We start from the raw sequence: 120671 nt of genomic DNA on the forward strand, positions 1-120671 counted from the left end.
ATGCCGGGGCACCTTTCTTGAGGCCGGCGAGAGAGGAACCATGAAAGGGGGTGATGCCCTGGCTTTGGCGTGCCCAGCCCGTGCCCTCAGCGAGCCTCCAACAGTTACAGCCTGCCCCACGGCCACCCTCAACGTGGGGGAAGTGGGTTGGGAAGGGAGTACAACGAAAGACCCACAGCCGCTCCCGAGCCTCTCAGGGCGTCGGTGAATCGCAGCACCCGGGCACGTCTCCCTGAAGGAGCAGCCCCGTCCCTTCTCCTGGCTGGGCCCAGCCCACTCGGGCTCCTCCTCATCGGTACGTGACGTGACGCCCCGGCAGGGCCGGATGCTCCCGGTGCACGTCAAAGCTCCACGCAGGCCGGAATCCACCATCTTCAACCAGCCGGCGAGATTGAGGGGGGTGGGGGGCTTCCAACGAGGGGAATGTTTGCAGCGGGTCCAGCATAAACATTTACTTTAGCGTTTGCTGCTGAGCGGAGCGGGAGGACAGAGGCGCGCAGCTGCTGGGGCGGGGGGCAGGCGCACTCACTGGAGAGGAATGCAACACAATGCAAGCCGAACAGCTCACCATGTTGCCCTCTCGCAGGCCCCGTTAGCCTCCCCGGCTCCCCCACCCCCATTCCATGGCGGCAGTGCCCCAGGCACCCTTCCCCCGGGACTGCCAACGCAAGGTGTGTGGCTGCCGTGGGCTTTTGCCCAGTCCTAGGGGTCCCATTCACAACCCTCCCTTCCCCCGCACACACACCTGCTGGCCAGCGCGGGCAGAGGACTAGGACTAAAGGGTAGCTGAGAAGTGCGCACCAGCCGCTGAGCCAGGGCCTGGCCAGCCCCGCCTCACAGTCAGCAAATCGTGGGCCCCTTGTGGCCCTCCCCCGCCCCCTCACCTCTCTGCACCTCAGGGCCAGACTGCAGCAGGGGTCAGCGTGGGACCCTGCTTGCGCCTTTCCGCCCCATGGCCTGCTTCCCCAGCCTGCTCCTCTGCGCCCAGCACCCCAGGGAGACTCGGTTCCTGGCTCTGTCCCTCCGAACTGGCGCTGGGAAAGAACGGAGCGCCCCTTGCTGTCCAGGCCATGGCCACGCCAAGAGGGGAGCCTGTCCTGGGGTGCTGGGCGGGTGGCCAGTGCAGCAGAAAAGGGGGTTGGGTTTGCCCCACGCTGGGACGTGGCTGGGTAGGCGTGGACACGGTGGTGGGCAGGAGCAAACCTGAGACTTCCTGCACTAAAACCTAGAGCCCTGTGGATACAAAATTGGTGCCCACACTTATAAAAATGATCCACAGACATCCCTGTCCACGGACGTGGCTACCCGCCGAGAGCAGCATCCACAGCAGTGAGCTGCGGGTACCCGCCAACATGAAGTAGCCCTCAGCGGACTTGCACTCGGCACAGGCCAGCCGGAGCGGGGGCAGGGGAGAGGGGCTAGAACACATGAGGGGCCAAAGGCGTAGGCCAGGCGTGTCTGTAGGATCAGGCTGCCCAGACAGGATGTACCCTCAGGAGCCCGGGGGGATTATGGGATCTGGAAGGGCAGCGTCATGGGTATGGTGGCAGATTCCTAGGAAACACGTGGGGCGTGGCAAGGAAACAGCCCTGGGAGGGGGGGATTGGTTGGCACTTGGCACCAAGGGGGACACCGCAGGGATGCTCTGATTCTGCCCCAACCCCTCAGCCTGGCAGCAGGGGGCCTGTCCCCGAGTGTAACCCACACGCCTGCTAGAGGCTCATGCTCTAAGATCGGGGTTCGAGTCCACCTGTCGGCCTGACGAGGGCGCAGGGCAGCGAGGAAGGATGGCTATGCACGGCCCTCCATCCAGCATGTGTAGTGCACATCCACACATGCCTTAGTGCACAAAACAAAATTTATTCTGCACATGGAAAGAAAAATTCGAGGGAACATCAGGGTAGGGGCTGCAGGAGAGGGAAGTTGGGGTGAAGCCCTGGCAAAGCAACCCCCCCAGGCCAGCTGGGCCCCTGTTTGTTGCATCCCTGGGCAGACAGTTGCCGGTTACGGGCCCGATCCGGATCCTGGAGGCACTTGCACAGGCGGGAAACCTCTCCGGCGGGAGCTCAAGGGGACGGAGCGGGGGCTGCGAGCAGGGGCTTGCAGGAGCGGGCCCGGGGGCCCCCGGCCCGGATCTCAAAGCGCGGCACAGGCGCAAGCAGCCCGCCCAGCCCCCACCAAAGGGGCTCTCCGGCCGGGGCGCCGCCCCCAAGTGCCCCGGCGCCAGGGGAGGGAGCGGCCCGGCCCACGCCGCGGGGCTGGCTCGGGGACGCCCGGCCGGCCGGAGCTGCGCGCGGAGCGCAGAGGCTGGGCCGGGCAGGGCGCCGCGCTGCGCCCCGGCCATGCCGTTCTACCGGCGCACGGTGCAGCCCCGCCGCCTGTGCCCGCGCCGCGCCGCGCTGCCGCTGGCCGAGCTGCGGGACGTCTGCAGCCTCGCCTCGCTCACGCTGCTCCGCCAGCTCGCCGACCTGAGCGGCCACGCGCTGGCGCTGCTCGGAGAGATCGAGGGGCACCTGCTGGCGCTGGGCCGCCGCGCCGCCCGGCTGCGCCACCGCATGAGCCGCCTGCAGGGGCTGCTGCGCGGGCGCCCTGCCCCGCCTGCGCCAGGTAAGAGACCGGGACGCCGCGGGCGGCAGCGGGGCCCTTTCAGGCCAACTTCCCGAGCCCCCTGCCCCTCCCAGCCGGGCTCGGGTCTCGCCCTGCGCCCCTCGCAGCGGGACCTGCCAAGCAGCCGGTGCCCGCCCTGGCGCAGGTTCTGGGGGCGCCTGGGTCCCAAGGGATGGGGCTGCGTGCGGCAGGGCAGGGCAGGGCTAGCAGCTAGCTGTCATTTCTCCCGCAGGCCCAGTGCCCTGGGGTGGCACCCAGCCCTTGGCCGGCCTGCCTGGGCAGCCGGGGACCGGGCTGGTCCTACTCCGCCCCAGTCTCTGCTGGAGCAAAGCTGCCAGGCTCTGTTGGCTGGAGGGGGGGGAGTTTCTTGGCTTTGAATTGTAAAAGGATCAATGTGAAAACAGAACAATGCTGGCGTGATGGCCCGGCCGGGGCTGCTCTCAAAGTGCCCCGGCCGGGACTGGCTCCAGGGTTATTTCTGCGATGTAGCCAGCGACCCTGCAGGGGTCCTTGAAGTGCCTGTCTGTGTGTCTGTCCTAAAGTGTCGCCTGTCGTAGTCCCTGAGCACCTTCCGTGTCGCGTCTGTAGCAATAGCAAAGTCTCCAGCGGGCCCAGGCGTGTCTCGGACCCTTCCCCTTTCCGCAGGGGCATCTCTGTGGGCCGGGTGCGGGGCTGGTTTGCAAGTGTGGATGGGCAGGAGGTGGCAGGGTTGGAGGTGACAAAGTTCTCCATGGTGCATGTGGGACCCTCAGGGCCCCCTCCCCCCGGACCGACATGGCCGGAGCATGCAGGCTTTGAGCTAGTGAAATCCCAGTTTGGTGACGGGGCTCTGGGGTATCCTGGCCCATGCAGTCCGGCAAGGGCGCTGGGCTGCAAGCTGCGGGTATGGCTCTGCCAGTGCTTCACTGTTAGTGGGGGGAAGGGGCAAACACCCAGACCCCCTTCTTCCCGCAGCCCTGTGTGGCCGAGAGATTGGCAGGACCCCGCCGCTGATCCCCCGGAGCGGCAGGGCCTGCGAAGCCTTGTGTGCTCCTTCCCGCTGGAGGCTGTGGGCCTGGGCACAGGTGGATGCTCCGCTCACACTTGGCGCCTGCCTCTCATGCGGGCACCTGGCCGTCGTCCCATCTCCGCAGGCGGCGGATCCGCTCACACGACCCTTCTGGCTGGCGGCGAGGCTTGCGCCCGCCCATCCCCCCCGCCTTTACGTGACGTGACGTGTCGCTGGAGGAGGGAGGCGCACGGGCTTTCCAGCGCTGGCCGGTGTCCCTCCTGCCCTGGCAACACGTCCCGGGCAGCTCTCGCCCAGGGCAGGAGCAAGGCATCGCAGGGTGGGCTGAGAACAGCGCGGCAGCCACAGGCGCAATCCTGCCTCTCCCAACAGTTGCCCAAACCCTGGGCATTTCCCAGACCACTGGCCCTGCGATGGGAGTGCGGGTGGGAATGGGTAACCGGTTAACTGGTAACCCTCACCTGTTACTAGTTCCGGTTAACCAGTGGGCCCTGGAGCAGCTTCCCACCCGTTCTGGCAGCACCCAGCCCTGCAGGGCCCATCGCAGGCAGGGCTGCTCCGACGGACCAACCGGAGAAACCCCTGTCCGTGGCAGAGGGGCTGCTCCGGCCCCCCCTTTAATTGGTTAACTTGTGGTTAACTGGTTAAACAGGATTTGACATCCTACCGGGGGGCGCCTTAGATCACAGCATCCCCCCGAGGTGTGTGCTGTAGCTGGGAGCCTTCCTGCTGTGCTGGACACCCATGCCGCCTGCCCAGCCGGGCACAGTGTAACACCGGGGTGGGTTTTGTGGGGCTGGTAGCTTCTCGCATTCCCCCAAGGCCCTGGTGCGGGGGACGTGGAGGTAAACCTCTCCCACAGGGATCTAAATCTTCTTTAAAGACTCCCGAAAGAGGCGTCCCTCGTTAGCCATTCAGCCGTTAGCTAACGACTCTCTTTTGCTGGCCTTGTGCTGCGGCGTAAAGCGACAAGCTGCCCCACACGCTCTGCTCGGCGCCAGCGTCTCTGCGTTTGCAGGCTCGTGTTTCCCGTGGCAGATGCTGAGCTGTGGCGGAGATGGGCAGCGGGGGGTTGAACGACGCCCCTGTGAGAAGTGCTTGTAAAGGCCCGTTTGCAAATACGTCTCCCGACCGTGCCGAGCGCTTCCCGCGGCAGACTCCGCGTTGTCGCCAGGCCCTTGGCAGAGCACAGGCAGCTTGTGTTCCGCATTCTCTCGCGTGCGCCGTTTGTTGCTCGGTCGGAGCCCGGGGCAGCTGCTGCCAGGATCCTGCAGCTTGTTTCCTGTATGCAGAGCAAGCCCAAGTGTTCGGACTCAGGCCTGTGGGGAGCGCTGCTGCTGCGGACGCTCGTGTGCTAATTACAAAAAGCTGCCAGGGCACGCGGAGAGAGCAGCCAAGGATCCTGCATGGAGGGGGCTGGTGGGGGCGCTGAGAGCCACTGAACCGACCGGTAGCCCTGTGTGTAATGCAAGCCGCTTCCAGCCAGGGGGTGCGGTGCCCCCCAACTCCTCGCGCCCAGGCCGGCTTCCCGGGTGCACGCTCTGGGGCAGAGGATGGCTAACGGGGAGGCCAGAGGGGCTCTCGGGACCATCTGCTCAGAGAATTCCACTGAGTTTTTCTTGCCTCTGAACTGTGATAGGTTGCGTTTAATTCCAGCCCAGCCGGGAGGCCGAGCAGAGAGCATCGTGGGGGTTGAGCAGCGTCGGCGGGAGCCCAAAAGAGTCTTTTGCAACGTCTCTGTCTAGCCCAGGGTGGGCAGGGGGAGGGGCAGTGCCACACGGGAGAGCTGCCTGGCGAGAGGGGGAGGGTGCACGGGGTCTGGGGAGGCCGGAGCAGGGACGCAGGCAGGGCTGTGGGACAGGCGGAGGGCCGAGGAGGAGAGGCGGCAGCTGCACATGCGTGGCTCTGCCCCTCGCTAGGTCGCGGGGTGACTCTCCTGCTGCCGCCGGGGCGGACGGTGGTGGATCTGCGGCTGTGCGGCCCGGGATTGGCTCTGGGCACCGCACTTGGCGTTCCAGTCGGCGCCATGTCGGCCCCGCTCCAGCGCAGAATTGCCCAGCACGTCCGTCACAAAGCCAAGCCGCTTGCAACGTTCCTGTCTCTGTGCGCGCGTGTGTGTCCATGTGTGCGTGTGCGTGTATGTGCGTGTGCGTGATCTCGTGCACTCGGACGGTCATGCTGTAGCCACGACCAGCTCGCTTGACACTACCTGTGTCCTGCCAGGACTTGGGGACTGACTGTTTCTCCTGCGTGGGGCTGCTCCTGGGATGACCCAGGCCGTTATCAGCTGGAGACAGGCTCAGCGCAGTGCTTCTGGGGCAGATGAAGTTGCTGGCTTTGATCTAGGGATGTTAAATTGCAGTTAATTGGCTAGTCGAGTAGTCGATGGAATTTCCATCGACTCCTTGATAAGCACTTCCTCATTCTTCCTTGGAAGTGTACAAGAGCCCCCGCTGGGCCCCCGCTGGGGCTCTTGTACATTTCCAAGGAGGAATGCGGAATTCCGCGGGCAGCCCGGGGCCAGCGGGAAGTCCCCCTGACTCCAGGCTGCAGGGGGTGCCTGCTTTGAAATGTACAAGAGTCCCCAGCGGGGGCTCTTGTGCATTTCAAAGACATGCAGCCCGGGGTCAGCAGGGGACTCAGAGTCGTCTGCTGACCCTGGGCTCCACGGCTGCCCCTTTGAAATGCAGAGGCGGCGTTTCAAAGGGGCAGCCGCCACACAGCTGACCCCCGCTCACTGTGCGGCACTGCTTCTTTGAAGCACCCCTCCCCGCCCTTTGCTGCCTCTATCTCGTATTGACAGCAAGCGGGGCAATGGGATGGGGGAGTTGACTAGTTGACAGACTGTCTGATAAATGCTTATCGGATAGTCGACTAGTCCTTAACGTCCCTAAGGCCCTCGGGCCGGGGACCTGCCCAGCAGAGCTGCCTCCATGCCCACGCCCTGCTGTGAGTGGCAGAGGCGGGTGAAGTCGGTCCCTTTTGGCAGGGGCAGGATCTGCAGACAGAGATCTCTCCGCCAGGGTCTCTTCCCTTGGTGTTCCCAGCCCCCAGGGTCCGAACTAGCCTGAGTCTGTCGGCCTGGTGGGCTCGCTGCCCAACCCATCTGTTTGAGCCAGCAGGGAGGCTGGGTTTGGGGAGAGGCGGCGCGGGGGGCTGGGGAGCAGGGAGGAGAATGCTGCTCCTTCGCAGGGTGCACGCTGTCACTCCTGCCGGGGGTGGGTGGGGTTTAGTCGTGTGTCGGGGCCCAGGGCGTCAGATCGGGCCCAAGGGTGGAGTTTGTTTTGGAACAAACGTGCAATGCACAAGCCCTGTGCACGGAGCGTGTATGATGTCATCGGCCGATGCCGTGGGCCAGGCAGCTGCTATGCTTTGGGGTGGGGATAGTGTCGGGTGTGTGCAGATGTGCACTGATTGCTTGCTTATGGCTGACGGTCAAGAGAGATGATAGATCTGAACTGAGCCAGTCTCCTGGCCTTTGTGACTAACCCTGCCTCAGCCGGTTCAAACAGGAAGGGTCCAAGTCGTGGCGCATTCCTCAATCCCGTTAGCAGCTTCTAAACCCTCCGTCACTTTCCCCACGGAGGCTCCTTGCTCTGGTACTTCACTCCCCCGGTCAATTTCTCTGGCTGCTCCTTGTCAAGCTGACGTGACCGGTTCCTACCCTCGGGAAGGGCTGTGGGGTGTGTGGCCCTATGCCCCACGAAGGTAGCACTGAAATCACAGCCGCCCTCCCGTGCTCTTTATTTCAGTACAAACCCTCCCGCGTGAAAACATTTCAATTGCCCTTGGCTTGGGCTGCTCTGGTTTCGTGAAGCCCAGGTGTTGGTATCTGTCTGCTGGAGGCTTCCCAGCGAGCGGGAAGGCCGGCTGTAACTCAGCTAGCATCCCAGTAGGGACAGGGGAGAGCTCCAGCCTGTCCAGAAACACTGTACGAAAACCGGAGTTGCTGCCTGCAAGTTGCCTGAATTAGTCCCAAGCCCACGGGCCGAGGGGTGTGTTTTCATTGCAAAACCTCCATCTTCAGAACATGCCTATCCGATAAGGCGTTTTCTTGGCGCTCTCTAGGAAGCAGGCGCCTGGAAGGAAAACACCCCTGACTAGCCCCAACTAACGGGCGTTTGATGTGACCTTTGTTCCCTGCACCGCGAGCCACTGAGGGCTTTGTGCGCAGCACCAGCGATGGAAACGGCCGGCCGCCGTGTGCACCGCTGCCCTGTCCGCGCACTGCTCCCACTTGGGAAGCGGAGTCAGTAGCTCGCTCTGTGCCCTGTGTCCTGCGTGGCCCGGGCGGGGGCGGGGGAGCGCTGTGTGAGCTGCTGATGGGCAGCTGTTGGGAACGACGTCCTCCGTGCACAGCATAGGTACAACCCGCTGAGCTTCCTGGCCACGCGCCCAGCCCATGCGCACTCCCACTCACTTGCTCCAAGAGAGACGGGAGTTCCTACGGCGTGCCCTGCCTGCGCTCGGTTCCACGCACCCGCAGGCATTGGCTCCACGTCTAGCGTCTGGGGGACTCTCCAGAGGTCTCGAGTGGTCGGTCTTAGTCACGTCCTCCGGCTCAGCTGGTCCCGCCGCGGGATCCTTGGAGGTTTGTGTGCAGCTTGCGGGGGGGGGGGTCTCTCCAGACGCTGCAGGACTCCACTGTAAAACAATCCCCACGTCCTGGTGAACAGCAGCCTGTTTATCGGCCGGCAGAGATTTAACCTGGGCTCCCTCTGTCCCACTTGGGCAGGTTCGTGCTGAATTTTGTCTGATTCGCGTCCCCCAAAGATACTTTCCTCTGTGTCCGCTGGGCTCTTTGGGCTTCTCGGGGTCCTTCTCAGAATTCGCTTTCCCTTGTGACGGCGCGTCGGGGAGCCCCCGGCCCTGCACCCCACCTGCAGCCAGAGGGGACTCTCCGCCGGCTAGTAGAGTAGGAGGTTTCATTGGTCCTCAGGGACACGGCGCAGCGCGGGAGGGATGTCGGCACCGGAGCCAGGGCAGAGCCTGAGTCCTCTCGGGGGCAAGGGGCTCCACTCCCGTCCTTGGTCCCCAACCTGGTGGGGCTGCACGTGCGCCGGGCGCCTGGGCCGGCCTTGGGCCAGCCCTGCTCTGCTCAGTAGGCGGGTGCACATACATGCCCCGGCGGGCGCCATGGCACCCACGGGCACCGCGTTGGGGACCACTGGTCTAAAACATCCTCCCTCCCCTAGTCCAGCCAAGACTGACTCAACTCCGGGGCCCTGCCCCCCGCCTGGTGGCCATCCCCACCTGTCTTCTGCTGTCTCTCCCTCCGGAAACAGCCGTGCTGTCTGCTCAGGCTGGGCCTTCTGCGTCTGGGCCAATCCACGTGTGGAGTGACTGAGCAACGCAGCCAGAGCCGAGCCAGCGAGACCCCCAGCAAACACTGTGCCAGCTTCCCCCAGCGGGGGGCTGAGGGCAGGCAGCGGCTGGCAGAGAGGAAGGGCAATCCAGGGCAGCGGTGCTCAGCCTGCAGGTCAGGGCCCTGGCTTAACGGGGTCACCTGGGCTGGCAATAGACTTGCTCGGCCCAAGGGGGTCAGCTGTGGGGGGCTGAGCTCAGGTTACAGGCCCCTTGGGTCTTGGCTTTGGCTCCAGCCTGAGGCAGTTCTGGTTTCTCATTTCTGTGTTCTCAGTGTGTTTCCCGAACAGAAAGCTCAAATACTGGACTGTCCGGTTCCAAAGCGGACCCCTGGCACCTTCGCCTACCTAGTGCCCCGCACTGCATTTAAAAAAAACCTGATTTCTTTGATTTAAATTGGATTTTTAACTCATCAATAAAATATTAAATTTCCCATTTAAAAATAACAGTAACAAGTACATGTCATCACTCACATGCTACCCCTACAGGTACAGTCTCAGAAGGCTGTAGTCTGCCGGCCTAGCCACCAGCTCTTGCCTCCTGAAAGATCTGGGCTTTCCGTGTCTGTTTCTCAGCATGCTGTGAAGACCAAGACGTTCACAAGGTTAAGAAAAGAGCTAGATGGATTCACGGAGGTTGGGTCCATCAGTGGCTACGAGCCAGGCTGGGCAGGGCGGGTGTCCCTGGCCTCTGTTTGTCGGGGCTGGGAATGGGCGACGGGAGGGATCGTGCGATGATTCCCTGCTCCGGTCATTCCCTCTGGGCGCCTGGCATTGGCTCTGTGGGCAGACAAGACACTGGGGTGGATGGACCTTTGGTCTGCCCCAGTGTGGCCGCTCTGATGTTCAGACTAAACAGTAACATGCAGACAGGCACATGCTGGATGCGATTGTTTTTGTTCTGTGCTTATGTGGTGGTGGAGCTGGGCCAAGCACGGCAGGGGAGCTCGTTAAACCGTTGCCTTAAGGCAGAGATGATATCTAGGAAAGGACGGGGCAGCGTAGAAAGGAACGGTGGCGTGCACTGGAAAGGAAGAGGGGAGCCATTATTCAGCATGCACACAGCTGCCTATATTCCTCTCCCCCGGCTCTGGGAATAGTGTGAAGAAATTGGTTCCTTGGGTGAAACAGAAGACGGTGTCAAGGTGCAAGAGTGAAACCCCAGAAGGAAAACTGCCCCTTGGAAGGGCAAGACAGTGGCAAAGGCTGAGCGGGTCCACTGGTTAGCGCTGTAACTAGATCACTTGGCAGCGCATCCGTCTTCGAGACCCTCTCTCGGCTTGTAGCATAAGTGTGGTTCCCCGGCTGTTTGCGGGCTTGGATGCAGTTTAGCTAATCCTATGGCTTGTTTAATTAGTTAACTCGGGTTGGAACCTGTCACTCACTCCCGCACGCAGCACGGAAAGCTGCAGTGAGAGAAATCTAGTGGCCAGTTGCCAGAGTGTCGTTTTCTATATTACATAATACAGGCCCCTTAGTTTGGAACGTCATGGCCAGACATCTAGTCCCTGCTGGACTTCAGCAACACTCAGCTTTTCCAAGGGACCCTGTTCTCAAAAATCAGAAGGGCAGGGACTTCCGTGGGGCGTAGTCCAGAATGACGTGACTTCCGTGGGGTGTAGTCCAGAATGACGTGCCCTCTGAGCACAGGCAATCTTACCTTTTTTGGTAATTGTTTACATCGATTTTTTTGGTGTGAGATTTAAACTGTGATTTAAATCGCCTTGGTTGAAATCAGACTACCCCGCCATGATGGGCCATGGATACTATTGTAACTTGGGGGTGGGGGGAGATGGCTGCATTAGGGCTGCTAAGTAATGTCATTTAATTCATTGCTAAGTAATTTTATCACAAAGATTGCTCCCCATGTGCAGTGCAGAGCAATAGCCAGGGCCAGCCCGGAATATCAGTGTCTCTTAGTGCCACTGCAGGACGTGACTTTCTCACTTTTAGTCACAAAGGCTCTTGCCAGGCCATCAGGGACATTGCAATCAAACCAAGCGGAATAAACAGCTATTATCTAGGGCTACTTTATATTGAGGAGAAGAATGACAATTAAGAGTAGAGGAAGCCCGAACACATGCCATAAAGCAGGGGCATGTCCGGTACCATCTTGGCTGCCTGTCTGTCTCTAACGGCTCTCAGCAGAGATCCAGCCTTGGAGACTGGATCTGCCCTGATAGGAGCGCTCTTCTCTATGCTTTTTACTCTTTCACTTTGCGCAAGGACTGGTGTCACCCAGGAAATTAACCAGCAGCAAATTTAAAACCAGACAAAGGAAGTATTTCTTCACACAACACACTGTTAACCTGTGGTACTCCTTGCCAGAGGATATTGGGAAGGCCAAAACTATAACAGTGTTAAAAAAATGAACTAGATAAGTTCATGCAGGATGAGTCCATCAATGGCTGTTAGCCGAGATGGGCAGGAACGCTATACCATGCTGTGAGTGTCTCTTGCCTCTGTTTGCCAGCTATAACATTTCCCACTCATAAAGTTTCTTCTTCTTCAAGAAAACACAGAGAGCGCGCGAGAGAGCATTGTAGCATATCCTGACCTCACTGCATCCTTGGCATCCAGGCTTCTTCCCTTCTCGGTTAATGCTATAGACTACACGCATTTCCCTCCCTGCCCTTTGCCAGTACATTTTTTAGCAGGCAGGCAGGCAGCCTGGCTCAGTCCTGGCTTGTAAAGAGTCCGGGAGCTCAGACCCGCCCTAGACAGGGGCTGCTGCCACTCTGCACTGCTGCCTCTTTATCAGAGGCAGCAGCGCAGGGCGACAGGCAGCTGGTCCGGAAGGGGAGCTGGTTTTTAAACTCCAGCACGGGGGGGCAGGGGGCTCCTTGGGGGTGAGGCCAGAGCGCACTGGCTGCCGGCTCCACCCTTGGGGACTATCGAATAGTCGAGTAACCAACAAGAATTCATGAGGTTACTCGACTATTCAATTAACCGATATCTGACAGCTCTAGTCTGGGCAGTGCAGGGGCAGGGGCAGGGGCAGGGGCAGGGACGCGTGGTCTGGGCAGTGCCAGAGATGGGAGATGCTCACTGCATCTTGCCTGGCTCCCTGCTGCCTGTTAGCTGGTCACAGACAGTGCAGCAGTCCTGCAGCTGGCCGTTAACTGCGGGGCCAGAGATCCCTGCAGCACTGGCTTTCTACGCCCCCCCCACCCCCCCGCAGCTCTCTGACCCCACTCCACAGCCCCATGCTGCTCTCTGACACCACCAGGCACGGGGGCTGGATGCGTCCCTACCCCGGGTCCAGGAGACGCGCCGTGGAGGGGCGGGGCAGGGAGTCCGGGGCAGGTGCTGAGGGCGAGGGCGCGCCGTGGAGGGTCGGGGCAGGCGCTGAGGGAGGGGGCGCGCTGTGGAAGGTCGGGGCAGGGGGTCCGGGGCGGGCGCTGAGGGAGGGGGCGCGCCGTGGGGATAGGGCAGGGGGTCCGGGGCGGGCGCTGAGGGAGGGGGCGCGCCGTGGGGATAGGGCAGGGGGTCCAGGGTGGGCGCTGAGGGAGGGGGCGCGCCGTGGGGATAGGGCAAGGGGTCCGGGGCGGGCGCTGAGGGAGGGGGTGCGCCGTGGGGATAGGGCAGGGGGTCCGGGGCGGGCGCTGAGGGCGAGGGCATGCCGTGGGGATAGGGCAGGGGGTCCGGGGCGGGCGCTGAGGGAGGGGGCACGCCGTGGGGATAGGGCAGGGGGTCCGGGGCGGGCGCTGAGGGAAGGGGTGCGCCGTGGGGATAGGGCAGGGGGTCCAGGGCGGGTGCTGAGGGAGGGGGCGCGCTGTGGGGATAGGGCAGGGGGTCCGGGGCGGGCGCTGAGGGAGGGGGCGCGCTGTGGGGATAGGGCAGGGGGTCCGGGGCGGGCGCTGAGGGAGGGGGCGCGCTGTGGGGATAGGGCAGGGGGTCCGGGGCGGGCGCTGAGGGAGGGGGCGCGCCGTGGGGATAGGGCAGGGGGTCCGGGGCGGGCGCTGAGGGCGAGGGCGCGCTGCGGGGGAAGGGGCGCAGTGTTCCAGTTGTGCCGCTCTGGAAGCGCAGTGCAAACGGGGCGCGCTGCGGGGGAAGGGGCGCAGTGTTCCAGTTGTGCTGCTCTGGAAGCGCAGTGCAAACGGGGCGCGCTGCGGGCAATGGGCGCAGTGTTCCAGTTGTGCCGCTCTGGAAGCGCAGTGCAAACGGGGCGCGCTGCGGGCAATGGGCGCAGTGTTCCAGTTGTGCTGCTCTGGAAGCGCAGTGCAAACGGGGCGCGCTGCGGGGGAAGGGGCGCAGTGTTCCAGTTGTGCTGCTCTGGAAGCGCAGTGCAAACGGGGCGCGCTGCGGGGGAAGGGGCGCAGTGTTCCAGTTGTGCCGCTCTGGAAGCGCAGTGCAAACGGGGCGCGCTGCGGGGGAAGGGGCGCAGTGTTCCAGTTGTGCCGCTCTGGAAGCGCAGTGCAAACGGGGCGCGCTGCGGGGGAAGGGGCGCAGTGTTCCAGTTGTGCTGCTCTGGAAGCGCAGTGCAAACGGGGCGCGCTGCGGGGGAAGGGGCGCAGTGTTCCAGTTGTGCTGCTCTGGAAGCGCAGTGCAAACGGGGCGCGCTGCAGCGAGGGGCTCAGGACACCGGGGAAGGCGGCAGAGGGAGCTGCAAAGCCGGCGCCTTGGGAAGCGGTGGCCAGTTTTACATGGCCCCAGTTGTTTTGACAAAAAGCCGGTTCCCTGCTGGGACGTGCTCCCCACCCCCACAGGAGGAATGTCCCCGGGCCCCGGCCTCGCCAGGGCGGGAAGGCCAGAGCCTGCCCCGGTGCCGGGAGGAAGAGGCCAGGGTGGGGGCTGGGGCCAGCCCAGTCCCCAGTGCGGATGAGTCAGGCAGTGCCGGGGCTGCTGTGCTGAGCCGCTCCTAGCAAGTCCCCCCTGCTGCTGTCCGGGCTGTCTCTGGGCCAGGACGCGGCTGCTTTGGATGCTCCTCCCTCCCTGTCCTCTCGCAGGGGGCGGTGACCGGCCATCCCGGGATGCCGGGTCCCAGACCCCGGAGGCCTGCGGGCAGGGTGCAGATCATCGGTCCCTCCAGCAAACGCTTCCTAGAGAGTCCCCGCCCGTCCGGCAAACAGCCGCTCCCCCAGCTCCACTTCTTCGGCTCTCGGGTTCGCCCCTGCAGTCCCATCCTACGGGAAATAGACACCGGGCGCCCGGGGGATGGGACGGGCGCGTGAGCTCGGCTGACAGATGCCGGACGCGCGTGCACGTCAGTGCTAGGTGGGTTCCTGGGGGCTCCCTAGGGCGTGGTTACGCGGATAACGCAGTCCCCGAGGTGCAGCCCCTGCACTTCGGAGCGAGGCCCTGAGGACAGAGCCGCTGGCGGCTGCTTTGCAAGGGACTGGGGATCAGGGACCAGCCTGATAAAGAAACATGAATTGTCACGTTGGGTTGCTCCCGGCTGTCAACTTGTAACCGAGGGGCAAACCCAGCTGCGTGCTGTGAGAGGCTGGCACGTGCCAGAGCTCTGCGATGGAGCTGGGGTGAGGTGGGAGTGGAAGATCTGGTGAGCGTTTGCACGTGTAGACAACATCAGAGCAGCCAAGCAGGGTCTGACCAAAGGTCCAGGGTCCGGTCTGTCCACAGCGGCCAGTACCAGTACCCCAGGGGAGTGAACAGAACCGGGAATCATCATGTGAGCCCTCCCTTGTCGCCCATTTCCAGCCCTGATGAACAGAGGCCAGGGACACCCTCCCAGCCCATCCTGGCTAGTAAGTATTGATGGACCTGTCCTCCGTGAATCTATCTAGCTCTTTTTTTAATCCTGTTAAAGACCTGGCCTTCATAGCATCCTCTAGCAAGGAGTTCCACAGGTTGATTGTGGACTGCATGAAGAAAAACTTCAGTTTGTTTGTTTTAAACTTGCTACCTTTGAATTTCATAGTTCTTATGGGAACAAGTAAATAACTTTGTTTACTTTCTCCACACCCGTCATGACCCCAGGTGAGAGGTCAGAGATTATGTGGTCTGGGCAGTGCCGGGAGCAGGGACCAGGATGCACAGTCTGGGCAATGCCAGGAGACAGGGGCAGGGACATATGGTCTGGGCAGTGGCAGGGGGCAGGGACACAGAGACTGGGCAGTGCCAGGGGTACATCAAAGGCCGTGCATTGGATGCATGAACTAGTGAGAGAGAGGCTTGTTTCACCACTGAGCTGGGTGGCCTGTGCACATCCCTTGTCCCATGAGCTAGGGCCCCTGGGCTGGGCCCTGGGACCCCATGAGCCCTGGCAGAGCGTCCGGGGGCTGAGTCCTGCCCTGCCGGCTGAGGCGGTGCCACCTCCTGCTGCCACAGAGCCAGCTGCTTGGAGCAGCCTTGGGAAGAGCTGGCGGCAGGTTGCCATGGCACCCGGCTGCGGGTCCCTCGTGCTGAGGCTGGGCTGGTACACACGGGAGAGCGGCGGGACGGGGCTGTGTGGCTGGGCCCTGCCGCTCACGGCCCCTCCCCAGAGGGCACTGCCAGCTGTGGCAGGCGGGAGGCAGAGCAGTGCTGGCCCCAGGCTCTGGTGATACCGACGCTGGGCCGGGCCCCACGGGCCACCTGGCACCTAGACAGGGGTCTGGACTAGCCCTGGGCCCCCTCACCTGAGCTCTGCGGGTGCCCCTCAGTCCCGACCCGCAGCCCCCTCCACGCCCTGCCCGCCTCGTTCATGCCCCAGCGGTGCACACCTGGGCGTGCAAAAACCAGTGAGCGCCGCACGCTCGTGTCACTAGTGATGCCAGCCTCTGAGCCCAGGCCTGGTGCCACCTTCCTGACCAGCCCCCCAGGCCTGTTCCCTGGCTATCCAGGTCTCTCCCTCCAGCGCTGAGACCTCTCCCCGCCCGATCCCCGCCCTCCTGGGCTGGGCGAGGGTCCCTGGGGTGGCCTGGCCTCCCTGGGGTGCTGCAGAGCGAGTGCGGACGTCTCCGTCCCTGGGCGGAACACTTCCTCACCTGCCTTTCTCTCCTGCGCCTCGTGTGGGCGTCTCTTCCCGCTGCGCGGCGCCAGAGAGCACAATGTGTGCGCCAGGGGCTCCGGCAGCCTCACCGCCCCCAGCCCTCCTGCCTCGCCGCCCCCTCGTCTCCTCGCCACGTGCCGAGCCAGGCGCGCTCGGCTGCGCTGTGAGCAGCAGGTGAATGGAGCCGTAGCGCTGAGCCAAGCTGCTCCGTTCTCCGGCTGCCAGTCCCCCACGCAGCAGCGGGGCGCTGGGGACCGGAGCCATGCGCCGGATCAAAGGTAACACCAGGCCGGGCTGGGGGACACGTGCCCTGCCGGGGACACGGCCGCCTCTGACACACGACTCCAGCCCCAGTGGGCTCTCAGTGGGCACCTGCGTACCGGCCGGTCCCCCTTCCTCGCTGGCCCGCGTGTGGGGCAGGGAGAAGAGGCCTGGGCTGTCCCAGCCCAGCAGGAAGGAGGCGGAGTACCTCCGCGGTGCGTCTCGGGGGTGCTCTGCTCTCGGACGCTGGCGGGTGCATTGTGGTGACCCGGCTCTCCCTGGGCCAACCCCGGGGACCCTCTTCCCAAGCCAGGCCTGGCAGAGCGCCGAGGGCCGGTGAGGTTTGGGCGGGGCAGTTGCTGCGATTCCCTGCCGAGGTCTCGCCCCGGTTAAATCTGGCGAGTCGCTGCGCTGTGGGGTGCGGGCCCCGCTGCTTGGCGCCACCGCGCAGGCGGCGCGAGAGAGCATCACCCTGTGCGTGGTCGCTGGGGGCCGCGCTAGCAGGCGCTTTGGCTGCCAAGAGGGGCTGGCCGGGTGCGTGAGGGTGTCCACGACGCGGCGAGTCCACGTCTCCCGCCGAGCAGGGGGGTGCGCCGGGGGAGGGGACGCTGACTGGGCTGCGGGCATCCCAGCCAGCAGGGGCGGGGGGGCGCCCTGCGTGGGAAGCCCAAGGATTCGCCAGGGCCGGGCTCCACTTTGCTTTTGTCCCCCAACCCGCTGTTCCTGGGCAGGGCCCGGGAGGCGGGTGGCTGCGCGTTGCGGCAGCGGGCGGATTACCGGGGGCTCTGGGAGCCCGCGGCAAAGCAGAAATCGACACCCGGGCGCAGGCGTGAGCTGCCTGCTGGGGCAGGGGGCAGCCCAGGTGGGACGGGGGGGCCGCCTGTGAGGCGCGAGGCCTGTTCCCTCTCCGTGTCTAGTTCCCAAGGCCCCTGGCCGTCGGCTGGGCGCTGCCGTGGGGAGCGCGCCGGGTGGGGACTAGCGCCCTCGGACCGGGGGCTCCCAGGAAGTTGCTGGGCGGTGCTGATGGCTGCCTGGCACCGGGCTGGGCATTGCCAGGGCCTTGGCAGTCAGGCAGCGCCGCAGGGCCCTTTGGGGTGTTGCTTCCCCTCCTGGGCCCCAGGCATGGCACAGCCGTGGAGCAGGGGCTGGTCTCCTCCCGGGGGTGAATTCCCGAGGGCAGCTCTAGCTTAGCCCCCGGCGCCCACGGAACCTGGAGCCGTCTCTCTAGTTCCTCCTTTGCTCAGGAGAGCGTGCGGGTCCCGTGCCCTGCCCCGAGCGCCGTGTGTGCGTGCGCTCGCACGCCGGTGCACACGCCCTGCACAGCTGCCAGGGACCACGCCAAAGGGGCCGTGCTCTGTCTCCAGGAAGACGGGTGGGGTGGCACCGGGCAGCGCCCTGGCAGCAGGCCCCGCAGCCCAGTGCCATGGGCCGTGGAGGCAGCACAGCAGAGGGTGCGAGGGAACAAGGCAGGGGCGTGGCTGGATTTTGCAGGGTGCATGAGGCCAAGGTGGGGGGTGCCCAGGGTGTGAGAAAAGGGACCACGGGGAGGGGAGGAGGGACACGCCATGGCCAGTGCAGACAGCTGGCGGGCATGGGGAGGGGTCTAGCGATTCTAGAGGGGGCATGGGAGGGGGAGAGGGGTGTCTGTCTGTCTGCATTCCGGATGCTGGTGTGTGTGTAGCTCCAGCTATTCTGGATGGGGGAGGGGGAATGCGGGGAGGGCGGAGGGGGGCATGTGTGCGTGGGGGGGGGGTATAATGGACAGGGAGAGTGTGTGTGTGTGAATTCCGGATGCTAGTGTGTGTGTGTGTGTGTGTGTGTGTGTGTGTGTGTGTACATTCCAGATGCTGGTGTGTGTGTGGCTCTAGCTATTCTGGACGGGTGTGTGTGTGTGTGTGTGTGTACATTCCAGATGCTGGTGTGTGTGTGTGGCTCTAGCTGTTCTGGACGGGGAGGTGTGTGTGTGTGTGTGTGTGTGTGTGTGTGTGTGTGTGTGTGTGTGTGTGTGTGTGTGTGTGTGTGTGTGTGGCTCTAGCTGTTCTGGATGGGGAGGGTGTGTGTGTGTGTGTGTGTGTGTGTGTGCGCGCGTGTGTGGGCGCGCATTCCGGATGCTGGTGTGGGCGGGGCACGGCTGTTGCGTGTGCGTGTGTGAGACATGCTCCCTGGATCAGGCAGAGCTGGGCTGGGCGGCAAAGGGGCCTGCCAGAAGCTGCTTCCCATCCAGCTGTCTGCGGGAGAGGGCTCCGGCTGGGTGGTCTCCCTCCCCTGCCTGGCTCCTAGAGCGGGGGAGACAGGGGCTGGCTGGCTGGGTGTCAGGGCCCTCGCGCTGCTGGCGGGGCACAGCCGGGCTCCCCTGCGGGAGAGGAGCTGGGGGCGGGGCGGGGGAGGGGATCAGTGGGGCTGCGAGGTCCCAGGAGGAGAGGGGAGCACCGCTCATTCCCCCCGCAGTGTGGGGGAGCTTGGCGTGGGACCTGTCGCTGGGCAGCCTCCCCGTGCAGGAGCGGGCTCTGCGGTGCCCACTCGCCTCCAGGCGCGGGAGCCGGGGGGAGCGGCCGTGGGAAGGGGCCCGGCACGGCGGGGGTGCTCCAGCGCTGACAATGGTTCCGTCCCGCGCACGGACTCTGCGGTGTCGGGGCAGCTCTCAGGCCTGGGCCCGGATCCCCGTGGGCCCCGAGGGAGCCAGAGCCAGCCCCGTCCGGGCCAGCCCAGCGCACCGGAGCTCTGATGCCGTCTGTGCTGGGACGCGGAAAGGGCTCCCTTGCCTCGCCCGCCACGACCCCTTTGGCCACGGGGCAGGCCCCGCTCCGAGCCCAGCAACGGCCACGGCCGCCGGGAGCCACGCTTGGGAGGCTGGATCGGTCCCGCGGGGGACGCGCTGCAGGCAGGGCGGCCCGGGGGCGGTGTCCAGGGAGCCGCACGCCCTGCAAATTGCCCCGGACAGGCCCCTGCAGGAGGCGGTCTCCAGGGAGACTTGGCCAGGGTGGGTGCCCTCTGGGCTGCTGCCTCGGGGCTGCTCCCAGGGCGGCTAATAATGACTCAATTCAGGACTCCGAGCGAGGGGCGTCTTGCCCGGGGTACCAAGCACGGTGCTGCCGCTGGCTCTGCGCCCGGCAGCGGCCCGCCCCGGCCGTGCACACAGAGGGCACAAAGTGGGGATTTGTGCTGGCACAAAGTGGGGATTAACGGGAGCTGGCTGGCAGGCTCTTGCAGCAGCCACATACTGAAAGGGGGCGAGTATGCACCGAAGAATTGGCGCGTGTGTGTGTGTGTGTGTGTGTGTGTGTGTGTGTGTGTGTGTGTGTGTGTCCATCCCTGTGCGTGTGCATCCCTGTGCGTGTGCGCGCGAGTTGGGGCCCCTCCAGCCTCAGCACCGGGGACTAAAGAGGGTTTGTCAGAGGGAGCAGTCCGGCCGGGGGGACCCCGTGGAGCTGACACAACATGTGGGTGATGGAGAGGACACCGGCCTGCCTGGAGCTGCCGGGCCAGCCTGGGGGGCCTGCGTCAGGGGAGCAGCCTGGCCCTGTGGGTTCAGGCCGACTCTGGACTAAAGGTACTTGGGTTTGTGCGCAGTTCTGGAGGGGTGCTCACAGGCGCGGGTCTATCTCTGTGTGGTTCTGTGCAAGCACATGTGTGGGTCTGTGTGTATTTGTGTGCAGACTGTGTGTCTCGGGGGGTGCACGTGCAGGTGCGAGTCTGTGTGTGTCTCGGGGGGTGCACGGGCAGGTGCGAGTCTGTGTGTGTCTCGGCGGGGTGCACACGCAGGTGCGAGTCTGTGTGTGTCTCGGCGGGGTGCACACGCAGGTGCGAGTCTGTGTGTGTCTCGGCGGGGTGCACACGCAGGTGCGAGTCTGTGTGTGTCTCGGGGGGGTGCATGCACAGGTGTGAGTCTGTGTGTCTCAGAGATGCATGCGCAGGTGCGAGTCTGTGTGTGTCTTGAGGTGCACGTGCAGGTGCGAGTCTGTGTGTGTCTTGAGGTGCACGTGCAGGTGCGAGTCTGTGTGTGTCGGGTGCACGTGCAGGTGCGAGTCTGTGTCTTGAGGTGCACGCGCAGGTGCGAATCTGTGTGTGTCTCGGGTGCACGCGCAGGTGCGAGTCTGTGTGTGTCTCGGGGGTGCACGCGCAGGTGCGAGTCTGTGTGTGTCTCGGGGGTGCACGCGCAGGTGTGAGTCTGTGTGTGTCTCGGGGGGGTGCACGTGCAGGTGCAGGTCTGTGTGTGTCTCGGGGGTGCACGTGCAGGTGCGGGTCTGTGTGTGTCTCGGGGGTGCACGTGCAGGTGCGGGTCTGTGTGTGTCTCGGGGGTGCACGTGCAGGTGTGGGTCTGTGTGTGTCTCGGGGGTGCACGTGCAGGTGCGGGTCTGTGTGTGTCTCGGGGGTGCACGTGCAGGTGCAGGTCTGTGTGTGTCTCGGGGGTGCAGGTGCGAGTCTGTGTGTGTCTCGGGGGTGCATGTGCAGGTGCAGGTCTGTGTGTGTCTCGGGGGTGCACGTGCAGGTGCAGGTCTGTGTGTGTGCACGCACACAGCGGAGGGGCTTTCACCCAAGTGCTGGCCAGTGGCTTTGCGGTGCCAGGCGAGAGACCCCGGCACTCGGGCGAGCCCCTCGGCAGGCTGGTAGCTGGCAGGAACGCCCGAGCAGGGCCCTACTGGCCAGGGACAGGCTGAGGCAGGCGGAGGCCAGGCGGAGCGGGAACGAGCTGCACTCCTCCGCTCACCCAGCAAGGCAGTCGCCGGCCTCCCCCGCGGGCGCCGAGTCACTGAGTTGCTTTGCCTGGCACAGGCAGGGCCGGGGCCAGTGCACCTGCTGTGTGCTGGCTCCGGGGCCAGGAGAGCAAGGCTGGGGGTGCAGAGAGCCAGGGAGCGCGGCAGCAGGGCGGGGGTGGGGTGGGTTCTGCTGGGACAGGGCCAGTGGCTGGAGTAGGAGGCCAAAGGCCAAGTTTCCATCCTTTGTAGATGGTGACAGGTCAGCAAACGAGCCAGGCCCATGTTATCGGGAGAGCAGCCTTCCCCTACCTGCAGGGAGTTCCAGGGGGCTGGGCTCAGTGGGGGCGATGGGCTCACGTTGCAGCGGGGGAGGGCTAGGTGGGAGGTTAGGAAGAACCGTTTCCCTAGGAGGGGGGAAGCGCTGGGCTGGGTCCCCAGGGCGGGGGTGGAGTCTCCATCCCTGGAGGGGTTTCAGTCCCGGCCTGCGTTGGGCGGGGGCCGGACTCGCTGCCTCCTGAGGCCCCCAGTCTGCTCTGGTTCTGTTGCCCAGGCCGGGAAGAGCCGGGGTTTCCGACGGGCAGGTCTCCCCTCCCTGCTCTGGGCCGAGCGTCCGACGTGTCCGCCCAGGGGCTCAGATGGCAAAGGCGCCCAGCCTGGGGCAGTGGCGTCACAAGGGGACTGGGGCTGTGCCAAAGGGTAGCGCTGGCTGGGGGACAGAGTGCAAACTCCTCGCACGCTCGCACCGTGTCCGTGCAAGGGGACGCTGGAGACTCCCGGCGTGGAAGTGGCCCTCGTGCAGACCGGGGATTGTGTGGCGCGGGGGGCTTGTCGAGGTGCGTCTGGCCCTGTGTTGCGGTGACGGTGCGCAAGGCAGCGAGCGGGGGCAGCAGTGCGTGTGCGGGAGCCACGAAGGGCTCTGTGCTGGGTGGGTTGTGTTCTCCAGCTGGCGGCGTTCCCGTCACCGTCACAGCTCCCCTCGCTCCTGTGCATGGTCTGGTGCTGGGGAGTGTCTGCCTTAGCTCTTGCACCGTGGCCATCGGGACCCCGCTGCAGCCGGGGCAAGCCCTCGCAGGGCAGGGTCAGCGCTCCCCTGCAGACAGACAGACAGACAGACAGAGGGTGGGTGGCTGCTTGGGGTGACGCCAGGGGCCCCTGCCACGTTGCAGTCCTCACGGCGTGCTGGTGGGGCCGGATCTCACCCGCCACGTGGCATTTGGGCCTAGTTGGTGCCGATGGGCAGGCAGTGGGGGGGCGTTCCTCCGCCTCGTGCCCCCACCCCGATGCTGGGGGCGCGGGAGATGCTGGGCATCAGGCAAGGGGCTGTCTGCTCGTGATCATAAGAACATAAAAATGGCCAAGCCAAAGGCCTGTTCAGCCCAGGGGCGTGTCTGCCGGCAGTGGCCAGGTGCCCAGAGGGAGGGAACAGAACAGGGGATCCTCGCGTGATCCCTCCCGTCACCCAGCTCCAGACAGACAGAGGCCAGGGCACCATCCCTGCCCGTCCCGGCTAGTCTCTAAAGATCCCACTTGGCACAAGCGGTGGGGCTGCGAACGCCACGTCCTCCGCTAAACTCAGCGCTGCCCCTTCTGTTCTGCCCTGGTGTCTGCGCCGGCGACGGCTGGGTGGTCTCAGACTGGTGCCGTTTTACCGCGCGCTGCTGAACAGCTGCCGTGTTGCACCCCAGAGCTGGCCGCATTTCCGTGGCCCCTGCCTGGATCCCAGTCCCCCCGGAGTGCTTTGGGGTCCTGTGGGCGGCAGGCGCACTCCGCCAAGCCCCCCCATCAGGGCGGGAACACGCTGCCTGGGGCTGGAGAGGGGGCAGGCGGCCGCCTTGGCCCAAGCGCGGGGCCATGGGTGTGTGCAGCGAGTCGGTGCTGGCCCCTGGCTGCACCCTGGCCCCCCAGTGGGTCCGAGTGGTGCTGAGTTAGGACTCGTGTCCCTGTGTGGGGCTGGCAGGACCCTCCCCCTGAGCAGGGAGTTCCGTCTCCTGCCGACGGCTGCCCTGCCAGTCAGTCACCTTCTCCTTGCCAGCGCTGCCTCTGCCCCGGCCGGGCAGGGAGGGACCGTGCGCCATGCTGTCTGCAGGGCAGCGCCAGGGCCGTGCACCGAGCGGGAGCGGGGTCAGGCTGGCCCGGGGGCGAGCAGGCGGGTTGCTTTAGTGCATTGACGAGGGACTCGTGGAGGCAGGTCCCAGTGCGCTGGTGTCGCCCCGCGGGTCAGCCCACGAGGCACGCACCCAGCCGCTCGCCGTGCCGGGCTTGGATCTCAGCCCTGAGCGACGGCGCCCAGGGCGGGGCTGTTTGCGTCAGGGGCGTGAGACCAGGCAAGGTCTGGGCTGCCCCAGCACTGTGTGTGCAGGGCGATGGAGCCAAGGGCCCCTCCGGAGTGACTCCGTTTCCTTGCAGCTGGCTTTGAAAAGAGCCTGGCTAGCGGTGGCCTGCATCGGTCGCCCAACAGATCTCATGCTTCAGGGCAGCAGGGTCAGGAAGGGTTCAGCGAGCCAGGAGCCAGAGTGCTGCGCGTGGGGTCTACCAGGTTCCACAGCCCCCACCCCCTGGGGCTCACATCTGGGCCCAGCCCTGATTACAGATCCCCAGCCCATGTGGAGAGACCCGGATGGTGAATTCCTGCTCCTGGGGCCAAGGCTCCCGCTGACGTCAGTTGGCCCAAGCCCATAGATGGATGCCCACTTGCACCAGTGCCGTCGTGAATTGGGGAGCAGCTGCCTCGTGCATTCGGTCTAGCCTGTCGTGCAAAGGCGTGTCCCACAGTGACACACGCCCAGCCCGTCCCCGCACAGCCTGACGGGTGTGGTGTGTGGCACCGCAGGTGTGCGAGGTGCTGGGCATGCCAGCAGCCCAGGCGAGCGGGTTGCAGTTCCAGCAGGGAGCGCTCCGGGGGGCTTCCTCTCGGCATGTGGCCCAAGTCTGTGGAGGCGTCTGGCGGGGCTGGGTGCGTCCGTGCCTGCAGGTGCGGCCTGAGATGGGCTGGAGGCTGGCGCTGGGCTCGCCAGCTGCTGCTGGCTTGGAGCTTTCACAGCGTGGCCGGCTCCCCGCTCTCGGCTGCGGTGCCGGGAGCCAGGCTGGGCGCCTGTGAGCAGAGCCCTGGTGCGAAGGCGGGGCGGGGCCGGGAGTGTCCAGTCCTCACTGGGGGTTTGGCACTGCCCTGTGCTGGGCTGTTGCCTCGCCCGGGCCGGAGAGGGGGGAGCGGGTAGGCCCATGCGGTGGCATCAAGGGGGTTCCGTAGTAACCAGCCTGGCACCATCCCAAAGCGAAACTGCTCTCTCGCTGGGCAGCTGGAGATCTTCCAGGCACACCAGCGTGGCCCTGTCGCACGCGGAGCCAGCGCTCACCAGCGCGGCCCTGTCGCACGCGGAGCCGGCGCTCACCAGCACGGCCCTGTCGCACGCGGAGCCGGCGCTCACCAGCGTGGCCCTGTCGCACGCGGAGCCGGCGCTCACCAGTGCAGCCCTGTCGCACACGGAGCCAGCGCTCACCAGCGCGGCCCTGTCGCACGCGGAGCCGGCGCTCACCAGCGTGGCCCTGTCGCACGCGGAGCCGGCGCTCACCAGCGCGGCCCTGTCGCACGCGGAGCCGGCGCTCACCAGTGCAGCCCTGTCGCACGCGGAGCCGGCGCTCACCAGCGTGGCCCTGTCGCACGCGGAGCCGGCGTTCACCAGCACGGCCCTGTCACACGCGGAGCCGGCGCTCACCAGCGCGGCCCTGTCACACGCGAAGCCGGCGTTCACCAGCGCGGCCCTGTCACACGCGGAGCCGGCATTCACCAGCACGGCCCTGTCACACGCGGAGCCGGCGTTCACCAGCGCGGCCCTGTCACACGCGGAGCCGGCGTTCACCAGCGCGGCCCTGTCGCACGCGGAGCCGGCGTTCACCAGCGCGGCCCTGTCGCACGCGGAGCCGGCGTTCACCAGCGCGGCCCTGTCGCACGCAGAGCCGGCGTTCACCAGCGCGGCCCTGTCGCACGCGGAGCCGGCGTTCACCAGCGCGGCCCTGTCACACGCGGAGCCGGCGTTCACCAGCGCGGCCCTGTCGCACGCGGAGCCGGCGTTCACCAGCGCGGCCCTGTCGCACGCGGAGCCGGCGTTCACCAGCGCGGCCCTGTCGCACGCGGAGCCGGTGTTCACCAGCGCGGCCCTGTCGCACGCGGAGCCGGTGTTCACCAGCGCGGCCCTGTCACACGTGGAGCCGGCGTTCACCAGCGCGGCCCTGTCACACGTGGAGCCGGCGTTCACCAGCGCGGCCCTGTTGCACGCGGAGCCGGCGTTCACCAGCGCGGCCCTGTCGCACGCGGAGCCGGTGTTCACCAGCGCGGCCCTGTCACACGCGGAGCCGGCGCTCACCAGCACGGCCCTGTTGCACGCGGAGCCGGCGCTCACCAGCACGGCCCTGTTGCACGCGGAGCCGGTGCACATCTTGATGGGAGTGTGAGCTGCTGCTGCCACCTGCAGGAGAGGCTATGAAGTGCCAAGCGGGTCCAGGCCTGTGGCAGTCCCTGGCTGTGCCTTGCACGACGGGGTGATGGCTGGCTGGGGGGTGCAGGGAGGGGGAGCAGAGCTGTTAGGTGCACATACCCACCTGGGCAGTGTTTGGTTGGGGGGAAGCCAGACGTGCAGAAGGAAGGACGCATTCCCCTTGGCACAGCCCATGCCTTGGGGGGTTGGTGCTGCTTATCTGGGCAGGGGACTCCCCACCCCTGGGTGCACCCCTGCTGGCCCCGGGGAGGAAAGGGCCAAGTCCAGAGCGAAAAGGCCCATGAATCGGGGGCACAAACGCTGTTCTCGGAGCTGCTACACTTGGACACTGGGGAAACCGTCCTGCCTGTCGGGGTGACACACTGGGGTAAGTAGCCTGGGGGCTGTGGGAACTCCATCCCTGGGGATATTGCAGAGCAGGTGGGGGACACCTGTCGGGGCGGGCTAGGCGGGTCTGGGTCCTGCCGGGAGGGCAGGGGACTGGGCTCCGTGACGCCCGAGGTCCCTCCCAGCTCTGCCGGTCTCTGATTCTAACTGTCCAGCCAGCCCAGGGTCCTGCCTTGTGACAAGGTGGGACGGCGAGTCGGGGTCCCCCCGTCCCTGCACCCCGTAGCAGCACGAACAGACGCCGCCAGTGGTAGAACAGAGAGGGGTTCACTGTTCCTTCGGGGTACAGCCCAGCACAGACGGGATGTGGCTACAGGGGCCAGGATGCATCAGAGCCCAGGGTTAGGGCCCATCGCCCCTAGGCCCCCCGCTTAGCGTCTCCTCTCCATGCTTCCCTGACAGCCACTGCCTCCCCCCCAGCCCTGCCCCCCAGCCAGGTGCTGGTCTCCGCCCCCCTCCCTTTGTCTCTCCCTGGGCGGCTGAGCCTGGTGTCTGGGTTAATCCACATTGGGAGAGTCAGTGAGAATCCCCCATCCCAGCGCGGGGGGCCGGGTCACAGAGCAGACAGCCCCCCCCATGCCACACAGGGCTGGGGCCGGCTGTGTCAGAGGGAGCGAGCAGAAAGGGTCAATTAAACGATCCCTCCCCGCCCCAGTTTCCAGCCGTCCAGGCTCGGGGACCCAGAGCTGGCGGCATCCCTGAGCACCGGGGCCAGTCGCCCCTCCCGGACACACCCTGCCTGGCCGCAGCGCCCTCGTTTTCCAGCCCCGGGGCGACTGCGGCGGGTGAAGAAGCCCTGCTTGTGCGAAACCTGCCGCCCGCAGGCCTGCTTCGGAGCGGGGTGACGGGGAGCCCCCCGGCCCTGTGCGTCGTCTCCACGCCCGGCCCGGCGGCTCGCCCCGTCAGCCTCGGCAGTCGCCTTCTCCCGAGCCGGACGCCCCTCCCCTGGGAGCTGTGCCAGGCCCTGCGCCAGCTGGGGGCCCTTCCCTGCACTTCCTCTCCCCCCCCAGCAGCTCTCTTTGAGGGGGGCCCCAGGGCTGCAGGCAGGCCCCCGCCCCAGTGCGCCTGAGCCCGGGCGGGGAGGCGAATGGCCCGGCACTGACACAGGGCGTGTGGGAGCCCCCAGCCGTTCCGCAGCCTGCCCCAGCGTGCCGGTGCCAGGCCCCGGTGCCAGCCGGGCCTGGGGCGCTGTGGCGAAGGGAGGCCACTAGGGGGGTCCACGTGCACAGCGCTGAGAACCCCAGGACCAGCTGTCCTGACTCCCGGAGCCCAGGCGCGGAGGGGACCCGGGGACCCTCGCTCCAGTCTGAACGTGTCCAGCCTCCGGCCGCCGGTCGAGTGAGAAAAGAGAGGCGCAGACGATGTTTCTTACATTTGGAGCTGGGGCTACGAAGTGCCCCGCCCTGGCCCCAGTTAAGCTGTGGGCTAGGGGTCTATAAAATACGGCTGGTGTTAATTCCCCCTTCGCGTAACACATGCACTGAGGTGAAATTAACCGGCAGCAGGAGTCAGACCAAAGGCGGGATTTCTTCACACAAGGCGGTTGCCCTGTGGAACTCCTTGCCATGGGCCGTTGTGAAGGCCAAAGGTCCAACTGTGTTCAGAAGAGAACTCGATTCCTTCGTGGACATTGGGCCCATCAACGGCTAGTAGCCAGGATGGGCAGGGATGCATCCCACGTTTTGGACGCTGCCAGAGACGGGCACAGAGCCAGCTGGCCCGTTGGTGAGACCCATTCTTGGGCTGGCTGGTGTACGCACCCCAGCAGCGGGGCCTAGAGAACAGCGAGCGAGTCCCGCCCTGGCTCTTCTGCTGGGTAGAGGAGAGGCCTGTTCCCTGCAGTCCCACCATGCTGGCCATGTGAAAGTCTGCGGGGCACAGGGCTGTCCTAGGTGGCTAAAAGAGGCCGCCGGAGGGCCATGTGCAAAAGCTGCGTGATGCATGTGCAGACGGCCACGCGTGTGCAGAGGGCTGCTCGGGCCCCAAGGCCACGCGTGTGCAGAGGGCTGCTCGGGCCCCAAGGCCACGCGTGTGCAGAGGGCTGCTCGGGCCCCAAGGCCACGCGTGTGCAGAGGGCTGCTCGGGCCCCAAGGCCACGCGTGTGCAGAGGGCTGCTCGGGCCGAGGGGCTCGCCCCCATGATACGGGTGCAGTTTCGCTTTCTCTTTTTTGAGTGAACTCAGAATGGGGCCTCTGATACGGTTTGTAAACTTCCCCGTCTGTCCGGGGCCCGTTGCCGATCACGATCCCCGGTCAGCTGTCTGTAGCCCAGTGGAATTGTGGTAGGCAGTCTGCCCCAGGGAGCCGCCGGGATCGGGGACGCCGGGCGTCGTGGTATTCCCAGGCAAATGCCTCCGGGCCTGCCGCTGTGGTGCGCCCAAAGGAAGGTTCAGGCGGGCGGGGACCGGCTGAGCTGGACGTGCAGGGAGGAGGCAGGCGAGGTGGAAGTCGGGGCGGCAGGTTGTAATTACAACGGGGTCGGAGTCTAGTCCGTGTGACGCTGGGATTTCGGTTAATCCCATTTGGGACTTTTCACCATCGCACAGAAGCACAATTGAAGTGAGCTGGAGGCTGCTTGTGGAGATTTCTCCCCGCCCGGCCGGCCGCTCCGGGGCGCCTGAGCCTGGCGGATTGGGGTCAGGCTAAAGCGTCCCCGAGACTGGAACGTGCTTGAGCAGCGCCGGCTTTTCCCGCTCGGCTGGCCGGGGCGTCGGCATTCGCGGGGCGAGGGACCGAACTGGCAGAGCACGGACCTCACATCTTCCCATCTGTGCCCTCCCTCGCTCAGTGCAAAGGAGGCCACGTGGAGGGGTGGGAAGAGCTGCAGGCTGGGGCGCTCGGGACTGTGCTTGACGGGTCCCAGCCGGTCCCCGAGGAGGAGCGGAGCCGGGCGCTTGGCCCTTGCCCGGTGAGCAGCGTTGCCAGCGAGAACGGTGACGCCGAAGGCCTCTGGGAGCGCCAGGCCACGGAGCAGTCGCGGGTACCGAATGAGGGGCCGATGGCCGTCGTGCCCCGGAGCCCTGCCCACGCGCCAGGGCCCCTGCTCCGGGTGCTGTGCAAACCAGAAGGAAAAGCCGGCGGGGCCCAGAGTTTGCAGTCGCAGCGCAAGTGGAGACGCCAGATGGAGGCAGCCAGACGGCCGGGGGAGCACGAGGAAACAATGAGGCAATATTGGCAGCCTCCCCGCAGCAGCAGGCCCGCCTGGAGCCGCTCTCCCGGCAACCGAGCCTTTCCGGGGGGGAGCTGAGGGCGAGCACGGAGGGGGCTCTGCACCGAGCGGCCCCCCCAGGCGAGGGGCAGGCGGGTGGCGCGAGGGAGGCTGGGCAGGCGGCACGTCTCGGTGGCGAATGAGAGATGGGGCGGGGCAGGGCGGGGCGCGGGGCGAAGGCCTCGGGGGCAGCAGAGGGGCGGGCAGAGGGGCGTGGCCGTGCCCTCTGGGATGGACGTGAGTGGGACCAGGTGCCCTTGGCCACGGTCATGGAGATGGGACCGGCTGCCGGAGTCAGCAGCAGCCCCTGGCGGGGAGCTGAGGGACAGGCCCAGATGGCAGGCCAAGGGGAAGTGTCCCCATGCCCTCCCACACCCGTGTCCTCCGTCACTACCCAGACACCTGCACCGTCCCCTTCACCCCTACCCACGCCCTACACCCCTCCTCCGGCTCACAGCCCCCTCCCACGCCCTACACCCCTCCTCCGGCTCACAGCCCCCTCCCACGCCCTACACCCCTCCTCCGGCTCACAGCCCCCTCCCACGCCCTACACCCCTCCTCCGGCTCACAGCCCCCCTCCCACGCCCTACACCCCTCCTCCGGCTCACAGCCCCCTCCCACGCCCTTCACCCCTTCTCCGGCTCACAGCCCCCTCCCACGCCCTACACCCCTCCTCCGGCTCACAGCCCCCTCCCACGCCCTACACCCCTCCTCCGGCTCACAGCCCCCTCCCACGCCCTACACCCCTCCTCCGGCTCACAGCCCCCTCCCACGCCCTACACCCCTCCTCCGGCTCACAGCCCCCTCCCACGCCCTACACCCCTCCTCCGGCTCACAGCCCCCTCCCACGCCCTTCACCCCTCCTCCGGCTCACAGCCCCCTCCCACGCCCTTCACCCCTTCTCTGGCTCACAGCCCCCTCCCAGACCGTACACCCCTCCTCCGGCTCACAGCCCCCTCCCACGCCCTACACCCCTCCTCCGGCTCACAGCCCCCTCCCACGCCCTTCACCCCTTCTCCGGCTCACAGCCCCCTCCCACGCCCTACACCCCTCCTCCGGCTCACAGCCCCCTCCCACGCCCTACACCCGTCCTCCGGCTCACAGCCCCCTCCCACGCCCTTCACCCCTTCTCCGGCTCACAGCCCCCTCCCAGACCGTACACCCCTCCTCCGGCTCACAGCCCCCTCCCACGCCCTACACCCCTCCTCCGGCTCACAGCCCCCCTCCCAGACCGTACACCCCTCCTCCGGCTCACAGCCCCCTCCCACGCCCTACACCCCTCCTCCAGGTCACAGTCCCCTCTCCCCCCAGACCCTACACCCCTCCTTCAGGGCAGAATCCTCTCCTGCACCCACACCTCTCCCAGATCCTGCACCCCTGTCCCAGGTCACAGCCCCCTCCTGCACCCACCTCCCTCCCAGACTGCGCACCCCCTCCATTATTGTCATGGAAGAGTGTGGCTGTGATGGTGCGTTGGGGTTCCCCCGCCTCCTGCACCCCCGTAGTGGCACGGACAGACTCCCCCAGCCAGTAGAATAGAGGGAGTGTATTGCTCCGCCATGATACAGCACAGCACAGATGTAATCTGGTTCCAGGGCAGGCCTAGGATGCCTCAGCCCCCCTTGAGATGGGGGAGACTGGGCCCCTAAATCCCAGCCTGTTTCCTAGGCTGCTTCCTCCATGATACCAGTCAGAAACCTCCCTAACTCCCTCACTTCCAGCCCTGCCCCCAGCCAGGGCTCCACTCCCCTTCTCCCCATTGTTCCGCTCCCTGGGAGATCACTGGTCAGACAGGTTTGGAGCCCCCTTGCATAATGACTCATCCCCTGCCCTGCTGGGCCGTGCTGCAGCCAGCAGCCAGTGGGGGTCACCCACAACCCACTGCCCAGCATGGCAACCAGCAAGGTACCCTCACTACGTCACAGTGGCCCTCGACCACTTTCCCAATTCTTGGAGCGCCTCTCCTCCCCCCACCAAAAGGATTGCCCACCCCGTGTCTACAGCTGCCAGCCCGTGGTGCTTCACGTGGGCGTGGCGGGTGCCCGCTAGCAGCCAAGTGGGCAGCGGGTGGCGGGAAGGCCACGCCAGCAGTGGGCCACGAAATGGAGGGATGCCCCCGAACCAGCCCTGCCCACGTGTCTCAGGCGCCGGGGCTGTGCGGTTGGGACGGACGGGCGAGGCCTAGGCCTCCCTGTGCCCCCGGACCAGCCCCGCGAAGGTGTGTGGCTCTGCCACGTGCCGCTGCCATCCGTGGCTGGGGAGTGTGCAGCCCCTCCCAGGCGGGTCCCTGCCCTCGCACAGGCAGGCCGGGGCGCACCAGCCAGCGAGGCAATTGCTCCTTTCCGGTTCACACCGGACCCTTGGCTGGAGGGACGCGGCCTCTGCAGCTGCTGCCCTGCTGAAAAGTGCCAGGCAGCTGGCGGCCTTGGACCCTCCCCAGCCTGGCAGAGCGAGCACACGGAGCAGCGGCCGGGGCTGGGAGGGGTGCCGGGCCCTGCCGCTGCCACCACGGGCCCAGGGCTCCTCCGGTGAGCTCAGGCCCCGTGCCAGACGCCCCCAGGCAGGACGCCTGGGCTCCCGTGTCCCGACAGCGCTGTCCCATGCGGGTGGCCCCTGGAGGCCTGTGCCCACGGCGTGGCCAGGCTGCCACTGGGGGGAGGAGGGGTTGGTGCCTTTCTCCACAAGCCGCTGGGGGGGGCCTGGTGCAGAGCTCTCGGCTGGGCTGTGGGGTGGCCATTCCCCGCTAGGGACAGGCCCCCGCCCGTCCGGCCCCAGGGCTGCCCTGCAGGCCGGGTTTGGCGCTGCCGTCTGGAGGGGCCTGGGGGCAGCAGGCTGGGTTGGGGGCAGGCGGGTGCTGCTGGGGGTGCTCAGTCAGGAGGAACCGGGCAGAGCCCCGGCAAACACCTGCCCACGGTGCCTGAGCCCCCTTTCGTACAGGCAGTCGGGGAGGGCGATCAGCGGCTCCTCAGCCAGGCCGGCACGGCAGGGCAGCGCCAGTCTGGGCCCCATCCCCCCCCCCCGCCCCCCCGGCCTGCAGCCGCTCTCCCAGGTTTCCTCCCACGTGCGCCGGGTGCTAACCAGGAGCCGCCGAAGTCGCGCGCCGGGGCAGCGGGTTGGTCTGCGCCGCAAGTGGTGGCAGGGCTCCCGGGGGCTCCCGGCTGCTGGGTGCCATGTCTCGGCGCACGGGGGCCCGGAGGAGGGGCGGAAGGGCAGGGCCGTGCCGGCGCTTCCAGCGGGCCGGAGAGATGTCTGGGCGCCGGGGCGGATCCTGCGTCGCTGCCGGGGTGGATCGGCCGATTGCAGGGCACCAGCCGAGCAGTTTGCCTGGCAGCCGTGATCTGCGCTCGCTCTTGGGCTTTGGAGGTTTGTGCACAATCCGTGGCAAAGGCAGGTCGCTGAGAGCAGCTCGGGTCCACAGCCAAAGTCGTTTCCCCTCCAGCTCGCCCAGGAGAATTCAGCCGTGCTTTGTGCCCGCGGTGGGGGCCGAAATGCCTGCCTGAGAGCCGCCTGGCAGCCTGCGGGCCCAGCAGGAGGCGCCGTTCAGCCGGCCAAAGGGCAGGCGTCTCTGTGGCTGCAGTGGGGTGCGCCGCCCCGTCCAGCCCCGGGCGTGGCTCCCAGTGCCCGTCTGGCCCGTGGCCGGGGCGTGGGCCGTGGTGCAGAGCGGGCCCGGCGCTGCCTCTGGCGGGCTGCGTCCCGGTGGGTGGAAATGCAGAGGCTACGTCTTTAAGAAGGGCCTGGGCGAGGGGGTGGGGGAATCCATTTCATGCAGCTTCCCTCGAAGCAAATCTGGATCGAGTTTAGGAAGTGAGCCGAGGGGCTGGAGGCCCCGCCCGGCGCTCAGGCAGCGGGCTGCGTCTGCCTCGCCTGGGACGCGGCCGGGTCAGAGGGCGGTTCCGTGAGCCAGCTGGACACGACGCCTTCCCGGCCGCCCCTCGCTGCTGTGCCGGGAGCTGGGTACGTCCAAGTTCTCTCCTCCGCCCTCTCCTGAGAGCCCCGGCGCGTGCGAGGACCCGGCGGGGACGGTGTAAGGGACCCCTGTGCCTCTCACGTACGGGCACGGAGGTGAGATCTGCCAGCCAGTCCCCCTTACGCGGGGGGGCGCTGCCCCGGCTGTGCAGCCCCGCGGCAGGGGCTGGGTGCGCCTGGACCCGCTTGCTCGACTTTCCTGCATGTTCCCTGCGGGCTCAGCCCAGCACAGACGTGCAGAGCAGGTCGGAGGAGCTGGGGGGGGGTGGCGGCAGGGTTGGGGGGCAATGGGGACTAGTGAGGGGAGCAGGAGGAGCGCTGGGCTGGGGGGAGCTGGCAGGGCTGTGGATGTGGGAACCCACCCAACAGAGGCTCCCGGGCTGGCCTTGTGGGACCTCAGAGGGATGGGCGTGGGCGTGGGCGTGAGTGGGTGGGTGGGTGGGTCGAGAAGCGGGGTCAGAGTCTGGTCTCGGAGGGGGCAGCTCCGTCGTACAAACCCAGCTGCTGCGGCTGGGGGCGCCGTGCGGTGACTGCGACCCCAGCAAGTCACTGTCGTGAACCAGCTGTTGGCACTGCGCCCCCCCCCCCCCCCCCGCCAGTGCGCGAGGCTTGCTCCTGGCACGCGTCCCTGTGCTCCAGATGCTCGTCCCGGGGGCCCATCGGCCGTGCTGGGCTGCTACCAAGAATGCGGCACATTCTTCCCGCGGGGGCCCTGGGTGAGTCCTGGGGCCGGCGTGGCGGGAAGCCGGGGGCTCCGGCACTGACACCACCCCAGAGCTGGCTGCATCGGGCACCGACAGCAGGACGGGCTTGGCCGTGGGCCCTGGCCTCCTGGCGCATGCATTGCAGGCCAGGGCTGGGCTCCGGGGGGTGGGGAGTCCCAGTTACCCTCTTGCAGCCCCCAGGTCGGTGCAGTTGTGCTGCGCCCCTCCCCCCCTCAGATGTGGGGCAGAGTGAAGGGCGAGGTCTCTCCTTCCTCTCATCCCAACGTCCACCCAAGCTGCGCCCGCCCCACATGGGGAGGTATGGCTGCGCCCAGCCAGCATCCTGGGGATCTCTCGCTGCCCCACAGGAGAGAGGCTTAGAAAGGGGGCAGAGTGGGACTGCGCTATCATAGCTGGGGCCCAGGGGCTGAGCGCCTCCATCCCTACTGGGGCAGGTGGGCAGCTGGCTCTGGGGAGCGCGTTGGTGCTGAGTACGACCCGGCCCCGCCTGCGAGTCCCACGGTCGTTCCCAGGGCTGCGAAGCTGGGGGGGAGTCAGAGCAGCTGTCACCACCATCAGCCCCAGCTGGGATGCCAATGCGCGTCACCCCCGCAACAGCTGGCCGGGTCTGCCCCTCCTGTAACTACAGCCCTGCGCCACGGATACGGACCCCGCGCCCACAACCCCAGCCCAGCCGAGCTCGGGCGTCGGGGTCTGCAATGGCTGGGTTTGCCTCGGCTCGCACGGAGCAGTCGTCGCTCCCTGGTGCGCGGCAGGCTGGGCTAATGGCTGGACCGGATGCAGGGCTGTCGGCAGCCTGGCACGGCAGAGTCCACTGACAGCCCTGCCCGGGCGTAGCCGCTGTCCAGCCGCACTGCCATGTGGAACGGGGTTGCCACCAGCGATACCTGGGACCCCGGCTACTGGAGCCCCAGGCCTCGTGATCAGACGTGCACAGTGCACGGGCCTTGTGCCACCCAGGGTGATCGCAGCTGATGGCGTCACGCCGGGCGTTGGGGAACCAAGTTCTCAGCTGTGGCTCCGGCCAGGGCTAGTGCCTCATGGCATGCTGGGAATGCCCAGCCTGGCGCCCCGGGGGAGGAACATGCAAAGCTGCTTTTGGACATGGTGAGCGACAAGGCAGGGCACAGCTCCGCCGGGCGGGAACGCTCCTGAGTGCCCTGGCGTTGGGGTGCCCGTCCATCCCCGGCAGGCTCCCCCTCCCTGGGTACCATCCCCGGCAGGCTCCCCCTCCCTGGGTACCATCCCCGGCAGGCTCCCCCTCCCTGGGTACCATCCCCGGCAGGCTCCCCCTCCCTGGGTACTGCGCAGACGAGGGGCGTCTCCAGCCCCCGAGCTCCGGCTGATTTGCACCCGAATGCCTGACGTGCGCAGAGGCGCGGGGTCGGGGCTGGCGCGTCTCTCCTGGCACGCTCTGCGCCGCACGCCTGGCTGCAGACAGCGGCAGCCTTGGACATGGCAGGGAGAACCATTGAAAGCAGCCACCCGGTTACAGGGACCTGCCAGCATCCGCCACTGGCCACTGGCTGTGTGGACAGGCTGGTCTGCCAGGAGCATCTCCCTTTCCTGCCATCCCCAGTGCCCAGCGAGTTGCCCCGGGGCTGTCCCTCCCGGCAGCCAGCCGCAGCCAGGAGAGCCAGGGGAGTCTCTCCCCGTGGCAGACACCCCCCTTCCTGTTCCCGGCGGCCGCATGCTGTGACGGCGCCTCGGGGAGCCCCCGCCCCTGCCCCCGTCCGCAGCACGACGGGCTGCGCCAGCCGGGAGAATGGAGGGGTCCCCTTGGGGGGAGGGGTCACAGGCCCCTGACCCCCTACACTGGCTAGTCTGCTTCCCCCTGCTCTCCCTGCCCCCTCCCCCAGCCACCCCCTAACTTTGTCCAAACCCCTTCCCTGCTCAGGTGAGAACCGGTTGGGTTGGGCCATTGTCTGCATGATCGGAGGGCCCTGGGGCGCCCCCCCGCTGGGCTGTGCTTACAGACAGAGGCCAGCAGGGGTCAGCCACAGCCCAAGCACAGCGCCCAGTGACTGCCCAGCCGGAGTGGGCCTGGGCCCCCCAGAGTAGACAGCCCCCCACTACACACCGGAGTGTCAGCGCCTCCTTCCACTGAGACTGGGACTAACCCGGGATACTGACCAGGGCGTCTGGGTCCCTGGCGCGCTTGGTACAGTCCAGCGCGTTTGCCAGACCAGCAAAGCCAGGCAGGAGAGCAGCTGAGTCCCGGGGAACCGCCTCCCGATGTCCGGCCCGAGCTCCCCCGGAACAAACGTTCTGCCCCGCGGTCATTCGGGCGGTTCCGGAAAGGGGGGCAGCCCGTGGCCGCGTGGTTGCAAGACAAGACGGTATTTCCCTCCTCTGGCGGGGATCCTGTCGAGCACAAACCCAGACAAATTGCAAACAGCTGCAGGTTGCAAACTCCCCCGTAGCCGCCTGGAGCCAGATGGGGGGGCGAGGGGCTGGCAGGAGAGGTGAGAGCCCGTGGCAGGACACGAGTGACGCCGGCGTGGCAGCCTCTGTGCTCGCTCGGGGAGCTGCAGCCGTGCCACGAGCAGGTGCCACGGGGGCAGTGGGACAAACCCGGTGACCCCCCCCAAACCGACACCACGACGAGACGGCCGTGGGGGTCAGCCCTGGCTGCTGGGCCTCCCGGGAATCCGCCCAACGAGCCGTAGCACCCAAGACACCCGGCGTGTGCCCAGCCGCGCACAGACCCAGGGAGCGCAGGACCCAGAAGTGGCACGAGGTGGCAGGGCAGCATCTGCCTTTGGCTGCAGCTTCCCCTTCCCCCCCTGCAGCCAGGGCTGGATCCAGGGGCAGGCAGCCCAGGAGGCTCCTGGCAGGCCCGGCTTAAGGGGTTCCGGGTTTGCGGGGTGCCAGACTCGGGGGGACACTGGACTCGTGGGACGCCTGGCTTGGGGGAGTGTTGGGCTCAGGATGCACCGGGATTGGAGGTGCCTGGCTCGGGGGTACCAGGCTCAGGATGCACCGGGATTGGGTGCACCTGGCTCGGGGGTACCAAGCTCGGGATGTACCAGGATTGGGGGTGCCTGGCTCGGGGGGGGTGTTGGGCTCAGGATGCACCGGGATTGGAGGTGCCTGGCTCGGGGGTACCAGGCTCAGGATGCACCGGGATTGGGTGCGCCTGGCTCGGGGGTACCAAACTCGGGATGCACCAGGATTGGGGGCGCCTGGCTCGGGGGTACCAGGCTCAGGATGCACCAGGATTGGGGGCACCTGGCTCGGGGGTACCAGGCTCAGGATGCACCAGGATTGGGGGCGCCTGGCTCGGGGGTACCAGGCTCAGGATGCACCGGCATTGGGGGCGCCTGGCTCAGGGATACCAGGCTCAGGATGCACAGGGCTTGGGGGCACCTGGCTCGGGGGTACAAAGCTCAGGATGCACCGGGATTGGAGGTGCCTGGCTCGGGGGTACCAGGCTCAGGATGCACCGTGATTGGGGGCACCTGGCTCGGGGGTACAAAGCTCAGGATGCACCGGGATTGGAGGTGCCTGGCTCGGGGGTACCAGGCTCAGGATGCACCGTGATTGGGAGCACCTGGCTCGGGGGTACCAAGCTCGGGATGCACCGGCTTGGGGGCGCCTGGCTTGGGGGTGCCGGGTTTGAGGGCACCAGGCTCCAGGGCTGGGGGTGCTGCACAGACCCTAGTGTGCACACGGATGGTCTCACAGGCCGGGGTAAAGCAGGCGTGCAAGCCCCGCAGCCGAGGGGCGCCGCAGGCTCCTCATGCGATCAGAAGGAAGAGCCTCCGGAGCATGCCAGACCCAGAGCATGGAAGAGGCTGCTCCCCTGGGGGCACAGGTGGCCAGAGCTGGTGCAGGAGGGGCTGGATGGATGGTCCTGGCTTGGGGGGTGGGGGCTCTGTGGCTAAGGCACAGGACCCAGGGTCTGGCGCGCTGGGTGCATTCAGAGCTCTGCCACTGTTTCACTGCGGGACTCTGGGCAAGTCCAGTCCCCTGTGTGCCTCAGTTTCTCTCTTGCTAACGCAGCGCTTAATGAGATGGGCCACGGGAAGAGAGGCCGGGGGGGAGGGCAGGGCACAGCCCTGGGCTAGTGGGGGTGGGGTGGGGTGGAGCACAGCCTGGTGGAGCAGGGCCGGGCTTCACCGGGAAGGGTGGCTCGGGAGGCGAGCAGAGCGGGGTGGGACAGAGCCCAGCGGCCGTGGGCCAGGGGAAATGGAAGCAGAAAAGGGGCAGGGTGCAGCCTGGGGGCAGGGAGGGGTGGGCAGGGCGCAGGGCAGAGCTCTGGTGGGGCAGGACTTGGGGGGGCAGGCCATGGCCTGAGAAAGCCGGGTTGGGGGGCGCGGCCCAGGTGGGGCTGGAGCGGAGCCAGGCACAGCCCAGGGAGCCGTGGGCTGGAGAGGCAGATGGAGCAGGAAGCAGGTGTCCCCCCGGGGGGCAATGCCGGGCTCACCCCTTGCCCCCAGACCCTGTGGGACCCGTGGGGGGAGTTCGGTTTCCCGGGCTCCTGCAGCCCTTGGCTCGCGCCCGGCCCATTGTTCTCCGTCGCTTCACGCGCTGCGCTGCTCCTTTGACCAGCGTGTCTTGGCAGCACCGCCCGCCGAGGGGGGGGCCTTACAGCTTCTCCCCAGGCCTGCCTCAGTCCAGAATCCCCGTCCCCTGCTGCTCCGCCAGGGCTGGCTCCATGTCGGGTCCTCGGCCGTTCATGCAGGCTGGTGCCCCGGGCAGCATGCTGGGTCTGACGGGGGGAGTGCGGCTCCGGGGGGCTGTCCTGCCTGTGCATGACTGTGTTGCTGGAAGGCTCCAGGTGGGGTGTCGCCCGAGAGGGGAGGGGCTGAGCTCAGACCCGCCCCTTGCGGAGTGTGACCTCCAGGGAGGGGGCTGGGGTGGGCGCCAGGTGGACTTTCAGAGTCGCTTATCAGAGAGCAGCGCGCCTCAGGGCTGGGGGCAGAGACGTTTCCACGCCCTGTGGGCCCGTTGCCGAACGAGCCGGCCCAGGCGTGTCCAGCGGCGCCCGAGGCCGGGGCGGGGGTCCAATTACCAACCAATGTTGAGTTTTCCTTGCTCCGCCTGTGGACACCGAGCCGTCCCAGCCGGCGTGTCCCAGGTCCAGCCCCTGGCATCCAAGCCGCTTCCCGCCCGGCACGTGGCAGCCTGGCTAGCGTCCAGCCGGTCTCGCCCGTGGAGAACCACACGCACGTGGCTCTGAGGTTAGAGGAGACAAGGTCAGGAAAAGCGCCTGGCCCTTGTGGGGGAGATTCGGGGGGAGGTTTTCCTGTTCTGGGACTGACTCCCAAGGCCACTGTCTCCCTGCCCGTCAAGTTCTGGCAAAGGAGCCGACTTCGCGACCGACCAGGCTCCCTGCTGGAGCTTGTGGCTCTCTTAGGTCCCCTGGGCCGAGGCCGAGGAGGGAGCCAGTGTTGGTCGGGGGGAGGACAGGCTGGAGGAGGCTCGTGCTGCAGAGAGCCGTGCAGGGTTCTGCGTTTGCTAAGTGCTGAGGGCTTCTGGCCCGGTGCTGTAGCCTGGCTTAGCGGGGACGAAGCTGGACCCGAGGCCGGGCTGGACTGGAGCATCCTCGCCAACGGGAGGTGACACAAAACGCTCCGGCTCCCCGCGCGCTCGGCACCAGCCAGTCCCGGGGCCTCCTCCCCTGCAGACTGAATCGCCCGATTGGGGGGTGAGCCTGGGGCACCGCACTGGGGCTGCGAACGCTCTGCCCCTCGACTCCTGCCCGCGCCCCCGGGGGCGAGACACCTGTCTCTGGCGTGTGCAGAGCAGAAGCGAGGGGGCTGGAGGCTGCGCCGTCAGGGCCTCAACAGCTGCCAATCGCCCCTGGGGGGTGCCGGGGCCGGTTTCCTCTCCTCCCCCACGCCCACAGCCCCACAGCTCTGTTGGGCGGAGTCCCCGGAGCGCCGTGTTCCTTGCCTGGGGCCGGTCTGAGCCTGCCTGCCTGGGGCGAGCGTCTCCCCTCGCTGGGGGTCTGGCTCCGGCCCTGCGTGGTCCGAGGGGACGCACAGACTCTCGGCCCAGCTGCTGCTTCCCGGGCAGGGCGAAGGTTCCTGCAAAGGGTCACGTTTGTTGCAACCCAGCTGCAAGGTGCTGTAGTGAGGGCCCTTGCTGGGGCAGCAGGCCAGTGCGGCGTGTCCTGCCGCTGGGGCCACCGCCCACGCCCACCTCTGGGAGCAGGGCTGCCGTGCACACCTGCAGCCCCGCACGCCCACCTGTGCCCACGTCAGGCAAAGAGGAAATTTCTTCTGCCAACTTATGCAATTTGTTCCTGTTTCCATAACAACCTCCCGGTGCTTTCTGGTCCTTGCTGTTGTTCACAGGCACTAAGTGCTCCACAATTCACCACCGCGGGAAAGAGTCGGGTGCAGAGACCCTGCAGGCTGGGAACGTGCAGCCTCTGCCAGCAAGCCCCCAGCCCCTTGCCCTGGGGGGGAGTGCGGCTCCGGCCAGGCTCCGCTGCTGCCCCCCCCCCCCACCTGGGAAGCATCCGTTTCATTTCCTCCCCGCCTCTGAGTGGAGCTGACTTTGGAGCTTGTGAAGATGGGAGGCTATGGACAGCGATGAGTGTCCAGCCTTCCATGGGCCGAGGCAGGAGCAGTGACCCCGCCAACACAGTGTGACGGTCCTTATCTGCAGACCCCTGGCGGCCCTGCCGGTGCCCCTCGCTCCCGACCCGCAGCCCCTGGCGGCCCTGCCGGTGCCCCTCGCTCCCGACCCACAGCCCCTGGCGGCCCTGCCGGTGCCCCTCGCTCCCGACCCGCAGCCCCTGGCAGCCCGGCCCTGCCGGTGCCCCTCGCTCCCGACCCACAGCCCCTGGCGGCCCGGCCCTGCCGGTGCCCCTCGCTCCCGACCCACAGCCCCTGGCAGCCCGGCCCTGCCGGTGCCCCTCGCTCCCAACCCACAGCCCCTGGCAGCCCGGCCCCGCCGGTGCCCCTCGCTCCCGACCCACAGCCCCTGGCGGCCCGGCCCTGCCGGTGCCCCTCGCTCCCGACCCACAGCCCCTGGCGGCCCGGCCCTGCCGGTGCCCCTCGCTCCCAACCCACAGCCCCTGGCAGCCCGGCCCCGCCGGTGCCCCTCGCTCCCGACCCACAGCCCCTGGCTGCCCGGCCCTGCCGGTGCCCCTCGCTCCCGACCCACAGCCCCTGGCAGCCCTGCCGGTGCCCCTCGCTCCCAACCCACAGCCCCTGGCTGCCCGGCCCTGCCGGTGCCCCTCGCTCCCGACCCACAGCCCCTGGCAGCCCTGCTGGTGCCCCTCGCTCCCAACCCACAGCCCCTGGCTGCCCGGCCCTGCCGGTGCCCCTCACTCCCGACCCACAGCCCCTGGCTGCCCGGCCCTGCCGGTGCCCCTCACTCCCGACCCACAGCCCCTGGCTGCCCGGCCCTGCCGGTGCCCCTCGCTCCCAACCCGCAGCCCCTGGCAGCCCAGCCCTGGGCTCCCCCCACCCCTGCCAGTGCCCCTCACTCCCAACCTGTAGCTCCCTGACATCCAGTGCTGGGATCCCCTCCCCCCAGCTCCAGCAATGCTGCTCAGTCCAATCTGCTGCCCCTGTCCTGCCAGCCCAACCCTGGCCTCCCATCCCCCCAGCTCTATGAGTGCCCCCCCACGCGCCCCACTGGAGGGGCCGGATGTACGGTAACTCCCTCTGCTGCCCAGCAGTCGGACAGCTCGTGAGAGTGGTGGGTGGGGGAGGGGTTAAAGCCACTGGTGTTTGCAGAGGCCCCCACAGTTCCTCGGGGGGGGGTTCTCTCTGGAGGGGCTGGGGGGCGAACTGTCACATACACGAGGGCCAAGCAGTGACCAGGCGCCTCTCCCGGCTCCCCGTGCGACCCAGGACCCCGTCTCTGGCCGGGCACTAGGCGGTCGAGCCCAGGAGCTTGTAAGTTCCCGCGCTCGGCCAGGCTGCTGGGCGCAGAGCTGCACTGCTCAAGCACAATGGGCTCTGGGCCCTGCTGCAGTGGGAGGCTGGCTGGGCGCGCTCAGCGCCGGGCGGGCTGCAGGGGAGCTGGCTGGGCGCGCTCAGCGCCAGGCGGGCTGCAGGGGAGCTGGCTGGGTGCGCTCAGTGCCTGGAGGGCAGGATGCGGGTGCTCCTGCAGCATGTGCTGGGCCTGCCTCCGACATCCACTAAGCTGCCTGGGCTCCCAGCCAGGGCCCTAGTGTCCGGAAGGATGGTCCCTGGATGCAGTTCTCAGGGAGCCGGGCCCCCTGCGATTCTCCGCAGCCCGGGCCTGCCGTTGACGCAAGGCCCACAGCCATGCAGGGGTGCCCATTATGTCCAGGGCTCCCCTGAGCCAGTGGCAGCTACGGCCCCATGGCCTGGTGCTGGGCTGCCCGCCCGGGGGTACAACCCCAGAGCCCGCCCCTTGCACTGCAGCGTGAGCTGGCCACGAGCAACCCGCTATGCCAGGGCACCAGATGGGGCCTCAGGGCACGGGGCTCGCTTCCTGCCCCCTCCTCTGCCCTTTGCCCGCCCCTTGGGGCCGGACCCTGGCTGCTGCTCGCCAAAGGCTAAGCCGGGTCCCTAGCGGGGCTGCCTTGGGCCCTGTGGCCCTGCGCTGGGGAGCAGCGGGGGGCAAGGAGCCTGCTCCCTGCGGGCCGCTCTGGGGAGCAGCACGCGGGTGGGGGGGTGCACGGCGCTCACGCGTTTACATTGCTAATGGGGCTGCGAGCGGCGCCGCGCCATTGGCTGCCAGCGATGCAGCGCCCGGGGAGCCGGCTTCGCCCCCCGCGCCCGCCAGAGACCGCGCTCGGCACCGCAGCGGACGGCCTGGCTCCCCGCAGGGGGCAGGGCCCGATCCGATCTCACTCCGGTTCCGCGCCCGATTCCCGGGGGCGCCTCCCGCCGGCCATGGGGGGTCGGGCCGGAGCGGCTGCTCCGGCGCCAGGTGCCGAGCGCCCGGCAGCGGGCCCGTGAGCGCCGCAGAGCCCCGCTCCGGCGCCGGGTCCGTGGTGTGAACCCCGGAGCGCGGCATGAGGGCCGGCTGCCCGCCCCGCGCCCCGGCCCCCGCCCGGCCCCGGGGCCGGTCCGCTCAGCCCGGAGCCGGGGCGCTGGAGCCGGGGCGCAGCGGCAGCCAGGCGCGGTGACCCCCGGGCGGGCGGAGCCGCCGGCGCCCAGGGATGGGCAACTCTCAGCGCAAGCCGCCGCGGAGCCCCCGGCCCTGCAAGATGGACTCGGCAACAGGTACCGGGCGGATCCCCGCGCCCCCCCCCCCCCGCAGCCTGGCCCCTGCGCCCCGCTCCCGCCGGCTGTGCCCCCCCGGGCCCCCCCGCAGCCTGGCCCCTGCGCCCCGCTCCCGCCGGCTGTGCCCCCCCGGGCCCCCCCGCAGCCTGGCCCCTGCGCCCCGCTCCCGCCGGCTGTGCCCCCCCCGCACCCCCCCGCAGCTCGGCCCCTGCGCCCCGCTCCCGCCGGCTGTGCCCCTCCCCGCGCCCCCCCGCAGCTCGGCCCCTGCGCCCCGCTCCCGCCGGCTGTGCCCCCCCCCGCGCCCCCCCGCAGCTCGGCCCCTGCGCCCCGCTCCCGCCGGCTGTGCCCCCCCCGCGCCCCCCCGCAGCTCGGCCCCTGCGCCCCGCTCCCGCCGGCTGTGCCCCCCCGCGCCCCCCCGCAGCTCGGCCCCTGCGCCCCGCTCCCGCCGGCTGTGCCCCCCCCGCGCCCCCCCGCAGCTCGGCCCCTGCGCCCCGCTCCCGCCGGCTGTGCCCCCCCTTGCCGCGGCGCGGTGCAAACCCTCCCCCCCGAGCCAGGCAGGTGGATCCCGCACTGCCTGGGGGGAGGATGTGTAGCTCCTCCCCACCCCCACCCCGCCTCTGCCAGGCTGCTCCTCGCCTGCCCTGCATCCCAGTCACCCCATCGCACTCCTGCCCCGGCACAGGGGGGGCCCTTCCTCCCCTCGCCCTTTCTGGGGACCCCTCCAGCCAGTCGTGCACAGGACCGGGGAGCTGGGCTGGGGCCTCTGCCCCGAGTTCCAGGGGGCTGGGAGGCTGGGCTGGGGCGTCTGCCCCGAGGGCCGGGGGCTGGGCTGCAGGTCCTGTTCCCCGCGTGCTCCGCGTGGCAGTGGCGAGGCGGCTGACAGCACATGCTGAGTATCTGCAGGTGCTCTGAGCTTTGCTATAGCAACAGGAATGATATGGGGCTGTGAATTCCAGGTTCCCCGGGGAGCCTTCATTCTCCCTGGCTCCTGAGCCTGCTGGGGGTAGGGAGCCGGCCTGCTGCAGGCAGCCCCTGTTCTAGTGGGGCCGCCTCCGAGTGGCTGGAGGAAGGCTCAAGGGACTTGGCCAAGGTCACTCAGGGAGTCGGAGTCAAGGCTCCTGGGTTCTGTGCTTCGCCCTGCTGTGGCCTGCCTCTGGGGAGGGGGGGGGTGCAGGTGCTGGCTGGCTGCTGCCCTCTACAGGCTGGAATGTGGGCGACCCGTGTCAGTGGGGGGGTCCCCCAAGCCAGCCCAGCCACTTGAGGCCAGTGGAGCAGCCCCTGGCAGGCAGAGTTCTGGGCGTCGCCCTGTAGCGCTGTGCAGGAGGGGGCACCGCGCAGCTCTGGGGTCTGGGCCCGATGGGGGCTGCGGAGCCTGCCAGCTCCAGGATCCCTGCGTGGCTTGTGGCTGAGGGCTCCCGCTGGGCTCCGGGGCAGCGCTGGGCCAGCTGCAGCACCTGGATTTGCTGATGTGTGCAGTGGGACGCGGGGTGCGTCTCTCAGCACCCGCTGGCCTTTAGCAGGGGTCTCCCTGGCTGGAGGGCTGGGGCCTGGTCTCCCCCCTTGCTGCATGGGCACAGGTCTCTGCTCTGCTCCTGGGCTTCAGCCAAGCATGAGAGAGGGCGGCAGGGGCGGGGCAGTGACCGAAGGCCCCCAGGGGCCCTGTGCAGAGTTAGGGTTCACAGCAGAGCTCTTGGCTAGCAGCTAGTCCAGCCTCATTGGGGCCTGGCCGTGCTCCACACGGGCCACGAGGAGCAGGCAGCTGGCTCCCCTGCCCACCCCTGAGCGGACTTGGGCAATTCAGCACTGTGGGAATCCTGCTTTACCGGCCACTGACGCGGGTGCAGGGGACACGCTCCCAGCTCCTCAGCGCGTGGGCTGAGTGTGGCTCCACGGGCGGACTGGTGCCAGCCCTGCAGCGCGCCGAGAAGGAGCTGGAGGCTGGTGGGGCTAGATGCCGGAGCCAGGATGGGCGGGGCTCTCGGATCTCCGGGGAGCGCGCGGGGCCAGCCGCTTAGAAAACAAGCCTGCATCTCTGTACTGCTGCCTCAGTGCGGGGCTTTCATTCTGGCAACCCCCCACGGAGCTGCCCGGGATCGGCCGCGCGGGGTCAGCAACGCTGCCCTGGGCCAGTTTGCCTGCCAGGCCCTTGAGAACGTTTCGCTCATCTCGGATGAGACCTGGCGCCAGCCAGGCAGGGTGCTGGGAGGCGGATGGCCCAGGCCGTCCTCCTGGGCCCTGAAACCTCCGCTGAAGGCAAACTCCCCTCTGCTGAGTAAAGCCATGGAGACGCGGCAGCCCGCAGCGCCGCACGCCCCTGCAGAAACCCGGCCCGCAGGGGGGCCCCTCCCTGGCAGGCGGACCCAGCGTGCCGGCTTGCACTGCAGGGCCGGGCGCTGGGTTTGCAGCCAGTCCCGCGGGCTGGCAGGGCTGCGGAGGCTGCCGTGGGCCTGGTGGGACCAGCAGCTCCCAGCGCTTGGCTGCTGGAGGGGGAGGTTTTCCAGCAGCGTGGGCAGAGCCCGCGGCAGCAGCAGGGCAGGTGGCGTTGCTGGAGTCAGGCCTGCAGCTGGCACTGCCCGGGAAAGGCCCGGCTGAGCGTAGGAAATGGCCCGTCTCAAACGGCTCTTTGCTCTCCTCAGATACGGACGGCTCTGCCTGCTCTCCGGCCCCGTGCTGCTCCCGCCGCGCTCAGCCGCCTGCCTCCTTTCCAGCAGAGGCGGGAAGGGAAGGGACGCGGGGCCTGCTGGCCGAGGGGCGCCCCGTCAGAACCGACCCCCGAGGTACAGTCGCAGCCCGGGCTCGGGCCGCCTGGCAACAGCAAGCGTGTGGCCCGGCCTGGCGGGGGGGCGGCTGCGCCCATGCTCTGACCCGGTGGGGGAGGGGGGCACAGCGCCCATGCTCTGACCCGGTGGGGGAGGAGGGCACAGCGCCCATGCTCTGACCCGGCCCGGTGGGGGAGGGGGACACAGCGCCCATGCTCTGACCCGGTGGGGGAGGGGGGCACAGAGCCCATGCTCTGACTCGGTGGGGGAGGGGGGCACAGCGCCCATGCTCTGACCCGGCCCGGTGGGGGAGGGGGGCACAGCGCCCATGCTCTGACCCGGTGGGGGGAGGGGGGCACAGCGCCCATGCTCTGACCCGGTGGGGGAGGGGGGCACAGCGCCCATGCTCTGACCCGGTGGGGGGAGGGGGGCACAGCGCCCATGCTCTGACCCGGCCCGGTGGGGGGAGGGGGGCACAGCGCCCATGCTCTGACCCGGTGGGGGAGGGGGGCACAGCGCCCATGCTCTGACCCGGTGGGGGAGGGGGGCACAGCGCCCATGCTCTGACCCGGTGGGGGAGGGGGGCACAGCGCCCATGCTCTGACCCGATGGGGGGAGGGGGGCACAGCGCCCATGCTCTGACCCGATGGGGGGAGGGGGGCACAGCGCCCATGCTCTGACCCAGTGGGGGAGGGGGGCACAGCGCCCATGCTCTGACCCGGCCCGGTGGGGGAGGGGGGCACAGCGCCCATGCTCTGACCCAGTGGGGGAGGAGGGCACAGCGCCCATGCTCTGACCCGGCCCGGTGGGGGAGGGGGGCACAGCGCCCATGCTCTGACCCGGTGGGGGGAGGGGGGCACAGCGCCCATGCTCTGACCCAGTGGGGGAGGGGGGCACAGCGCCCATGCTCTGACCCGGCCCGGTGGGGGAGGGGGGCACAGCGCCCATGCTCTGACCCGGCCCGGTGGGGGAGGGGGGCACCGCGCCCATGCTCTGACCCGGCCCGGTGGGGGAGGGGGGCACCGCGCCCATGCTCTGACCCGGTGGGGGAGGGGGGCACAGCGCCCCTGCTCTGACCTGGCGGGGGGGCTCTGGGAACGGCTGTGCGGATACGCTGGCAGGGGAAGGCAGGAGCCCTGCGGGGAGGGGCTCGGGGGTGAGCCGACCTGCCCGCTGTAAGTGGTCGAGTGGCAGTGAGAGCCGGACCCTGCCGTGACCCCTGGCTGTCGGGGCAGGGAGGCCGGGGGATCTGCTGTCCCCGTGCGTTCCGGCGGGCGTGCTGGACGTCTCGGCGGAGTGGCCGTGTGCAGACAGCCATCGCACGCGCCCCTGCTGCCGCCTGTCACCTTGGGGGTCGGGGGCCAGAGGGACACGGGGAGGGTGTGATGTGGGGGGGGGACTGTCTGCTCTGTGACCCGGGGCCCCTTGCGCTGTGTGATTCTCATTGACTCACCCCATGTGGATTGGCCCAGACACCCAGTCCCAGCCTGGGCAGGTAACGAGGCTCTTGCCAGGGGAGAGACAAAGGGAGGGCGGCGGAGCAGCCACCTGGCTGGGGGCAGGCCTGGGAGCTGGGCATTCTTGGCTGGGATGACATGGAGAGAGCAGGCTGAGCAGAGCGCTGGGAATTGAGGGGCCTGGGCACCCTGCCCCCAGGGCTCTAGAGCTGCCAGCCCCTGACTCCTTATGCCCCCACCGCCTCTGTGCTGGGCTGTACCCGGGGAAGCAATAGCCCCCCTGTTCCACTGGCTGCGGAGTCTCCTCTCGCTGCAGACGGGGTGCGGGTCGGGGTCCCCGCCACGCTGCCACAGAGGGTGATACCCCCCACACGTGTGCATGGCGCTCGTCACAACCAGCAGAGTCGCTGCAGCACGTGGGCTAGCCCAGGGCGCCCAAGCAGGGGGCAGGTACTTGCGTGGCCAGCCTGAGCGCCCCCTGCTGCGGCGGCCAGGTGGCTGTTTTCAGCGATCTATCCCGGGTAGGTCTAGCCAAGCGGGGAACCCCACCTGCAGCTGCTGCCTAGGTGGGCCCTGGCTGTCGTCTGCAGCGGGAGCGCCGGGCCATGGTGGCTGAGCAGGCTGGAGGCGGCTGGAGAGCCCCTGGCGTGGCTGCTCGGTGGAGCGGCGGGCTGCGGGCTGGCGCTGTGCCGCGCTAGTCGGGGAGCTGCGCTGCTGGGCCGGAGCCGAGCGAGGCCAGCTGCATCTGGAATCTGAGACGTGTGGGGCGGGCAGAGACCTCAGGAGGCAGCGAGTCCGGCCCCCTGCCCAGAGCAGGACCCACCCGACTCCATCAGCCCAGCCAGGATTTAAACATCTCCAGGGCTGGAGATCGCACCCCCGCCCTCAGGAGCCCATCCCCCGCTGGCCGGGGCTTAATCCCTTACCAGGGAGAGTGCAAGTGCTCAGCAGCCTCTGCAAACAGCTCCCCCGCGCAGTGCTCCCGAGGCCAGAGGACAGCGCAGGAAAGGGTCTTTCCACGAGTGCCGCTCACCTTTGCATCCATGGCTGGCTTGGCCAGGGTGGCGCTCAAACACGGCCTCCGCAAGGCGGAGCTGCAAGGGTTGAACACTCTCCTAGCTGAAGGGAAAGCGTGGGCCTTACGAGAATACATTGGGGCTCCAAACCGGCGTTGACAAGCCAGGCCGCTCCAAGCTGGCGTAAGACCTGAACCAAACGTCACTGTTTGGGACCCTTCTGTAACCTTAGCTCTGCCCTTCTCCACCTCCCCGTGTGTCCTCCGTGCTGAGGACAGGCCATGCAGGGGACTGATCGTGCCCAGGGGTGCTGTGTGCATCGGCAGGAGTCCTTGCAGAGCTCCCAGGCTTCCCCACGCTGCTCTGTTGTGTTGCAGAGGGGTTCCCTTCTCCCGGGTGAATCCGAGTTTCTCCTGCGCCGGGGCCCTGGGTGGCGCAGCATCTGCCGACAGGATGGACCAGCGCTCGTGGCGTGTTCACGGGAGCCAAACCCCCACGGGACGTTTACGCACATCCTGCCCCCTGCTGGACTCAGCTCTGCCCCCGCGGGGTGGAATCTGTCTCCCCCCGGTGGCTGGAGGCCTGCAGGGCGGAGAGGCTGGATGAGAAGCCGTTGGCGTCGGAGTTGGTGGCTGGGCCCTGTGGCTGATGTCACGGGTGCTGGCTGCTTGTGGATTGGCTAGTTTGTGCAGCCGCTGACGGGGACGGGGCAGCTGCCTTTCTCCCAGACTGTCTGCAGTGAGCCGGTCGCTGGACGGGTTCGCCCCTCTCCCCATGTGAGGGTTAGCCCCGTACAGCCTTTGGTTTCCTGGGGGTGTTAGTGCATGAGCTTGTGGACTGCTTGTGAACTCTGCACCGCCACCGTTGCACTAGTCACTGACCCGCCTGCTCTTGTTGCCACTTCCCAATTGGAGGGTTGCCAGGCCCGCGAAGGGCTGTGGTGCTGGCTGGGGAAGGAGCCGTTGGAAACACCGGTGCGGCTCTGGCCGACACTTTCAGTTGCGACGAGGTTCTGCCACCTCCGGTGTGTGTGAAAAGCTGCGTGTGTCTGAGGGCGCCTGGCTGGGCGCGGAGAGATGGACCGCAGAGCTGAGGCGGGCTGGGAGTGGGATTCCAGCGCAGGTCGGGAGCCCTGCAGACAGGGCCCGTCGAGGGAGCTGTGTCCCTTCGCCGGGCTCTTGACGCTTTGCCTGGCACGTTAGCTGGCTCAGAGAAAACACAGAGCAGCCCGGAAGGCCCGGCCCTGCGGTTGCACGAAGTGCCAGGACCCGCGGTGGGAAGCGGGGGCCGTAGCAGCACAAACACCAGCTCAGCGGCACCAAGTCCGCCGCAGCCCAGCTGTGCAGAGAGTCCATTCCAGGCGGGCAAAGGAATCCAGTTCCGTCCCCTGCCTATCTCCACATGAAGTGCCGGGCGAGAGCCCCCTGCTTGACGCTGGCACAGGTCCTGCTAATGAAACTGTGTGATCTGCGGTGGTCACATGCAAACTATGGCCTGGATAGCCTGTGTCCGTGTGGAATGGGTTCTGCTCATCTTTCCCCACTCCTCAGCCATTGCATTGGTGTTTCTTTGTGCTCCCCCGTAGCACCCGGCAGCTCCAGGGCACCGGGCAGGGGGCAACGCAGAGCAGAGCCTGCCTTGGAGAGCTAGCGAGCCGGCGTGGCGAGGCGGGTCAGAGGGGAGAGAGGGAGCAGCAGGGGAAGGGGTTTCTCTGGAATGTAACCGGTGGGACAGAGCTGGCGGCTGGGCCGCAATGGCCGATGAGCAGTCTGAGGAGGGGTCGGGAGCGGAGACCCGCCACGCCTGGCTGCTGCTGGAGAAGGGGGTGCCCGGAGCAGGGGGCGCGGGGTAGCCGACGGACGGCGTTCTGCGTGGGGGGAGGCTGCAAGAGGCTGTTGCAGCGAGCGAGGCGCACGGCGCGGTTCGGCTGTGCCGACGGACGGGAACAGCAGGTCTCAGAGCTGCTCTGCAGGCTTAGGCACAGCCGGACGAGAGGGCCCGGCGGAGATGGTGCCCGGTTCCGGGCCGGAGCGCCAGGCAGGCTGTGCTGCTGTGCCCGGGGATGGAGAGGGCGGGCCTGCTGGAGGTGAGGTCAGAGCAGGAGCCAGGTCTGGAGCAGAGGGGCCAGGCCGTGAGCGGCCCCAGAGACGGGAGCTGGAGATCCCCGGCTGCCTCAGGATGGGGTGGGCGGGGTAGGGTGCTGCATCTGCGGTGCGGCTCCCTGGGAGACTTTGCACACCTCTTCTCCCCCTTGTTGAGGGGAAGTAGCAGCCGCTCCCGGCTGCAGCTGAGTTTCTGTTAGCAACCGCCCTCCCCCACTGGCTCCTTCTGAAACCGCAAGCAAAGGAGCACCCGGCTTGAGTGTCAAAGGGCCTAGGGGTTTAGAGCCCACGTCCCGGCCTGAGAAGTGCCCTGGGCACTGCAGGGCCTCGCCCATAAAGCCAAGGGATGTAGGTGTCTCCGGCCCGCGTCTCTTTGGAAACGGGCCTTAGACACGGGAGTCGCGGAGGCTTTCCGAAATGGCGCCCATCAGCCTCGCAGCCGGGGGGCCGGTCTGTGGCACCAAGGCAGCTCCCCGGCCCGGCGATCAGGACTGGCCGGCGTTGCCCGGTTACGAAATGGGGCAGCGGAGCCGGTGTGCTGGCCTTGGCGGGGCTGGAAGCAGGCGCCAGTGACGTTAGCAAGGGAAAAGGCCTGTTTGGTTCCTGGCCCGCCGGCCGTAGGCGGATCCCTGACTGTTCCAGGGGCCCAGCCTTGGCTGAGCTGTCCCCAGTCCCCCCCCTGCAGACCCCGCCCCTCAGCGGGGCCCACTTGTCTGGTGTTTGGCCTAAGTTACCCACCCGGAATCATTTCTCTCCAGTTCTGTGGCTCGCCCCTTCCCACGCGTGCAGCCTGTTGCACGTCCCCTCCCGCTAGTGGGTCCTCCGTGTGCGCCCAGGACAAAGCGTGCACGCTCTGCCTGGCAGGGATGGCGTAGCCAAGAAAGAACCAATACAAAGATCCCAGAGGGGGAGCGAGAGCACCGTGTGTCGCCCTGCCTGTGCAGCCGGCTGGCCAGCTGCCTTCTCCGGATTTCAGGGCTAGAGGAGGGGGCGGTGCAGAAACAGCTTGGGGACGGGCTCTGGGCCTGGCTCCCCCCCCCGGGTCTGTTCTGAGCGCTCTGTGGGAGCGGCCCCCAGCCACCCCTCACGCGGCTAATCAGATTCCTCGCCTCCGCGGAGACCTGCCCCTGCGCCGGGGATTCCTTCATGCTCCCTCCCTCGCCAGGCTGGCAGCCCGGCCCCCTCCCCACGCCCGGCACCTCTTGCGGAGCAGTCAGTCGGGGGAGGGGCCTGCTGGCTGGGGGCGCGTGTGACGGCCGCCGGGTGCCAGCCCAACGCCCCCTCTGGAGCCCCGGCGCTATGGGGCCGGTGAGGAGCGAAGGCTCGGTCCGCTGCCCCACGGAGCTCTGGCCCTTCCCCTCTGCGAGCTGCAGGCTCCTCCAGCCGCTTCTCCTCAGCTGGCTTAGCCCTAGGGCAGGGCAGTGGGGCGTTCGGGGACTGGCTGCTGCTCCGCGGGGTTGGCGTGACCGGCGCAGGGCCGCCTGGACGGACTGGCCGGCAGAGCCCTGGGCTTCTCCCAGTTGGGCGAGTCGCCGGCCCCAGCCAGAGGTCAGCCACCCCGCCCCTCACGCTAACGCTGCAGCAGGGCTGAACTTCCCAGCTGCCGGCCGCCCGGAGCCCGCCCCCCCAGCCAGGCCGGGGACTCGGGAGCCCTGAGCCGCGACAGCCCACAGGGGGGTCAGGTGTGTGCAGATGGGCTGGGGCAGGCAGGGGGGGCAAGCTGCTGGAAGGGGAGGGGGGCTGGGCTGCACTGTGCTGCTCACGTTGGCCCCGAAGTCTTTGTGCCAGTCCCCTGGTGCTTCCTGGGGTAGGGTCTGCACCTGTGACCTAACCCCCATCCACCCGCGCACGGTGCTGGGCAGCCTCCTCTCCCACGGACTGCAGGGCTTGAGGGGCTCAGCCCCCGGCCCTGGCAGGAGGCCTTGGGGCACGGGGAGGGCTGGCGTTCCCCTGCTGTGCGCAGCCAAGGAGGGAGCTGGCGACGGGCTCCTTAGGGCTGACGCTTACTCTGGGGGACCTGGACGGAGACTCGAGGAGGGGGGAAGCGTCTCCCACACTCTCCTCCCCCCCCCCGCACACACCTCCCATCCCCCACCGAGCTCCTGCCGCACAAGCCTGCACCCAGAGCCTGGTGCCTGGGCTGCGGGGAGTCACCTGCCACCCAAGGGTCCTGCTCCAGGCTCCTGAGAGCAGCTTTTCACTGCGGAGCCTCCGCCTTGTTCGATAAGTGCAGCAGGGGCCCGTCGGGCAGCGGAGTCCCAGCCAGCCGTGTGCGACGCTGGGGTCAGAGTGACCCGTTCCCACCCCAGACAGGCACCTTGGAGTCGTGGGGGTAGGTCTCTGAGAACAGCCGCTCCCTGTGCCGCGACAGTCCAACCAGCCGCCTGCACGCTGGGAACCCTTAGGAAAGGGGCCGCGACCGAGACCATCACAGTGTCTCTGAATCCCTGGGACGCTCGCAGCCTGAATACTGCGCGCAGGCCTGGTCAGCCGGTCGACCTCAGCATTGGCAAAGGTTCAGAAAGGGCAACAGAAATGAACAGGGGTTTGGAACAGCTGCCGTGTGTGGAGAGATTAATACACCTGGAATGTGTCAGCCTGCAAAAGAGATGACTAAGGGGGATATGAGAGAGGTCTGTACAATCAGGGCTGGTGTGGGGACAGTAAATGAGGAAGTGTTACGTACTCCTTCCCATAGCACGAGAACTGGGGCTTGCAAATGAAATTAATAGGCAACAGGTTGAAAACAACCCAAAGGAAATATTCCTTGACACAATGCATGGCCGACCTGTGGAACTCCTCGCCAGAGGAGGTTGTGAAGACCAGACCTTTAACAGGGTTCTAAGAGAGCTAGAGAAGTTCCTGGAGGGTGGGTCCATCAATGGCTCTTAGCCAGGCTGGGCAGGGAGGGTGTCCGTAACCTCTGTGTGTCAGGGGCTGGGAATGGGGGGCAGGGGAGGGATCACGTGAGGATTCCCTGTTCTGTTCCCTCCCTCTGGGGCACCTGGCGCTGGCTGCTGGCGTCAGACAGGACCCTGGGCTGGACGGACCCTTGGTCTGCCCCCGTCTGGCTGCTCTTCTGTTGTTGGTTGGAGCCATGGGGCAGAGGAGGGAAGGGGGTCTCCTGATCTAGGCACATAAGGGTGGGTGGGGTCCTGGCTGCCAGTCCCAGCTCTGCCTGCGCAGTCCTTGTGCCTCGGTTTCTCCATGTTGCAGAGTGCGGTGCTGCTGGAGCGGGGGGCGTTTGCCGTGTGAGCCCCCTGCGGATGCTGCGCGGGCAGGGGGCAGTGATCGTGGGAAGGAGATGCTGTCCTGGGGGCAGCAGAGCCAGCTGCGTGCCTGAGCCGGCCTCATCCTGCGGCGGGCCGGGCCAGCCGCTAGAGGCTGCTTTGGGGGGCGGCGGGGCGGGGGCTGAAGAGACGGGCGAGGGGGTGGAACGTCGCTGGCTCCCAGCAGCTGGGCATCCTGCATCCGTGTGGGGCTGTGGGGGGGGGTACAGCCCAGAGGTGTTTGGGCAGGGAGGGCGGCACTGCGGAGCCAGGCCCCTCCTCCAGCCTCCTGTGCACTGGGGAAGGAAGAGGGGACAGAGCGGGACAATGGGCTGCAGGGACCTGCCTCCAGCAGCCGGTTCCTGGCCATTTCCTCCCTCTGTGGCGGCTGCAGCAGGGCGGGAGGCAGAGGAAGTTCGCCCCTCGGGGTGTTTGTGACACAGGACTCGGTGGGCCCGGGTGTGGAGCCGGGGGAGCCTGTGCCGCGGGGCCCCCTCTCCTCTCCGTGCTTGGCTGGAGCCAGGGCCCTGTTCGCAGCAGAGCCAGCCTGAGCTGGGGGTGCAGCCAGGCCCCGGCCCGGACTCTTCTGCCATGCTGGGCCGGACAGTCCCATAATCCCCTGTGCCGTGGGGGTCGGCACTTCGTGGGCGTCTGCCGCGAGCCATGGACTGGCCCGAGGCTCCGGTCCCGTGCCGGCACAGGCCAGGTAGGTGGGCAGCGCGGTGGCCCCGTGCCAGGGCGAAGGCCGGCTGAGTGCGGGGGAGGTTTGTTTCGGTGCCAGGAATGACCCAGCACAGGGGGCATCTTGCTCACCAGCAGGGCAGCACGGGGTCTGGGGCAGAGATCCGGCACCTGGCCTGCAGGTCGGGGGCCATGGGGCTGGCTCTGCCCCCCGGCATGGGGGAGGCAGCTGTCTCCCCGCTTTCCCCACAGCATTGGGGGCCCGTCACGTGGCAGCGGGGCCAATTGGGGCTGGCCAGTCGGGACTCGCTGCACACAAACCAGCCCGCTCTTCTGGAGCACGTTCAGCGCTGGGCGGGATGGGCCCCCTGCCTGCAGAGCGCTGAGCCTGGGCCGGAGCGCTGGGGCTAGCGGGCGCGGCAGCTCTGGAGCCTGCACGGAGATCCTGTGAGCGGCACATCTCTGCAGCACAGGAGGGAGCGGCCAGAGGCCAGAGGCCGGGACCCTGCCCCAGGGCGCTGCCGTCAGCCGTGGGCTCCAGCTGCTGTCCCGAGTGGCCTCCGCCGTGGGCGCGCAGGCCAGGCTGGTGCGCAGGCGCTTGTGCTCGCTCTGCCCCACTGATGCTACAGCCCCATGAGCAGCACGTGCAACCGAGGAGAGTGTCCCACCAGGCTGGGAGCTGGCAGCTACGCCCACAGCCCCGCTGCGCCAGGGGAAGATGCTGGGCAGATGGCGGGCGGGGCAGGACACAGAACAGTTTATCCCCAGAGCTAGGAGCCAGGCCGACTCCTGGCGCAGGGGCTGGCTGAGCTGTGTCCCACCCACGGTCGGACCTGCCACAGCTCAGCCAGGCCCAGTCAGCTCCAGTGCTGCCCCAGTGGTGGGTGTTGGTCTGGCTAGTCAGCCTGTTACTCTGCGTGGCGCCGTGCTGCGCGCTGGCTTGGGACACGAGAGTTCGTTACGGTCGAGCCGCTTTGGCTTCTACGTTGCGCTCCCCCGTGTGCGGATACGTGAGGTACCACGCTGGTACCACTGCCGGGGGCACAACATTGCCAGGAGTCTGGTCTGACGTGGCAGCTGGTGAGTGCAGGGCGGATGAGCTGGGGTCTCGTGGCGGGTGCAGGGCGGATGGGCCGGGGTCTGACGTGGCAGCTGGTGGGTGCAGGGCGGATGGGCCGGGGGTCTGACATGGCAGCTGGCGGGTGCAGGGCGGATGGGCCGGGGTCTGACGTGGCAGCTGGCGGGTGCAGGGCGGATGGGCCGGGGGTCTGACATGGCAGCTGGCGGGGGCAGGGCGGATGGGCCGGGGTCTGATGTGGCAGCTGGCGGGTGCAGGGCAGATGGGCCGGGGGTCTGACATGGCAGCTGGCGGGTGCAGGGCGGATGGGCCGGGGTCTGACGTGGCAGCTAGTGGGTGCAGGGTGGATGGGCCGGGGTCTGACGTGGCAGCTGGTGGGTGCAGGGCGGATGGGCCGGGGGTCTGACATGGCAGCTGGCGCGTGCAGGGCGGATGGGCCGGGGTCTGACGTGGCAGCTGGCGGGTGCAGGGCGGATGGGCTGGGGGTCTGACGTGGCAGCTGGTGGGTGCAGGGCGGATGGGCCGGGGGTCTGACGTGGCAGCTGGCGGGTGCAGGGCGGATGGGCCGGGGTCTGACGTGGCAGCTGGCGGGTGCAGGGCGGATGGGCCGGGGTCTGACGTGGCAGCTGGCGGGCGTAGGGCGGATGGGCCGGGGGTCTGACGTGGCAGCTGGTGGGTGCAGGGCGGATGAGCTGGGGTCTCGGGGCGGGTGCAGGGCGGATGGGCCGGGGTCTGACGTGGCAGCTGGTGGGTGCAGGGCGGATGAGCTGGGGTCTCGTGGCGGGTGCAGGGCGGATGGGCCGGGGTCTGACGTGGCAGCTGGTGGGTGCAGGGCGGATGGGCCGGGGGTCTGACGTGGCAGCTGGCGGGCGCAGGGTGGATGGGCTGGGGGTCTGACGTGGCAGCTGGCGGGTGCAGGGCGGATGGGCCGGGGTCTGACGTGGCAGCTGGCGGGTGCAGGGCGGATGGGCCGGGGTCTGATGTGGCAGCTGGCGGGTGCAGGGCAGATGGGCCGGGGGTCTGACATGGCAGCTGGCGGGTGCAGGGCGGATGGGCCGGGGGTCTGACATGGCAGCTGGCGGGTGCAGGGCGGATGGGCCGGGGTCTGATGTGGCAGCTGGCGGGTGCAGGGCAGATGGGCCGGGGGTCTGACATGGCAGCTGGCGGGTGCAGGGCGGATGGGCCGGGGTCTGACGTGGCAGCTAGTGGGTGCAGGGTGGATGGGCCGGGGTCTGACGTGGCAGCTGGTGGGTGCAGGGCGGATGGGCCGGGGGTCTGACATGGCAGCTGGCGCGTGCAGGGCGGATGGGCCGGGGTCTGACGTGGCAGCTGGCGGGTGCAGGGCGGATGGGCTGGGGGTCTGACGTGGCAGCTGGTGGGTGCAGGGCGGATGGGCCGGGGGTCTGACGTGGCAGCTGGCGGGTGCAGGGCGGATGGGCCGGGGTCTGACGTGGCAGCTGGCGGGTGCAGGGCGGATGGGCCGGGGTCTGACGTGGCAGCTGGCGGGCGTAGGGCGGATGGGCCGGGGGTCTGACGTGGCAGCTGGTGGGTGCAGGGCGGATGAGCTGGGGTCTCGTGGCGGGTGCAGGGCGGATGGGCCGGGGTCTGACGTGGCAGCTGGTGGGTGCAGGGCGGATGAGCTGGGGTCTCGTGGCGGGTGCAGGGCGGATGGGCCGGGGTCTGACGTGGCAGCTGGTGGGTGCAGGGCGGATGGGCCGGGGGTCTGACGTGGCAGCTGGCGGGCGCAGGGTGGATGGGCTGGGGGTCTGACGTGGCAGCTGGCGGGTGCAGGGCGGATGGGCCGGGGTCTGACGTGGCAGCTGGCGGGTGCAGGGTGGATGGGCCGGGGTCTGACGTGGCAGCTGGCGGGTGCAGGGTGGATGGGCCGGGGTCTGACGTGGCAGCTGGCGGGTGCAGGGCGGATGGGCCGGGGTCTGACGTGGCAGCTGGCGGGCGCAGGGTGGATGGGCCGGGGTCTGACGTGGCAGCTGGCGGGTGTAGGGTGGATGGGCTGGGGTCTGACCAGAGCTGGCACACGTGGGGTCTGGTCCCGTGGCAGGAGGCAGGTTTCCAGTCCAGCTGCCAGGGATCAGTGGGAGGTGGCTGGTGGGCTGGGGCCTGACTCCTGCAGCTGGAGCGCAGAGATGGGTGGATACGGAGCAGCTGCCATGCTGCGTTCCTGGGCCGTCGCCTGGGCTGTCCCTGGTGCCCAGGCTTGCACTGGTGGCTGGCACTGGGCTCTCCCTGCGTGCCCATGGGGCTGCCTGCTCGGCCAGGGCACGGCGCAGTGCGGGCCAGCATGCTGCAGGCCTTGCTGCTTCCTAGTGCTGCCCGAGCCCTGGGTCTAGCGCTGGGCGGCCTGGCTGAACCCGGCGGGAGTGTGAGCTTTCCCTTCTCCGTGGAGTGCTCCTTTGGGTTCGCCAGCCCCCGGGGGTGGTGACTCTGCTGGCAGCTGAGAGACTGGCACGGGGCCCTGCAGAGCCTGCCGCTCCGCCCCCCCAGGCAGCGCCCCCCCCCCCCCCCGCTGTGCCATTGCGCGCTTTGGCCGTGCAGTGCGGTAGGGGCAGCGCCGGGCGCGAGAGCAGCTCCGGTCCTGGGACCCACAGGGCAGCCTGCACTGCGCCCCGGGCACTAGCCAGAGGGGGTGCAGAGCCGCGCGAGGGGACCCTGCTCTCAGTGGCATGGGGAGTGTGCCCCTTGCTGCTGAAGGAGGCTGGCATGGGGGCCACGTGAGCCAGGGCGTTGCACAATACAGTGCACCACAGGGAGAATCCGGCTCCGTGAACGAGACCCGACTGTCGTGGGAAGGCGGGCGTGTCCCACGTGCACCAGGGCGTGCCCGGGGCTGAGCAGGGGTCTGTGCTGGGCAGGGATGTGTGTGCTGCCGTGCGGGCCGTGGGGAAGGCCTGTGCGGTGTCCTAGGCTGGCTGTGATCCGACCCACCGCACCGGGGGGCCAAGGTGCTGGCTGGCGGCCCGGCCATGGCAGTAAATGCTGGGGGCAGAGCGTGGGGTTGGCAGCCTTGGGGTCCCCGCCTGGCGGGTGCTGGGAAGGGGCAGGCAGCAGAGCGTCGGCGCTGGGCAATGCGAAGAGTTTCCGGCCGGTTGCCCTGACAACGGGGTGCTAACTGTGTACCGACCCCGCGGCGCCTGCTTCCCGTTCTGGGGGCACCGGCGCGCTCTGCTGGGGACCGCCAAGGCGCCCCGCGGGCCGCAGGGCCAGGCTGGGGCAGGGCCCTGGGCTAGAGCTTTGGGCGTGGGGTTGTGGCTGCAGCTGCTGTGGGGTGAGCTGTCCGCCCGGCCTGCTCTCAGGCCTCATCCCTGGAACCTGCCTCTTCCGTCGCGGCCCTTGGGACGGACGAGCCCGCCCTGCCCGAGGCTAGCGAGGTGCAGGGGAAGCACCGTCCCCGGCGTCTCGGGCTCCCCGCGTGGCAGGGCCCAGTCGGCCGCAGCCCCCGCTCCATGGCAGAGAAGCCGGCCGGGGGGACACGTCCCCCTACCCCTGGGGCTGTTCCCCAGCGGCTCCTGGCCAAGGGTTGCCCCGTATCCCTGCCAGGGGGCTGGCTGCAGTGAGACGGCCGGCACTGGAGAGGCCGGGGGAGCAGTCGCTCGTGGCCTGTTTCTGCCCCGGGGGGGTCGGGGCTGGAGAAGGCGGCTGGGCGGGGTGGACTTTCCCGCATGCTCCCACGGAGGGAGAGGGGAGGGTTAATAAAACCAGCAGCTTGAGGCAGCCTGACGGAAGCCCCCCCCCCCCCCCGCCCCCCCTGGCATTGCTGAGGTTGGAACAGAGTCAGGTCGGGCCTAGAGTCTCCAGGGGCCACGAGGGCCCCGACCTGTTCCTTGCCCGGGGACAGGAGGGGCCGGGCAGCTCGGGCCCTGCGTTCGTAGCCTCCCTTGGCCCCCGGCGGCTCGGTGCTGGCTGGGCACGTGGCGCCATCAGGCCCCCCTTGGCGCTCCGGGCCGTTGCTCCCTGCCAGGGCCGAGTGAGGGGATGTGGTTAATGCTGCAGCTCTGGGCCAGGCCCTACGCCGGCCGCTTCCCTCTGGCACCGCACACGCCAGGCGGGGCCCGATGCTGGGCCGCTGGCCGACAGGGAAGCTGCAGCGACCGTTCGCCCTGCCGGGGCCTGCTCCGGCCGCCCTCAGCCGGGCTAGCGTGGCATTGCGGTTCGCTGCAGGGACTCGCCGTGGGCTCTGAGTGGCAGGCAGTGGGGGGCAGGGGTTTCCCAAGCTGCCCCCAGCCCGCTCCCTGCCTAGGCTCAGCCTCCTACCGGCTGCAGACGGAGCCCCAGAAATGGGGCCAGCTCAGACCTGCTCTCTGCCAAGCAGGGTGTCGGCGCTGGGAGCAGGCCGTGCGGAGTTCTTCCCTGCGCCGGGCTGAGAGCCCCCAGAGAGGCTGGCATTGTGGCTAGCGTACTCTGAGGTTCAAGCCTTGGCTGTGTGGCCATTAGCAGCTGCCATGGCCGCCTTGTGCCTCAGTTTCCCCCTGTGAAATGCAGCGTGCTGCTGTCCCTTGCTGGGGCGTTGCCGGGCTCGCGGAGGACCGATGTTTGTGAAGCACAAGGGTGGGACCGTGTGGCTCTCCGGTCACATGCCTCCGAGCAGTACTGGATTCGTCCCGTTGGCCCCAGCGTTCACTGGGGTGGGTGCAGCGTCCCACAGGGCAGGCAGGGAGGCAGTTTGTGGCTCGCTGGCCCCAGCCCCCGCCCCTCCGCCAGGCCTGGGAGCGGAATCTGCAGTTCCATTTTCTCTGCTCTCCAGCCAGGAGGGGAGGTGTGAGAAAGTTCACTACACGGCTTCCTCTCCCTCCCCTGCCGTGGGAGCGCACTTGGGCGGGGGGGGGGGGGAGGAGGGCTGGACCGTGTCAGCAAGCTGTGCTCCCAGCAGGCAGCCAGGGACCCAGGGAGGATGGTGGGAGTGGAGGGTGGGGTGCCACAGGCCACCTGGGGCCAAAGCGAGGAGGTTTCCTCTCTCCCGCGTCTGGCGCTCTGCCGCGGGAACTGTTTTGGGATCCACACGCGATCTGGGGCCTTGGAGGAGCTGCCCTGGCTTGTTCCCATTTCCTGATGGGAGGGAAGAAATTCGCCTGACTCACCGTTTCTTCAAGTTTCGAGTGGAGAAACTGAGGCACCGAGCTCCCCCAGGGAGACCGTGGCAGAGCTGCAAAAAGAATCCAGGCCTCTAGATTCACTCCCTCCAGCTTTGACTGCGAGACCCCGCTCCTCCCCCCGGGTCAGGGAGAGAACCCAGGAGCCCCACCCCTCCTGCTCTAACCACTAGACCCTCCTTCCTGCTCAAGGCATTAGTTTTCACTGTCTCCTTTTAAATAACTTCCTGTACTGCCCTCCATACCCCGCCAGCCTGCTAGGGTGTGCCCAGCTGCACCGTGCCCTGGGGTCTGTCGGGCCGGCTGCCTGTTGCTATTTTCACCTTTTTATGACTGTTCCGATCCTGAGAAGGTGACAGTGCTCTCGTTGCCATGGTGACCATGCCTGTACTGGGGAGCAGGGGTCCCTGGACACCCACAGATCTTGCCGGGGCTCTGGGAAGGAGGGGCAGAGCTGTGCGGGCGCCAGGCCGGGCAAGTAGAGCCAGACCAGCGGGCAGCTGCCGTCGGAGGCCAGGGCAGGGGCTGTGGGGGGCAGTGTAGGGGTCTGGGGGGGAGGCACTCACTGGCCCTGTGTCAGCAGGGAGGCCAAGCACTCACCGGGCCGTGGAGAGTGAAGTCCGAGCTGAGGCTCATGGGTCCCTGCTCGACACGAGTCTGTTTACAAACTGAAATAAGGCCCCCCCCTTCCCGGGCTGGAGAGGGAACGGTAACCAGAGACCAAGGCCAGCATTGACCTCTGGAGCCAGGGGTGCGTGTGGGGGCGCTAGCCAGACGGGCTGCGCGGGTCACTGGCCGGCACTTTGGGCGGTTCAGTGTTTAAGTCACAAACCAACCACCCGCCTCCAGGAATGGCACCGAAACCCTCGCACTCACGAGCGTGTCCCAGGCCGAGAGCCAGGCCCTGGAAGCAGGAGCATGTGCAGCATCCCGGCCTGCTCGCCCAGCACCCGCCTGGAGTTCAGCGCAGGCCAGGGCTGAGGGGACCCCTTCTGGGCCGTCCCTCCCGAGTCCCCCCAGCTCGGGGACCGCAGCGAACGCCGGCCAGCCCCGCCGAAAGTGCGCTGACGCTGCTGCTCTGGCTTGCGTGGAAGGATGCCCATGTGGGGGGGCACAGCCAGACGCAGCGCTCGCCCGTGACTGCCGGGAGGGCCCAGTGGGAGGGAGTGACAGGCCGGGGCGGGGACAGAGTTCAGTTTGCCACGGCGGTGCCTTTCGTGCCCATTGCTTGGATTCAGATTGTTACCAAGACTGACATCACCTAGCGCCTGTCGTCGTCTTCCCACCGCTCTGAACATCACCATTGTATTCCCACGTGCTGTTCTCAGTGCAGGGCTGCCTCCCTGCCAGCTGGTGGCCTGCAGCCTGTGTGCACATCTGCCCCCCTTGCTGCTGCTTTCTGCCCCCCGGGTGTTACCCCCGCCACCAGTAGAGAGGCCAGAGTGGCAAAACCTGCCTTGCTCTTGCTTCAGATCTGCTCTGAAGCACTTCGCTAGGGAGCTTTCTGATGGTGCCCTGGATTTTCTCTCCCTCATGCTCTTTGTAATCTCATTGTGCAGCTGCCTAGTCACCACAACCCCGAATCTTTGTCAGTCGTAGCTCCCCAGACAGAATCCCCCTCCTGTAAGTGTGGCCGGCTGTGATGTAGCGGGGAGGTACCTTGCTGGTTGCTATGCTGGGCAGTGGGTTGTGAGTGACCTCCACTGGCTGCAGCAGGGCAGGGGATGAGTCATTATGCAAGGGGGCTTTGAACCTGTCCGACCAGTGATCTCCCAGGGAGCAGAACAATGGGGAGAAGGGGAGTGGAGCCCTGGCTGGGGGCAGGGCTGGAAGTGAGTGAGTTAAGTTTCTGGCTGGTAACATGGAGGAAGCAGCCTAGGCAACGGGCTGGGATTTAGGGGCCCAGGCTCCCCCATCTCAAGGGGGGCTGAGGCATCCTAGGCCTGCCCTGTAACCAGATTCCATCTGTGCTGTATCCTGGAGAAGCAATAAACTCCCTCTGTTCTACTGGCTGGTGGAGTCTGTCCGTGCCATTTTGGGGGTGCAGGAGACGGGAAAACCCCAACGCACCATCACACCGGCACACTGCGTTCCCGGGGCCGACAGCCAGGGTACGGGCCATGTTGTGCCTTGTGCCTCGCTCTCCAAGTGAGCCAGGTGCCTCTCTGGGGTTCACCACTCCCCCGCTTCTATTGGTGAGGGGTTTGTTCTCTTTCATTAGTAAACATGTTACAAAGTTTGGGGTCTAGGACTGATTCTAGAGGCCCCCAGGTGGAAGGCACCCATTTCATGAGGAGTCCCTGGTTACAGCGATGTTTGGAGACCTATTAGTTAGCCAACTTTTAATGCGTGTAATGTGTGTCATGGCAACTTTATAGTCCAGCTTTTTAATCCAAATGTCTCGTGGTACCAAGTCAAACGCCTCCCACAAATCTAAGTGTATTACATCAGGACTGTTACCTTTAGCAACCACACGTGTTCTCGTTTTAAAACATCAAGATAGACTGGAAGGGTCTATTTTCCATAAATCAATTTTGATCAGATTACTTATATTCCCTCCTTTTATTTCTTTATTAATCGAATCCCATATCAGCTACTCTGGCATCCGTATCAGACTGACAGGCCTTTAATTATGCTGGTCATTCCATTGACTCTCTTGCAGTGGTGGTACAACACTCGCTTTCTCCCAGTCTCCTGGAGCTTTATCGTGTTCTGAGACGTATTGAAAAGCAGCAGGAACAGTCTGGTGCGCGTCCGTGGCAGCTCTTTTAAAACTCTTGGGGGCAGGTTCTTTGGCTCTGCTGATTTACGGATATCTAACGTTAGTGTCTGCGCTCGCTAGGATCTCTGCAGAATGCTGAGTGAAAAGGGGGTGTTGACTGCATCATCTGGGGGGTGGCCCCAAACACAGACCAGAATCACACTTCTGCCCTTTCTGCGTTATTGCTGCTTGTGGCAGCACGTCGGGGAGACCCCCGATCCTGCACCCCCGTGGCAGCAAGATGAGACTCCTCCAGCCAGTGGAACAGGGGGGTTTATCGCTTCCCCAGGATACAGCCCAGCACAGATTCGATGTGGACATAAGGAGTCAGGGGCTGGCAGCCCTAGACCCCGTGGGGGAGGGGTGCATAGGCCCCCTGAACTCCCAGCACTCTGCTTAGTCTGTTCTCTTCATGTCATCCCAGCCAAAAACAGGCCCTGCCCCCCAGCCAGGTGGCTGCTCCACCTCCCTCCCTTTGTCCCTCCCCCTGGGAAGAGCCTTGTTACCTGCCCAGGCTGGGACTGGGTGTCTGGGCCAATCCACATGTGGGTGAGTCAGTGGGAATCTCACAGCGCAGCGCAGGGGGACCCGGGTCACAGAGCAGACCCCCCCCCCCATCACATGGCTCATTCTGCTACTTCCATGCTATGATTCTTTTTGTTCCTAATATACTTAAACTCCTGCTTCTTATTGTCCTCTGCTCTGCTGGCCAGAGATTTTGCCTTGCATCCCTTTGCATCCCTTCTCAATGTTCTGCAATTCCTAGTGTCTGACTTCTCCTCGTTACCTTCAACTTTCCCTTTCTTCCATTTCTTTAGGTGTTGTTCTCATGGCTTTTTTCACTTTCCCTCGAAACCAGGTTGGTTTTTAAATCGCTATGGAAAACTTCCTCAAGTGTGGCTTTTTGGCCATATGGTAAAGTGTTCTTAAACAATGCCCAATTATCATTCTCATTTTTCTGATTAACGTCTTCCTTCCACCTGACTTGGCTCAGAATTGTTTCAGCTTTGTGAAATCGCTTCTCTTAAAGCTCTGAGTGTCTATATATATATATATATATATATATGCGGGTCTGGAATTTATTCTTTGTGCATATTGTAAACGTGAGCACGTCAGGGTCCTTTGTACTTCATTTGCCATTAACTTTTAGTTCTGTGGTGAGTTCTCTGCCTGCCAAGATGCGGCTCTACTGCAGAATTCTCCCTGGTGAGTGCCCATTGGAGTTAGAACATGGCCGCCAGCCGTGACGTGGCAGCGCCGCCTGCCTTATCGCCAGCTTGCATCCCACTAGGCCAGTCAGCACCCCCTTCTCACGGCCACACCTACAGGGCGCGAGCCCGAGCGGCCGGCCGGGCAGGAGCTGCCGCTGGAGCCCTGTCCTGCCTCCGAGCGTGGGGTCAGCAGGGTGTGGCGTGGGGCTGAGCCTGTTTTGCGAACGCTGCATCTCTCAGATGCCTCCCTGCATCCTGTGCAGAGCCCCACTTCCCCCTTCTCCTTGCACAAGAAGGGCCGTGGCTCCGGGCTGCGGTTGGCACACATGACCAGAAGCTGTCAGTTGGGCCAGGCTCCGGGTGGGGCTGGAGGCAGTCCACAGCCCTGCCACAGCTGCCGCGCTGGCTCTGGGCTCGCCCGGAGTGCCTAGGGCTCGTGGGAGCGGCGACTGAGAGGCCCCCGTGGCAGCCACGTAAGCGACCCGCCTGGCACACTCCCCCTGGGTGGGCGGGCGGTGCGCTGAGCACTGCAGCTGCCTTGCCGGTGTCTGGCTGTTGGAAGGTGCCGGGGTCCCCTGCAGGTGTGGGAGGCGGGTGCCCTGCCGGCGGGCAAGGAGCTGTATGGGCCAGGATGGGAGCAGGCGGCAGCTCTGGGCCGATGCAAGGCTCCTTTCTGGAACGCGGCTCTGTGCCTGGGCGCCGGGCAGTGCGGGTCCCGGCCCAGAGGCCAGTGTGGCTGATCTGGGTCGTCCGTGTGCCTGGCTGCAGAGAGCGCGGTGCGGAAGGACCGGGCGTGGCCGGGCTGGGCATGTGCTGCCATGGGAGCCCCCTGCCTCCACCGGGCAGAGGCTGGTGTGCGTGGCTGGGCCGGCGACGGGTCAATGCGAGACGATCCTGCAGAGAGCAGGGAGCCAGCCTGGGCTGGGCGGTGCCCATGGGGAGGGGAGGCTAAGGCTCGGTCCCCAGGGCGGTATTTCACCACCGCAACCGCAGCCCTCCCCCGCCCCTCGGGCCAAGCTGCCACAGGGGCCAGAGCAGCGTCGGCAGGTGGGGTCGAACCTGGGACCACGGGGGCGTCATGCAGGAGCCTCTCCGGCAGGAGCGACGAGCCAGAGGGCTGGCGGCCAAGGCTGCAGCGCAGACTCGTTCTCTGTGCGTCTCCGGGCCACTGGCTGGGACCATGCCCCCCCAGCAGGGGTGCGTGAGAGCAGGGCCGCAGACCAGCCCCCCCGGTTGTGTCCCATTTGCTACAGCCAGCCCAGCGCTCGGCTCCCGGAGGGCGGGGGGTTGTGGAACTGATGCAAAACAGTCCTGGCAGGTGCCGTTTCCCATGCCCCGAACCTCCAGGGGCGACTTGTGAGGACCCCCGGGGAGGGGGAAGGTGGAGCCGCCCCGAGGCCCCCAGGGAGGCTGGCTACAGGGATCTGCTTGCGCGGAGGGTATCAGAGGTGTGTGGCTAAATGCCGCCGGGCCCGAGGGCTGCTGGGGCGCTCGGTCACCAGTGGACGTGCACCCAGGTGTCTTCTAACGCTGCCCCTGCCCAGCCCCAGCCCACAGCGAGCCTCCGGGTCTCCTCCCCGGCCCAGACAGCGCGGGCCCCAGACGGAGCCCTACCCGCTGGCAGGGGCCACAGAAGGACAGTGCCTGCATTGCTGTGGGCACCAGCTCTGCCCCTGCGCTGGCAGGCTATGGGGCGCGTAGGGGTGAAGGGTCAGGGCTATAGGGCAGGTAGGGAATGCAAAGTTGGGTGCCGGGGGTGCAGATGGGGAGCGCAGGAGTGGGCACTGGGGGAGGGCAGTGCCGGTGCTGGGGACATGGGGAACACAGCGGAGGGCATAAGGGGAGCCCAGGCACTGGGGGGCAGGCGGGGAGCCTGGGAGCATGTGAGGGGCAGGTGAGGAACTCAGGGACAGGGAGGAGGGTGGGGAGCGCAGGGGTGGGGAGCAGTTGGGGAGTATGCAGGGAGCAGGTGGGGGCAGGCGGGGAGTGGGGGGGCAGGGAGCAGGTGGGGGGCAGGCGGTGAGTGTGGGGGCAGGGAGCAGGCGGGGAGTGGGGGGCAGAGTTATGAGGTTTGCCGACGGATGTGTCAGCAGGTCTGGTTGTGCCCGGGGGGATGTTCTCAGGCTACGCCCGGCCCCGGGAGAGGCTCTGCGGTGGCCCTGACAGTCACTGGAGCGGTCGCCCACGGAGGCTCTGCCGCCTTCCACCCACACAGCAGCCTCTGCCAGCGCAGCGCCAGGGATCTGCAGTCCTCGCGCGCTGCCGGAGCCAGCAGCCACCAGGCGGGGCAGGTCTCCATGCAGCCCGGGAGCCGCAGGGCCCGTGGTGAGCTGTGCAGAGCACGCCCCCCGCTGCCCCGGCCACACGCTCGTGCCACGAGATCCCGGTGGCCCCACTGCTCTGCAGGGCGGCCCGGCACCACTGCGGCAGGGGCACTAGTCGCCTGGGCGGGTCTGGTGCATGCGGCCCGCTGGGGAAGGGCGGCTCTGCTTCGTGTTTTCCGCATGCCCGCGCGCGCACACATGTGCATGCACCCATGCATACGTGCACACGCGGACACGTGCGCCTCTCCCGGGGTTGACATGGAAACGAGTCAAATTATTTAAAGAATAAAAAGTGGTCGGCTAAGTGCCGTCGTCATGGGAACGTGGAACGTGGCAGTAGCGAGGTGCATGTAGCTTTTGGATCCCAAGTTTCATAACGGGCTCAGTGAAACGCCCGGGGCGGGGGGGGGAGACAAGGAGGGGACAGAGGAAGGGACAGGGCTGCCTGCATGGTGCCCTGTGCTGGGGGGACACCCTCCCGCCCCGCTGTGGGGCCTGCGCCCCCAGGGAGCAGGGACAGAGCCCGGCTGGGGCACCTGCCTCTGGTAACGGTGGCCCCTGCTCCCCCTGACGTCAGCCCAGCCCCTCCTTGCCAGTGGAGGCTGGTGATGCCCAGCGCTCTGGGGCCACGGGGGAGGATGACGGTGCAGCTCGGGGCAGGGCGCAGCTCGGTGCGTTGGGGGCACAGGCATCGGCCTCAGGCCGAGACGGGCGGGCTCTGGCGCGGTGGGGCTCTGCGCTGGCATCTCCTTGCGGGGGGGCGTGTGGTGAAGACCTTGGGGTCTGTCCTGTTCCCCCAGCCTGTGCAGGTGCATTGTGGGTCGAGACAGCGCCTTTGCCCCACACAGAGCCGCAGGGCTGGGCGGGGGCAGGCCTGGCGGTTCCCAGGTGGCCTGGTGTGACCCTGTTTGCAGCTGTGACTGGCCGGGCGGGCGGGGCCTGGTGCTTCATGTCCCGGTGCCTGGCGCCTGTAAACAGGCTGGGTGCTTTCATGCCCCGGTGCCGGTGCTTGTGAGGGCAGCCCTAGGCCGGGCTTCCTGCAGCGACAAAGCCGGGAGCCTCCTCGGGGTCAGAGCCCATGCGGAGCGGGCGAGAGCTAGGGGACTCGGCACCCTTGGGCCTGGCCGGGAAGGGGGGGACCCCAGATACACACGTCCGCCCCCCCATCCAGGCTCAGGGCACGGGGAGACAGACTGGCCACAGAGTGTGGCTGTGGGCTAGGGGCTGGTGCAAGCCTTGGGGGTGTCTCCCTGGGGCCGTGGCTGCCATCGGACCGGGATCGGGGCAGGCAGCAGCCACCGCAGGCCTGAGCCGAGCTGGGAAGCGACTGGACCTGCCCTGGGGGCACTGCCTGTGGGAGTGCCCAGGGCCCCCCGCAGTGCGGGCACAGAGATGGGACGTGTCGGGAGCCCCATTGGGGCGATGTGCTGGGCTGGGTCGGGCCAAGGCCCACGTTCGCAGAGGGGCTGGGATCTGCAGCCCTGGCCCGGCGCCCTGCAGAGGAACCTGGCAGAGGGACCCAGGTGCATGCTGCTAGGATGGGGCTTCTGGCAGAGCGCCCCCAAGGTGCCCTTTCCAAGTGCCCTCTCCAGCCCCAGCCGCGCACGGGCGGGGCCAGAGTCCGGGGCAGCTCTGCTGGCTCTGACAGGAGAGCACCAAGGGGGAGCTTGCCCCCTGCAAGGCGCTGGGGTTCGGTGGCATGCGAGCGCCCTGACACGCCCCCCCCCCCCCTTTGGACTGGATCCAACCGACGGCCCCAAAGCTCCAGTAGGCCTCCAGCCCCCCCGCGGCCCCACTGACTTGCTTCAAACGTGGCTTGTTTTGTAGATCTCCCTGTGTGACAGGGAGCCCCCCACCCTGCACCCCCGGGGCAGCAAGCCGTGACTCCGCCAGCCAGTAGAATGGGGAGGGGTAATTGCTTCTCGGAGATACAGCCCAGCGGAGGCGCCATGTGGACACGGGAGTCAGGGCAGGCAGCCCTAGACCCCGTGGGGTAGGGCACACAGGTCCCTGAACCCCCCGCACCCGGCTTAGTCTCCTTCCTCCATGCTTCCCCACGCTCCTGCCCCCTCTGCACACACATCCCTTCCTTAGTTCACACCTCCGCCCTGGGCAGGTGAGAACCGGTTGGGCCATGGTCCAGTGACATGAGGGCCCCTAGTGCGCCCCCCCGCTGGGCTGTGCTTACAGACAGGGGCCAGCAGGGGTCACCCACAGCCCAAGCCTAGCGCCCAGTGACTGCCCAACGGGAGAGGGCAGTGCCCCATCTCCATTACACCCTGTGACCCGAGGCCTGGCGGGGGGGCGAGTCCGACGGGCTCGACAGATTAACGCCCGATCTCTCCTGCCGCCGGAGCCCCGGTCTAAGGCCCACGGGGAGCAGGGCTGGGGCGGCGCTCTCCCCTCGCTCGGGGCCGTGGGATCGCACACCAAGCCGGGATTGCGGAGCACTGTGGGCGCTGCCGGTTCTTCCTGAGCCCCGCTGCACGGGGCCCCCGGGCCAGGGGGAGCAAAGCGAGCGAGCGAGGATCACCTGGGCTGGGCTGCTGAGTCAGAGGCAGAGCCAGTGACCTGGGCGCTCCCCCCCCCAGGACTCGCACTCCCCCTCCCCCGTCATTCCTGTGCTAATCACACTGTCAGGAAACCATTCTCAGCAGGAAATCCGCTTCCCTTCTGCGCAGCCCCTTGTCTGCACAGAGCCCTGTGCATGGCCCCTGGGGTGAAGCCAGTCCCTGGAGCCGCGGCGCAGCCCCTTGTCTGCACAGAGCCCTGTGCATGGCCCCTGGGGTGAAGCCAGTCCCTGGAGCCGCGGCGCAGCCCCTTGTCTGCACAGAGCCCTGTGCATGGCCCCTGGGGTGAAGCCAGTCCCTGGAGCCGCGGCACAGCCCCTTGTCTGCACAGAGCCCTGTGCATGGCCCCTGGGGTGAAGCCAGTCCCTGGAGCCGCGGCACAGCCCCTTGTCTGCACAGAGCCCTGTGCATGGCCCCTGGGGTGAAGCCAGTCCCTGGAGCCGCGGCGCAGCCCCTTGGAACAGCCACGCCCACAGCAGGCAGGAGAGTGTCCCGCTGAACCCGCGGGGGGCGAACGGAGGCAGGAAGCAGCCGGCAGCCGTCCCTGTGGGCAGGGAGGGGTGTCCCGGGGGTCTCCGCTGCAGCCTGTCCGTGCATCACCCTGCTCTGCTCGGCTCGGGGCAGCAGGGGGCAGGCTGGTGTTCGCGGCAAGCCCCAGTGCTGCCCTGAGCCAGTAGCGCCCCCCCGCCCTGGCGCCCCCCGGTGGAATGTCTGGGCAGATGCCGCATGCTGATCCCGCTTCCCCACGTGGCTCACAAGCAGTTGGGAGATGAAGCGGCCCACGGGGCTCCGGGCCACGGGCACTTGGTGCTAGCCTGAGTGTGCTGGAGCAGCAATGCTGAGCTGAGTCGCGCCCGCCAGTGGCGGCGTGTCCCCTGAGCTCTCAACCGCTCCTCCGCCCGGCTGCTTCCAGCGCAGCTCCCGGCCGGGCGCCTCTCCGGCAGGCAGCGTGTGCCCTACCCCTCCCTGCGCAGAGCGGGCCCAGATGGCGACAGAGGCAGAGCGCCGGGGACTTGCCCTCGGTCTCTCAGACGGCCTAGAGACACAGACAGACCTCCTGAGTCCCAGCCCTGTGCCCCAATCCTGACCATCCTTCCAGGCCTGTCCCAGCCACACTGAGCAGCGGGGATGGCCCTGGCTCCCCATGGCCTCATCTGGCCGGACGGGCCCTGGCTCCGTGGCTCTGGCCGGCGGGAGGGGCCCTGGCTCCGTGGCTCTGGCCGGCGGGATGGGCCCTGGCCCCGTGGCTCTGGCCGGACAGGCCCTGGCTCCGTGGCTCTGGCCGGCGGGAGGGGCCCTGGCTCCGTGGCTCTGGCCGGCGGGAGGGGCCCTGGCTCCGTGGCTCTGGCCGGCAGGAGGGCCCCTGGCTCCGTGGCTCTGGCCGGCAGGAGGGCCCCTGGCTCCGTGGCTCTGGCCGGCGGGATGGGCCCTGGCCCCGTGGCTCTGGCCGGCGGGATGGGCCCTGGCCCCGTGGCTCTGGCCGGACAGGCCCTGGCTCCGTGGCTCTGGCCGGACAGGCCCTGGCTCTGGCCGGCGGGAGGGGCCCTGGCTATGTGGCTCTGGCCGGCGGGAGGGGCCCTGGCTCCGTGGCTCTGGCTGGCGGGAGGGGCCCTGGCTCTGAGGCTCTGGCCGGACAGGCCCTGGCTCCGTGGCTCTGGCCTGCAGGAGGGGCCCTGGCTCCGTGGCTCTGGCCGGCGGGACGGGCCCTGGCTCCGTGGCTCTGGCCGGCGGGACGGGCCCTGGCTCCGTGGCTCTGGCTGGCGGGAGGGGCCCTGGCTCCGTGGCTCTGGCCGGCGGGACGGGCCCTGGCTCCGTGGCTCTGGCCGGCGGGACGGGCCCTGGCTCCGTGGCTCTGGCTGGCGGGATGGACCCTGGCTCCGTGGCTCTGGCCGGCGGGACGGGCCCTGGCTCCGTGGCTCTGGCCGGCGGGAGGGGCCCTGGCTCCGTGGCTCTGGCCGGCGGGACGGGCCCTGGCTCCGTGGCTCTGGCCGGCGGGACGGGCCCTGGCTCCGTGGCTCTGGCCGGCGGGACGGGCCCTGGCTCCGTGGCTCTGGCCGGCGGGAGGGGCCCTGGCTCCGTGGCTCTGGCCGGCGGGACGGGCCCTGGCTCCGTGGCTCTGGCCGGCGGGACGGGCCCTGGCTCCGTGGCTCTGGCCGGCGGGACGGGCCCTGGCTCCGTGGCTCTGGCCGGCGGGACGGGCCCTGGCTCCGTGGCTCTGGCCGGCGGGACGGGCCCTGGCTCCGTGGCTCTGGCCGGCGGGACGGGCCCTGGCTCCGTGGCTCTGGCCGGCGGGACGGGCCCTGGCTCCGTGGCTCTGGCCGGCGGGACGGGCCCTGGCTCCGTGGCTCTGGCCGGCGGGACGGGCCCTGGCTCCGTGGCTCTGGCCGGCGGGACGGGCCCTGGCTCCGTGGCTCTGGCCGGCAGGAGGGAAGCGATGGGGCCTGCACGCTGGCCGAGTGGGAAGGCCCAAGCTGGGTGGCCAGCAGCATCGCCGCTGCTCGAGAGGATGGGCTGAGCCCCGTCCAGACCAGAGACTTTCCCAGCCGGGCGAATGGGCGGAGCGCTCAGCGGGCGGGGGAGCTAAGAGCAAAGGCGCAGGGTGGAAAGAGGGGAGACAGGCACAGCCGGCTTGTTAAAATCCATGGCTGGACCAGCTGAGGAAGGGGCGAGAGGGCCAAAGCGGAGGGGGAGGGGCACTCCAAAACGTCGATCTGGGGCAGGGCAGCAGCCGACGGGGGTTCTGCGTTAGCCCTGGCCTAGGCGCTGCGGAGGGACTGATGGCAGAACAGCCGCTTAAGAGCAGCTTAGGTACAAGCAGCCACGGTCTGACCATTGCTCGTGTGCGAGCAGAATGAAATCCAGGCCAGCAGGAGCCGTAGTTGCTGTTTTAATGGCAGCAGTTTTACCAAAGATGGAAACAGCTTTGAGCCGCATCAGCTGGGAGAGAGACTGTCCCGAGACACAGCGAAGTTAGGACCTGCAGAGCAGCGCTTAGGGCAGCGATGAGACAGACAAGGGCCATTCCTGGGGACTCAGGCCCGGGACCCTTTGAATTGCCCTCTGGGCAGCTCTGAGGGCTGCCGGGGGCGCTGCCCTTCCAGCGATGCAGAAGGCTGGCTGCCCTGTCCCTCCCAGGAGCGTGGAGCTGCCCCCATCTTGCTCAGGGGCCACGGAGGCCGTCAGCGCCTGGGCTGGGAGCTGAAGCTGGACACATTCACACTGGAAATACACGAGAGGAGGGAACCACTGGAACAATTTGCCAATTGGATTCTCCGTCCCTGACCGTTTTCAATCCCGGCTCTGCTTGGGGGCAGGACTGTGGCCTGTGCTGGGCGGGAGGAGACGAGCTCCTCGGGTCTGGGAAACGTGTTCCGAGTGTCCCCGCGAAATACAAGCTGCAGCAGGTTGTTTAGCGTAAGTCGTCGGTACGCGTTTCAAAGCGCCACTCGAGGTGAAGTGGTCTGCAGCACCGCCCCCACCGGCACAGAGGGGAAAGGAGCCCCGGCCAGACGCGCTAGGAATGAAGAAGGCAGGTGGTTGTAAGAAGCCATGAATCCAGTGTCTCTGTCAGCCGATGGTTTTTAGGGCCCACTTCGAATCAGGCTCCCCAGCTTGTCTTTGGAAGGTGTTGTGCAGGGTCCCTCGGGGAGACAGTCCAGCGAGTGCCACCCGGACTGTAATGAAACGGGCTGGCCCACGGTGTTGGTGGTTTTGTCTCATATCATTTTCCTGTGCCACTTCCCTGGAGAACCACCGTGATTGTCTGAGTTCTCCCGCACAGTTGTTTGGCCTGGGCTGTTCAGTGGCGGGGATGAGGCCGCGCGCACACCGAGACAGGTGTGGGTAGGGCCAGGGCGGCTCCAGAAGTGTCTTGTGAGGAACGCCAATCGCAGCAGCAGAGCTGCGGCCGTGGCTTTTCATCGGTGGTTCTGACATTTGAGCCGTGAGTCCTGCTCTGGGGGGCCTGGCTTCTCATGCGAGGTTGAGGGGTTGTGCGACGGTCAGGAGGGGGGTTCCGGAAAGATTCCTGTCCGGATGGAGTCCCTGTCGAGTGCGAGTTGTAATTGTTTAACGAGTCTTCCTTTGGCTTCCAGGGGGGAGTGATAAGTGACGACTAGGGGCATGTGGCCAAAGGGGCGTCTCTTGGGCATGTGGCTGGCCCATTCCATGATGCAGCCTTCTCTGGTGAAGGCGATTTTAGCGTGCTAAGGTGTCTATCCAGGACTTTCTGCTCCGAGTCCAAGCATATTCTGTGGTATCCAAGTGCCTCTCTGCAGCTAGCCGATTTCTTGGTGTGTTTGGGGTGGTAACCGGGTCTGTGGGGTAGGGGTGGTGATCTGTGGGTTTCCTGTAAATGGCTGGCTGTCAGGCGCCCTGGTTGAAGCTGACTCGTGTCCAAGAAGCTGAGCGATGGTGAGCGTTTCAAGGGCGCATGGTGGTTGTTGAAATTGTGGTGGACTCTTAGGAGGGAGCTGAGCTGCTCTGTCCAGAGCAGACAACATCAGCAGTGTATTTCAGGGTGGTCCGTGGGGAGCGTGACCTATTGGGGAGCCGTGCTAGGACTGCTCCACAACTGTTCCCGTGGTTTGGACAAAGGGTTTGTGGTTGAGTGTACAGTCGTTGCGAGTGAGGCTGAAACGGATGAGCCCAGAGAGGTGTTTGGGCTGGTACCCGTGTGGTGTTCGTTGTCTTGTAGGTGTTTGAGGCGGGCGTGGGGAGGGAGGTGTTCTGAGGAGGGTGGTTAACGTTGCAGAGTTTCGGAGGAAGTCAGTTGTGTCTGATGGAAGCCGGCCCGTTGTGTGGCGAGTGGGTTGAGGCTGGTCCCAGGAGTTCTGATATGCCATGGTCAGGTTTGATGGGCCTGCCAGGGGTTCCTGGTCTGCAGAAGGCCCCTCGGGTGGGTTCATGGGGACGGGTTGTTGAGTTTCTCTTGGCGTTGCCTGGGGGAGGATTTGATGCACTCCTTTGTCAGAGGGGGAGTCATGTTAGTCCTGGAGCCCCTTAGAGACTAACAAACAGATGTACTTGGGCCTAAGCTTTGGTGGGTAAATTCCGTGGTGCCCTGTGGCGTGGGGTCTCTGAGTTCTCCCCGGCGGGTGGTGGTGGAGAGTTACTGGTTGGCCTGTGAGGTGCCCCTTTGTCCGAGAGGTTGGTCGCTGTGGGGGTGAATTTCAGAGCCGGGGGAACTGGCGGGTTAGCTGTTGTGGCCGCAGTTTGGCCTGCTGCTGTGTGGCGCCATCGTGTGGCGTCAGGGTGAGAGCGGGCAGGAAAACCCAGCGCAGGCTGAGATGCCAGAAGGCAAAGTGGGCGAGTGGAGGCGACCGGGGCAGGGGGAGGGGAAGAGGGGCTGTGCTTTCCTCCCCGGGCTGGTTGCTAGCGAGAGGCCGTAAGCGCTTTGTGCGTGACGGCCGGTGCCTGGCTGGTGTGACTGCCTCACGTGCTGTGCGGTTCTTTTCTGTTGACAGAGGCCCAGGCTCCCTGTGGAAGGGGGCCGGTGAATAATGACCAAAGCCAGGACAGCCCACACTCCCCATGCTATAGCGGGGAAACTGAGGCACCCAGTGAGCGGTGGGTGCCTCCTGGCTCGTAGGCTGGTGCCCAGTGCCAGGCCGTGCTGCTAGAGGCCAGTTGGTGCGCCGGGAGAGTGGAACCAAGGCCCGTGTCTCAGCTGAATCATCCATTCATCACGTGAACTTGCGCAGGTCCCAGTCCCTCTGTGCCTCAGTTTCCCTTCCGAACAACAGTGACACCGGGCTCCCCTTGCCCTGGACAAAGGGGCAGTGCACGTCGGGGCTGGGGCGCTGGGCTGGGGAGGGAGGGATGAGAGTGTTTGGGACCGTTTCTCACCCCTCCCCTCCCTTCCTCTCCTCTCAGCAGCCACCTCGAACTTGGACTTGGAGAGCAGGAAAACGCCCCGCTCCAAGCTGCCATGGCAGCAGCCCATGAACATCTTCCTGGCGGCGGGCAGGCCGCCCTGCGTGGAGGAGCTGCACCAGGAGGCCCAGCTCAATCTCCAGAGCTTGCTGCAAGGTACGGCCGGGGCTGGGGGCTGTTTCCACTGCTCCTGCACATGGGGCAGCAGGGAGCAGACTGACCCATTGTACAAAAGAGAGGAGGGGGGAGCAGACTGGCCCACTGAGCACGGGGGGAGCAGAGCTCCCTTCGTAAGATCGGAGTCATGGGCGCTGAGTCCTATGGGCCTGTTGTCCCCAGGCACCAGGAATATCCGGGCCCAGAGTCCCACTCCAGAGAAGTTCAGAGCCGGGTCTCTTCCCCAGCCCTGCATGACCCATCACCCCCCCCCCCCCCCCCCCGTGCGTCCTGCCCCCCACAAGTGATTCAAAATGGCCCGGGGCTCCCGCCGCAGGGCTGGACCGGCTGCATGTGGCTGCCAGCACGTCCCGGGGGCCGTGTCTCTGGGCCAGGCACCCCCGCCGCCAGTGGGAGCTGCAGGGACGGGGCTTGTGGGCAGCAGCACATGAAGACCCCCCCAGCCCCTGCCAGAGGAGGGTGCCCCAGATTCGCGTTGCACTCCCCCCACACGCCCAAGCTCCCTCCCAGAGCCTGCACCCCTCACCCCTTCTTGCACCCAGCCCAGAGCCTGCACCCAGCACCCAAGCTCCCTCCCAGAGCCTGCACCCCTCACCCCTTCTTGCACCCAGCCCAGAGCCTGCACCCAGCACCCAAGCTCCCTCCCAGAGCCTGCACCCCTCACCCCTTCTTGCACCCAGCCCAGAGCCTGCACCCAGCACCCAAGCTCCCTCCCAGAGCCTGCACCCCTCACCCCTTCTTGCACCCAGTCCAGAGCCTGCACCCAGCACCCAAGCTCCCTCCTGAAGTCTGCACCCTCCCCCACCCAAACTCCCTCCCTGAGACTTAGGCGGGGGGGGGGGGTGGATCGTGGGGGGACAGGCTGTGGGTGTTCTGGGCGCTACCAAAATGTCTGCAAAGCTGCTGCCCTTGATTGGAGTCAGCTGCTCCCTTCTCCCCCTCTATCCCCCAACCCTCCCCGGCCCAGCGAGAGCTGCTCCCTCCAGGGCAGGTGTCTGGTTCGTCTGCCTGCTACAGCATGTGGGTCAGTAGCTGAGGAGGGCACGTGGGGCCAGAAGCCATGTCCAGGGGCCTGCACTGCCCCGTGCGGCTGCTCGTGGCCAGCATGAGGCTGCCGCGCCGGGCGACCCTCGGGGGCTGCCGCCTGCGCCCGGTTCCCACGCGCGTCGCTGCAGGCCCCCGTCCAGCGCCGGGCCAGGCCCCATCCCACGCAGCTCCCGCCCCAGCGGTGACAACAGGCGTCCCGCACAGGCAGTGAGCAGGGGCTGCCAGCAGGCTGGGCAGTGCTGTGTGCCACGCTCCAGAGCGGCTGGGAGCCCTCCGGGGGCGCCAGGGCCACGAGTGGGGCCCAGGGGGTGTGCTGTCGGCCCCCCAGCTATGGAAACGCCTTGTGTTTCAGAGGAGTATGAGGAGCAGTACACTGAGGCCAGGGTCACTGGTCAGACCTTCCGCTACGGCAGCCCCCTGCCCCCGGACGCGCCCCCCGAGCCGTCTCCCAGGCCCCTGCCTGCCAAGCGCCTGGAGTTCGTGTTCATGGTGAGTCTGTCCGGGGGGAACCCCAGGCCCAACAGCTGCCTGCAGCCATGGGCTCCGGGACAGGGATATCGCTGCCTGCGGCGCCAGAGAGGTTACTGCAGAGCTGTAGGTGGGGGGCTGCGGGTCAAGAGTGAGGGGCACCTGCAGAGTGGGGGGAAGGGCAGAGGGCTGGCTGGGTTAGGGGGGAGGGCAGAGGGCCGGGCTGGTTAAGGGGGGAAGGGTAGAGGGCCGGGCTGGTTAAGGGGGGAAGGGTAGAGGGCCGAGCTGGGTTGGGGGGGAGGGCAGAGGGCCGGGCTGGTTAAGGGGGGGAGGGCAGAGGGCTGGGCTGGGCTGGGCTGGGTTAGGGGGGGAGGGCAGAGGGCCGAGCTGGGTTGGGGGGGAGGGCAGAGGGCCGGGCTGGTTAAGGGGGGAAGGGCAGGGGGCTGTGGGTTGGGGGTGAGGGGCACCGGCAGAGCCGGGGGAAGGGCAGCAGGCCGGGCTTAGCGCCCCGCCAGGACACTAGCGTGTGGCTCCGTTTCCGTGGTTCCCTGGCAGCCCACGGCCCGGCGCGTCAGTGAGGATGAGGCCACCACGCTGGGTGTGAGGCCCCCCGAGCCCTTCCTGAGCCTGCCCACCACCCCCGACAAGCAGCCGGCCTGGACCCGAGCCTTCCCTCTGCCCACCGTGGAGGAGAAGAGGTGGCACCAGTCCTGCTCCATCCAAGCCAACGTCGTTCCCATCAATGTCTCTGGTAGGACTGTGCCCCGCCACGCGTGGGGCGAGGGGTCCGCCCTCTCCCGCGGGCGCCCAGCCGTGGCACTGGAGTCCTGCGGCCTGTGCGGGCGGCTGGGGGCACCGCTGAGCCTCCGCCAGGGAACGCACAAACGTCATGTCAGACCAAAATGTAGCGGGGTGGGGAGGCGGGGCCTGGCACAAGGAGGCGGGGCCAAGCGGCAGCGATGCTGTTGGCCCACACGTGCCGTGCGTGCAGAGGCCAGGATCACGGTGAGTAGCCAGGCCGAGGGGCAGTTTGCAGGGCAGCATTTCTGTTCTTTGTTCTCGCCCGTGTGTTTTCCCATCGTCACATCACCCTCCATTTCTGCCCTGCCAGCCACCTCATGCAGCTGTCCCAGTCTCGTCTGCGTCATCTAACGAGCATCCCCAGGCTAACAGTCAGTGCTCCGTTGTCACCTTGGTTCTCCCAGCACGGGGGGGCACCAGGCCGTCGGCGCGAGGGACTCGTGCGTTCGACGGGTGGGGGCTGCAGGCCCTGGGTGCGGGCAGCAGCTCGGCTCAGCCTGGGCTCCGGCAGTGCCAAACTCCCCGGGATGGAGTCTGGATGGAGCCCAGAGGAGCCTGCTCAGCCCCGTCTCCCCGCTTCTCACGCTGCCTTTCGCGGAAGGCCTGGGGCCAGGCCCCCAGCCAGCCCAGTGGGGTTGTGGGGACCCTGCCGAGCGTGTCTCTGAGCCCACCTGCCAGCACCGCGGTCCCCAAGCAGGGGGGCCGGGCTTCCGATGCATCATGTCTCCATCCGTGCGGCTCCATTGTCTCCATGTGTCCCGGCTGGCTTGCCCCGCAGCATGAGCGGGGCAGCCCCCCGGAGTCATTCACTCACCCATCGCTCCATCTCTCGCCTCAGGCCCACGTCTCCCTGCGAACCAGCCCCTCGCCCTGGGCGCCACCTGCTCCTCGCCTCCAGCCCTCAGCTGCCCGGGCGGCGGGGAGGGGGGATGGGGCTGCATGCAGGGGTCACCTGTCTCTCTGGTGCTGCCGTTGCCAGCCCTTTGCAGCCACAGCCCCCCCGGCAGTGCTGCGTGGCCACGCCTGCTGCCATCCCCTGCCCACGGGAGCCTGCCAGGGCCACCAGGGGTGGCTCCAAGGGCTGGCCTGCCTGCTTGCTGCCCCTTTGTTCAGCCATCGGCTCACGCTGAGAGGAGGGGAAAGAGCAACCCCGGGCCCTGCCCCATGGGACACGGCCTGGGTTCTAGCCCTGCCGCTTGTAGCCGGGTGCCCGGCCCTCGGCGCCTGCCTGGGGTCTCCAGGCGCCTCTCCCTCGGCCACACGGCTCCTCCAAAGAATGCCCAGGACCAGCGGCTGCAGAGCAGCGTGGCGGCGAGCACAGGGCACGTGGGGGACCCGAAGGGGTTCGTTGCTCGTGACCCATCCCAAGTGCACACCTAACCCCCTGGACTGCTGTGCTGGTGCTTGTGGTTTCCTGCCCAACCCCACCCACGAGCCTGGGCACCCTTCCTTTGCACCGCAGCTGCCCGCATGCACCTGCAGAGCCCCCGCACTCCCGCCGGGAGCTGGCGCCGCAAGGGGGAAGGCAGGGCAGCCGAGGATGTGGGCAGGAGGACGTGGCCCGAGCCCGTGGGCCGGGCGTGTAGGGAGGCACGAGGAGCCGGCGTGCCACGTTCACCGTGCCCCCGGCTCGCCACCACCTACAGTGTGTTTGTTTTGGCTACAGGGCAGCACTTTGCTAGGCACGTGAGTGCGCGGCACTCCTTGTTTAACACGGAGACCGCGGTGAACCCCAAGTCCACGCTGCGCCGGAGACGGACCATTATCGGATTCCCTAACCTCGCGCTGCGAGACCAAGGTGACAACGGCGGCTAGAGAGGCTCGGGATGGCCAGTGTCCCCAGGGCGGGCTAGGAGCTGCCCGTTGGACTCCCGGGCCTGAGGGGAGCAGTCTGGGGCACCACGCAGAGCCTGAGGTCCGCCAGGCGCCAGAACCCCTTGTCCAGGGGCCTGCTCGCTGTTGCCCTCGGCTGCCCCGCCCAGGAGAGGTTCCAGGGGAACAGGGCCGGCTGGCCTCTCATGAAGGGGCCTGGAGTCGCAGCTCCAGGGCCTGGCTGCAGAGCGCTGAGGCCGGCAGAGGTGGCTGGGCAGCTCCTCCCAAAGCGGACCCCTGGACCCGGGGTCTCCCCCGGGGGAAGGGGCGTTGCTGTTGCCGGGAAGCCGGCGCTCGCTCCGGGTGGAATCGCTCTCCCTGACGAGCCGTGAGGCGGTTTGTGCTTCCTTCACGCCGCGCTCGGGAGGGAAAACGACGGGCGAGTTCTCTGACGGCTCAGCAGCTTCCTTCCCCACAGAGTCCCACCGCGCAGCCCGGCAGCCCGAGGGAACTGGGGCATCTCTGGGGCCTGGGCACAGACACTTCCCTCTCGGCTGGGCTGTGGGTGGCCAGGTGGGGGTGGGGGTGGGGGGACCACTGCAGCTCAAAAGGGGGGGGCCTGGGCCCCACCGTCCGGAGAGCCTGAGGGAGCCGCTCACTGAGCCATGGGCTGCAGCCGATCGGGAGTGGAGGGTGACGGAGGCTCCTGTCTCCTCAGCTTGCCACTAGCCATGGGACGGGAAGCTGCTGGGGTCTCCAGCCCTGTTCTGCTCCCACACCCCGCAGGGTACTGCCCCTTGCCTGCACCGGGCTCTGGGGGGGCCAGGCTAGGCCCTGCCCTGCTCTGAGGAGACAGCAGGATCGCCAAGGCCCAGAGCAGAGCACTGCAGCTGGGGCTGGCGTCTGCCGTTCCAGGCCCTTCCCAGCGAGGGCCGAGGGAGGTTCGCTCTCCCCTGCCCCTCTGCGCCCAGGGGCCTCCGCTCCAGAGGTGCCTGGTCTCCAGCTCCGGTCTGGATTTGGCCAGACCCTCATGAGACGTCAGCCCAGCCGGATCTTTGCAGCCCAGTGCCTGGCAAAGGCAGGGCACCGCTCCAGGCCAGCTAAGCTCAGAGAATCCCACCCCAGAGCCAGATCCTCCCCCGGGGACCCCTCCCTGCAGGGCCCTGCCCCAAAGCTGCTGCATCCCGAGGGGCTGCCTGGACCGCAGGGGATAGGGCCGTTCCTACGGAGATGCCGGCCTTCCGCACTGGCTCGCTGCAGCTGCCCCGGCAGGGCCAGGGTCTCTGGCCCACCGGGAGGTGACTTGTGTGGGGCCGGGGGCGGTGTTCGTCTGCCCAGCCCCCAGCCTGCTCCATGGACCCAGGGCCGATGCCGCAGACAGCACAGCCCACCTGGCATTGTGCGGGGGCCCCCTCTGCTCAGGGCAGGCCCGTCCGAGGCCAGGAGGAGCTCAGCGCCACGCTGACGCCCCGTGGCGGGTCCCAGGGGCCGTGGCGAGGCCTGGTGCGGTGTGGGGGCGGGGGGCCTGGTCCCGGGGCTCTCTGGGCGGGGTGAGTCCTGGGGCCGGCCCTGCGCTAGCGGCTCGCACGGAGCACTGATCCGTCCTCGTGTCTGTCCCTGCAGGCAGCAGCAACGGCCCCGCCTTCACGCCGCACGCCACCATCGTGGAGTCCGTCTCCTGCAGCTTCGAGGCTGTGAATGGGAGGGGCGCGCCCCGGCAGCCCTGCGCCCCGCGGCCCCCGACGGCGCCGCTGAGAAAGACGTTCAGCGACCTGGGGGGGAGCCTGCAGGCGCGCTGCGGCCAGCCTCCCGCCAGGATGGAGGGCACCGCCGGGACCTGCAACGGCCCAAAGGGCCCCACCTTCTCCCCGCCCTGGAACACGGCTTCCTTCACCTGCCTGAGCCCGGACGACGAGGCCGCGGCGTGCCCCTCGCCCGGCGGCGCCCCGGGCTCTCCGGCCACCGGCTCGCCCGAGCGCTGCGACGGCCCGGCCTCCTTCTTCATCGCCGCAGACGAGCAGCCGGAAAGCAACGGGCCCTGCGTGGCGCCAGAGTCCCCGCTGCCCGCTCCCGGCCCCCCCACGCCCGAGGGGGGAGAGGCCAAGGTGCCCATCCTCACCGGCGGCCCGGAGGGAGCCGCGCCCTCCCGGCTGGAGCTGGAGGGCCGGGCCGGCCTGTTCCGCGAGCGGTCGCTGTCTGTGCCCACGGACTCCGGCTCGCTCTGCTCCGTGGACATGGCCTACCCCGAGAACAGGAGGGGCAGCGGGTCCTACGCCCTGAGCTACCCCAGCGCCAGCTCCGAGGGCAGCACCAGCACGGACAACCTCTCCCTGGGGGTGGAGCAGGAGGCCCAGCGGCGCCACCGCGCCAAGAGCATCTCCCTGAAGAAGGCGAAGAAGAAGCCGTCTCCCCCCATGCGCAGCGTCTCGCTGATTAAAGACGGGCAGGGGGCCGGGGCGGAGCCTGGCCTGGCACTGCCCAAGGAGCAGCGGCCCCAGAGCCTTTGCCTCCCCTTAGAGCCTCAGAGCCGGGGCGTGGTGCCCACAGACAGCCAGGGGGGCCCGCCTGCCAGGGACCCACAGAGCGGGCATTTCCCCCAGCACTGGTGCCTCCCGGACTGGAAGGCCAGCGATCCCTACCGGTCCCTGTCCGGCTCCAGCACCGCCACGGGCACCACCGTGATCGACTGCGCAAAGACCCGGGGCAGCTCCGAGTCCCTCCCCTCGCCCTCCGTCTCCAGGGCCACCACCCCCTCCCAGCTCTCCACCGAGGCGGAGCTAAAGACCTCCTCCCCCAGGCGGCCCGCGGGCCTCATGTCCCCCTCCAGCGGCTACTCCAGCCAGTCTGAGACCCCCACGCCCACCATCCCCACCTCGGCCATCCTCGGGCACTCCCCCCTGCAGCCCATCCGGGTGCGGCCGCTGGTGCCGGAGCGGAAGTCCTCCCTGCCCCCTCCGTCGCCCATGGAAAAGAGCCCCAAGGCCCGGCTCTCCTTCGACCTGCCCCTCACGCCACCCATGCACCTGGACCTGTCTGGCCTGAAGATGGCACTCAAGGGGAAGGGGAAGGCCAAGGTGAGCCGGCACCACTCAGACTCCACCTTCGGGACCAAGCTGGGCCCCAAGACCAGCCCGATCCAGCCCGTCATGCCGGTGGTGACCCAGTCGGACCTGCGCTCCGTGCGCCTGCGCTCCATCAGCCGGTCGGAGCCCGAGGACGAGCCGGACTGCGCCGACGAGCCGGCCGAGCTGCCGGGGAGGAAGGCCAAGCCGCCTGTGGCGGAGAAGCCGCCGCTGGCCAAGCGGCCCCCGAACATCATGGCCAAGGCCCTGCCTCTGCAGGAGGAGTCGCCCCTGGGGTCGCCCACCTCCCCGCCCCCGCCGCACGGCACCGCTGCCCCGGACATCTACATGGTCATCCAGAAACCCAAGCTGAAGAGGAGCCCCGAGGCCAGGAGCCCCGGGGAGCCCCCCTCTCCACTGACACCCTCCCAGGGCTGCCCGGAGAGCTTCTTCTCGGGCCTGCGGAGACTGTCCCAGAGCAGCCTGGAGGAGGAGCCCAGAGCCCCCCGTGGGCCCGAGGGGGAGAGGAGGAAAGCCAAAGTCCCGCCCCCCGTCCCCAAGAAGCCCAGTGTGTTGTACCTGCCGGTCCCCCCGTCCCCGCCCCACCTGGGAGCCTGCCCGGGCGATGCCCGGCTGACGCCCAGCCCCATCATCACCCTGCAGGAAGACACCAGCTTCTGGGACCCCGATGCCGATGACCTGCTGTCACCCGAGGCCGCCGGGAACAACTCGAGCCCCCCAGCCACCGCCACGCCCGGGGAGACTCCGGCAGGTCAGTGTCGCTGCCACGTGCAGCTAGCCGGGCCCCTGCCTGGCCCACGCAGCTTCTCACGGCATGGCAAGCCCCCTGCCCCCATGCACACAGTGTCCGTGTTATCCCCAGCGCTCCTCCCACGCCCCTGCACAGCCATCGCTCCCCCCCCTCCCCCGCCACCGGCCCTGAAAAGCAGCCACCTCTGGGGCACAGCATGGCAGCTGCTGCCCAGCCAGGCCCGATAGCCAGAGGAAGGTGTCTGCGAGGGCGGCAGCTGCCCCAAAGGCGCTCCTGGCACTGGCCTGCTGGCCGCCTCTCCCTGGCAGGCTGTGGGGCTGAGGGCAAGGGGAGTTACCAGACGACCGGCCCTGCTGTGCCAGGCACTGCACGGAGACAGCATCGCACACAGGCCTCGCGCTCCAGTAGCCCGGGCCGGCGCAGGACGGGAGACGGGCATTCCCAGAGGGTGACGCGCTCAGCCGAGCTGGCGGGCGGCTGCCCCCTGCAATGCCAGGCCTGAGACCTCCCCTGGCCAGCGCTAACCCGCGGCGTGGCTTGGAAGCAGGGTTCTGCACCCGTCGTGCCTCAGGGGCTGTGCGGCTGGTGGGTTCCCCAGTGGGGCCGGGCGCACGTACGGATACGGACCCCCTCAGCCTGACCCCCCCATCTCCTGGGACAGTGCCCCCAACATCCCCCCCCAAACTCTGCCCCCGTCCTGCGGCCTGCTCAGGGCTCCTCTTCCTCCGGCCAGGGAGCCCCGTGGAGCCCGGCGCCGAGGAGAGGAGCTACGTCCGTGAGAAGACCGCCGAGTCGATAGCGGAAGAGGACGACGAGGTGTTCGTGACGACCCGCACGACGGAGGATCTATTCACCGTCATCCACAGGTACCAGCCCACACCGGGCATGCAAGCCCCGCCCCTCCGCCGGCCCTGCGCCCAGTAACTGGGGCTGGGCCCCACAGAGCCAGGGACTGAGGCCGGCCTGATGGGCCCCGGCTCTGAGGATAAACAAGGTCCCACTGTCTCCAGGGCTGCTGGCCCAGTGCCTGCCCCTAGCACTGAGGGCCCTGAGCAGACCGGGGCCGGGGCCATAGCGTGCCTGTGCCAGCAGCCTGCCTCCGGGCTTCTGCAGCCAGTCCCAGCCACGCGGGTGGTGCTGGCCCGTTGCTCGCTGAGAGGCCTGGGCGGGTGTCTCTCCCGGCCACAGTGCTGACTCTGGGAACCGCACCAGCCCGGGGCGCCCGCCTGCCTGTGCTGGCTGGTGCAGCAGCCCCTTGTGGCCAGGCCCAGCTCCACTGTGCCAGGCAGCCGTGGCTTGTCCTGGGACCCAGAGCGCTCGGGGTGGGGGGGGACTCTGGAGGCTGGTTTGAGCGCACCCACCCCCATGGAAGCTCAGGACGCTGCCACCTGCGGTTGCGCTGGCCTCTCTGAAGGGAAGGGGGAGGGGTTCGGCGCCCAGACATCCCTTCCCATCCCCAGTGGCATCGCTTGCCCCCTTGCTGGCCAAACACGAGAGGGGCCAGGTGCCTGGGGGTTAACTCCCCTCCCTCTCGTCAGCTCGGGGCCGCGTAGGAGCCTTCCCTGCCTCCGCTCGCCTCACTGCAGGGCCGGGGACCAGCGCTGCCCGGCCGGAGTCCTCGCCGCCCCCAGAGGCCTTGGCAGGCCCTGTGGGGCCAGATTCGGCCCTGAGGCTGCTCCACTGGCTTAGGGGGTGAATTCGGCCTGGCCTGGGTGGTTTTATGCCATGGAGCTCGGAGCAGTAACTGGGCTCTGCGCCCCCCAGCGCTGGCTGCCGTGGACGCGCCGTCTCCGAGTCGGCAGGCGGGCTCGGCCCCGGGGCTGGGTGGGCCAAACCGCGGTCCCCAGCAGGATGCAGGAAGTGGGAACCTTAGAGGAGCCGTGTGCTGGGGATTGTGGGAACGGCCCTTTGGGAGCGCCCCGTCCCCGGAGCCGGCACCCCCGCGGCCCGCCAACCGCCGGCGTTTCTGTCTCTAGGTCCAAGCGGAAGCTGCTGGGCTGGAAGGAGCCCGGAGACGCCTTTGGCAGCAGGCAGAACGCTCAGTCCCCGGGGAAGAGCCCAGCGGGGCTCCCGGCCAGCGAGGCCCCCCCAACGGGCGGCGGCCCCAGCAGACCCTCCAGTCGCACCGAAGACTTCAAGGCCCTGCTGCAGAAGAAAGGCGGCAAGGTCAGCCCGGGGACACGCCCCTCGGCCGCGGAGCTGCTCAAGAGCACGAACCCGCTGGCTCGGCGAGTCATCATGGAGTTTGCCCCGGAGCTGGACAACGCCAGCGGCGCCAGAACCCAGCCCTGAGCTCGAGCGCAGCGTGGCCGGCGCGGGGCGGGGGCTGCCGGGGCCGCTCCTCCCAGACTGGCGCTGGGAGCCCGTCCTGGCCTGCGGGGGCTTGGCCCCTCGTTTCCTTGCTTTACTGGCGATTGCGACTCGTTTCTGTGTCCCCTGGGGAGCCGGCCGAAGGTGAATGTCTTAGCCCGGCGCAGTCGGCCCCGGCGTCGTTTCCAGTGGCCAGAGCAGGCGGACGGAAATCGTCACGAACGTGGCCATCAGCAGAGGACGGAGGGTTTCCCCTTGGCTCCCCCACCAGCCCGGCGCCTGCCTTCCCAGGGTCTCCCGACCTGTGCTGCCTTCGCTCCTGCGCTCTAGGATCTACAGCCGGACGCTAGCTCAACCTGCGCGTGGCCCATGGCCACGCTGCGGCGGCTCGGTCGCTCCGGCGCGTGGCACTGGGAACGGCCTGGCTCTGGCAAAGGGTTGATGAGGTCTTTTCTCTTTCCTTGGGCCTGTAAGCTGAGCTCCCGGGCAGCCCCGTGCGGCGTGGAGCCGCACAGCTGGAAATTCCCAGCGCGGAGGAGGCCAGGCCGGCCAGCGCGGTTCGCTCTGGGAGAACCGAGATGTCTGCCCCACTGCTCAGCCAAAGCCACCCCCAGGTCCCCCGGCCGGGCCCTAAGGTGCTTCTGAGAGCTTCCACCGGGACTGTCACCTCGATTCCCGTTGCCAGCCCAGAGAACGGGGCCCCTCCTCCGCCAGATGGGAGGAGCACTGACTCCAGGGGGGGATCAAGCCCCGCCGAGGCCCTGGACCGGTCTGGGCTCTCTGCAGGAGCCAGGCCTAGAACAGCAAGGGCCCAGCCGACCCGTGGTGTAACCTGGCCACCCATCCAGGGCGCAGGAGAGGGGCCGCCAAGGAACCGTGCCGCTGAAGAGCCAGAGGGCCGAGTTCACTCGCGGCGCTTGGCGAGTCGCGGGCCCACCGCGTGGTGTCTCCTGCCCACTCTGCCCTCGTAGGAGGGCCTGGCCTCGGCCTCCCCAGCTCTGCTCGTGGCTCGTTGCTCCAGCCCCCCGCAGACAGTCAAGAGGCGGGGAGGGACCCGTGGCATGGTGCCCAGCCCCTGGGTGCTGCCCAAACCGTCCCGTGCGGCCTCGCGGGCCGACACTCCTCCGCGGGGAGGCGGGCGTGAGCCGCGTCTCGGGGGTGGCTGTGGCTTATTCTCCCTCCCGAAAAGCGACCGCGAGGAAGCCGTGTTCGTCGGCTCTTGGGAAAAGCAAAAAAGCAGCCGTGCAGCACTTGGAAGACGAACAAGCTGGTTTCTTGGGGGGGAGCTTTCGTGGGGCAGAAAGTGGGTCTTGTTAGTCTTTAAAGTGCTACACGGCTGCTTTTTGTTGTTGTTTCTCCTTCCTGAGACGCTCATTGATCTGTTCTGACCTCGGCCGTCTCCCTCTGGACACCGGCCACTCTCCCCGGGCTCCGGTGTGCCCCTCGGGCACAGGCGGGCTGCTGTTGGCTGGTTGCGCCTGGCACGGGAGCGTGGTGTGTGCGCTGCTGAGCCGTCCTGCTCCTTGCACACATGTCGCACGTGCACAACAGGGGTGTCTGCTGTTGTGCACCTGCCTGGCAGCAGCCCCAGCCCCTTTGAATGCAGTGACAATCAGGAACGAGCCTGGACCCACTCCAGCCCCAGCCCCCCATGTCCCAGGCAGTGCCCTGTGCCCACTGCTCCTGCACTGGCCTGCCCCCTGCTGGGCAGCTTTGGATTAGCCACTCATTGGGATTTCCGAGGTGGGGGGTTTGCTCTGACCCATCCCTGGCTTTACAGTAAGCTCCCTCCCCCCCGAGCCCACTCCTGCTCTGGACCCGGGTCAACCACACTAACCCCAGCAGGCTTCCCTGGCCCAGTTGCTGGGAACGCCCGTCAGGGTCCCCACCCCGCATGGCACGGGAGCTCCCGGCACGCAGCCCCGGGCACCTGGCTCTTAATACATTTTAAAAGCAGAGGGCAGCGTCTGGGAGGGGCGCGCACGCGCCAGGAATCAGCTGATTCCCAGCTGGTGCCGGTCCCCCGCTACACCTCTGCCTCCCCCAGGCCCTCTGGAGACAGTGCTGGGGGGAAGCAGCTTTGAAGCCAGGATGCACTGAGCTCTCTGAGTTGCCCTGTGACTGCGCAGGCCCGGCGGGAGGAGCGGGAAACGGGGGGGAAAGGCGTCCGGGCCTTCCTGGCTGAGCCAGGGGCATTTCTCATGGGGCAGCACAGCCTGCCTGGGGATTTCGCGGCTGCTGTGTGTGAGAAGCCGAGCTGTCAGGCGGGGCTGCGGGTGCCCAGGGGGTGGGTTGTGGGCACTTAGCAATTGCCGGGCCCGGATACAGCGTCCCAGTGATTGTAACACCGAAGTTTAGTCAGGCTGGAAAATTGTGGGAGTCCTTTCAGTCAACCAATCAGGGAGCCAAAGCAAGGCCATGTGACTTCAGTCCTGCCTGGTCTCTCACACCAGGGCGAGCGGAGCCGGGGAGCGACTGCCGGTTTCAGCATCGTCACAAGCAACAACCCGCCCGAGAATGGGCTGCAGAGGGGCTCGCAGGGGCGGTGGCTGGCTCCATTCCCACGAGGAGGGCCGTGCGCCGCAGCCCCTCGGGGAGTGACATTCGCATCGATGTGTCTCACGTCCGTGCCCGGCAGCTGCACCAGCGCGGGGGCAACAGGAGGCTGACCTACGGGCTCGTTACAGCCGTACTAATCAGCAGACCGTGGCTGGGGCACACGGGGCAGTTGGCTGATGCCGAACGGATGAACAATAATTTGACACTTCATGGAGGGCTTGCTAAACTGGACTTTGCTTCCTTCTTTCTCTAAATACCAGGCTGCGTGTGACCCCTTGCACATGGGGAACGGAGTCATTGCAGAGAGCAAGCGCCTGCCCCCAGCTCCCCGGCTCCACAACCGGCTGGGGCAAAACAGTCCGCCTGCGTGCCCGGCCCTGCGCAACGGGATGGTACGAGGAGGCCTTTGCAGAGACCAGTGAGGCAAGGGCCTGATCCTGTCACACCCGAGGGCGCTGGGGTTTGTGGGGCTGTGCTGCCGCCAGCGGGTGAGGGTTTGGCAGCCAGTCCCGGTGGCACATGGATTTCCCACAGGTGGGGATTTGTCTAGGGATCACCGGGTGACAGCCACATGCGGTAGTGCCAGTCGTCTGGTTTAAAAGCTTCAGGTGTCTGACTAGAGCAGGAACGATGCCATGTGACACCAGTGAGCTGCCGCGCCCCACGAATCACAGCAAACAGCTCACCAGCTGGAAATCTTTGGTGCAAGCCAATCAGCAAATCTTTGTGAACGCCAGAACCACGTGACGAACGAAACCCAGGAACCACTCGTGAACTGGAAAAAGGGCTAAATTCACCATGGCTCATTCGATCAACGCCCCCGATCTGGCCATTCTCACGAGTTCTCAGGCAGCTCATCCGTCGGACGGGCAGGGGAGAGCGCGGATGTGCCATGGGGCGTGTACCACGGACGCTCTGCAGCCAACGGGGCGACAGCTTTATGGTGGCCCTCAGTCCACGAATAACATGAAGCGAAAAGCCCGCTCTGCTGGGAGACTTCGTGTCAGAGGGGTTTCCTGGCTCACCAGTTACCTTCTGCTTGCTGTACAGGATCGTGAGCAGAGGGTCGGGGCTCCCCCTCGCCCAGGAAAGCACCAGGCTCTCTTGTGTTTACACCTCTGCCTTTATCCCAGGGGAAGCGGTACTGGCTCCTTTTCACCACGATGGCGTGGTTTTTGGCTGTCAAGGAGGCTCAGCTCTTCACACTGCCAGTTCTGTTCTCTTTAATTACACGTTACTCCTTCGTTGTCATGGATTTGCAGAATTTAAGCCTGTAATTAACATCCAGGCTGAGAAACTCAGGAAAAATAGATCATAAAAATTTCAGAGCTTCGCTGTTGTTTCTTCTGCATCTGCCACCGGGAGTCTTCAAGCTGCTGTCTCCACAGGGCATCAGGTGCCACTGAGGCAGGGGATTCTCCCGGCTGCACGGCAGCCTCTGTCTCCCATCACAGCCCCCTGTCTGGAGGTCAGATCCCACATGCGCATGGAGATGCATTCAGGGCCTGGAAGGACTTTCCCGTCTCTGTGCCCCGTGGGTCTGACACGGAACATGACTCACAACGTTGCTTACGTCACCCGAAGCGAGGCGAGCCGGTCGCTGTGCTCCGAGGAACGAGCGCACCTGCCTCCAGCGTGCCAGCTGTGAGCACAGCCGTGTGGGGAATGCAGGCAGGGTCCTTGGCATGGAGCAGGCAGCGTCCCAGGGTTGCTGGCTTAGTGACCTGGTCCCCATCTGTATTGGCTGGGGCCAAGCCTCTCAATGTGGCCCAGCCACGGATCTGTGCCTAAGAGCTCACACGGCACCTGTTGGCGCCTCCAGGGCCATTGCTCTCCATTTCAGTTCCAGTCCGCTGCCCTGACCTGTGGCATTGGGCAGAGTTTTGGTAGCAGCTCAGCACCCCCGAGAGCCCCCATCTGCCCACAGTTAAAGCCCCGATTTTAGGTTGATTTTGCCCAGACAGGGCCTCCAAAGCAGTGTGTGGCCTAGGAGCACAGGTGAGTCGGCAACCCCGATTTCTCTTGGAACGGCTCCCTGTGGGGGAGTGTTCCCATAGCCCTCTGCCGCCAGCGCCCCCTCACGTGGCCTGTGGAACAAATGAATGATCCCTTCCCCCAGTAACATGCTGTTGACCAATTAGAATGTAGTCTGAGGTCCTATGATATTCCTGCTCCGGCCCAGTGGCTGGATTCGTGGCTGCAAAAACCAACCTGGCCTGGGTTCCGGCCCTTGAACAGTTTGTGCAAAGTTGTTGTAGGAAGAGCTTCATAGATTCCTCAGCGTTTCCACCAATGTTTATTCCACAAGTGGCATTAGGCCAGAAACATTAAGCCTTAGTAGAAGCAACATGTCTTTAGGGAAGTGTTGCATATTGCAGGGTAAAAGCTGCATGCTCAATACACAAAGAACATGTTTTAGCTGCATAAAGAGACGCTACTGCTGGAATTTATGGCCGAGAAAAATGCCAATAACCATGTACAGTATTGCACACGATTGCTCAGGAAAAAGATGCTACCCACAGCAGTTAGCAATGGCTTTGTGTGGCGTGACAGAGGGGTGGTTTTTAGCACTTGGATTGTAAACCTCCTGCGGGAAAGGGACTTTGCAAAGTGTTTTTAAGGAAAATAGCTGCTTCTGAAAAAGAAACTTCCCTTGATTCTCTTCCCTTTCAAAAAATCACTTTAAAAAAAAAGTTTGAATCTCCAAATCCCAGCCTTAAAAACCCGTGGGTGAAATCCTGGCTCTCGTGAAGTCACGGGGAGGTCTGCCCTAGACTTCAGTGAGGCCAGGGTGTCCCCCTCTTAATGCTTTAACAGAGAATGCGGCTCTTGCTTTTGCCAAGTTCAACTTCTGCACCTAAGCTGGAACAGATCCTGTGCCGACCTGGAGCGCTACAGGGAACGAGTCGGGTCGCTAGGGAGGGGCTTCCTCCTGCGCTGCCCAGCTGTACGTAGACAAAATTCTCGGACTGGTTCTGTCCAGCAAAGACTGAGGCAAGCCCTGTCGAGATCCAGGACTCGCGAGTCCTCCGTGGGCCAGCCAGGGGCGAGATGAACGAATGTGAACTACTTCTGTGTGTTATGCAAACACCCCTCTCCCTGCGTAAGTGGCCTCTTTTGCTATGTCAGCCCTGCCCCTGTACAGCCCTTGGAGGTGGCGAAAGCGACGGTTTTTATATTTCTGAATGTTGTACTTTTTAACTCTTGCAAGCTTGGTAAACTCCAATAACTGTCCAACCCACCTGCTGTGCGTGTGCTGTTCTTCTCCGCAGCCTGGGCCTGCCCCCAAGGGCCGGGCGGGGGGAGGGGCAGAGTAGAAATACTAAAACTGTTAGTTCCTAGGCCTGTCTGATCGGGTGCCCCGGGCCAGGGCTCTGCAAGGGGTGGGATGGCAGGTCTAGGGTGCACTCGGCTAGCTCACCGCGCTTTCCAGTGCACCCCATACTAGCCCCACTTCGCAGCCTGGCCAGCTCCACTTAGGGACGTCTACACAGCTGGGTACGTCCCCCCCACACAGACACCTGCACTGCAACGGTGCTAAGCTGCAAGCTGGGGTCCACAGGGGCTGAGCTCCCATGCTCTCCTGTGCACCCCCCACGGGCTGGGCTCAGGTCCAGTGCTCTCCGGGGGACAGAGCGCGCTGCAGGCAGCCAGCACAGCAGCCAGCAGTCCAATTGGTGCCAGGTGGAGCCCCCTGTCCCTGCTGCCCCCCACACACTTGGTCCCACCCTGCTCCCTGTCCCCCCCCTCCCGGGCAGAGAGCATGGGGCACCCAGGCTGCAGGGCCTGCCAAGCCAGCCCCAAAACATCCGTGCAGCCTCTGGGAGTGCAGTGGGGGGCAGGGGTAAGGGATCGAGGGGGAGGTGCTGGAACACTGCACCCAAAGCCCTGGGGTGGCACTTCACAGCGCACCAGGCAGCAGCTGGGCTGTGGTGCATTGAAGGGACGGGATCTTTGGGAGCACAGTGATCCTGCAGCTGGGTTCCTCCCCTCCAGCACCCCGCACTCCAAACCCTTGGCCCTAGCCTGGAGCCCCCTGCACCCCAAATCCCTCATCCCTGGCCCCACACCAGCCAGAGCCCTCGCCCTCCACACGCTGTCCACGCCCTGGGCAGAGTGGAGCAGGCAAGGAAGCAGCAAGTGGGGGGGGGAGGGTCTCCAGGGGACGTGCCAAGCACTGAAGACCTTAATTATTAGGCAGGCCCACAGGTCGCCGTGTTGGCTGTGGCCTGAGCCTGGTCCGCAAAGCGGGAGTCAGACGGCACCGATGGCTGCACGCGGGGGGCTGCTGGGCCACGCGCGAGGCCTTTAGCCATGGGGGGGCTCTGAAGCAGCGTCTGCCTCCTGGGCCCTTCCTCTGCAGGGGCAGTGACTGGTCTGCACCTGCATGCTCCAGCCAGCCTGCAAAGCTGCTGTGCCCGCCCCCCGCACCCACTCGTGTCCCAGCCTGCAGCCCGCCCCCCGCACGGCCTGCCACAGCGAGCCTGCCCCCCTCCCCCCGGCACCCACTCGTGTCCCAGCCTGCAGCCCGTCCCCCCGCACGGCCTGCCACAGCGAACCTGCCCCCCTCCCCCCCGCACCCACTCGTGTCCCAGCCTGCAGCCCGCCCCCCCGCACGGCCTGCCACAGCGAGCCTGCCCCCCTCCCCCCGGCACCCACTCGTGTCCCAGCCTGCAGCCCGCCCCCCCGCACAGCCTGCCACAGCGAGCCTGCCCCCCTCCCCCCCCGCACCCACTCGTGTCCCAGCCTGCAGCCCGCCCCCCCCGCACGGCCTGCCACAGCGAGCCTGCCCCCCTCCCCCCCGCACCCACTCGTGTCCCAGCCTGCAGCCCGCCCCCCCGCACGGCCTGCCACAGCGAGCCTGCCCCCCTCCCCCCCGCACCCACTCGTGTCCCAGCCTGCAGCCCGCCCCCCGCACGGCCTGCCACAGCGAGCCTGCCCCCCTCCCCCCCGCACCCACTCGTGTCCCAGCCTGCAGCCCGCCCCCCAGCACGGCCTGCCACAGCGAGCCTGCCCCCCTCCCCCCCGCACCCACTCGTGTCCCAGCCTGCAGCCCGCCCCCCGCACGGCCTGCCACAGCGAGCCTGCCCCCCTCCCCCCCGCACCCACTCGTGTCCCAGCCTGCAGCGCGCCCCCCCGCACGGCCTGCCACAGCGAGCCTGCCCCCCTCCCCCCCCGCACCCACTCGTGTCCCAGCCTGCAGCCCGCCCCCCCGCACGGCCTGCCACAGCGAGCCTGCCCCCCTCCCCCCCAACCCCGCTCCTGGGAGTGGCTGCGGGCGGGAGTGTCCCAGTCCCCCTGCCCCAAGGCCCGGGGTGTGGCCGGGGGGGGGTTGGCTCCCAGCGCGGGGTGCACGCGGGGGCGGGAGCCCGGTGCGATTCCACCCGAGACCCCCGCCCGGCCCCCCCGTCCTGACAGCAGCACGCGGGGGGGGCGAGGGGGCGGTGATCCCGCAGCGGGGCCACGCGCGCGGAGGAGGGGCGGGGCCACGGCCAGGCCCGAGAGCGGGCTCGGGGGGCGGGGCTCGTGTGGGGGCGGGGCTGGTTTCTGCAGCCCCGCCCATTGGCTAACGTCACCAACCGGCCCATGCTCCGCGGCCCAGCCTCCCGGCCTCTGCGCGCGCAGCCGGGGGCGGGGCGGGGGCTGGTGCGCGCCCGTCAGGCGCTTGGCGGGGCAGCCCGGCCCGGGGTCCTCAGCGGGGCCTGGCGTGCGGCGCCGGGATGCCCCCGAAGGGGAAGAGCGGCGGCAAGGGGGGGAAGGGTGAGTGGGGGCGGGGCGATGGGCGCTGGGGAGTTGGGGTGCCCCGGGGCGGGGGGGATGGGCGCTGGGGGGGTGTTGGGGTGCCCCGGGGCGGGGGATGGGCGCTGGGGGGTTGGGGTGCCCCGGGGCGGGGGGATGGGCGCTGGGGGGTTGGGGTGCCCCGGGGCGGGGGGATGGGCGCTGGGGAGTTGGGGTGCCCCGGGGTGGGGGGATGGGCGCTGGAGGGTTGGGGTGCCCCGGGGTGGGGGGATGGGCGCTGGAGGGTTGGGGTGCCCCGGGGCGGGGCGGGGGGTTGGGCGCTGGGGAGTTGGGGTGCCCCGGGGTGGGGGGATGGGCGCTGGGGAGTTGGGGTGCCCCGGGGTGGGGGGATGGGCGCTGGGGGGGTGTTGGGGTGCCCCGGGGCGGGGGATGGGCGCTGGGGGGTTGGGGTGCCCCGGGGCGGGGGGATGGGCGCTGGGGGGTTGGGGTGCCCCGGGGCGGGGGGATGGGCGCTGGGGAGTTGGGGTGCCCCGGGGTGGGGGGATGGGCGCTGGAGGGTTGGGGTGCCCCGGGGTGGGGGGATGGGCGCTGGAGGGTTGGGCGCTGGGGAGTTGGGGTGCCCCGGGGTGGGGGGATGGGCGCTGGGGAGTTGGGGTGCCCCGGGGTGGGGGGATGGGCGCTGGGGAGTTGGGGTGCCCCGGGGCGGGGGTTGGGTGCTGGGGGGTTGGGGTGCCCCGGGACGGGGGGGATGGGCGCTGGGGGGTTGGGGTGCCCCGGGGCAGGGGGATGGGCGCGGGGGAGTTGGGGTGCCCCGGGGCGGGGGGGATGGGCACGGGGGAGTTGGGGTGCCCCGGGGCGGGGGGATGGGCGCTGGGGGTTGGGGTGCCCCGGGGCGGGGGGATGGGCGCTGGGGGGTTGGGGTGCCCCGGGGCGGGAGGATGGGTATTGGGGTGCCCTGGGGGCTCCCTGGTGGGGTGATCAGTCCATTCCCCCAGGCTGGGGCAGCCCGTATGCTCGCCGGGCTGGCCCTGCTCTGGCGCACTGCGGTGGCGCCGGGAGCCGAGCCCAGCAAGGACGGTCTGGTTTGTTTCCCAAGGAGGAGGCGCCGGCGGTGGGGGCAGCGCTGAGAAGCAGGCCCCGGCCCCAAAGGGGGGGGGCAGCTCTGTGAAGGTGAGTGAGGCACAGAGGGATCGCGGGGCTAGAGACCCATCTCACTGGCATCCAGCTGCCAAGCACGTGGGGTGCACAGGTGGCACAAGGTCAGCTGTGGGCACCCATCCGTGGGCAGCCACTGGGGTCCCAGGTTGGATTTGGCTCTAAGGGTCAGGGGTTCATGCTGGCCCACAAGGCAGCAACCCCCAATTAGCCAGTGTGGTTCTGGTGACTGAAAGGTGCCTGCCAAAGGCACCTGCTGAGTGCAGCCTACCTGTGTGACGGGGCAGTGGGAGAGGTGTGGGTTGCGTAGCACTGGTCCACTACCAAGCTGGTAGGCCACTTGCCGTAGCAGCAGGAGGCAGGCTGGACAGAGGACTGCCTCGCTCTGCCTTGGCTGCTGGTTGGGACAGCAATTGTGCCGAATGTCCTGGCCTAGAAGTGGGAAGCCTTTCAGCAGACTCAGTCCTGTGGTGGTGAGAACCACACTATGAGCTGCAGCAATCAGGGCGCAGCAACACAGACAGGAGCCTGTTTGGTAAACTGCAATAAAATGACTGTTTTGAGGGGAGCTGAGCCCCCAAAATGTAACTTCCTCCTGCTTTTGCATCCTAGGTTAGACACATTCTGTGTGAGAAGCACAGCAGAGTCATGGAGGCCATGGAGAAGCTGAAATCTGGAGTGCGTTTCAGTGAAGTAGCCTCACAGTACAGTGAAGATAAAGCCAGACAAGGGGTATGTATCGCTGGCTGCCAGGCTTGACGGCTCTTAGATGGACTGCCTGATGTCTAGTGCAGGGGTGGCCAAACCACTGCTCGTGAGTCACGTGTGACTCTTTCACAGTTAAAGTGCGGCTTCCCCTCCACCACCATTCTCCATCTTCCAGACTGGGGCAGGGGGAGCTCCGGGCTTCTGCCCTGTGGCAGAGTAGTAGGACTAGAGGTCTCTGCCCTGTTGAAGGCAGGAAGGGACTCCGGGCTTCAGCCTGGCAGGAGGCTGAAGCCCCAAGCACTGGCAGATGCACCCAGATCTTTAACTTCTGAAGATCATCATACATGGCTCAGAGGGTGAGTAAGTTTGATCAGTAGGTCTAGTGTTAGCAGGAGACTAGGATTCTGGGAAACCTTCCAAACAGTGGTATCATAGCACTTGGCAGATAAATGAGGTTGCATTGTGAAGTCTCGAATGGTCATCTGGATCTCGTGCTCCTCCTCCTTCCCTGATTATAAGAATCTTTGCATGGCCCATATTTCTCCTCCTTCCCCACCAATCTGGTTTTGCATGGAAATGTGCTGTCACAGAGGATGGTGTTAGTGTGCACTCAACGTACTATGACTCCTCTGATGATTAATCTGATCCTCTCAGGAAACTGTCCATAGCCACACCACCTTGACAGAAAACTATCACTAAGTCTTTACTACTAGGGGAATTCTGCACCAGAACATTTAAAATTCTGCTTACAATATTTTAATTTTTTGTAAAAGTCTGCGTATTTTGTTGTTAAACACAATATAATCATGCCAGTTTCAAATATTTTAGTACATTTCAAAATACCTGTCAGCAAGTATGTCTATCAACACAGATATCATAGCAGTCAAAAAAGCTAACCATTAGGATAGTAAATATCACAGTACCACTATATAAATCCATGGTATGCCTACACCTTGAATATTACATGCAATTCTGGTTACCCTATCTCAGAAAAGATCTTTAGAAATGGAAGAGGTACAGAAAAGGGCAATAAATATGAATAGGAGTAGGAAACAAGATTCAAGAGAGACTGTTTAGCTTGGAAAAGAGACAACTAAGCGGGTATATGATAGAAGTCTGTAAATTCATAAATGTTATGGAGAAGGTGGAGAAGGAAGCACTGAATGCCCCTTCACCCGAGATGCCGGGTTATCCTATGAAGTTAACAGGCAGCAGGCTTAAAACACAAGGAAGTACTTCTCCACACACTGCACAGTCACTCTGTGGCACTTGTGTTCAGGGGATGTTGTAAAGACCAAAGTTAACTAGATTAAAAAAGAACTAGATAAGTGAATGGAGCATGGGTCCATCTGTGGCTTTTAGCAAAGGTGGTCAGGGATGCAACCCAAGTCTCAGGGTGTCCCTAAGATTTTGATGCTGGGACTGGATGACGGGCTAGATCCTTACTAATTGCCCTGTTCTGTTCATTCCCTTTGTGGCACCTGGCATTGGCCACTGTTGGAAGACAGGACGCTGAGCTAGAGGGATCATTACTCGGACTCGGTTTGGCCTTTCTTGTGCTCTATTTTATATAGGTTTTCATATTACATGCATCACCATAGTGTCTGATACTCGACACACCTCTGTGGGGTAGTAGACAGCCACACAGGTTGAGGTTCCAAGCCATAAATGGAAACAGGTTATCTATTCTTACATCCTCTGCATGTTGGATTAGTCTGCTTGATAGCAATGCTCGCCGCTGTTGCCCAGTGCCGCTGTGTGCATGTTTGGAAATGGGATTCTCAGACTTGGCCCTTTTCTTTGACTCTTTCAGGGAGACTTAGGCTGGATGACCAGAGGTTCCATGGTGGGACCTTTCCAGGAAGCAGCATTTGCCTTGGCAGTCAGTAGTATGGACAAGCCAGTGTACACAGACCCGCCCGTCAAAACGAAGTTTGGATACCACATAATTATGGTTGAAGGGAGAAAATAAAACACAAAAGAGTGAATTTGACACTGACTGTTCTATACGTTGAATCAGAACTTCCTGGCCGATTTGGTGTTCGGGTTGGGAACGTGTCAGATGCGCATCTGTAGGTGCATACATCCATGCAGCCTGTGTGGCGACTGTGTCCAAACCGTTTCTTCTGCACAGTTTTGCCCCGATTTACAGATTATAGATCTGGCAGGGTGGGAGTCAACAGAAACAAGTTGTAAAGCAACTTGCAGGTAACATCTTCAGGCTTTGGAATCACTGTAGATGTGTGGAACATGGGAGAGTCTCATCGCATGGGAACTGGAGAATTTGAGTAGCTCTTTTTCTGGCTACTGAAATGGATGGGCTGAACTGTTAGAATTATATTAGTAGATTTCATCTAAAATCCATGGGAAAATCTTGCAGTCATCGCTTAGGCTCTGTGGAGAAAACCGATTATCAGCCTAAGGTTGTCCAGGAAAATCCAGGAGTATAATTTAGCCTCACATTGTGCACCCAGAATAGATGGTCTAAAGCAGGGGTCTCAGCGTCCCAGCCTGCCAGCCTGGCCTGGCTGGAGTGAATTGCCGGGGACTCCTGGTGGGTGGGGGTACTGCCCCCTAGCCCCTTCCCCTTCCCCCCATCACCCTGCCCTCTCCACGTGGCACTTTGGAGATCTCTGGGGGGTGCCTGGTGTCACGAGGTGGCAGCAATCGCACCCCCACATACACACTCTCCCTGTGGCAGCTGGAGCTGCAGGGGAAATGGGAGCACTAGCGTGCCCTGCCCCGAGCACACAGCTGCCCCGCCCGGCTGGCTCCCGCCCCTGTGGGAAAGCGTGATCATTGCCAGGGCTTGACAAATGGTGGCAAAATCTACTCGCCAGCCCTGCACTGCACATGCACAAGACCCGCATTGCGCATGCGCGCTCCGCTGGTGAACGGGGCAGCCGGCTGAAATCTACTCCCTACGGGTAAGTAGATTCACTGATTTGTTGAGCCCTGATCATTGCTAGCGTGTGGCGCCAGACCCCCCTCTACTGCTGTGTGGTATGGGGGTGGGGGTGGAGAGGGCAGGACAATGGCCAGAAATGACAATTTCTCTACCGTGGATTTATCGGCTGTCTGACGGCTGTGCTGTCGCTTCGCATGCCGTTCTGCAAGAGATTGGGCTAATCGGAGGCGCTGCAATGCAGTCAGATTAGAAGGAGACTTCCCTCAGGAAGACAGTCACCCTCACTTCAGTTGCTTACTACTTTTCCAGCAGAGGGGCAGTGTTAAACTCAAGACCAACAGCGCTTGGCTGCTTGCAGGAAAAAATTAGAGCCCTGGCTCAGGCACGCGCTTGTGGATCCCAGCCATCTCTTTCCAAAACAGAGGAGGACGTGAAGGTCCAGAGAATCCCCTCTTCTCAAATTAAAACTAAACGCACTGGACGCAAGGAGCCCATCACTGGAGCTTCTCTTGCCAGCTCTGGGTATGTTTTGCAATGGGAGCCTCAGAGCTGGCCATTTTGGTTACAGCTCTGGGCATGTTTGAAATGCCTCTGGAAGGAAGGGTTCTGGACTGGCTTTGTGGAGAGGTGCCCTAACTACCCGGGTATGAAGCAGCTGAGCTATGTTAAACGCCCTTTGGGTGAAGTGTCTGGGAGTCAGAGTTGCTGGAGGGGATATGAGAGAGGTCTATAAAATTGTGACAGGTGTGGAGAAAATAAATAAGGAAAAGTTATTTACTTGTTCCCATCACATAAGAAGTAGGAAAAAAACAACAAATGGGCTGGTAGCACTATGTAGACTAACAAAACATGTAGACGGGATCATGAGCTTTCGTGGGCACAGCCCACTTCTTCAGATGACCGGAGTTTTGAGTAGGGGATTTGAAAACTCAAAATAAATAGAAGGGAAATGGGAGGGAGGGGGAAAGAGAATGATGCTCTGTCTCCCACTCCCCTTCCTGTCTTTTCTTTAAGTATCTGGAGAATGGGTGCTAAACCTAAGCAGATAAAGATCAAAGTCAATAGATAGACAGGAAGGATCCCACTCAGATGAAATCAATAGGTAGCAGGTTTAAAACAACCCAAAGGAAGTTTTTCTTCGCTCAGAACATAGTCAGCCTGTGGAACTCCTTGCCAGAGGATGTGGTGAAGGCCAGGACTTTCACAGGGTTCCAAAAAGAGCTAGATAGATTCATGGAAGTTACGTCCATCACTGGCTAGTAGCCAGGATGGGTAGGAATGGTGTCCCTAGCCTCTGTTTGTCAAGGACTGGAAATGGGTGACAGGGGAGGGATCACTTGATTCCCTCTGGGGTACCTGGCATTGGCCACTGTCAGCAGACAGGAACCTGGGCTAGATGGACCTTTGGTCTGCCCCAGTGTGACTGTGCTTATACCATGGTCATTAATTGGCCAGCCAAAGTGAGGCCCTACATTCAGCTTAATGGCATTTAACTGAGGTTATAAGTTAGAAAACCACATCAGAGCCTAAATGTCAGGGGATGCTCTAAAGGCTGTTAGACTAAAGCCTGTTTGATCCGAGAGAGAACCAGAAAAGCCTGATTGCCAATTAAGTCCAATCTAGAGTGATGATAGATACTGCAGGCTGAGGAAACTCTCTGGCACCGTCTGCTGCTGCCCACAGGCTGTACATCAGGCAGCAGTTACTAGAACATCACATCCTTCATTGCTCATGTAGGTAGATTTCTCTCTCCTTTGCCCCCAATCGCGCTGACACCCTCTAGAGGGCACGCTCCCCCCCCATTCCCAGGCTGCATTTGTACTTGGGAGCTCAGCCTCCAGCAGCCAGGAAGTGTGCTACTGTAATCTGTCTCCTAGCTCGTGAATCTCATACATTGGAGTACTCTGTTAGGGTGTTAGCTGTTGCTTTAGCAGCATGCGAATGAGAAGCCAGCCATGCGGGTGTTGGTGTTGGGAACAGAAGCGTATTTAAAGTTGTCACTGGGCTCTTGCGTTCAGAAAGGATTTATACATTATTGGAGAGGAGGGATTAGGCTTGTGAGCAGGAGCTGTGATAGAAGGGAAGGCTGCCTTGCCAGAGGTACATGGAGCAAAATGTTAGAGCTATGCAGTCTGTCTTCCCCAGCCTTCATTTCGCTGCAGGGAGAACTGAAATCCAGCCTCCTGGAAATGTCACCACTAGCACAGATCTTCAAACTGGGAATGTCAGCACTCTGCATTCAGTATGGCCCCTTCCAGGTGGGAAGTCATCTCATGGCTTCACCTCCATGGTCGTGTTCTCTGAAATGCTCCCAGTTCCACGCACCGGACTAGCTAGACAGAACTGCAGGGTGTCAATGCGTGACTGAGACGATCATGTAAGGAGGAGGGATTTAGATTGATCAGGAACTGGGGAAACTTTGGGGGAAATGGTAGCTATACAAGAGGGGCAGAGCTTAACCAAAATGGAACCAGGTTGCTGGCACTTAAAGGTTATAGAGCAGTTTTAAAAACTAGAGCAAGATGGATAAAAATGATGGTTAAAAAAAATATTGATTTAAAAATATTAATTTCTCATTTAGAAATGTTACTATTAAATCTCAAACTCACTACAGCCATACTTACCATCTCAAAAATGAATGAATGGTTCTAGTCTGTCCAGCCTAGCTACCAGCTCTTGCTTTCTGAAAGTTATTTCAAAGCTTTCTATTTGTTTTAGACTAAAAAGTACCATGTACCAAGACAGATACAAGCTGGGCAGGATTGTTCTTATTCCGTGCTTATGTGCTGGTAGATCTGGGCCAAACTTGGCAGAGGAGTTAGACATTGTCTTAAGGCAGACAATATATCAGAAAGGTTGGAGGCAGCCTAGAAAGAAACAGGAGATTGGACTGGAAAGAAAAAGGGGAAGATATTCAGCACACAGAGTTTTCTATAGTCCCCTTCACCTGGGGGGCTCCTATAAACTAGCCACTAGCCACATGTGGCTATTTGGCCGGTTTGAGTGCAGCTTGTTCGCTATAGCAGTAGTCACAGAACTGGTTGGATACCACAGCCCTACTTGCCACAGAAAAACTGCCATGGCTTCTGGGTGTGAGAACCCCATATGTGAATATTGAGAAGAAATGTGTTCCCAGGATAAGACGTTAACGGTGTAAGATGATGCTGCAGGGCCTAGTTGCAAGAATGAAACCTAAGGAAAATTGAGAAAATGATGTGGCTATGGCTGAGTGGATCATCTGCTTAGTAATTTGAATCATTCACTTTGCAATGAATTGGAACAATTTCCCAAGGGTTATAAGTGTCATGGCCAATATTTAAAATCAAGGTTGGGTTTTTTCCCTATAAGATCCACTCTAGGAACTACTTTGGGGGATTTTGTGGCCTAAACAAATCACCACAATGGTCCCTGCTGGCCTGACTCGCTGATACTCTGGTAATCGAGTTCAGGACATCCTTGTACGTAGTGTTCCGAGGCTCTGCTCTCTGACGTGCATGGCTACTCATCGCCTATGGCGCATGGCACAGCTCCATAGCACAAGACCACGGCAAATGGAGTCCACACAAGTGAAATGTAAGTGGATTGCCTCTTGGATATGAGACTGGTCCATTTAAGCCAAGGTTTCCCAACCTATGGGTCGGGACCCAAATATGGGTGGCCATTACATTTCAAAAGGTCGCCAAGTGTCTCCCCAGGTGGTTCTGCCCCCCCTTTTTTTGAATCACCAAGTCTTCCTGAATTGTCAAAATGGGCCCCCATCTGGAAGAGGTTGGGAACTGCTGATTAAGCAAAGTCTGAAAACTGGGCTCTGGCCTGATATCCTTGAAAAGCCCTATTCAGTAAACACCACTTCAGCCAGATCCCTCTCACTGTGTATGGAGAGGAGACACCTGATCTTCTAAACAGTGCAAGGGGGCACAGGCCTGTTCTCATCTGAGCCTGTTATAGAAAGGACATGGCTAGACTTGCCTAGTCCCACATGTGAGTTCATGTCAGAGCAGAAGCCTAACCCTGAAGAGATGTAGCTTTGTTGCAATAAACATGCATTCTTCTTCGAGTGGTTGCTCATGTCCATTCAAATTAGGTGTGTGCGCGCCGCGTGCATGGTTCCTGGAGCCGTTTTCCCCCAGCAGTACCCATTGGGCAGGCAGGTCACCCCCTGGAGTGGTGCCACAATAACAGAAGTACCCCTGCCGGCCTTCCCCCTCCTCAGTTCTTTCTTACCGCCCTTGACGGGTGTTGGAGCTTCTCTTGTTGATTTGTCAATCCAGCGATCAGAGTTCTTTGTAGCGTAAATAGTTCTTTAGGCTTAGTTTGCATTTAGTAGTATAGTTAGCACTTAGGTAGTTTGAGTGTTCTCTCCCCTTCGGGGGAGGGCATGCCAGGCCCGCACGGTTTCAAACCCTGTGCATCCCACGCTAAACCGATGCCATGTGGAGACCCCCATGACTCTTGCTTAAAGTGCCTGGGGAAGGACCGCTTGACGGACTCCTGTAAAATCTGCAGGAGTTTTAAGCCAAGAACCAAAAGGGAGAGAGATTCCCGCTTAACTCATTTGAATGGAGTCAGCGCTCCAACCGGTATCAGAGAAGGAAGGTGTGATCCGCAGTGCACCAGCATCAGTGCGGGAAACCCAATCAGGACCTCTCCGTACCACAGCACCGAAACCTTCGGCACCAAGGCATTGATCCCAGTCTCTGGTGCCGAAGAAGAGAAGAGGCAATAGGGGGAGGTCTCTGGCCAAGAGACTGAACGAGAGCCGGCACCGAATACATTCACCCTCCCAGTCCCCCCAGCGCCGACAGGAAGATGGCACCCAGAAGCGTCGTGATGACGCGGTGCACATAGTCCGGAACTGATACAGCTGCAAAGGCCATCCACGCTGGAGACCTTTGAAGCAGCGCAAGAGCTGATCGAGCTCAAGGCAGCTCCTCCTCAGCCAACAGTTGCAGGTAAGTAACCCTGTTTTTTGGGTGCAAAGCTCTAGGAACAGAATCTTCTGTCTCACATCCTGCTTCCCCAACAACTAGAAGGCAGCCAAAGGACAACGCAGCTTCTACCAAGAAAGCGTACCAGCCTGCTCAACACTACGTGCTCCCAACTCGGCAAGGCTTGTGTAGGCTCGCCCGTAGTAGTAATATAATTTTATATAGTTTCTTTCATAAGTTTTGTTTTACAGCCACTGCTGGGTATTCAAATATATTCTGGGTTCGTATAAGTTACTAAGAAATTGTTTAAAAAAATTAACTTTGTAAGAAATTCTGTCTGTTCCTTTGTAAGAAATGGCTCTCTGAAATGAACTCGTCTTTGTGTTCATGCGGGAAGACGAGACAGGAGACACCAGCATCAGATGGGCAGAATGGTTAAGGAGGAGTTGCGAACACAGGCATCAGGCAATTCCGAATGGCCCAAGAGGGGCAGAATTATTCACAGGGATAAGTCCTTGCTTTTGAGTAATCAAGAAAAACCAGCTGCAGTCACTCCCGCTTCATATATCAAAGGATTGATGGGGCATAACAATGGAAGTAGCCTTGCGGTAAAACAATTGGATGACTCCAGCATGACTCTGGAGGTTACAGCCCTAAAAATGGGGGAGTGGAGCTTTGAAGATTTGAGTTAGTTCGGTAAAGACAACTTCGGCGCATTGGACGGCAGCTGACAGGCTGGTTCTACTTGGCCGGCACAAGCACCAATAAGACTCGCAACTATGACACTAGCTTTGAGATGTGCGTATGAATTAATGCATATGCCATATTTGCAATAAGTGTGGCCTATTGCCTTTTCCCCCTGAAAAATAACCCTGATGTTTCTAGCATAAGACTCTGTTCTTCCCCCATCTTCCCAGGAAAGGCAAGTGAAATCCACAGCCATGGCTGGATGGACTGAAGCTACTCCTCACCTACAGGTGTCCATGCAAAGATGAAAAGTGCAGTAATCCCCCACAGGAAACACTGGGCAGCTTCAGAGTACTCCTAGTAGAGTCAGCAAGACCTCAGCCACAAGTGAGTAGCATTTAGTACCATAGAATCCTTGTACAGTAACTTCACATTTAATGTGTGTGTTCAGGAAAAATGCTACTTTAAGTAAAAGAAAGTTAATGCAATTTCCTTCATAAGAAAGTATGTAAATAGTGGAGTTAGATTCCGAGAAAAGTTGTTGCCTGACAAAAGGTGTTCTACATCCGCAGTACACACTCTAAATACTGAATGATTTCATACTCTTCTCACCAATGAAGATTATGAAGCTTGGTTGAGACAGGGACATACCAGGGCAGGGGGCACAGGGGCTTGTCCCACTCCACCTCCCTGGCACTCCTGTGCCACAGCTGGAACACCAGGCAGGCAGAATGGGGCAATCCAACAACCTCATAATGGAACATTGCACAACTGTAAATGAGTGTGTTCTCTAACAGACCAGCAACCTAATAATGAAGCAATGTTAACCAGGATAACTCACTGAGGAGTTACTGTACTAGTCCCATTCAGGGGGACAGCAGTAACCGTTTCCCAGCCAGCATTAGATCAAGTGACCACATGCAGCAATTACCAACATAGGCTGCAACTGTGAAGCCAAGCAGGTTTCCATGCTTTAGTAATCAAGCCTTTTTATTTACGCACACCCAATCCGTGGCCCCACAAAGTCGCGAGACCTCCTCGTCAACCTCCTCCTGGCCTTAGCGAAAGCTGCCATCTATAATAGCAGGAGGAGGAAGTTAGACGAGGGGGTTCTCTGTGACTGTGGGGCCTATTTCCGCTCCTCCCTTGTGTCACGAATCCGGGCAGAGTTCCTCTGGGCGGTGTCCACTGGCTCCATCGACAGCTTTGAGGAGCAGTGGGCGCTGTCCGGGGTTCTCTGCTCGGTGTCCCCATCCGGCTCCCTTATTTTAAACCTGTGACCCGCACTCCTTGACCCTGTTGTCATTTTTTGTCCCCCGGATTCAGTTGAACATGGGTTCAGTGTCCCTCCCATAAGGTTGGGGAGGGGCTTTTAGAATGTGGGCGGGCTTTGCCCGCCCACCTTCCCATGATTTCAAATAGGTCCTCTTCAGCTGATCTACCGAGGAACAAAATATATTGACCCAATTTAAAGGCAAAAGGGTAAAACCCAGAGGCAAATTACTACAAATAAAACAGACATTGAATATAGAAAGGTTTGTTTACTTTAAGCATTTCTGAACATACAAATCAGTGAATGTACGCCTTTGAACTGCATTCAAAGACCCTTCTCTCCAGCACTCAAGTGCTAATTAAACTGCTTTTGCTCAGTTAAACCCAAATCTTGTTCATATCTAATGAAATTTTGTAGATTGTTTTGGTGTTGGGTCCTTCTCCCCCCACACTCCCCAGTGAAATCAGGTTTGTGACTGTTCTTGTAACCAAAATCCTCACCTCTGTGACAGTTGTTTATATAAATTTAAGGTTATAAGCATAACTTCAGGATCTCCATTTTTTATGTCAAGAGCCTGCAGGAAACAGTTCAATGCATCTTGTAATTTTCCATTGTCTTTCAGTTTCTTCCCACATTCTATCAGGGCATCATAATTATCTGGTGCACGAAGAGAATCCACAGTAGTCTGACAATCTTTCTGGCCTGTGCTCTCCTTTGAAAAGCAGTCCATTTGCTCCCCAGACAGAAGCTCGGGGTCACCAGTAGATTCCTCTTTGTCAGTTTCATCTGCCTCAGATGTGACAGACTCTGTATCATCCAAGTAACTGGCTGTACCTTCTGTATCAAGTGTTTCTCCGACAGGTTCTTCCTCGGGCACCACAGATTCCACACTATGCTCTTCAGCTTCTTCTACCACAAGATCTTCTTGCACCTCATCACTATTCTCTGTTTGGGAGAGAGCTCCCATGGTTTCTTCAAAGTCCTCAACCTGGTCCATCACTACATTAATAAGGGATTTTCTAGAAGCTGTAGATCTGTTTCCCCTGGGGGAAAACGTGGATCCAATTAGAGATCTATCACATTTCGGAGTAGATGAACTAATTCCTGTTAGAGATGGACATAGAGGGCTGTTTAAGGGAGAGGACATTTTTTCAGGCAGATTTTCATCCAAAATTATGACTGAATTATCTTCCTCTTCACTATCCAAAACCATTCTTCTAGCATGCTTCCTTTTGCCAACAGCCATGATGCTGCTGCTTTCCATCAAGGCTTCACGCACTGGTGCAGAGTCATTTAGATCATTCATGGCTACATTACAGGGACTCCCAAAATCATCATCATGTTCTCTTACCCAAGAATTCATTGCAGAACTGCTATGGTTTCCTGCTTTGAGCTGAAAGCCTGCATTCTCTGAGTACTCCAGTATCTTTTCCATTTTTGAGACATCTTGCTGTCCATCTTCTGATTCTTCCAAAACAAGATTGAAGTCAGCCTGATATTGAAAAGATGTAACAGAGGTACTATCCAAACTGGCTTCGCTTACATGAGACTTCTGGTGTCTGCTAGGGAATTCTGATGTTACATTGAAAAGACTTTTGGATATCACTGGGAAGGCAAGTTCAGGGTTTTCATTCTCATCATAAGGCTGTGAATGCAGTGAAGAGGTAACATGGACATCACTTATGCTATGGGAGTGTCGGCTTGGTTCAGGACTATGAGTCTCTTTGTTAGCACGAGAGCGAATACCAAAGGAAGATGGTATAACATTTGGATCAAGTTTTTGTTCAGGTTCATGTATATTGGATTGTTTCAATGCCTTACTGCTAAGTGATTCATCAATATCCATATTAGACATATCCTGTTCCGGATTCTCGCCTGAATCCACGATCACCAAACTTGTCATTCCTGCACTGACATCAGCAACATCTTCATCCTCTATAAGATGAGCAACTTCTTCATTTGCAGGTTCAGCTAATACAGGTGGTGAAATGTAATTTGTGTTAAAGCCTGGCCATTCCTTTTTTGGTTGGGAAGAGGATTTGGGTTGTGTCAGCCATGCTCCCTCAGTATTATTTTTGATTCTCCCCATCAGTTGGTCTTTGAGCTGAGATTCTAACTGGACCAGCTCTTGAGCCTTCTGTACCCTTTGTTGAATATACTGATGAGCTTCTTCATTCTCAGCCTGTTCTTGAGCTATTTCTCGTGTATACATTAAGTCATGATCTGAAATGCCAAACATTTCCAGCGAGTGCAGGTAAGCAATATGTTCCTCCAACTCCAAGTCAGTCTTTCTTTGGGTGGCATGCAAGGACTGTAACTGAATCTGGGTTGCAGAGGTTTGAGTATCTTCCAGTGTAAAGAGTTCTCTTAATTCTTGCTTAGTGAAATACCTAAATGGGTTTTTTTTGTCACCAGTAGTTTGTCTTATTAATGAGTCTTTAAAGACTTGTCGCCTATATATTTTCTCTTCCACGGTACCACAGGTGATCAGCCTATAAATCACTACGTTTTCTTTTTGTCCAATCCTATAAGCTCTGTCTACAGCCTGGGCATCAGTAGCTGGATTCCAACTGGGATCAAAGATCACCACTCTGCTAGCTGCTGTTAAGTTTATGCCAACACCTCCGACTTGCGTAGTAAGCAAGAAGACAGAGTAATCTTTCTTACCCTGAAAGACAGCAATCCTCCTCTCTCGTTCCACCAAGTGTGTCACTGTTCCATCAATACGCATGGTCCTAAAATGTCTGTGAGTTAAAATGCGCTCTAAGATATCCAACATTTTTCTTGACTGAGAAAATATCAAAGTTTTATGCCCCTCCTCTTGCAGCCTTTCTAGAAGTCCCATAAGGAACAGCAATTTCCCAGACTCCTCAATCAGAAGCTTATCTGAGAGATGATCAATTTTGTTAGCACCTGAAAATGCATCTCCTTCATTCTCCTTATCCTCAGTGTAAACACCTCCTTCCAAGCCAAGCTGGCTACACGCTCGGGCTGACAATAACCTGGGATGATCACATAATTTCTTTAAGACATTTAGCTCAGCCAAAGGTGACCGAGTTGTCATCAACAACTCCTTCACATGATCTAAAGAGAGAAAGTTTCTGTATATTTCTTCTTGAATTGGTGTTAAATACACCCACACAATGAAGTCATTTTTCCTGGTAAAAGAAGGCATTACAGGAGCAATGTTCTTACTCTGATCCTCTGGAAGACTGGTTTCGACTTTGTCAGACTTGTACTTTTGTATGTCGTCTTTAGTTCTTCGGAGAAAATATGGCTTTATAATAGTCATTAGATTTTCAGAGATCTTAAGTCCAAGAGCTTTTTCTCCTGGAGTCGCATCTTTTTCCCTTGCCCTTGTAATGGGATTCTCGTATTCCATTTTAAATGTCTTCACTGTTCCTAGGAGGGACCCTTGACAGGCAAAGTCAAACAAGGACCACATCTCACGTAGGTTATTTTGGACTGGTGTCCCTGTGAGGAGGATGCGGTTTTTTGCAGGAATAGCATACATAGATTTAGTAGTTTTTGTAGAGGAAGACTTAATTTTATGGGCTTCATCAAGAATAATGTAGTCCCAGACAAATTCTTGTTCATTAAAGCTAGAAAGTTGCTGCCAGTTATAGATCACCATTTGATACGTTGTGATCACTACACCAGTCTTTCTTTGGACTCTCTCTAGGTTTCTGTTCCGCTCAGTCTTGCTGGTGCCATGGAAGTCTTTCACCCTCAGTCCTGGAGTCCACTTGGCAAACTCTCTCCTCCAGTTGCTAACAAGGGTGGTTGGCATGACCAGCAGTACAAACTGTACGAGTTCAGCATCAAACATCCCAGAAAGGAATGCAATGATCTGGATAGTCTTTCCCAAACCCATGTCATCTGCCAGTATGCCCCCCTGCCTTCCATCGCGGTAGAGGCTGTATAAGAAGGCCACGCCTTCTCTCTGATGTTCAAAAAGTTTGTTGTGCATCTCTCCATAGATGGTAAGACCACTGTTACACACATCCACAAACCCATCCTCCTCCTCTGTGGCAAGTGCCAGCTCTGCAAGTGTTTCCTCAAGCCTTTTGATTCTGTTCCTCAGCTTTTCACTGGGATCAATTTCATTTGCAAGTTTGAAGAATTGAAGCGACTCTTCCAGATTTCCCTTTCTGGCCTCTTCTTTTGCCTGAGCCACATACCTATAGAACACAGGACAAAGCAGCAATGTTTAAATATATTAACTTCTAAAAACAACATATAACAGCTCTGCCATAATTAAGAGAAAAACCAGCTTTCTGTTTAGAAGCTTGACTGTTTTAGTTGCTTTAAACTCTATACAGGTAATTAGATTGCCTTGAAATTTAGTGTTGGGACACAGGATACAGGCAGTGATCCAAATTTGGGGGCACTTCACCCAGAGGTTGCTGGGGACATGTCTAAAAAAACAAAACCGTTCTTCTTAAAGTTGACATTCTGGCAAATTCTCGCCCACAGATAGAGATCAGCACACAGGGTCAAGAACAGCTTGAGGGTTACCCTAACGATAGAGCCCTTCCCCCCCCCCCCCCCGTTTTCCTCTTCCGTTCCCACACAGGAGAGGTGTATTTTATCTATTCATTTTCTGGATTTGATGTTGAAATTTGTCATTTCCTGCATTTCAGCTCACATGGGGGGGTTGGCTGGGAGAGCGACTGACAGAATGGGTCAGCTGTAAGAAAAACGGTGGTAGTGGTGGTGTTTTACACACACACACCCAGCAACCACCAGGTCACCCCCACTGGGTCCCAGGGTGTGCGCAAGGGGCTGGGCTTTGGGCTGCACAGTCAAGTGGCCTGGCCTGGCTCGGGGGGGGGCCCTAGGAGCCACATGCGCAGCCCGGGGCAGGGGGCAGCGAGGGACACTGGGCACCGTGCCAGGCTCTGGTGGTGGCAGCTGCGTGCCTCAGTTTCCCTCCTGTCCAATGGGAAGAAGGCGACAGAGCCCCCCCCGTAGAATCCCGGCCTCCCCCGGCATAGAGACCCCCCCCCCCTCCCCCGGCGTAGAGGCCCCCCCGCCTCGAGCCCCCCCGCGTAGAGGCCCCCCCTCGAACCCCCCCCGCGGAGCAGAGCCCCCCCCTCACCCGGCGTAGAGGCCCCCCCTCGAACCCCCCCGCGGAGCAGAGCCCCCCCCTCACCCGGCGTAGAGGCCCCCCCAACCCCCCCACGGAGCAGAGCCCCCCTCACCCGGCGTAGAGGCCCCCCCAACCCCCCCGCGGAGCAGAGCCCCCCTCACCCGGTGTAGAGGCCCCCCCAACCCCCCTGCGGAGCAGAGCCCCCCTCACCCGGCATAGAGCCCCCCCGAACTCCCCCGCGGAGCAGAGCCCCCCCTCACCCGGCGTAGAGCCCCCCCGAACCCCCGCGCGGAGCAGAGCCCCCCCTCACCCGGCGTAGAGCCCCCCCCCCGAACCCCCGCGCGGAGCAGAGCCCCCCCTCACCCAGCGTAGAGCCCCCCCGAACTCCCCCGCGGAGCAGAGCCCCCCCTCACCCGGCGTAGAGCCCCCCCCGAACCCCCCCGCGGAGCAGAGCCCCCCCTCACCCGGCGTAGAGCCCCCCCCTCACCCGGCGTAGAGGCCCCCCCCGCGGAGCAGAGCCCCCCCTCACCCGGCGTAGAGGCCCCCCCGCGGAGCAGAGCCCCCCCTCACCCGGCGTAGAGCCCCCCCGAACCCCCGCGCGGAGCAGAGCCCCCCCTCACCCGGCGTAGAGCCCCCCCCGAACCCCCCCGCGGAGCAGAGCCCCCCCGAACCCCCCCGCGGAGCAGAGCCCCCCCTCACCCGGCGTAGAGGCCCCCCCCGCGGAGCAGAGCCCCCCCTCACCCGGCGTAGAGGCCCCCCCGCGGAGCAGAGCCCCCCCTCACCCGGCGTAGAGGCCCCCCCCGCGGAGCAGAGCCCCCCCTCACCCGGCGTAGAGGGCCCCCCCGCACGGAGTAGAGCCCCCCCTCACCAGGCGTAGAGGCCCCCCCCCCCGCGGAGCAGAGCCCCCCCTCACCCGGCGTAGAGGGCCCCCCCCCCGCGGAGCAGAGCCCCCCCTCACCCGGCGTAGAGGGCCCCCCCCCCGCGGAGCAGAGCCCCCCCTCACCCGGCGTAGAGGGCCCCCCCCCGCGGAGCAGAGCCCCCCCTCACCCGGCGTAGAGGCCCCCCCCGCGGAGCAGAGCCCCCCTCACCCGGCGTAGAGGCCCCCCCCGCGGAGCAGAGCCCCCCCTCACCCGGCGTAGAGGCCCCCCCCGCGGAGCAGAGCCCCCCCTCACCCGGCGTAGCGCCCCGCCATGGCGCGCTGCGGGGGCCCGCTCTCTAACTGCGCCATAGCGCGCTGCCCGCCGGCCGCCGCTTGAAATGCCCGCCGCCTTCCCGACCTGCCCCGCGCGGGGCCGCCCCTCAGCCTATCACCCGCAGCATGCAAATGAGAGCCGGGCCCATCAGCCAATCGGCGCTTCTCAGCTGCGGCAAGGCGGAAGAGTCACGGGATGGGAGGAGAGAGCACGGGGCCAATGGGGGCAGGGGAGAGCATGGCGGTAGTGGGGGGGGGGGAGCACGGGGCCAATGGGGGCAGGGGAGAGCATGGCGGTAGTGGGGGGGGGGAGCACGGGGCCAATGGGGGCAGGGGAGAGCATGGCAGTAGTGGGGGGGGGAGCACGGGGCCAATGGGGGCAGGGGAGAGCATGGCGGTAGTGGGGGGGGGGAGCACGGGGCCAATGGGGGCAGGGGGGAGCATGGCAGTAGTGGGGGGGGGGGAGCACGGGGCCAATGGGGGTGGGGAGAGCCTGGTGGTAGTGGGGGGGGGGGGAGAGCACAGGGCCAATGGGGGCAGGAGAGAGTATGGCAGTAGTGGGGGGGGGAGAGCCTGGCAGTAGTGGGGGGGGGGAGAGCCTGGCGGTAGTGGGGGGGGGGAGAGCCTGGCAGTAGTGGGGGGGGGAGAGCCTGGCGGTAGTGGGGGGGGGGGAGAGCCTGGCAGTAGTGGGGGGGGGGGGAGGGGTGCACTGGTGGGAGCAGAGGGCATAGGGACAGGGTGGGAAGCAGGGTCACCGCCTGGGCAGGGGAAGGAAGCAGCTGACTGTACCTGAGAGGAAGGGGCTAGGCTGCCATGTGTGGCATTTAAATAATCCCCCCCACGCAATGAGCCCTCTCCACACCTGTTACACTCATCCTTGGGCTCATTTACTGCTCAGCTTCCCAGCTGATTCTCCCCTAAAGCCCTGCTGGGATCCTTGGCCTGTGTCTGGCCGCACAGACAGGTAGGATCCTGCTTTAGGGATTCGCAGTCTCAGTCACCCAAAGGGAAATCATCCAATTCTGTGACCCATGTACCCTCTCTCAGAGACGCAGCAAACTCATCAGAAGATGCAGGCTGGAGGCCTATTATTCGCCTTTGCTGTACCTCCCCACCCACACACATTGTTCTCAACACACAGATCCACTAACGTTTTGCCAGAATATGCCAATGCCTCCCGCAGTTTCTCTGAGATGTTCTCAGGAAAGATGCATCTGGTCACATCCATTGTGCTACTGAGGAAACACACAGGCCCAGCGAAAGCGAACCCTCCCTGGGAATATCTTTGGGTGGGAGTGTCAGGGCAGTGAGGCTTCCAGCAGGGGCAGAGGAGGCCTGGTACATCATGTCCCAGGGCCAAAATGGACACAGCAGGGAGTGCTTGGCTCTGGAGGGCTACGTCTAGATTGGAACGATTTTCCGCAAATGCTTTTAACGGAAAAGTTTTCTGTTAAAAGCATTTGCGAAAAAGAGCGTCTAGATTGGCACTGATGCTTTTCCGCAAAAGCACTTTTTGCGGAAAAGCGTCCATGGCCAATCTAGACGCGCTTTTCCACACAAAAGCCCCAATTGCCATTTTCGCGATTGGGGCTTTTTTGCGCAAAACAAATCTGAGCTGTCTACACTGGCCCTTTTGCGCAAAAGCTTTGTGCAAAAAGACTTTTGCCCGAACGGGAGCAGCATAGTATTTCCGCAAGAAGCACTGATTTCAGACAGTAGGAAGTCAGTGTTCTTGTGGAAATTCAAGCGGCCAGTGTAGACAGCTGGCAAGTTTAAATCTTGCCAGTCTAGACACAGCCGAGAGCATTTGCCCTGACAGCAGTTTGGAGGACATACACACTGCTTGTATCCCAGGACAGAGGGCAGGGTAGAGTTTTTTTGGGAGCCCAACTCTGCACTTACAGGGCTGCTATGGGGCCAAGATTCAGGTGCACGGAGCAGCATCTCTGGTGGTACATCCCACTGGCTCTAGTCCACACTATCAACCCCTCACTCTGGCAACATGAACACCTAACTGTCCACAACTGTTGTCACATTTCCAGCAGGACAGTGAAAAACTTCAGGGCCTGGTGGTGAGGCGCACGTGCGTGCGTGTGTGTCCCTGTCTCGGATCAGTGTAGCATCAGCAGGCACCTAGCTGCCGTGCTCTGGCCCGTGCTCTCGGTGCCAGAGCTATCTCCTCCGTTTGTACATCTGCAGTCACTAACACAGCCCCATTGGGGCTACATCTAGACTGCAAGCCTCTTTCGAAAGAGGTTTTTTCAGAAGCTACTTTCGAAAAAGCCTCTTTCGAAAAAGAGCGCCCAGACTACAACCAGTACTTTCAGCGTCTAGACTACAAAGAGCACTTTTGAAAAAAGGTGTTCTTCCTCATAAAACGAGGTTTTCCACGGTAGAAAAAACTGCCACGTTCTTTCGATTTACTGTTGACAGAACGCGGCAGCAGGCTAGACACACCCTGTGGTTGTTTGGTGACTGGTCGCTGTGGAAGAACCTTGTTTTGTGAGTAAGCTGCCTGTCAGGGCTCTCTTGGATCACTCCCCTCATGGGCCTGAGTCAGTCTGCAGTGGACTGCACTGCCATTTCTCACCAGCATGGTGTGAATGGCGAGGTGATCACAAGCCAGTGACGTGGAGTAGTGCAATATGGCTTCAGGGTTCAGTGACAATTCACGGCCAGTTACAACTGCTCTGCTTCTCCAGCAAGGGCAAACCTATCTACTGAGTATCTGCGACCTTAGTGTCCTGCTGGCCACTAATAAGCAACTGGGGGCAGGGGCTCGAGGGGGACATGGGAAGGGAGAACTTCTTGTGATCTCACAGTTCCACCAAGCCATGACTTCCTCACTGGCACAAACCAGTGACCATGAATTGTCCCCCTCATCCCAATGGCATGTGGATGATTTATTTCAGGCCAGCCCCTCTGACTGTCCACTTCTGCCAGCACATCGCCATCTGTCACACCATGGGGCTTCCCTCCAGCTTATCTTCCTAAGACAATGTGCTGTGTAACTCTCATTGGGATCCCTCGACATGCAGGATGCAGCTCCATCCGGAATGCACACTCAGCCGGGGACCAGCAGTAGCACTGACCGTGCCACTGAGACTAAGGGTGTGTCTAGACTACATGCCTCCTTCGACGGAGGCATGTAGATTAGCCACATCGGAAGAGGGAAATGAAGCCGCGATTAAAATAATCGCGGCTTCATTTAAATTTAAATGGCTGCCCCGATCTGCCGATCAGCTGTTTGTCGGCAGATCGGGAGAGTCTGGACGCGATGCCCCGACAAAGAAGCCTTTCTTCATCGACACAGGTAAGCCTCGTGAAACCAGGTTTACCTGTGTCGATGAAGAAAGGCTTCTTTGTCGGGGCATCGCGTCCAGACTCTCCCGATCTGCCGACAAACAGCTGATCGGCAGATCGGGGCAGCCATTTAAATTTAAATGAAGCCGCGATTATTTTAATCGCGGCTTCATTTCCCTCTTCCGATGTGGCTAATCTACATGCCTCCGTCGAAGGAGGCATGGAGTCTGGACACAGCCTAAGAGCTGAGCAGTGTCCAAGACAGTGTTGCCTAGCACAACTATCCAAAGCTGGCGTGGGGAGGGTCCCAAACAATCAAATGGTGGTTTGGAAGAGAGTAAACTCTTGTGGATCAGGGCAGAAGCCAACGGCAAAACTTTGTAGTTTGTTTGTTTGTTTGTTTGTTTGTTGCAGGGGCACTTTGAGGTTTTTGGCTAATTACAAAATTGCTAGAGAAACAGACCAAGATAGCTGATTATTTTTAATTCCAGGAGGGACCACTGTAGTCATCTAGTTTGTCCTTTTACATAACACATAGAAAATCCCTCTGTCGGCCCCCATCCCACAACTAGAGGCTGTTTTAGAGTACGTGTTTGGGAAAGATAGTCACTCGAAGTACAAATTCCAGTTGCCTGGAGAATTCCTCAGGAAGCTGTTCCAATAGATATTACAAATCTGCCGCTTATTCCCAGCACAGCACTCTCTGAGCACAGGCCCAAAGACCCGGAGAAGTCCTGGCTGCAGAAAGAGAGGCAGCAGCTTAAGGAAAGGAAATTCAGGGAGCAGGAGCTGAGGCAGCAGCAGGAAAAGCAGCACCCACAGAGAGTGGAGTGGAGCTCTGGATGAGTGGTTGCTAAGCCCCGACCTGCCCACTCTTTCACCTTTTACATGTTCTTATATAATAAAAAACACTGTTGGGGATTGGTGTTTCCAGGAACCTGGAATGACAACAACTAGTTTCACTCCTTCATACTTATTTAAATAACACAGAGATGATTTTATGACTGAACCTGGGAATAATGTGTCAGAACTCTCTGGGTAGCGCATAGCAGTGTTTCTATTCCGTAATCACTGCAAATATTTCCACGAGTCATCACCAGGGCTGTCTGGAGTTTGAACAGCTGAGCCCACGTTGTAAGGAAATGGACTTTTTCTGTAGCCATATTGGAAAGCCTAAAGCTGGATGTCCACTTATCCTGAGTGTGGCCAAGTTTCCAGTGGTCCCAGAAAGTTTGTTTACAGCCACCAGTCCTGGCTCTCAGTGTTCTGTGCTGACATTTACTCTAATTTACCCGATGGCTGTGTCTAGACTGGCAAGTTTTTCCGCCAAAGCACCTGCTTTAGCGGAAAACTTGCCAGCTGTCTACCCTGGCCGCTTGAATTTCTGAAAGAACACTGAGGGTATGTCTACACTACAGCGCTAGTTCGAATTAACTTAGTTCGAATTAGTTAATTCGAACTAAGCTAGTTCGAACTAACGCATCTAGAACTAAAAACTAGTTCGAACTAGCAAGTCCACATTGAGTGGACTCTGAACAGGGCTTAAGGATGGCCGGAAGCAGTGCCGGCAGGGCATAAAAGGAGGACTTAGAGCATGGAGATACTGTCTCAGGCTAGCCGAGGGCTGCGCTTAAAGGGTCCCGACCCCCACCCCGGACACACAGTTCTAAGGGGTGCCCCGCTTGCAAAGAAGTTCTGGCTTGGAGTGCCCAGAGTGCCCACACTGGGCACATCACACCACTCGGCCATCAGCCCGGCTGCACTTGCCGCAGGCTGCCATCTGGGGAGAGGGAGTAATTGGGGGGCTGCAGGAGAGCTTCCACCCCCAGAAGCCCGCAGAGCCAGCCCAGTCCTCCCCATCGGGGGCTCGTACCCCATTCCTCCCTCACCTCCTTCCACTTACCCTTCCCTAGCCCCCCTTCTTATTGATGTACAAAATAAAGATAACGTTTCTTCCAACATTGACTCTGTCTTTATTGAAAAAAACTGGGGGAGACTGGGAAAAGGAGGTGGGAGAGGGGAAGAGAAAGGCTGGGAGAGGGGAGGGCAACTAACATGATCAGGGGTTGGGAACAGGTCCCAGATGAAGAAAGGCTACAGAGACTGGGACTGTTCAGCTTAGAAAAGAGGAGACGGAGGGGGGACAGGATAGAGGTCTCTAAAAGCAGGGGTTGGGTGGAGAGGGTGCATTCAGAAAAGTTCTTCCTGAGTTCCCATAAAGAAGGACTAGAGGACACCAAAGGAAAGGAATGGGTAGCAGGCTTGAAACTAGTAAGAGAAAGTTGTTGTTCTTGACAAAGCAAATAGTTAACCTGTGGAACTCCTTGCTGCAGGAGGCTGTGAAGGCTACAACTAGAACAGAGTTTAAAGGGAAGTGAGATCAAGTGATGGAGGTTGGGTCCATGGAGTCCTATTAGCCAGAGGGTAGGAGTGGTGTCCCTGCCCAAAGTTTGTGGAAGGCTGGAGAGGGATGGCACGAGACAAATGGCTTGGTCGTTGTCTTCGGTCCATCCCCTCCAGGGTCCCTAGGGTTGGCCGCTGTTGGCAGACAGGCTACTGGGCTAGATGGACCTTTGGTCTGACCCAGGACGGCCATTGTAAGCTCAGGGCTCAGTGTCGGGGGTCTCAGTGGACCCCCTTGATTTTCATGCACACCTGGTCCTGGGTGGCCAGGCTGGCAGCTCTCCTGCCCTAGCCGGCCACTTTCCTGTGCCTAGTGCGGAGATCGTGGACGAGGTCCACGATGTCCGCACTAGCCCAGGAAGGTGCCCGCCTCTTGCGGTCCAGGGCAAGCTCCCGGGAGCCGCCAGCCTGGTCCCGGCAAGAGGGGGTGGGCTGGGGGGCATCGGGTGGGTGGCTCTGTGCCGTGCCAGGTGCAGGGTCTGCTAGCTGGGTGCTGGCAGGCTTGCACCTGGCACGGGCACCGTAGCCAGCCCGTGCCCCTTTAAGGGGTCCGGGGCCGGGAGGGGGGCATAGAGTTTCCCTGGTGTTGGCCAGAGTGGCCACCAGGGAAACCTGGGGAGGGCTAGCCTCCCACTAGTTCGAACTAAAGGGCTACATAGCCCTTAGTTCGAACTAGCTAGTTCGAACTAGGCGTTAGTCCTCGTAAAATGAGGTTTACCTAGTTCGAACTAAGCGCTCCGCTAGTTCGATTCAAATTCGAACTAGCGGAGCGCTAGTGTAGCACCTATTAAAGTTAGTTCGAACTAACGTCCGTTAGTTCGAACTAACTTTGTAGTGTAGACATACCCTGACTTCCTACTGTCTGAAATCAGTGCTTCTTGCGGAAATACTACGCTGCTCCCGTTCGGGCAAAAGTCCGTTTGCGCAAAAGGGCCAGTGTAGGCAGCTCAGATTTGTTTTGCGCAAAAAAGCCCCGATCACAAAAATGGCGATCGGGGCTTTTTTGCGCAAAAGCGCGTCTAGATTGGCACGGACACTTTTCCGCAAAAAGTGCTTTTGCAGAAAAGCATCCGTGCCAATCTAGACACTCTTTTCCGAAAGTGCTTTTAACGGAAAACTTTTCCGTTAAAAGCATTTGCGGAAAATCATGCCCGTCTAGACGTAACCTAAATGTCTTGCAAGAGCCCAGGAAGCAGCGGCAGTGCTGGTGGTGCTGCTAGACAATACTGACCTCCCATAGTCCAGCAAATTCTCTGGTTCGGCACTGGTCAGGTCCCGGAGTGCCAGACTAGAGAGGTTCGACCTGTGGGCTAGTGCCATGAAGGCCCTTTCCCTTGTGAACGGGCCTGCAAGCCCGCAGAGTGTAGGTTCACAGCAGAGACCCCAGAAGGGTGGGGTAGTGCCTCTGTTGGCAGGGTTATGCCAGCACCTAAGGGACAGGTAGGGGTGCATGCCTGAGTATGGCACTGACAAGCAGAGAGGGTTGTGTGGCCAACATGGCACTGACAAGCAGAGAGGGTTGTGCAGCTGGTGTGGGACTGACAGGTAGAGAGGGTTGTGCGGCCGGCATGGCACGGATGAGCAGAGAGAGTTGTGTGGCCGATGTGGCACTGACAGGCAAAGAGGGTTGTGCAGCCCGCGTGACACTGACAGGCAGAGAGAGTTGTGTGACCATTGTGGTGTTGACAGGTGGAAAGGGTTCTGCGGCCGGTGTGGTGCTGACAGGCAAAGAGGGTTATGCACCAGTGTGGCACTGATGAGCAGAAAGAGCTGTGTAGCAGAGGCGTAGCGTGGGTGTTTTGCGCCTGGGGGCAAAGCCCAAATTTGCACACACACCCCAATCATTTGTTACTGTGGATCTGTTATTATTTCGAAATCAGCAAAAAAATAAGAACATAAGAAAAAAAATCACAAACACTACTAATAGCCACAGATCCTTGGATTAATGAGTTGATCAGTTAGGGTATGTCTACACTACCACCCTAGTTCGAACTAGGGTGGTAATGTAGGCAACTGGAGTTGCAAATGAAGCCCGGGATTTGAATTTCCCGGGCTTCATTTGCATAAAGCCGGGAGCCGCCATTTTTAAATGTCCGCTAGTGCGGACTCCGTGCCGCACGGCTACACGTGGCACGGACTAGGTAGTTCAGACTAGGCTACCTAGTCCGAACTACCGTTACTCCTTGTGAAATGAGACATACCCTTAGTAGACCATAGTAGACCATAGTAGAACTACCATGATGCTGTCTGGAGTAAGCTGGATGAAACATTGGACTGAAAAGTCATATAAACATTCAACACCAGAAGCAACAGGACATTACAATTAAAGACTTTTGTTAAGAAAGTTTAATTTTTCTTGCCTTAGCTATAGTGAACTGATTAATTATGTCATCAAAATCTATTTTTTGAGGGTCTCTCTCTCCACACTTAGAAGGGCCAGATCACTTAGTCTGTTCTGGCCCATTGATGCTCGAAGGTAAGACAGAATCAACTTTAATTTGCTAAACGAGCATTCACAGCTGGCAATAGATACAGTGACAGTGAGAAGTATTTGAAGAGCAACCCGCAAGTTGGGAACCACATCGTCACCATAAGTCATAACACACAGAAATAGTTTTAAATCAAAGTAACACACAACTGGAGAATCGCCCTCACTTTTTTGTGGTGCTGACAGGCGGAGAGGGTGGTGGGGCCTAGCGCTGACAGGCGGAGAGAGCAGTGGGCAGGGGTGGCGCTGAAAGGCGGAGAGGGCTGTGGGGCGGGGGTGGCGCTGACAGGCAGAGAGGGCGGTGCGGCAGGGGTGGCGCTGACAGGCGGAGAGGGTGGTGGTGACAGGCGGAGAGGGCATTGGGCGGGGGTGGAGCTGACAGGCGGAGAGGGCGGTGGTGACAGGTGCAGAGGGCGGTGGGCGGGTGTGGCGCTGACAGGCAGAGAGGGCAGTGGTGACAGGCAGAGAGGGCGGTGGGTGGGGGTGGCACTGACAGGTGGGGTGGGCGGTGCTGACTGGCGGAGAGGGCGGTGGGTGGGGGTGGCACTGACAGGTGGGGTGGGCGGTGCTGACTGGCGGAGAGGGCGGTGGGCGGGGGGTAGCGCTGACAGGCAGAGAAGGCGGTGGTGACAGGCGGAGAGGGCATTGGGCGGGGGTGGAGCTGACAGGCGGAGAGGGCGGTGGTGACAGGCGGGGTGGGCAGTGGGCGGGGGTGGCACTGACAGGCGGAGAGGGCGGTGGGCGGGGGCGGTGGTGACAGGCAGAGA

General features: G+C 63.9%; 3 protein-coding genes across 14 annotated transcripts; 2 read left to right on the forward strand and 1 right to left on the reverse strand.

Moving 5' to 3' along the window:
• Positions 1-2075: 2075 nt before the first annotated feature.
• On the forward strand, positions 2076-91265 carry NHSL2 (NHS like 2). 12 transcript variants are annotated; one of them, XM_075896590.1, is made up of 9 exons: positions 2076-2607; positions 45450-45590; positions 75021-75176; positions 76597-76733; positions 77268-77463; positions 79180-79311; positions 80949-83159; positions 83893-84025; positions 85136-91265. In XM_075896590.1, exons 1-9 carry the CDS (start codon positions 2343-2345, stop codon positions 85449-85451), a joined length of 3687 nt encoding a protein of 1228 aa, XP_075752705.1. In that variant the 5' UTR covers positions 2076-2342; the 3' UTR covers positions 85452-91265. The 12 variants fall into 12 exon arrangements, with proteins under 12 accessions (XP_075752705.1, XP_075752706.1, XP_075752707.1 ...); XM_075896591.1 differs by having other exon boundaries at positions 75024-75176; XM_075896601.1 differs by lacking the exon at positions 2076-2607 and adding an exon at positions 32114-32912.
• A 2373-nt stretch (positions 91266-93638) lies between these two features.
• PIN4 (peptidylprolyl cis/trans isomerase, NIMA-interacting 4) lies at positions 93639-97623 on the forward strand. Its single transcript, XM_075896604.1, has 4 exons — positions 93639-93788; positions 94864-94937; positions 95535-95654; positions 97444-97623. Exons 1-4 carry the CDS (start codon positions 93749-93751, stop codon positions 97600-97602), a joined length of 393 nt encoding a protein of 130 aa, XP_075752719.1. The 5' UTR covers positions 93639-93748; the 3' UTR covers positions 97603-97623.
• Positions 97624-105679: 8056 nt separating this feature from the next.
• Positions 105680-111831, reverse strand: ERCC6L (ERCC excision repair 6 like, spindle assembly checkpoint helicase). The gene is made up of 2 exons (XM_075896603.1): positions 111691-111831; positions 105680-109607 (listed from the first exon to the last, which is right to left on the reverse strand). The coding sequence occupies exons 1-2, from the start codon at positions 111744-111746 to the stop codon at positions 105923-105925; spliced, it is 3741 nt and encodes a 1246-aa protein (XP_075752718.1). The 5' UTR covers positions 111747-111831; the 3' UTR covers positions 105680-105922.
• Positions 111832-120671: the final 8840 nt, after the last annotated feature.

Source organism: Pelodiscus sinensis, chromosome 13 (genome assembly GCF_049634645.1).
Source record: "Pelodiscus sinensis isolate JC-2024 chromosome 13, ASM4963464v1, whole genome shotgun sequence".
In the NCBI taxonomy this organism is placed as follows: Eukaryota; Metazoa; Chordata; order Testudines; family Trionychidae; genus Pelodiscus; species Pelodiscus sinensis.

What these genes read in the sequence shown, in the direction of transcription:
- PIN4 (XM_075896604.1), top strand. Translation starts at nt 93,749, where the DNA reads ATGCCCCCGAAGGGGAAGAGCGGCGGCAAGGGGGGGAAGG. An exon ending in GGGGGGGCAGCTCTGTGAAG is followed by an intron (nt 94,938 to 95,534) that starts GTGAGTGAGGCA and finishes TTTGCATCCTAG; the next exon opens with GTTAGACACATTCTGTGTGA. An exon ending in AAGATAAAGCCAGACAAGGG is followed by an intron (nt 95,655 to 97,443) that starts GTATGTATCGCT and finishes TGACTCTTTCAG; the next exon opens with GGAGACTTAGGCTGGATGAC.
- NHSL2 (XM_075896590.1), top strand. Translation starts at nt 2,343, where the DNA reads ATGCCGTTCTACCGGCGCACGGTGCAGCCCCGCCGCCTGTGCCCGCGC. An exon ending in CGTCAGAACCGACCCCCGAG is followed by an intron (nt 45,591 to 75,020) that starts GTACAGTCGCAG and finishes CTCTCCTCTCAG; the next exon opens with CAGCCACCTCGAACTTGGAC. An exon ending in CCTCGCGCTGCGAGACCAAG is followed by an intron (nt 79,312 to 80,948) that starts GTGACAACGGCG and finishes CTGTCCCTGCAG; the next exon opens with GCAGCAGCAACGGCCCCGCC.
- ERCC6L (XM_075896603.1), bottom strand. Translation starts at nt 111,746, where the DNA reads ATGGCGCAGTTAGAGAGCGGGCCCCCGCAGCGCGCCATGGCGGGGCGC. An exon ending in ATGGCGGGGCGCTACGCCGG is followed by an intron (nt 109,608 to 111,690) that starts GTGAGGGGGGGC and finishes TGTGTTCTATAG; the next exon opens with GTATGTGGCTCAGGCAAAAG.